The sequence below is a fragment of the Haemorhous mexicanus genome, chromosome 3, assembly GCF_027477595.1.
Source record: "Haemorhous mexicanus isolate bHaeMex1 chromosome 3, bHaeMex1.pri, whole genome shotgun sequence".
Taxonomy (NCBI): domain Eukaryota; kingdom Metazoa; phylum Chordata; class Aves; order Passeriformes; family Fringillidae; genus Haemorhous; species Haemorhous mexicanus.
The window spans coordinates 101,988,569-102,132,747 of record NC_082343.1 but is presented as its reverse complement, the minus strand read 5'-3'; positions in this window follow the sequence as shown (position 1 = coordinate 102,132,747).

Sequence of the window (144,179 nt, the reverse complement as noted above, 5' to 3'; positions counted from 1 at the left end):
GGTCAACATGAATGGTCTCTACTAGACTTCTTATCAGTGAAGGAAACACTGGGACAGGTGTAGTGCTTAAAGGCTAATGCCACTTTGTGTTTGATAGAAGGGCTGGTAAGGTCTTCATACAGATATCATGTGTGAGGGCAACACCAGGCAGGGGCAGTGAGACTGATAACTGGAAAACAAGACTGAAACTGTCTGTGCAGAAAAACCTCAGCAGGCTCCAAGACCAGGAGCCTCATGAAGTTCAACAGAAACAAACATTAAGCCCTGCACTTGGGAAAATGCCTATACTGTGCACCAGTACAAGCTGGAGACTGACTGTTCATCAGCACTACAAAAACAGTACCTGAGAATCCTTGTGGATCCAGATTAAATCAGTTCAGTTCTATAATCTTGCAATGATGAAAACTAGATCCAGTCTGGTATGTATCAGCAATAATTTGGTAATCCATCACTAGCACTGACATAAATATATTGTCATTATTTATTACTTATTGTGATTGCTTACTTCAAATCTTTTAGGACATTACTTGCTTCTCTGAAGATATATTTAGTTATTGTATCAGATCACGTATTCACAGATAACAATCTGCATGTGGTTCAGAAAACAGATTAATTAAGGAGTTTCAATATGTTCTCATCAGTGATGATCCTGCTTCAGCCTGGCACCCTGATTAAATCTTAAAACACTTGATGAAGCATCCATTTGTGCTCCTGAAAAGTGGTTTTCTGTTCTTTCCCTCTGTATAGAACAGCCTGTGCAAGTGAAGGGGCTTCTAGAACTGCTTGTATATATCTATGCATTTTACATATATGTACTGTATGTGTACTATACATTATCTGCCCAAAGAAACAGACTGTGGCTTAAGATCAATGTATAGCAAATGGTCTATGTTGCCTAATATAGTAACTCTGGTCTGGTTTTATTCCTCAAATTCTTTCAAAACTATTGAGACATTAAGAACAGTAATATTGAGCAAAGTGCCTAACTGGGCTATACACCTTTCTCTAAGGAAGCTTTAATTCTTAGCAAAATGAAACAATGAAATCTGCTCTGCATGGGAAACCACAGATATTAGCTTTTTTAAAAAGCAAAGGGCTTTTAAAGCAGGAAAATAACTGAAATTGTTCAAGCTGCTGCAGCTATTCTCATACTGAAATTAGGCATTTATAAAAGTGTTTTATTGGCTTAATCCTATTGAACACTATTATTCAGTTATATATTCAAAGAAACTGAAAGCAGAGATGAAAAATAGTCCTTTACATTGCTAAATATAAGAAAAGAACTAAGAGTGCCTACCCCTGAACAGATGTTAATTGGCTGTTCTTTTCACAAGAGTTAAACTTGAGCAAATACCAAATTTCCAAATCCAGCTGAAAGGCAAAAGAAACAGAAATGTTATGACAGACATAGAAAACTGCTGTCCAGGCTGGTAGCCAGGCCACCTGAGACCAAACAGGAACAGCTGGAAGCCAGCAAAAATCATTACTGCCTCAGTAGAGTCCCACTCATGTATTGCAGAAATGGAGAATGAAAAGTACTGGAGGAATCAGTGAGATATACTTGAATTACTGGAGAAATCTCAGAGAACTCTTGAAAAAGGAGAAAAAGTTGAAAATGTGATTTTTTATTTTTTTTCTTTTTTTTTTTTCTTTATTGTGCAAGTATAAAGAATGCTATATCCTTTTCAGAAGCATCATTATAAATACCAGGAGCACTGAAATTACCAGTACAAATTGCTTCCAGCTGAGATTGCAGCCTACCAGCCCTTTCATTTCTGAGTCGTGACTATTCTAACAAGGTACGCAGTGAATTTAAATTTCACCTTGATGACAATATGTTGTCATCTCAGAAATATATTGATTCCTTAGATGAATTTTGTCATAAAAGCAAAATATTGGTATCTAAAATAATTTATCAGAATGGAATTGAAAGGGTTACATTTTAATGCTGATGTTACCATACTACTGGTGCTACCAAGACTTTGATCAAAGCAATGTTGACTGAACATTTTTCATAACCCAGCAAAGTGATTGTGCATTTAATGAAAGGAAATCGTTAAATTTTACTTTTAAAAATGCTGGAATTAAAAATTGTTGGCCACTACTGGAATAGATTGAAGTCAATTAGACTCTGCCTAACACCACTTTAAGACTGTAGGGAGAGAATTAATTTCACTGAATGCTGGGCATCCACACTTGCATTTGACACACACTCCTCTTCTAATGAAAGAAAAACACATGACAATTTGTATACTGTGTTTAGTACCTATTTTTATTTTGGTTGAATACTTGTAGAAGCATTTTTCTTTTTCTAGTAATTTGCTGCTTACTTGCCTATCTCAGTCACAGATTCAGTGATAGTGATGTGTTATCACGTGATAAATCTGCACCCACTGGGTTTAGACAGGTGGCTCTTATGTTTATTGTACATTATAGATGCTTACATTTGGTGAGATAGATGCCACTACCGATACCAAAATCTTAGTGAGAAATTCAGCTTATTTCCTATAATTCACATAATTCAATTATCAGTTACCCTAGGGCACCCAAGCCAATGTATATTTCTTCCTCTGTTCAAGGACCTAAGCAGATGCATCTAGATTTGTCTCTTTTTATATTCTTTTTTATTTACCACATATACATATTTTATTGTCTTGGACGAAAATGATGACAGCAGAGAAATACATTGTTGTCAGTCAAAGCCTCAATCTAAATGAAAGAGCTCTTGGCACTGTAGTCAATGGACGTGGGATTGTGGGAATAAGGTCAATCCTTTTTCACTTTTGTATTCTTGCTGAAATGTCTATTGTATTTTACTGAAAGTAAAAATGTACACTGCAAAGGCATTGGATTGTCCCATGAAATACAGCATTCCACAGCATGTTAATGCAGTTTTTTTCCTCTTTTCATATTGCCCCAAACTACAAGAAAAAAATATTGTTTTCAAAAAAATAATACTAACCATTCTCAGCAGTTTCTAACTAATGGACTCCTTACATTTCAGGCTTTTAATTCTGTTTTGTTTCTTCCATTGAGGAGATGGAAAAAAAAACCCTAGATCAATTCAAACTCATTTTTCAAAAGCACTCACTTCCCAAGCAGAAACAAATTACCAACATCTCTCTGAAATTTAATTGCTTTCACTCCAGTAAAACACCCCTTCTGCATAGAGGAATGAAGAAAAAGAGAAATGCTAGATGCACCAGTAAAGAATGAGTAGGTTTTAGTTGTTTCTTCCTTCTCCTAAATTAAGTTAGGGTTACTTGTCCATTAAAATATAGTTGCACATCATGAAAAATTCAGCACTTCCCTTATAAAAATTAGGAGCTGAAATATCAGTTCATCTATTCAGCTCCAAAGGAAGGTGCTTCTGCAGGAAAAAAAAAGAGAAAAGATAGAAAAAGGAGCAGAAAAAAGAGAAAGGGAGAGAGAAGAGAGGAGAGAGAGAGAGATGGAAAAGAAGCCAGGCAGAAATCAAGAAAGTGAGAAACTGTGCCTGTGTGAGAGAAAGTGAGGAGGGCAAGAAGGAAAGCAGGAAGGCAAAAAAACAAGCAAGAAATTAGATCTAAATTGCAATATTTCTGAAGCAGTGGGTCTAGCATGAAATAACGGGCCAACCAAGTGTAACATAAAGAAGTTCAAAGCAATAGAGTTTGGTAAGGTCAGAGTAATGAGGTGTTTTTTTTTTTCGTGTGGGATATTGTTCTTGAAAGTGAGGCTGAGCTATAGTAGGCAATGGCAGGAAAGGAAACATCTTGTTTACAAATGTCAGCCAGCAATTAGCATCATTTAAAGAGTGGAACCACAACGGCTGTTTTTTGTTAGCTTCGAAAACCCATCTCTTTCTTGTGGCCAAGTTTTAAGAGGCAAAGTAGACAGCAAGACTCTGAAACCAGTTCATAAATAGTTGATTTCATATTTTAAAATCTTGCCTATAACTGTCACCCCCCTCGCGTGGATCACAGATGGTGAAGAACTAATTTGTTACTGTTTGATAACGGCTTTTATGTATCAAAGCGCTTATTTACTACTCTGTGGGGGGAAATGACAGACTAAAAGCAATTATGTGTTTTTCTTTCAGTTTTTCTTTAACCACTATGCTCTTTGGCTTTTTTTTTTTTTCCACTCCCGACATGTTTCTTATTTGAAATATAGCATTGTGAATCTTTTACATATGTTGTTTCTCATTTAACCCTCTTTCTGGGTTTTCAAGAATGCATCTGGTCAGGCAGATCAACTGTAATCTTTCATGATTGTTTATAATGGCCCAGTGATAAGTAATAACACTCAGGGGTGTCTCCCGGTAACAGCGTATTACATTACAGTATTAAAAATGCAAATTGGGACTTTGCTTTTGAAGATTGTCAGGAAAATGTTTCAAGAAGGTAGAATAGCTACCAGGACGCCTGTAACTGAAATCACCCCCTCTCCCCCCACCATCTGGGGCCTCCTGCCTGCAGGTTTTCTGTAGGAGCCCCTCACCCCCCCCTCCTTCCTCCAAAATAAATAAATAAGTGAAGAGACTTTCCTCTGTACGTGGTATTAAGTAACTGATGTTGGATCTCTGGCCCTGAAAAGTCATGAACTCCTGCATCTTTCCATTTTTTCTCTCTCACTGGTGATATGCAAACTGCTCAGTTGGTGTTGCCACCAAGAACAATTTTGCTCTGAGCTGTGCTTTCTGGTGTTGCATGGCAGCAGAGCTAATGGGGATGAGGGAGTAGTTTGTGCACATATATTTATTTAAAATAAACAAACTGGATTCTAATTTGGCGATGATTGCCTCTGATTTGAGGGTGAGTTTTCTTAAAATGGAACAGTGGACCTGCTTGTGTGACTAAAGTTGAGGAAGTGCATGAACACCATGGTGAATTTTGTCATTAGTGCAGAATTTTTTGTATTGAACTAAGAGTTAAATTTAAAAGGCAAAAATTTCTATTATAGCTAGGAATTTCAATATGGCAATGCAATATCATAATAATGGTTATTGTCTATTGCAGCTGAAATCAGTCAGAATTTTCCCACTGACTTAAATGAAAGAAGGAATAAGTCACCATGGAAAAACCCATGGAAAGATTACAAGCTTTTGTTTGTCTCATTATATCCTTTAAATTACCTCCTGGCTCTCTTTGCCTGTTTCACCCTCCTTTTCTTCTTCCATATTATAGTCACACTGGAATTAGGAGATGCCTGTTAATGTCAGTGGGACTGCTTGGGGAGCAATAAACTCAACATGGAGAGGGACAGAAAGGTTTTGCCAAATAAGAATATATAGAGCATGTACTTGCTTACTCTCTGAAGCCTGCCTTGTAGCCGAATCTTAGACTATTAGGAAAAAAAAAAGAGGAAAAATCAAGGAAATGCAGAACAGAAAAGGAGAACAAAAGGACAATGGAATTTAGGAAGCTAGTTCAAAGCCTATCCTGTTTAAAGATGAAATATCATAATATATCCCTTATTACAACAAAAATATGGGAGTAGCACTTATTTCAATACTTTAATACCAGAAAGTTTCAATAGAATCCATAAATCACTTCCACATGTTTTTGAATAAACCTCTGTCCTGCATTGTACAAATTGCTTTCTCAAGACACAGTCTGAGTAGGGTCAGCCATCCTTCCCTCCTCTTGTGTGACTTTCTCAGGGTGGAATTCACCCTTGGCAGTTGTCAAGAAAACGACCTGTGTCGCTGAACTCCTGCCTAAGCCAATTGATTTCCAGTGAGAGCTATATTTAGGTTAATCAGGTCCGCTGTGTCGGGATGTGGCAATGAAATAGCTGAAGCATGCTCTATCAGGCCCCATTTGAAAATGCTGGCCCAAGTGTGCTTGTCATTCCTGCTGTATTTCAGACTCTCCATCATTTTGATAATTATACAGCTTGGAAACTTTTTTCTTTTTATAGTCTTTGAAACTATAATGAAGTCTTCGGTGCTGCCAACCCAAACCATCCAAAAATCTTGAATCAGGCTTGAAATAATCATGAGATTGGCCTGAAAATCATACAACTGAATGTACTTGGCTTCTTTTATTTGCCTTCTGGTTTTGAATGTTTAGGGTGCAATGGGGTCACATTTGCAGGGTTTCCTCTGCCTCTGTGTGGGCCAGAAATGCAACCTTTTTATAAGACAACTGAAATTCCTTGGGTATTCACATGACTCCAGGAGCTGGGATTTAATGGGGGTGTGTGGGGGAAATCCACTGTGTTTGGGCTTGTGATAAAACTGGAAGTCTTGGCATCACAGAGCGTCTCACATTCAAAGTTTGTTTATAAGAGGAATACAGTTATATGGAGAGAGAGAACAGAGTTTCCTTCTGTTCTCTTCTGACTTGAGAGAAATTCCTCTCAAAGGGTGAACTTCACTTCTCAGAGCTAGCACAAGGCCTATTCAGCATCTGAAGTGATGCATAGACCTGGCTGTGTCTCTCTGCTTAAATTTACTTCATGCTACATTAAAAGAAGCTGCAGAAGTTATTGTAGCTGAGATAGTTTAATGTTCACAAGGAAAAAATAAATTCTTTATAAAACTGCCTATTATCAAGGATTTGGAGGCAAAGTTCAACACACTGGGGTACAAGCCCTTGTGAAAGCGGATGGAGCAGGCTCTTGAAGCAGGGAGGGAGGTGGGGATGGAAGTACATGAGCCTTATAACATTTGGTATAATTCAAGATAGGAATCCAATCTTAGGACAAGTATTTGTGCAGTAGAAGATATTTTCAGAGATGCAGATAGGAGCATCACCTGGAAGCTTTGCGTGGAGGACTAAGAGTTTAAGGGTGGGATTCATTCTATCGGTTATAAATATCCAAACCCCAGGAAATTTAAAGTGAGATTTACCTTATCCATCATCTACACATGTGCTACCTCTTTGGTAAACAATTAAAATTATTAGATACTTCTGGAGTGCAGTGCATCTCATCCTCACAGATATCTAGAACAGACTGGATAAACTGCACCATAATAATGCCTTCTTATTTCCATTGGCTATGTAGGAAACTCAGATTGATGGATTTTAAGAGGATTAGTTATTATGTAGACTATTGGCAGTGTGGAATTCCAATGTTAAGCATTTTTTTCTGTTTTGCTTAAGAATAATCTTAGCTGACACTTTTTGAGCAATTTGGGATACAGCTGTAAATGCTCTTGGTGCAGAAATATGTGTGTATGTGTATGTGTGCATGCTCAGGGTGTTTGGGTATTTTTTTCTTATGTTAATGTCAAAATGGGGAGTTAGTAAGAGTAGGGAGTTGAGTTCTACTCCTGGAGGAGACTGCATTAAACCAGACCAAACTATATGAAGAGGGAGATGAAGGTATGGCTTGGAGCCATTTATATACATGTAAATGTATAGTTAAGGCACAGTGGTCATACTCTGGGATCCTCAACTGCAAACCAATCACAATATCCTAATGCCTTGGACCAATCTGTAGTGCTTTAAAATAGTTTGTCTAGTTTTGCTTTTCTTTTGTCTTCTTGCTTGTCTTTTGTAACACCTTTAAGTAATGCACCATTAGTGCTTCTTAATCCCAGTTGTGTGTGCCTTAAAAATTGGCAGAATGTTTTCAGTCAAAAGGTATCACATTCAATTTAAGTACAGGATTTACACTGTGCCAAGCCAAGTACTCATTGCCAGCAATTTGACATCCTGAACAAATAAGGTTTGAATTCCTGCTCTGAAACAGGAAAAGGATCATTTAGTCTGTTTGAATATCATTTAGAGTAGGATAGCTCTATTTTTTTGATGCAGCAGTAGTGTCAAGAGTGGATTCTGACAGATTTATTGAATTGATGGTTGCACGTTAAACATACAGCTTTAGACACTGTTTAAATACATCTTCAATCTTTCTATGAAATTTAAGTTATAAAAATACCCTATGATAGGTGGATTAGAAATGTAACATAAAATAAATGACAACAAAACTTTCTCAGGGTATTTTATCCAGCACAACTGGATAAAATGACTGAGGTTAAGAACAAGGATGAGGGAGATGACACATGAAAGAATAGATCAGCAGAAAGATGGTATTTATTTGCCAGTTTTGTCATAGAAGTCAAACCTCATGTTCTCAGACCCTGACTTTCATCTTCCCTCTGTTGCGGCTATTGCCCATCTTTTGAGACATAGTGTTTAAGTCAGTAAAATTTCTTTGGTGCATTCATTTCTGCTGCAGAGAGAATAAAATATTGACAGTTCTTACTGCTCTAAATAACCTTAACCTGAACATGTGTCTGTGGACAAGTGGTGCAGGAGACAGACAGTGAAGTGAGAGTACCTGAAAGTAGTGTAATTTTATTAATGAGACGATCTGAGGTAATAAGAGCTGCCCCTTAAACAGGGCCATCAACTTTAAGCAGGGCAGCTCACCAACTGACCTTATTGTTTCTGTTCTGAGAGTTGTCTTAGTTACAGCTGCCTTGGGTAGCTCTGTCAGGAACTCCACCAGGAAGAGGTATATGGATACTCTTAGTGTCCATCAACCAGGTGAGACCAAATAGAGGAATTAGGGGATGAACTCAGGGGACAGCAAATGGCGAGTCAGGCTCCTTCCTAATGCTCTCACTTAGAGCACCAGCTATGGACTGACTGCTATGAGCACTCTTACATGGTGCTACAAACCTAAATGTCCTGCTTACATGGCTGGAGGGTGAGATGTTACCATCAACAGTGTTGTGCAGCAAGGTGAAGTGATGAGAAAGGAAATCAGACAGACAGGAGATGACTTTTGCTTATGTACAAGACTGTGTCACATCTGTTATGCCCCTGTCCACTTGGCAGTTTTAGGGAAAGGTTGTTTGATTCACTCTGGGTGGTGCATGGGAAAAACAACCTCCTCCTCCTTCTCAGGAGGTTCTATAACAAACATTTACTTGCAAGTTTTAGAACATTACGGTAGAATAAGGTACTTGGCAAATTTTAAAACAACATCCAGGCAAAGTAAGGCACTTCATGAACTTTAACTTAGCAAACTTAAACTTGGCCCACTTTAACTTATCCAGACACAGCAAGGCATTTTGTAAGGCATTGACTGGAATTCTTTACTCTGGGTTACAACATATTTTGAAAAGTTGGGAGAAGAAAGAGAGTAAGAAAGACAAAGCAAGGAAAAGAGTAGAAAGATATTTATGTTGGGGGAAGTTTATGTTAAATATTGAAAAAGATTCTTCACCCAGGGGGTGTTTGGGCACTGGAACAGGCTCCTCAGGGAAGTGGTCACAGCACCAACCTGACAGAGCTTAAGAAGCATTGGGACAATACTTTTGGGCACATGGTGTGACACTTGGGGATGGTCCTGTGCAGGGCCAGGAGCTGGACATGATGATCCTTCTGGGTCCCTTCCAATTCAGCATATTCTTTGATTTTGTGGTATTGCCACCTGCCAATCCAGAAACAAGACTTGATTGCTGCAATTTTAATGTCCACTGATCAAAGTGATGGTTGTAGTCTTGATCTGTTGGGGATGAGGGGAAGCCCATGGAACATAAAGTTCAGTGGTTTAATACATGCTGAGGTTTATGTAGGAACACCCATCTACCTCCCTTGGTGAGGGGAATTTTACATTACCTGATGTAACACTGTGGATCAGGTGCAGTCCTTTAGTGGAAGGTTTCAGAAGCGAGTCCGAGGGCTCTTCAGGGGTCTGTGATGGTTTATGACCCCTTCTAAGACATGACAGCTGCTTCTCATGTCAGCATAGCTGAGCCCCATCAGAAGGGATGAACCTTCAGGCCTATGTTTGAATGTCCCAATACCTCCCCTGGAGCGGAGTTTTCACACCTGAGCCAGTTGTGCAAGAGAGCAAACTGGCATGATAAAAAGCACTATACCAGCATGCAGGATCTGCTTCTTATTGGCCTCTTCCCTTACCTGGCTCAAAACCCAGGTTCTTGCTAAATAAGTGTTGATTTTTTGTAGTCATCTTCTGGTGCTCACATGCCCTGCACCTGTGCTGATTCTATTCACATTGTCAGCAAACACCACTGCTTTTGCACATGGCTGATTGTCTGAGCCATTAATCATGAACATCAGTCTCTCACACCATCCTCTTCCTCCTACTATTAATTTAGGCTTCAAAGTTGTTTACAGAACTCCTGGTGAGGCATAGTAACATTTTCTAAACCTCATTTGGCAGAATTTGAACACTTTTTATTCATGGTCATGCTGTGTCATTGTTCAGAAAAAAAATTATAGCATTTTCTGTCTCATGGCTGCTGCGGCACAACCTTTATAAAGAGCTGTAGCTTGTCATCACTTTTTACTGAACACTTGCAAAAATAGTAATAATAATAGTATTAAGAAGACCTCTAATAACCAGCCTTTCTGTTTGAGGCTCCTTGATTCATCTCGCTCCCTGAATGAGGCTGAGATTGCTTTGAGAGAACATTCACGTCTCTAGCTATGCATCCATTGAGGGGAATGCAAGCTAATGGAGGTCAGTGTGGAGGACTTTGAAAGGCTCCAACAGGAAACACCAATTTACTTTGAAGTAGGGCTACACATTGTATTTGAGATTTAGGTGAAGAAGCATCTAATTTCTTAACATTTTTGTTAATTAAACTTATGATTAAGTCAAACTTGATTTAATTAAAGACATGATCATGCAATAGAAATTGACAGTACACTACGACAAAATCATTTAGATGCACTCACATTTTTTTAATAATCCATAGACAGTTTCCTTACTTTTTTTAGCCTGAGAGCACCTAAGAACAGAATATGAAGCAGAAGTCACTAGATGTTTACTCTCAAAGATAACTTGAAATACCACCCTTATCACAAACACTGTAACTCATAGTATATTAAGAAAATAAATACTCAGCCCTCAAATCTACCCATTTTGCATTGTTCTTACAATGTCCTGGTTCTTTAGCAACATGGATTTCTTTGCATTGAGACAAAATAAATGCAAGACAGTCCTTGTGAAGGCAAAAAAAGAAGTAATTTAGTGCTTCTTATTTGTAATCAAATGCAAAAATATAAAAAAATCACACATACACAAAAGAAACAAATGCACTTATTGTTGTCATTTTAGCAATTGTTAATTTGTCAAATAAGTGTTTCAGGATCTATCTCTGGCTTTTGCTGCTATGGATCTGCTGTACCATATGCTATTATTCAGGCTAGTGATGGTGACATAAAGCTCATTTTCTGTCTACTGATCAGTGTAACTTTTTGAGCTCTACTGATAAAAAAATATCCTTTTTTCTGGGCTCTCTAGAAATAAAGGTGATTTAAATGTTGCCATTCTGCATTGCTGCTTGATGTTTATTTGTTCTGTCACCAGCACAACAAAGGAAAAGCAGCTTTAATTTGCTGTATGTTGTGTAATGCAAACGTGAGTTACTGTATATCCCTTAACAGCCCATCATTAATTTCCCTTGCATGCCGTTTCCAGGTTTCATATATTGCTGGCTGTTGTGATAGTATGTAAAGCATCAGCTGCTGTTTCACAGCTTGGATTTTAAGGGGTCCACAAGGAGATATCAAAAGCTGAAATTCTAATATTGCCTCTAATGGAAGAACTATTACCCAAACAAGCAGGATGTAGATTTCTTTCCTAGCAGAATGCTGCTATGGCATTCTCTCTCTAATGGCTCTGCATCATTCTGAACCCTGGCAATGTATGGTTTCCAGTTCTGACAAACAATTATTTTATACTTATTCTTTTGTCCAAGGGAAAAAAATAGTCTAGTTTAGAAGCAAATTTATTTGTGTAAATTCTTACAATATGCTTATCACTTTACTATATGGTTGTAGTACAAAAAACAAGGTTATTGACACTGGGCATTTGTGGCAAACAGAGATTAAGCCAGGACAGTGAGAATCTGATTTGTATAGTGACCTAAAATCTGGTAATTAGTAAAGTTATAGATCAGGACCAGTTTTTATACCAATTCTAATGTTCTACATAAACAGCAGAGCATCTTTATTACTTGTCTTTGAGGCAATGTGACTCATTTGACTCAGATTCAAACCCTGATTTCTTTTCTGCAAATTAAAAAAAAAAAAATAAATAGTCCAAGTGAAATTAAGAGAACTGACATATAGTGAGAGTCATTTATTCTCTATAAATGTACTCTGTAAAGAAAGCTACAAGATGTTTGTTTTCTAAAAGAATACCAAAGGGAAGTGTTGAGAGAAGGAAATTATTTTTGTTTAAGCATGGAAGAATCCCCATTCTTAAAGATAAGGAGATAGTGTGTCATTATGATTTGAAAAAACAAAATCTCATTTGTTCTATTTCTTGGTTGAAGATATAGGCTCTAGTTCTTGAAGGAATGCTTGGGATTTTTAATTCAATCATCACTGTTCCCATTCTGAGACAAACATAGAGATAGACACAAGACTGCTGCTGTGAGACCCCTCAAGTAAACTTTGATTCCATGTTTAGGCATTTGGTACCTTTTAAGAAAAGACCACATGAAACTTCATGTATGGGGTTAAGACTGCTATTTAGTTTACCTCCTTCTAAAAAATCTGTTAAGAATCAGAGCTCATCCTTTACGGGGAAAGTTATTTAACAGTCATCAACAATTGATTGCCAACAAGGTGGGTTAGCATCTTCTAGAAGACATGTTTCAGAAGATAGATGACAAGTACAGTCACATGTGAAACAGAAGGAAAGAAATCACAACAGAAGCCTAGAGAAAAGACTGCTAATGGACTATCATAGGTGTAGGACAGTTTAAAAAGGCATTCTGTCCAATCACTTCATAAATATTGCTCCTTTGTGCTAACTTATTGCCTCATCTGCTACTGTAGCTTGAATTTTCTTTAAATCTTTTTTACCTTGCTGAACCCAGTCTCAAAATCTCTGTCTATTCTGGAACAGTGCAACAGGAGGGTAATGGGCTTTTAATTTCATTGTAATAAAACCTAGAGAAACTAAGGATCTTGACACTAAAGATCTTTCTCACACAAGATATGTAGGTAGCTGGTTTTCCTTGTTTATAATGAAGAATTTCTTCTAACATTTTTCCATGGAGGCCTTATTTGTAAAATGTGACTTTTCCCTTTGCTACAAAATGACTCATTTTCAAAAAAATCTGGAAGTTGAAAAGAAAAAATCCAAGTTGCAAATTTAATGCAAAACTCTGGGTCTTTTTAGCTTTTAAACTTGATGCACAGGGGAACGTATGTGAAGGGATAGAAATCTGGGTCACAGCATGAAATTCCTGTTTTTGTATTCATAAAAAACAAACTCTATATATCAAAGGAAGGAGGTGTGAAGTAGTAAAAAAGAAAAGGAGAAAAGCAGTCTAAAATATTCTCAGCTCTCGATATTTCTCAAAAACATACTGAGTTCTTTTAAGATGGTATATGATTTCCTCAGACTATTATTGAAACAAAAAAATGTTACTTTCTCTGCTAATAACTGCTCTAAATTTCTCTTCTGGAAAATTAATGAAATATTTTTGGTTTCCTAGTACTTTTTTATATGGTCCTAGGCTCTGTGGTCTTGAGAAATGCTAAAGTGGGTATCATATTATATAGAAAAGCAGGACACAGATGCTGAATATCTGCTTCTCTACCCATATTTGGTCAAGAGTTGCAAGGAGGATGGTGTGCAAACAAATTCTTTTTGGAATCATAATATTACCCTGAGAATAAACCCTTGAGGTGTACAGTGTCTCATGTACATGCCTGAGGAAGGAAATCACAGGTACACACACCTTTTAAACAAACTGGTAATTTGTATGTCTCCTGCACTACAGACCAAATTGTGGACCAATTACATTGCAAGCTGATGGAATGAATTTAGTTTACAAGTTAAGGATGACTACCAGGTTCAACATCACACTGAAGAATCATAGAATTTGCTGAGTTAGAAGGAGCCACAGGAATCATCGAGTCCAGCTTCTGGCCCAGGACAGCCCAGGAATCACACCGTGTTTCTGAAAACATTGTCCAAATGCTTCTTGAACTTAGCAGACTATGGGATAAATCCTTGTTTTCTAAATGAACCTACCTGTGATTGATTGAGCTAAAAATTTCAGTTTGACACTTCTGAGGAGAGCCAGTAAATGAGAAATAGTTCTTAAAGAAATCTGACTTCTAGCATGGCATTTGTAGTGGTAAAAATTGGGGTTTTTTAGACAGCTGCAGGGAGATCAATTTTTATGATGCAATTCTGTCACAGAAAGAGAAGGAAATGCAAGTATTGTTTGAAGAGGAACATGCCAGTAATTACATGAAGTGCTGTTCTGCTGCTCTGGGATTTTATTTTCTATTATAAAATTACTTGAGAATAACCTAAAAATAACCTAATATTGAGTGAAAAAGTACAGTTTTAGGTTGCCTTAGAGAGAAAAAAGAAACAAAGAGAAGTAGTTGCCACTAAATTTCATTTTTCATTTTTGAAATTCTTGCTCAGCTCACTAATGCTTTTTGACAAGAAGTTCCACGGCCCACTACTGAATTTACATCCAAGAAGTGAGTAACATAAGAGAAGGTACATGACTATATCAATCTCCTAGTGACTTTCCTTGTGCTGTTTGCTTGCCAGTAATTATATTTTTATGCACTCATTTGCTGTGGAAGAACACAGATGATATCAGCCATCACAGCATAAATCAGGTGGGATTCCATGGACCAAGAGGAGGGATGAATTATTTCTGCTTGGTTCTGGTAAAGATCCCCAGTGCTCAGCTCATTTAGGATCTTGAACTTCCAATTGTTCTCTTTTAAAATTTCCCCACACCCTTGAAAATTTCTCTGTGTGTTTAGTGACAGAAAGAAAGCATCATCCCTGTATAGTGACCATATGTTTTTTTATTTACAGAAGAGATGGATAAGCTTCCTTCACATTCTCCTAAAGATACACAACTTCTCAAATGGGCATAATGCCATTCTTTATTATCATTAAATGGAAATAGTATTTCCAGGAATTCATTAAAGAATTATATCTTCATAAACCTTTTCGTGCAAGCTTCTTCTTTGGGGTTGAGGCTGTGCCCTAATTGGCATAATTGCACCCTTGTTGTTTTCATGCTATAAAAGTCTGTCGATAATGAAACATCAGTAGAATTCCAGATGCATGTATTAGTCCCTGTGAGACACAAGTCCTCTCGTCTATGAGTCAGACATTAAAAAATATCTTTTATAAAAGTCACGGGCCACAAGGCCCTTCACCATCACAAAGATGGTGAAGGGCCTTGAGGGGAAGTTGTGTGAGGGGTAGATGAGGTTGCTTGGTCTGTATGTTTGCCCAGTGGAAGAATAGTTAGATGGTGATACCAGTTCACAAAAATGGTTTATGATGATCTACAAATTAATTACGCACTTCGATTGCCAGAGATAGAGTGTCAACATTTGCTAGGATTTGCATGAATGCTGATTTAGGCTTGAAAACAGCACTTAGGCTCAGGCTAAACTTCAAGCACATCCTTTAGTCCAAGAAAAAAAAACTCAGGACCTAAATTATATTGTGTATTATATTTGGAGCTAATCAAAATGTAGGTACAAAAAGGGAACATTTGAGTTAGTTTATTATACGGTATTTGACCCTATCTACCCTATTAAAATTTCACATTCTTTCTCCAGTGGTGCCGTATGGGAGCACAAGATTGCAATTGTGCCCCAAGAGCATGACAGCAGTCCTCATAATAGTTTCTTCAGTCTTTTTTTACTTTGCTTTCTAAAATGATGCTGCCATATGTGCTGTTATATTTAAGCAGCAGATGCTGTGAACTCACAAAGTTGAAGAATGCTGAAGTATGATGCCATTTGAAAACAGGTTTTCTAAGGAAAGCTGACTTCTGCAAGGCTTTGGATTTATTTCAGGCATTTCATTACTAATTACAAAAGGCCATATAGAATGCATTTATACCACTTATTGGTTCTGTCTTGGGGCACCTAATATATGGGCTCTCTGGCTTTTACTCTGTATTGCTGTTTCTACAAAGCAGATATAAGCTCTGTTTGCAACAGTGTTAATGCTTTAATTTAAGAAGGAGCTGGGAATGGGTCTTCATTTTCACTCCTTTACTTAACCAGAGTTTGAGCTAAGGATGATAGTGCACTGTAAACCAGGCTCATAGTATTAGGCTATGCATTAGCTAAAAAGGGTATTATGAATATAATATTAAAAAATTCAAATTCCTTCAGTTTTCATTGGTAACTGACCTTCTAGCCATTTTTGTGTTTCAAAATTAAGCAAGCAAATTCACAGCCTACTCCAAAGTATATTGAGATTGGCAGACATGCTGGATTCATAGGGAGTGAAATCAGTTCCAATAGAACACACATGAGATCCCTGGACTAGCACTTGAAAGAGGATAAAATAGAGATATGGAAGAAAAAAGTGAAGGAGGGACACACTTCTAATATAGAGGATGCTTCATGGAAGTTGATTTGGAAAAATAACAGGATCTGGCAGCTGAAGTAAATACAAACATTTTTCTAGCACTGATGACTTGTGTCAATTTAATTTCAAGTGTAACTTCACTGGACTTATGAGACTGTAATATCAGGCTCTGTAAGGCAGGCAGTTCTTTTTTACACATGGTCAGCTCTGAGCAAGAGCTGGATTCTGCTCACTCGATGGGGCAATCCTGGATGTATGTACAGACTGTGCAATGAGATACTGCAATGAGAGAAGTGCTTAGGAAAGGGAGCTGGGGGTCCTGGCTGATGCCAGCACCCTGGCATCCAGGAGGGCCAGCCCTGTCCTGGGGGCATCAGGCAGCTGGACAAGGGAGAGGATTGTCCTGCTCTGCTCTGCACTGGGGCAGCCTCACCTCAAGTGCTGGGGGCAGCTTTGGGTGCCACAGTACAAGAAGGATATAAAGCTATTATTATAAAGCAGCCAATAGAGGGCAACAAAGATGGTGAAGGGTCTTGAGAGGCACCTATATGAGGGGTGGCTGAGGTCACTTGGTCTGTTCAGCCTGGAGGAGTCTGAGGGGAGATCTCACTGCAGTTACAACATCCTTACAAGGGGAAGTGAGGGGCAGACACTGATCTCTTCTGTATGGTGACCAGTGACAAGACCCGAGGGAACGGCCTAAAGCTGAGTCATGGGAGATTTAGGTTGGATATTAAAAAAAGGCTCTTGACCCAGGAAGTGTTTGGACACTGGGACAGGTTCCCCAGGGAAGTGGTTACAGCTCCAAGCCTGACAGAGCTCAAGAAGTATTTGGACAATACTCTTGGGCACATGGTGTGACTCTTGGAGATGTCACATGCAGAGAAGGAGTTGAATTTTGACAATCCTTGTGGGTTCCTTCCAACTTTCCATAATTATGATTTTATGAACTGCAAATAGCACAAGTTGCCCTCATGTCTTCTATTAATCTGTAGTAATTTTTGCACCTTAGGGGATAGAGACTTTGATTTGGAACAAAGGGAATTATCCATTGAGATTTCTGGAAGGTCCTGCACCTTTTTTGCATCCTTCCACACATAGATAGACTGGCTTGGGTCTTCTCTCACTTGTGACACTCACTGATTGACATTCCCATCAAAAGTATCATTGAAAGTATAGATCTAAATGTCTCATAAACACATTTGGTATGAATTGCAAAGTTTTGGCAGTGGAGAGGGCTGTGGGGGTGGTCTTTGGGAGAGGAAACATGAGACTGACTGACTTTGGTCAGATACAACCAGTAGCTCCAAAGCAGACCTACCGCAGGGCGCAGCTGATCCTATCAGCTGAATTGTTGGCACCTTTGAGAACACACGTATAAGAAAGAGCAGAAAACACCAGAGGCAAAAGAAGAATGGGAAACAAGAGGGAACAGCAAAGTCAAGAAGGGGGAGCAGGTACATGACTGAGGGAGCTGTGGCCTGAGGAGAACCCACAGTGGAGTGTGGGCAAAGGGTGATAAACAGAGAAACTACTGTGTAATTGACCTCCATCTCTGGTGCTGCTTGTCGCAGGGACTGAGTGTAACCTGTGTCAATAATGAGTGTGGAGAACAGTCTGAAGTGAATGAGTAAAGTGGAAGTAAGGAAGAAGGAAGGACAGGAGTCCTCCTTTCCCAGGAAAGTGGAAGAAAAGATGATTTTTCCCTAAGAATTTAATGCTTGTCTTTTTTTATTTTGCAATGTTCTAATCAGTAATTAAACAGTTATGCCATTTGCAATAAATTAAATACCTCAAGTTGAGTTTGTTTGGCCCTTGACAGTAGTTAGCAACTGATTTTCCTGCCTTCACCTTTGTGGTGGCCAGGGGAGATGGAGACACGACATGAGATTGGAGTTCATGCAGCAGAGAGGGCTTTAATGGTGTGCACAGCTCTTACAGAGGCTATCCTGCAGACTCTGCATTCAAACCTGACTGGCTACCCCTTGATTACCCCCAGCTCACTGGCCAGCAGCTGCCTGCTTACGCTCTTCATTGGCAACTGCTCTCTGTGGCCAAATCCATCCTCCTCACCTGTTCTGTGTGAGGCTCACACACTGGCTGTTGGTGTCATACACCTTGATCCATGGAATCTCTCGATCTTGTTCTTCTCTCTTCCCCCACATCAAGCTCTAGGGGAGAGAAAGGGGGGAGTGAGCAAGTTCCTGGTTGGTTCTTGGGTAGTACTTGAGGTGAGCATTCTATAGTAATTTTTCTCTCTCCTTCCTTCCTTCCTTTCTTCACTTTATTTTTTTTTCCTTTTCAACTTTGCTCTTTGGTCTTCTTTTCTTTCCCTTTATAACAGTTTAAATGGGAGAAGTGTAGCAACCATAGTTGACAGTAAGACAGGTTATTGTTCTTGCAATTAATTCTTGCTACTATCAGTTCCACAAAATAAAAAAGTATGGATCTGCTCCTATTTTAGATGTTTCCAAAAGTTTGATATTGGCATCCAGATCACATTGTTTAAAGGGATATTCCAACTACACTTCCAGCACGAGAACAAAAACTGTAATTGTTCTAAACCATAATTGGTATGGTTGCCACTCAGAAGTCATGTACAGGTGTTTGTATTTTATACCTTTTCCCACTTCCTCTTTCATTGTGTTTCCCTCTTTCTCATTCATCTGCTGTTTTTGGGGTGATGTTCATTTTTATTAAGTGTCCATTGATTTATCCTTCTTTTCTTTCTGGTCTCTACAGCTCTGCTAAAACATTGCCAATCCAACATCACTAGAAGAAGTATTGATTTCAGTAGCAGTAATATTTAACTAGAGTTCTTGGCTAACATGACTGCTAGCAAGATTTGGATTCTTCCACCTCTAGATCTCCCTGATTTGTGCTGACCCTCATCACAGATAAGAGTTCTGTGTGATGCCCTCTTTCTGCCTGAAAAAGAATGGAAAGCAAATTGTAATGAAACTCCTTCTCCCCTTGGGAAGGATTCTGCAGCATGGCTGCAGTGCACTGGTAGAACATAACAAAGAGATAATTTCCAGCTAAGCTACTTAAGGTTCCCAGTATCTTAAAGGAGAGGGAATGTTGCAATGCGGAGTAGATCCTAGAATGCTCTTTAGAGCACCACACTCCCTCATGTTAATTATTCAGGCCAACAAGTTTTGCATCTCAGCTATAGTCTTATAATATTCTGACAGGCAGAGAGGAAATGGTCTGAGAGCACAAGCTCCAAGTTGCCCTTGTATTACGACTATCACAGGCCAGCAGTGGAACTGAAAGAATGGTGCAGATGAAAGCGAGGGAGAGGAAGACAAAGTGTTAAATAGGCAATACACGTTCTGCTAGATTCAGCTGTTTGGAGAAAAAGGATGAAGCTATAAAATCAAGATTTAGATTTTTACAAGCTCAAGAGAGGATGGCTCCCATTTCCAGTTCAGCTTTGAGTCTCTTTAATAAAAAAATAGATGGGCTTAGATTAAAGTTAGTGTTTAGTTAACACTGCAAGTAAATTTTTCAAAGAATCCCTGACTCAAAACCTGCTAACTTATCTGCAAAGTAGATTATATGAAGAAAGCTTTAAGAGTGCTGGGTTTTTCAATATTTCTGGTTTCTGAACAGAGTATCTGAAGCAGCTGAAACATTTGTATGGTTTTGCTTTTCTTTCCAAACCTAACAAGGGTGCAGCTCTAGTAAATGACAAAATCCAGATAGAGTGTGGGAGCAGCAGGATCCCAAATTAAACAACTGGGAGGTTGATAAATGCTTCCAGTAGCAGTTTTAACTACAGATGGAATCGTTTGACCATTCGACACGCCACAGTCCGCTTGTTGGGGGCTTCCGACCATCTCTCTGCAACATTAACTTCATAAAAACTTCCATCAAAGAGCCCCCACCAGAGTCACAGTGCCTTTTCCAGAGTGTTTTCAAACAGCAGAAATAAACATTAAAAGATTCTGCCCTTCCTTCTTTGACATTTTTCTGACAGTAAATTAGAATCAGATGGAAGGTATCATTATTTCAACAAAAATTTTAGTGCAAAAAAATTCTTTACAATAACTTAGAAACAGCCCCAAGCAACCTAAACCCAAACCTTTAAAAAATTTGGCCAATAGATTTGTAGAGAAATTTTGTTCAAGGCTCATGTGTCTCAATTTATATTCCTGTCCTTAGCCAGGGGATGTTCTACACTGACCAGCACTTTTAACAAGCAGTTTATTTATTATTCTGCACAACTGATAATATTTTTTTTAATGTGTTTTTCCTCCTTTCTAGGTTGGAGTTTTTTTTGGTGTTTTTTTCTGTCTTTTTCTTTTCTTTTCTTTTTTTTTTTTTTTGTTATTTTTTTAAAGTACTGCATTGATTTTCTGCACTTTGAAATGACAAAATAATTGCATACCTGGCACTAGGAAAATAAATCTGCAGCAAATTAGAGTATTTTCATTCCAAGAATCTCTAAGAATTTGAGATGATATAATTTTAAAATGACAGTTTTTGAAAAGCAGAGTTTCAAACACAAGCAGGTGGTTCCCCTGCCTTCCTGCTGGTGAACACAATGCAAAAGACTGTCAGTGCTCTCTAGAGAATCTGTTCACAGAGAAGGTGCTGAACTAGGATATTGATTTTGTGAACTGGAAATTTAAGAGAGATCTGAGATTAAATATATGTGGTTGAATGTAAATAAAGATACAAAATAGGACTGAGTTGTGTACATTTGTGGAGGATGACATTTATTTATTAGTATTGAATAACTGATTCCCCAGTATAATTTAGAAAGGTTTATGATAATTTTCTTGTCTACCTATGATGTAATTGTGAAAGAAGACAGAATTATACCTTTATTCTTTAATGCTTATGTTCTCCACAGTATTGGGGTAAGAGACATCACTAATTTTTTGTGTTTTGTTGTTTTGGTCTTTTTTGCAAACGCTCCTGGCAAAGTGTAGGATGATGGCCCAGAGACTGCTTGTGTTTCCTTTTGAGTTATGAGGTCTTGCTTTACTGTGAGAAATAATTACTTTTTTAGAGTGAAAAAATCAGGTATATTTTTGCCCTTTGTTGATGGTTCTTTGGAAATATTCTCAAGATCCCACACTATCCAACATTCACCCATGCCTTGTGCCCACAGAGAAAGTCGTGGTGGGTACAGACTCAGAAGTGCTCATTATCTACATTCACGACTAGGTAGTCAGAGTCCCTTCAAATTAAAATTAATTTTTAAATACATACACACACACACACACACACACACATATATATATATATGTATATACATAAATTCTTTTGTTACTGTAAAAAGCTTTCTGAATGTTCCACCAAGGACATAAATCTAAATTATTTGTTAGGATTACAAGCTTTGTCACATGTCACCACCTATTCATACTGAATGCATCATCCAGTGGTTTAGTCTTGTTTTCTAAACTATATTGAGGTAGAAACTTGCTATTTTTCTGTAGTGAAAACATGTCTTGGTACCTTGCCTGCTCACAGCTGGCTTCTAAGGTGTACATTTCAGGCTTCTATCACCCCTCAGGCTGCATGTCAGATCCTTATTGCTCGCAGTGGCTGCTGAGACAGGCTGTAGTGCAAAGGTTTAAGTGGAGTGCCCCTGCTGAAGAGCCAGGCCAGGCCAGGCCAGGTGTTCAGCCATGCACATCTCACATTTGGTGCATAGGACAATGCTCCCTATCAAGCACTGCCATGTCTGTATTAACTATTATACATGTTTTAGCAAATTTTGACACTGGTCAACTGAAAAAAAAAAATGCAAAAAATGTGATTGTACTCTTTCACTGGTGTCAGAAGAAGAACCTAATGAAGGTGGTAATTCCTCACACTTACTGCATTCCTTTAGTGTAAGGCTCCCAACAGTCATTACAAATATCTATAGATCATTTACCACAATTACAGGCTTGCTGGGATGGTCCTTTTACAAACACCAAGCAAGTAATACTGAAAAGTAGTGATTGCTTTATTTACAGATGATTTAGGACCCAAATTAAATTTGAAATTGAATTACATTTCAACTCATAAACATCCATTTAGATTCTTGTTCTATTCTGAAAGGCTCAAGATCATGAGGGCCAGGCTGCCTTTGTCAGAAGTAAGAGAAGTATCTAGACCTTATGTTTCCAATCCATAGAACTATAGAATGGTTTGGGTTGGAAGGGACCTCATTGATTATCTAGTTCCAAACCCCTGCCATGGGTAGGGAGCATTCCACCAGAGCAGGTTACTCAGAGCTTCATCCCGTTTGCTCATAAACATGGAGGAAGATTCCACAACCTCTCTGGGCAAACTGCTCCAGTGCCTCGGCACCCTCACAGCAAGGAATTTAGCTAATACCTAAGCTCACTCTCCTTCAGCTTAAGACCATTCCATCATGTCCTATCATTACATCCTTATCCTTTGGCCACAAGAAATAATCTCCTCACCTACATTTATCCAGCACTGAGGTAAAACCTTCCTTCCTTCATAGAGAAAAGTAAACCAGAAATATCTATGCAAGACATGGAGATGTTCTGAACAACTTTCTGTTTATTATGTGTTTGAATGTCCTTCTGATGGGGGACTATGCCTTTGCTAGTGGCGCTCAAAGAGCCAAAAGGAACATATGTTATGAAAAGTACCTTTAGCAAAACAGACAGATGGATAGGTAACACTTTAAATCAGGGTGGCCAATGATTAGCAATTCATTTGGTATTCATTGAGATAACATTAATTGTTACGAATAAATTACATTTAGCAACACTTGGAATTTTGTGAAAAGAACATTTGCCTTTTGGGGACTTTGTGAAAAGGAAGAAAGAAACCACTTTTTTATTTTTTCCATTTTATTTTTCTCATCTCAGAAAATTGGGATTTTTGCAAGATTTTCAGGAAAACCACAACCTGTGTACCAATTTTTTAGAATTTTAAGTGCTGCTAATATGATCTTTAAGTAGTTTTTCACTCAGATCATGCTTTTAAGCTTTCTTTTTTTTACAGCAATTGAAAAATTTCTAAACTGCTCAATCCTTTCTGCTGGTTAATCACTCTCCTACTCAGTTAAATACACAGCAGAAGTGAAAAGATATACCTATTGCTCGTAAGCAGTAAACAGTCAGTAGATTGTAGTCTGATGATTACAGACAGTTTGTATTGGCTGGACTGGGCTTTAGCTGTCAGCACATAAAGAGAGAAATGGACAAAAGAGGCTCTGAGAGCAGATGTTGACACTGGAAGCTCAAATTCAGGGATCCTCAGCCTGTGGCTATGGAAGCCCAGCTGGGAGAAAGAGACAGGCTGCATTCATAGAGCCTCTCTGGGATCCCTGCCCCATGCAGGTACCCAGCCATTGAGAGACAGGAAGATGAAAGGCTGCTTCACAGATGTCACCTGCTGAGGGTTCAGCAGCCTGTCCAGAAATGTCATGTTTGGCAGCTGGTGGAGGATCCCTCCCACCAGCTCTGGCGCACAGATTCTCACAGTATTCCGGGAAAGATGCTTACACAGGGGCTTCCTAATGAGACAACATTAAAGAGAATTTTTGGCTTCTGCCTGTAACAGCACGTTGACATTAACCTAGCTGTCCATTCATTACACAGTTCTCCTGAAGATCAGTCACTCTAACAAAATGAATTTTAGGCATAAGCATCAAGCCAAATTACTCTGCAAAATTGTCGAGATGGCTATCTCTTCTCATTCTGTTAAAATGATTCTGCATTCCTTTGTTTCTGTGTATGTTTCAGAAATTCTATTGCTACAGGCTCAGCTGAGGTGCTTGGCCCAAAAAGCAGTACAAACAGCAAAGTTCTGGAGGATATATGACACTCAAAAATGCCATACTGAAAGCTCCTGGGTCCTATTATCTGCTTGGATAGTAATATATGACCTCATCTGAATGCATGTTTAGAGCATCAGCAGAAAAAATCAGAGAATATTTCTAAGAAGGTAAAAAAAAAGGCAGTAAGAATTTGGCAGGAGGAAGTTAGGATCTAAGCAGAAAGGTGCTAAAATGAAGAAAAGTTATTGCTTAAGTTGGTTGGGCTTGCCCTTTTCCTCCCCTACAGCCCTCAGATTAAGGCAAATGGCACATGCTTTGTCATTTGCCTTTTGGGCTACTTCTGATGTGCATAGCAAGAACAAGGGGTCCTTTTCTATACTACATACAGGTTCAGAGAAGTGACAGGACTTGATTCTTGTAAATCAGTTACATTCCCAGAAATATTACTGAAATGCATGGTATCTAAAATTGGTATGGGATCTAAAACTGCATTTAAAATTACTCAGAATGGTAAAATTTCTCATTCAATTTTTTTTAAGCTTTAGAATCTTCACCTATTTTTTCCTCTCTTCTTTCTGTATTCAATGTGGTAATAGGAATAGCCATTTCTTAAAAAGTGAGGTTTGTGGTATAAAATCTGCCTAGTAGTGTATTGCCTCTTTAGAGGATTCTGAGGCATCAAAATTCCACTAGGTCCCAGGGAAGGATTATGATCATCCACATTTTTTCACAGCTATAGTTTGGGTTATTGTTTTGGCTCTTTCCAAGGAGGCTGCTTGCCTACCAGGCTAGAATAGGCAACGGTCCTCAAAACCTATGGCAGGAATGGTTTGCCTGAGTGTGCCAAGCAGAAGGACTAAAAATAAATTTGTTCATTAGTCATATAAAATGGTTGAAGCTAAAATCACTTTTAGTACTATTACTGTTTTTGACTATGGTGGCTGAAACTTTAGAGCATTAGGGTCATCTTGATGCATTAGTCATTGTTTCGCAAAAGGGGAGGAGAAAAATAGTGAGTGAAAAATTAGAGGAGGAACTAACAGAAGGAAGTAAAAACACACTAAAAAGCATGATTTTAAATAAATTCACAGCATCAACCAATCAGAGAAGCATATAGTATCAAAATTTGACCTTGGATTGGAGCATTAGTACCACAAAGCCATGGTGATTAAAGTTACTCTCTCAGTTATTTCCACCTTTTAAGAGGAGCTGGGAGGATATTCCAATCTGTGGAAGTCCAAATTGAGATATCTTTGAAAAAAGATCTGATTTTGAAAAGGTAAAATATTTAGAATTTTTGAGAATTGGTTACCTAATGTGAAAATCTGACAAAGAGAAATATTCAGTTTGTTCCATTATGTGCATATAATTTGGACATCTAAAGAAGAATAAAACCCTAAAATAAAGGATGTCTTAGACAAAACCAGAAAAAATCTCCTAAAGTCTTGGTCCTTTTTAGTCTTTTCAGTGCTTTCAATTCCCTCTTTATAACTGTGCAATATATTAGCAAATGCTGGAATTTTCTCTTTAGGAGACATTGATGAGTTGAACTATGGAATACTAAATACACATATCAATGAATTTTTATGTTTATAAAAGTATTATTTTATTTTAACTACAGTACTATATTCTCCATCATCAGGTTAGACTTCTGTCTAGTTGAGAAGGAGTTTTTTAATTAAAGAACATAAAATTTAAATGGTTCAGAAAATGTCAACATGGGTTCCTATTTTCAGCCCAACACAGATGATAGAACGAGAGGGCATAAATGAAAATTAAAGAAAAACAAATTCAGAACAGATGTCAGGAAGCATTTTTTTCAAGCAGCGAATCATAAATGTGTGGAATGGCTTACTAGGCAAGATAGTTAAGGCAAAAACACGGAGGTCATTAAAGAATCAATTAGAAGACATCATGGTGTAGATGGAAAAGGGAATGAGGCATGATGAGCCAAACCGCCTCTGCTTGCTACAAGACTGTCTCATGTTCTCCAGAAATCTGGACACTGGTGGATGTTTTTAGGACTCTGCAATAGGTGCTAGCTAGAAATCCACACAACTCTCTCCCTCTCTTCTCGTTCTCTCTCCCTTGCTTTCTGCAGATACCCAACAAAACTTTCAGGAATACCATCAGAGCAGTTTTAATGATGGGAGAATTTTCATTAAATATGCTTTAGATATGCCAGTGAAATCTTTGAAACATGAAACATGTTACAAAGTGATTTTATTATCATGAAACAAGTTTGCCAGTAGAGCAACAGGCAACTTCTATTAATAAAGATGTCTTCTACTGGGAAGATTTTAGTGGAATTTTTTTTTGTTGTTTGTTTGGGTTTTCTGTTTTTTTTGGTTTTTTTGTGTATTACCATTATAAAGAAACATTCAATACCATATGCAAATGCTGTCAAAGATGATGTGGTAGAAATATTTAAAGGAGAAAGCCAAGTCTTATAAAAAAGCCAGGACAGTGCACCTGGCAAGTTGTATGGCAGAAACAAAGATTCAGACCTTGCCATTCTGTCAGAATGGGGCAACCAGAGGATCTGGCTTAGGTGAGGATAGATAATGAAGAATTTGGTTTACTATAAATCACCTACATCTATGAATGGAGGAGGAGAACAAACAAATAACCTCTGTTGCTCGAGATTATTTTGAAACAAAAAAGAAATCTGAAGTGATAATTATATCTCAAAAGCGACAGATGTTAAAACAACAAGATGCTTTAAAAACAAGTACAGGCTAGAAATGAACTAAAATGAAATTATTGCAGTAAGCCAGCTGACCGCAATTATTTCCAGCTTAAGCTGCTTCAATAACCTGCAAAATTCTAAATATATGGGAACTAAGAGTCATATTTTTACTCTGCAAGTCTAGAAAGAGTTCTTTAAAGGGCTAGTGCATTATGAGGGTGGAATGGTTTTTTAATCATTTCAAACATTCAGAGAACCAGCTCATTCTTGGTGAAAAAAATTCCTCTTGTGTTAATCTGTGTATTAGAAACAGAAAACTGCATCTTGCAATGTTCTTGATATAAATAAACTGCTATAAAATTATGTTAGAAAATCCCACATAACAGGTTGGACTTGGCCAGTGGGCAATGCAGCCTAAATAACAATTTAGTCAATGAAGTGCAAAATACCATTCAGCTCACTAAAGTAGATAGTCTGCTCTGGTGAGATCAATGTCTGGTTAGGAATAGTAGCAATCACATTATTTGAGAAAAAAATCACACTATTTGAGAAAATACTTTTTGTGGGTACTATGATTTTCACTTGCCTTAATCTCTTTAGGAAGTGATTAAATATTAAACACGTTGATTTTTTCCCATCCCCACCAGATCATTGGATGAAGTGTTTCTACCTGTTTAGGATCTCTACAGCTGATTTAGCCACCATAAGCTTCCTTGCCACCAAAAGAAAAAAAGTGGCCGCTAAAGAGGCCAAGGTTTCATCTCAGTCTAAAGGATATCAGATTAATCACATTATGAAAGTGCAAATTTTTCTCTACTAAGGGGTTGCGAAGGGAACTTAGGGTGACTAGGGGCTGGTGTTGAAATCTATTTAATGGCAGTCATCATGTTGAGTCTTCCCTTGCTACATTCTTTTCATGAAATTATGGAATCATTAAGGTTGGAAAAGGCCTCCTCCCAGATCCTCAATTCCAGCCTTTGACAACTGTGGCCACGTAACCATATAATGAAGTGCCACATCTACTCATTTTTTGAACGCTTCCAAGGATAGTGACTCCACCACTTCCCTGGGGAGCTGGTTCTAAGGCTCCAATTTTGATCAATTTACACTGGTAAGATCCTTAAAGTTATAAGGAATTTATACTTGTATGTTCATTTTAAAATGCTCTCTACACTTGCATCTTGTGAGAAGGTAGAGGAATAAAGACAAAAGTCTCAATGAGAGCTAGGGAAAGTTGCTTCTTCCCATTGAGGGAATGAGTAGAGCTAAGAGAGGCCAACAAGCAGGTCTTACTTCTAGCTGTGTGGAGTCCAACAAGTATTTCAACAAAACTTATTTCTCTAAAGAACATCCACAGAAAAGCAAAAACCTGTAAATTTTTGCAGATCTCTAGAATTTACCCATAGTTAGGCTTTTCTTTTTCTTGGAACTGTTCAGCCCTGCTTTTGACCAAAAACCCAGAAAAACACTGGGAGCTCACGCCTGTGGCCCAGTGGGGCCTGGGACGCGGCATTTCCAGCACAGGAGAGACTGATAAGAGACTGAGTGAGCCGAGCCACACCCCACAAAAAGGACCCTCTGAATCTGCCATCTCTTCAGAACAATGAGCCATTTAATTGTTTAACATTATCGATTTCTTAATGCTTGTGAATACTTTGCTTGTTAAATAAACAGGTTTTTCCCACTTTTCTCCAAAGAAATCTTTTCCTGAATCAGTTGGGGATGGGCCACTTGAATCTGCTTTCTAGAGGGACCTCTTTAAAGTTTCCTCCTGAATTTGTCCTAAACCAGAACAGTTCTTCTTAAATTGTATACAGTGTTTGAACATTTTTGAAATTACATCACAAAATGTACTTTTCATGGTTTCTTCAATCTCTCCCTATTTATAGAAGGAAAACTAATCTGAAACTACAAAGTTGAGCTATTATTTGCAAACCAATAGCATGCAGAGATGGGATGTGTCCCAGGTGATTCACACCATTCTGAAAAGTCCATTTATTTTTAAATGTGCTTAGACTGCATCAATGTTCAGCAGAGAGAGATGAGCCACCTCAGGGCATATGACCCTCCTTGACAATTAAGTTTTGGCAGAACAAATTGCCTCCTAAAGGTGCATACATCAGTCTGTTGAATATACAGGAAAACCAGAAAATCTGCTCATGTTTGAAACTTAACTTCCAGATGGCTGCTAGTAAATGAGGGTGAATTATGGCTACAAGGGGAAGTTTGCTATAGCCACCTGTGTATTAAGAGTGACCACAGGCAGTGACATGAGAAACACACAGACCACAAAATAATGCTCAGACTTTTAGAAGGGAAGCAGACACATATGCAGGCAGATTCATGTCTTTATTGGGCTCAGGCATGTATGTTACATATATTGCCAAATTTCACATCATTACATATGATTTGCAGTGAAACAGAAATGCCTCAGACAGCAGAATTAGCAATAGACGCTTCCTTTCTGCTTGGGTGGGTAAGGAAATGCTCACCAAGGTTCATAACATGAAGTGCCAGACCTACTGTGACTTAGTGATTCTAAACACTGTGGAAGTTTAATAAAACAGGGAGTAAATTGGCTTATGCCATTGGAGCTGTGCTTCTGGCTACATGACTGAGCATTTGTTTTGGAAGCTGGATACTTTGGTTTTGGTCCCAATGTTAATTAATTGTACCAGGCATTTGCAGTGCAGTCCACCAAGGAAGGTGTAAGACAATGTCTGGAAGTGCATTATTTAAACATTACTGGCTCATCCAAAGGGCTTTAGTGGTCAGGTAATGTCCAGCTGGAGCAGTTAAGGCCTGTGGGTGAAGCCAATTGTTCTGCATTTGTAAAGGACCTCCAAGTGACTCTGTGTTGCTCAGACAATTTTGAACTTTTTTTTTTTAAATTCATTTTGTAATTTAATTTAATTTTTGAATGTTTTAAAAATCGAACTCTTAATGTCATTATACTGCTGCTCTGCTCTGCCAGAGCACTCTGTTCAGTGGCCACAGTCTGCTTTATCTTAATGGGAAATCATTCTGTTTGAAGCAATGCAAAAGGAAAGTATTCTGTGCAAGTTATCTTAAAATTAAATGTTTCTCTGTGGAAGGAAGATGTCAGCTCTCCCTCCAAATGGTAAATTGAGAAAAATAGCTTCTGAATGGAAAACCAGAAAAAGCCCATCTCTCCAATAATTGCTGGGTAGCTATTTTGGTTTGTGGAGCTATCAGTACCTCTTCACACCCTGCTTTAGGACTTTGTTGCCTTTCTAGAGCAGGTAACTCCACTCCTCACACAAAACTCAGGAGCACTGATGCCTCACAGCATGTACAGACTGGAGGGTGGTCTGTAAGAGGCACAGAGATTCCCTCTGAACATGAAGAAGCAGGACCAGGGCTGTGCTGAAGTGCAGAACATGGTCTGCATCCAGCTGTACCTGCAGGCCACTGATAATGGTGGTGTCAAAGCCACTGCATTTGAAAGGGGATTTAGCAGGTCTGTGGCTGAATTTATTCCAGTATGACTGGAGCCATGGCAGGGGCTAGACAGTAGAAGAGTATATAGTCATTTTAGTCCTCAGACTACCCTTGTCTTTGGGTGAGTATATGCCACATAACATACTGGGTTTCAAAGCTATTCCTCATCTGTTGTTAGGACTGTTGAATAGAAGGTTGTTGTTGGGGTCCTGCTCAATAGAAGAGCCCTGGAGAGGAAACTGTTGGTAACATCTATTAAAAAAATATCAGCATGAACCTAAGAAAGAGAAAGCAGTGGAAAACCTCAGTTGTCTTCCATGCAATGATAAAGCCTTGATAGAGCCCTGTTTTAGGTGCCTGGCTGTCTCAGGCTGCCTGCACAGTCATGGCATCTTTTGGAACATCAAACTGTCTAGTCTGGCTTCTGCTTGGAATGTGACTCCATCTGGTGAGAGCTTGTCAGTCTCCACAGACTACACAGGAAGCTTAGGGGTCTTCCACAGATCAATTTCATTTTACACTTGTGCTTAAACCCAGTGGAAGCAACTCCAGCTGAAAGCTGAGCATGTACTCACTTGCTGTGACATTCACAGAGAGATGAAGGGAAAATATCTACTGGGAATGAGGAAAAGATCAGAATCAAAAGACTTAAATAGAAGGAAGGAAATAAAATGGTACAGAAACATGACATAAGAAGGGAATGACATTGGAGATGCAGATGGAGAGGCGAATATCTTAAAACAGAACATTTAAAAAATACCCTTCTGTTATTGTTTTGATGCTAGTTTCGCATTTCTTCATAAAGTAAAGGATTCAGTGAAGCAGAACTGAGGAACATTTCTTCTATTTCTTGCCTCTCTCTTAAGTTTCAGCTTCTACTAGCAGTAAAAAGCAAGCAGGTAACTGGTACTTTTGTTCTTGCATATCTTTCCTGTAGAGTAAATTCCCATATGTTAAAAGATTTGTTTTGATTTTATATGCTTTAAAGATATTTTCCATCAATACTGTTCACATTTTAATTACAATAATTATATATTTTTCCAATATTTTTTTGTGCCTTTGATTATATGCCTAAAAATGTTGCAGCTGTGTTTACCTATATCCTTTTTGTCTCAGGCTTCATCTGAAATGAGAATATCATTTTATATATAGCTTTCTACTGGCTTTGTGAACTGTTTTTCACAATACCCCAGTTTAGCTTCATATACATTCATACAAAGGAAAGTACTCAGCTCTCTCAATTTGAGTGATTCTGGAACAGAAATCAGGATAGGCAGAAATTCCCAGTGTAAATTGTGTGACTTTTCAAGAAACAGCAAAATATGTTTTCTGTTTGAACAACACAAAAATATGTATACCAGAGAATGCTGTACAAAAAAACCCCCAGTGGTGGAAAGATACATCTTTGCCTATCATTATGAAATGGAGGGGGAGATATTAGAAAAAAAAGGTTGATGAAAAACTGAATTTTTGTCCTTGCTTCTGGTAGTATATGCAATGGCCAAATACTCTTCCATCACCCTTTTTCCAGGGATTTTATTTTATGTTCCATGTAGCTGATCTATTTCTTGGAAAGAGACGAGGTGAAATAATAATAAAGTTTTGTACAGTTCATGTGGACAAGAGGTCTCTCACTCATTATTGAAACATCCACTACCATATGTGGTCTGTAGAGCAGCCAGACATTTGTGGTCCGGCAGCTGCTAGGGATTTCTGATGGATTAGCCTTAGAAGTCTCTTCATTGGGAATTGGAAACGTCCATGGAGTTTCCAGAGTGGCTATACGAATTCCCTTCCTGCATCAAAGAATCCAAAAGGGCATAAATGAAAGCAATTGTTTCATCTAGACTGCTTTGCTGCCAGCTTCTGGAGGCAGCTAGTAGGAAGAGAAGAGCTAATGTTGAGGTGAGGGATTTTAAAACAATTCACCAAAGGACTTGAGAGTCACTCTCTATGAAAAGATAAGAATGGAAAGCAAAGATTAGTGAGAAAGAAGAGAACAAAACCTGAACAAGGAAGAAAGAATGAACAAAAAAATAAAGAGATGAGTAATAAATGGTGGGTGATGAGGACCTCTAGGTCCTAAGGCAGATGTAAAGGAAGTTTCCACATTTCCTGCTAATGTTTTTCATTGAAAACAGTTTGCTGGAACTGGATGTTTTAAGCAAGCATTGCCTTATCCAGTTACTCCTGAAACACAGAGACTTCATAATAGACTGAACAGCTAAATAATAAACTGAGGGATGGAGACAAAGTATTTCAGTGGCTTCATCTTCTCTGTCACCTATATAGCATAGTGCTGGCTTTTCTGCTGAAAAGCCAGTGGGCTATGGAGCAGCATCACCTTCCTCTACATTGTGTTAATTGTGTATTGTAATCCTTTCATTAACTTGCCCAACAGTCCATTTATAATAAAATTGCGCATTTTGCTGCATTTTCTTAATGGACTTCCAAAGTATTTTCCAGGTAAAAAATGCTTATCAGAAGCTGGGATCATGAAATATTATCAACCTCAAGTACTCGGTAATCATGACACTTAAAAACTGTGCACTTTTTTTGAAAATTCTTTTCTCATTTGCATTTCTGTGATGTGATTCAACTTTTGCCACAAATGTGAGGACTAGAATGCTGCTGGTTTTTTTTATGAGACATTTAGATTTCCACTTAAGTAGTGTCACTTCAGGAGTTACTTTTTTAAGAGAAATGACAAATATTTCAGTATTGCTACTAAATTAATGAATTGCACAGCATTCTCTTGACTTTCGAAGACAGCTCAAATTGTTGCATATATTTTGTGGACAGCCTCTTATTAGCTGATCATTTGCTGTGACAACTGCAGTTTTTATTTCTTGGACAGATTTCCCTCTAGACTTTGTAACCTAAATACTGATTTGGCAGTTTATTTTCTTAAAGCAAAAATAATTAAATGCTTTTTCCAAATAATTTAAGTGAAGCTGATTAAAACCAATGAAATTACTTTCATCATAAAATACAATAAAAGCGAACAGAATTTCATAAGATATCTCATACTCCATATAAAGGCACATCCCAACATTAGATATAGCCTGAGATAATTAATATTGTGCCATAATTCTGAAAGTCTGTTTAATTTGCAGGTTGTTTTTTTTTTTTAATTGGGCTTTGATTCTGGAACATATATATTTGGTTTATTTCACAGAACACTAGGAAACAGCCAAATGGGAAGAAATCATTCTTACATTTCATGACTGTGTTCGCTGACTGGGATCAAGTCAGTTTGCCCCAGCTGAAGTTTCTGATATACTGTGTATTGGGTCAGAAGCATTGTCTGCTCAAGGAGCAAGCCAAGCCCTATAATTTAAGCTGTGAATATTCTTCTTTCAGGAGATCCTTATACAATCATAGAGTTATTTAGGTTGGAAAAGACCTCTAAAATCATTGTGTCCAGCCACTAACTTAACACTTCCATATCCGTATTCTTACATGGTCTTTGATTTTTCTGAAATAATTTGAACTTTTGGCTCTTATAGCAAAAGATACAACATGATGCCTAAGCTCAGAGACCAACAGAAATACTGTGACTGGTGAAGAACTGGTTGTGATGATAAAAATGTCCAGCAGTTTCAGGGTCCCCCATTTCAGAGCTTCAAAGTTTGAAAGTGTAGATTTTGTATTATTTTGCTGGGGTTTGTTTTAGGAGATATGTATCAGGAAGAACAGTCACTAACTATGGGTATAAAGACATACTTGAATATCTGAGAGAGAATGTGGACTCCTGATGGAAAAGTGGAGATTCCACACAACTCATCTCTGTTTTCAGCTAGACTTGGTGCTCTCTGTAGGCCAGAGAACCGAGTCAGGATTGGCAGCTGATGGGTCTGAACACTAAACATCCCATCTAAACTTGCTTGCAATTTCACTTCTCAGGACCTGAGATGGAATTGTTTTGGGTTTTAATCTTGGCTGCTTTATATGATTCACCTCAGTAAAAATCAAGACACCTAAAGGCCTTGCTATAGAACAAGATGCTTAAATTTAAGCTGCTGAAATTGGAAAGGTTGACCTGGTGTCTTCCTCCAGAGAGGCAGCTGGGTCACATGGGGCATCAGGCACAGCATCACAAGCTGGGCATGGGAGGGGATTGTCCAGCTCTGCTCTGAACTCAGCCTCACCTTGAGTGCTGGGAGCAGTTCTGGGTGCCACAATGTCAGAACGATATTAAACTGTTACAACATCCAATGGTGGGCCATGGAGATGTTGAAGGATCTTGGGGGGAGGCTGTATGAGGAACAGCTGAGGTCTCTTGGTATGTTCAGCCTGGAGGAGACTTGAGTGGAGTCCTCAGTGCAGTTACAACTTTCTTGGGGAAGGAGACCCCAAGGCCTGTGGGGCGGGGATGCTGTGGGAGGACACTCTTGCGTGAACATCAATCAGCTGCGGCTCTGTTCCCAAGTTCTGGAAAGTTCTGAGCGCTCTCCATCCCCATTGGTTTGTCGCCCTCTTCCCCCTCTTTCATTCGTGTACCCCTAATTGCTCCACTCCAGCTCCTCCCCTGGTCCCTCTCTCCATTGGATCTGTGTACCCCGGGCTCTCCTGCTTGTCACATCGTTATAAACCCTGGCCCCACCCCTGTTCTGTGGTTTTTTTTGTCACCCGCTCCCCTTGAGCCTCGTTATGTCCCTGCTTCGGTCATTTCCACCCCCCCGGACCCTTCCTGGACCCTCTGCCTCACCCTGAATAAACCTGGCTGGATTCCCGGCAGTGTGTGCGGAGCCCTCCTTCCTTTCCTGGCCGGGAAAAGAAGAGCTTATCCGGGACTGAGTGCAAGGTGGGCTGAGGAGGCAGTTCCCCTGGAGCTGCCTCCTCAGCAGAAATCCCTGCCCAGGATTTCTCCACCGCGGGGAAGAAGTCGTGCCTCGGTTTCCCGCACGTTCTCATGAGGGGAAAGGAAGGAGCAGACACTATACCTTCTCTCTAGTGACTAGTGACAGGACATGAGGAAATGCCTGAAGCTGAGTCAAGGGGGGGAGGTTATGCTGGATTTTAGAAAAAAATTCTTCATTTCGAGTATAGCTGGGCACTGGAACAGGCTTCTCAGGGAAGTGGTCACAGCACTAAGCCTGACAGTGCTGAAGAAGGATTTGGACAATGCTCTTGGACACAAGGTGTGGCACTTGGAGCTGCCCTGTGCTATGCAGGGCCAGGACTTGGACTTGATGATCCTTGTAGGTCCCTTCCAACTCATCCTCTGCTGTGGTTCTGTGATTCTGTGATAGGGGGTTGCTGTTCAGCTCTGTATGTTTCAGCACTATTTTCATTCACTGCTCCTGAGAGACAGTTGTGTCAGACTTGGAAGGGTGTGATTCAGAAGAATCTTTCTTAAGAAGAGTGCAATAATCAGTAAGCATATAGGCATCAAATTGCCAATATTGCATTTTGATGGTCTTGAAATATTTATCTTCATTAAATATACTAGGTTCACAAGTAAAATATATGTTTATAACTATAGTACTGTGAAGCGTCTGAGGACTCTGCTGTCTTCTTCAGCTGGATCAAAGGTATTCAGAAGCCACATTGTATGGTCAGTGGCAATGCTTCAGCTCAGTGTTTTCAGTAGGTTTTCTGGGGCAGTGCCAAGACATTGTTGCTACAGCGGAAGAAATAAAACTTCCTCTGGATCAGAATGATTATGAGGAGTGAAAACCCTGGAAATCTTAATTTCATCAAGAAACTAAGATGAGAGATTTCTAAAAAGATGCAGGCAGAAAACTTTTTAAGTTGTTATTTGGGATTTGACATCGTATCTGGTACAATTTAAACAGTTGTACAGCTTGAAACAGAATTTTGCACTTTTTGAACCGTAAAGCTACTGTTCAACCTTCAACACTTCTGGTGAATCAGGAAGTACTTTGGCCAACCAGTGGACATTCCTGTTGGCCACCACATATCCTATTGTTGCATGCTTTTACTGAACACAAAGTGAAGACCATAATACTAATTATTTCACTTCACTGGACTTCTGCTGATCACTAACACAACCTCTTGGGCTGCTGATGGTACACAGAGCACAGCTTGGCAGCTGTAGGAACAGAACAGAACCCAGTGTCTGACAGAGGAGAGGGATAGGAATGTGTGGAGCAGGCGTTTGTATCCAGCCTGTTCTAACAGGCTGTGAGAGGTGAGATGTGTTCTTCTCATCTTCTGGTCCCTCCGCAGTCTACTTCAGTAGCACACAGCAGCGTACAGCAAGTCACAAAGCAGGCAATTACAATACTGCTGCATCCCTTGGTAATCACATATCCCCCTCTTCTTGTCTCATTCACATGTTACCTTGATATCTTGGTGCTGAATATGGGAAAATTTGATTCAGACAAATATTTGAATCTCTGTAAAATGTGAGGCTCCTTTTCAAGTGTCAAAAAAATAGGAAAAACCTCAAGGGAAACAAGTAGACCATCCCAAAGGAGGGGTCATGGGCAGCATCTACACCCAAAGTAATTACTTTCTATTCTACAAGGAAGTGGAAGTTGGAAGAGATTTTTTTTTGGTGCCTACTTCTGCTACAACAAGCCAAATATCTTCCACAAAGAGCACTTCAGTCAGTTCCAGAGATCTCTGTCATTGTAAAGACCATTCTTCAACCAATCTGTGTAAGCAAAGAAACTCTTTTCAAACATTGAAGTCACTAGTGACCAGGAGTAACCTACTTGCTTGATTTTAAGTTTAGAAAACTGATAGAAGAAGCAAACTATTGTAAAGCAACAAAAAGTATATTCGCAAAAAAGAATCAAAGATGTGACCAGGAGAAGGACATTACAAGGTCTTCACCTTCTCTTGTCAGCCATGGGAATCACATGGAAATATCATGTGCTAATGGTGTTAACAAAACCCAGACAGATAATAGTACCAGGACAGCTCTGCTCCTGAAAACCTACAGGGTTATGGAGGTTATGTTTGGAGCACTGTGTGAAGTCTCAATCAAATGAAAAAGAGCATTTTCAATCAAGAGGCCAGACACAGCAGGGTAGTGAACCCCAAATTTGCAAATGAATGTTGTGAAAGAAAGCAATAAGATTTGAGTCAGAGTAAAGAACATTCATGGGCCTTGTGTGTGTTCTGGTTTCTGAGAGTACAGTGTCACCATCCTTCCTAATGGAGGAGGAGGAAACCATAGCAGAGCTGCCGAGAGGGTTACTCTTACAGCTGAGAGTGTGCCTTGTTGGAGGACTCCCACAGGCCTCCAGCACCTGGGTGGCCTTGGTTTTCAGCTGCTGGGCTCACAGAAGCAGAAAGGACCAAGTTAGGGCTCAGGCCAGTTTGTTATCAAGGATGGACATGCCTGCAGAGTCCCTCTTGCCTAGCTTTATGTTTTCAGAAAGTCCATATTTGAAGTAGACAGGATCATTTTCAGTCAAAAAGGAAAGGTGGACACATTTTTAGAATGTAGCTTGCCTTAGCTATTTTAGACATTTACTTTAGTGATGAATTGCAGCCCAGAATCTCCTTTTGCTAACTCAGATTTTGGATGTTTAAGTTGGTCAGATGAATCCTGGCCCCAAAACAGAACTGGCCATTATGAAATGTATTTGTCATTTAAAATGTGAATCATGCAAGTTGTATGGTCTTTTCAATATCCTTTTATGTTCTTCTTGCCCTTAAAAACCATCCACAATGAACATTTCTGGCCCACATTTTTCAGCTTTTCTTCTGTGTTGTTCTCTTACTTTTTCCCCCCCAAAATACTCACGTGCTTCCACTCTTGACTTCTTTTTTTAAATAACACTGTCCTTACTCTCCCCCTTCTGAAGTAAATTGAATGATCAATATGCAGGGGCAAAAGGAGAAGGTTTTCTTTTGATCCAGCAATCGATTCCTCTAGTTTCTTCTGTTGTATCTGGCTGCATGGGTCAGAGGCACACAGTTTGCTTTGTGTTTCTATAGTGCCTGGTACAATGGAGCCTGCTCCATGGCCAGAGCTCTAAGGGACAATTGTTGTTCAAAGAACATGGGAATAATGAATAGTAAATGAAGTAAGAGCCAAGTAAATAGAGAACTGTGTTGAGGAAGAGAGGGGTGCATGGGCAGTGAAATGAGAGAAGGCCAGAAGCAAAGAGAAGGGGAGAAACAACCAGAAGATTCAGTGAGAAGCGTTGGAGACTGAGGGCTAAAAGTCCAGTGCCACAGGAATGGAATTGAAATGGAAAATAAATATGGAAAAGGATACTAGAAGAAAATGATAATTAAATGTGAATAACATGAGACTAGTACAGAAATCCCCAGAAGGATTAAAAAAATCCTTAAGTGTTCAGGAGAAAATGGAAGTAAGAGGGTCAGGAGTCAAAAACCAGAGGCAAATAGGATAAAAAACGCATGATAGGCCTTGAGATAAACTAATTGAATCCAGTCCCTTGAGAACACAATGCTCTATGCTTACTTTTTGTCTTCTTTTTTTTTCTTTTTAAATTTTTATTTTTATTTATTCAAAGCTTTCTGCAACAGTATCTTTATCAGCTTATTTTCCTAAGGTGATAGAATATCCCCTTTTTTCCACCTGGTTGCTCTGCAGTTTATATTCAGAAATGACTGGGTGTTAGTGGGCAGAGATAAAATCCACATGATGAATTTTGCAGCCTGAGAGTGACAGCATTCTGTCCTGCCATGTCAGCCAGAGCCTGCCCTTGGATGCTCAGCTGTCCCTGAGCTGCACGTGTACAGCTGAGGGCAGGGTTTAGTCCTGCTTTCCAGCATACAATTAACACAGAAGGTCTATACATTATCTCATCTTGCATTTTTATTATTTGCAGCTTATTGTTCAACTGAGCATGTATCATTGGTTAATTAATGCTGTCAACACTCTGCTCCACTAAATGATTGTTTAGCCTAGAGTGGAATAAAATACTACAATGACTAATACAGTATCATTATGTAACAGAAAATTAAAAATCTGATAATTTGATTGGAAGTCTCAGGTGAGTTTTTTGTATAAAAGTGTTAACCTCAAGTAGCTATAAACAGGTAAATGTTTTATTCAGCTGACTGATAAGGAATAAATGCTTATGATATAAATTATGTATAATTAATACTCCTGGGATAAAAAAATGTATGCTAATAGGTTGTCAGTTAATTAGGAAAGGAATATGAGGTAAACAAAGGTGATTAGACTATACCCTGGGACTATAAACAGAAATTGTGCCTTAAATAATCTGTAAAAAAACCCTCACACATTAAACAGCAAATACTTCAGTTTTAATTCAGAGCAAAAACACATAATGCTTTATGGAGAAAGGCACAGAGGAGATGTTAAATGAAGAAGCAGCTTGTGATAAAAGATCTAGAGGCTGCAGAGTAACTCACCTTCCCTGTTCTTCTTTACCTTGGTTTGTATATTGGTACCTTGGTCTTTCCTCAGGTAAAAGAAGGCTAAAATAAGTTTTGTTAAAAAAGTGGCAAATAATGTGCTGGAGGACCAATTTTAGCTCATAAAAATGACAGCTCTTAATGGCTGGTTTTAAATCTGCAACATGGGAGATGTTCCAAAAATCAGTTTATCCTTCTAACCTGCCCTTTGACTCACTGATCCTCTTTGCTTCTGCCAGTATCTTTATGTGATGAATGAGACCATTCTCTTTCCAGCCATTCTGTAATTTCATTTGCAGTAGACATTTGAAATATCTTTCCATGAAACAGGACTGAAGTAGAGAAAGACATGACAGAGATGAATGCTCATTGCAATCTCAGCCAAGTCTTTCCTTTGTATTAGAAGGGGACAGATCTGCATTGCCTTCCAAAAAACAGCCATCTTGGACAAAAATGAAGATTCATCTCCCCTGTGCCTTGTTTAGGACAGCAACAAAAAGCAGCTATCAAGGGAAGAATTTGAGAATGAAACAAGTATATATGACACTCACCTATCCTATATATTACTCTCCTAGCCTTCAAACACTTACGGCTCATGGGCTTCCTGACCTGGATATATATGCTAATCTCTAATGAATTTATTCTTTATCAGTCTGGCCATTTCTCCATGGAATGCATTCCTGAGACCATTCAAGAAGAATGCTGAGACCGACATCAAACCCACCTGCAAATGCTGAGTGGAGTCAGTGCAAGACACTCTCTGCAATGCCATGCAAATTAGAGTGCCATTGCCTAAAGGAACAAAGCATTATTATGGGTTGCAGAGGGAAGGGAATTTTTGGATTGTTTAATTTAAAGCTTACTTGAAGCTGTACTGGCTAGAGGGTAGGAGAGGTCTCAGTGCCAACCACTGGAATGAGTGTCTGTCAACCTAAGGGGCTCAGTGATCCCCATTCCAGAGACTGTCTGAGAGCAGCTGCTGGGGAAAGCCAGGCTGGGGGTTTCATACTCCACCAGTGCATTTCCACACAGATAGCTGGCGAAGATGAGCAGGACTGAGCTTCTGTGCTGTTCAGGTGTGTTGAGTGGAGTCTGTGCTTACATGGGTGTTGTTAAAGGCACTGTTCTCTGTGCTGATCTGTGGGGCCAGCCCTATGTCTGTGTGCTTGTGTGCCTTCTGGGAATATGTACCCAGCTGCCTTGTCACTAGCTGGACCTGGAGACTGGCTTCTGTGGCAGCCTTGCATCCATGGGGACAGGAGTGGCCCTGGGGCAGGAGGGGATCCTCGTGGGGACCAAAGCCACTGCATTTGGTTACCTCTAACAGTACACAGCTGCAATCCACAGCCTGCCACAGAACAGTTTCATGCCCAGGGGAGTTGCACAGGTCAGGCATGCACTGCTGGCTGCTGTTTTTCCTGAATTGCTCTCCTCCTACCTTATTTGACAGCCCCAGTTTCATTTCTCAGTAGAGACAGTGAAAGTTGGCACCTACCTCCTCTCTATGTGTCTCTCATGAAAGTTCATGCAAGCAGTGCTCTGAGAAAGTCATCAAACTAGAGGGATCACCACAAAACAGAGCCCTCTGAGAGTCACCACCTGCTTTCTGCAGCAAACTGCAATTACAGTAGTGGCTATGGTCCAAATGGACACAGCTTCCTCCTGCAAAACACCATCCCTTTGGAAAATGAGTTGAGTTGCCTTAAGAACTCTTTTTGGAGCTTTTTTAAATGACTGTAGGGGAGTCTAATGCTGCCACATTCTTAACTATATTCTTCAGGTCTCATGAGATGGACTGAATCAGGTCAATGTTGTTTTCCAAAGGTGCAAAAAAGAATTCTTCTGTCCCTTACACAATTTAGTCATAAAACTGACAAGAAACCTTTTGCAAACATGTTCATCCTGCAGGGTGTATCATTATCAGTTTCTCAGTGAATTAAAAATACAGCTTAAAAAAAAAAATCATGATGGAAATAAGTGCCTAGTTTCTCATAAAACTCATCTCTATGGAGCGGTGTAATTCCTAGGGAAGTGGCTTGGTAATTTTGGTGTGTTTTCTTATACTTAGGATCAGTTCAGGAAATGCCTACATTAGATCTCCACTGTATATTTTATAGTTATGTGAGGGAGTAGCATGGGCTGGAGTGGTGGAGCTGGACCTGAGGATGGCCCAGCACAGGCTGTGCCCTCACCCACAGGGCACAGTCCCAGGGTGCTGGTAACAGGGTCCACACTCCAACACAGCAAGCCATCAATCAGGGCCAGAGCACAGGAAGGGACTCCAGCCAGGACTGAAAGGAGATGGAGGGAGAGATGGGGCTGGAGATCAGTGCTGCTGCACCATCACTGGGATGGGGACTGAAGGCCCTGGGAGGCTGCAATGAGGTCTTGAGCAGGGTGGAATGAGCTCCCAGAGAGGCTGGGATGTGCCCTCAGAGCCCTGGCAGTTATATATTGGATGATTGCTTAAAATATATGGGATAAAGAAGTGCCATAAATTTATTATTAGTAGTAATATTTATATCCCTGTACCACCTACACAGAGTAACAGACAATAACCTTTCCCAAGAGTAGTAGGAGAAGTGATATCTGAATGACGAAGGGTAGAAGACATCCAAATATATGCATTTTCCCTGAGATTTTATCCACAAAAGAATAAAATCAAGTTTATGATGGCCTGGGTCAAGGTATTTTTAAAGATATTGATTTTTGTCTGTAGATATGGTGACTTCACTATTATACAGATATCCACAGGCTGTGGTATAGCAAAAGATGACTAAAACAAAAGAGAATCTCATGAAGGCAGCTAGATTTGCTGCCTTGTGCAGATATGGCCAAATACCTGCATACATTTGGGCTATCTGAAAGTGGTATTTGATTTCACCGAGGTATCAAGCTACCACATAAAGTATCTGAAATAAGAAGTCTTGCAAGTGTAGTTTATGACCCCTTCAGCTCCTTTTAATGCATGGAAGATAGGAAAATACTTTCAGAAGGAAACTTTTTAAGTCATAAGACTTGTAAACATAACTCAGAATAAAAAAGAAGATATCTGACACCAGGATCTGTTCAAGTTCACATTTTGAATTATCTCAGCACCACAAATTAATTGTGCATTTTCAAGATTGTTTTTGCACACTTTATATGCCAGTGACTAAGACCATATCCATTTTCTTTCTCTGGTTAGGCTGAAGATGGGAAGCACAAAACATTTTACCAGCCTTAAATATGGAAGTTTAAAATTACCAAATGTAAAGCTCTAGCAGTGGGCTTTTAATTTGGCTCAAGCTTTCAGAGTCTGGCAGGCTGATGAAGTGCAATTGCCATGGGTGAAAGCAGAGCATCAATTAACAGACACATGCGAGGTTGGCACCTACCAAAAATTCACCCTGAAAGATTTAAAGACAAATAACTCAGTGATCAGACACACCTGGAAATCTTGGAACAAACTTCACAGAGTTATGAAAATTAAACCCACTAAAAACTTCCAGTTGAGTATCTGGAACAATGCTATGTGGAGGCCAAGGAGGGAAATGATACTGTGTATTACTAATTGTAAATAGCAGATTATTTATGGACCAGATTTTAAATAAATTTCTAGTGATACAAAAGACAGTGTTACAGGTGAAGAGCACAATAGGCAGTCTGTTGCAAAAAGGTTCTCTGAAGACCCAAAGGGTCTGAATCAAAGATATTGATGTCTGTAAAAGTTTTTTCCATTTACTTCAAAGTGCTTGGAATCAGACTAACAGCTTAAGAAGTCAGATTAAAGCCTTCACAGATGTACAGGGGTCTCTGACTTCCCAGATGAATTCAGCCTATATTTAAAGGCATTTTACCATTGAATAAAAGGTAAAAGTAAAAAATGCTTACAAATACTTGGCATTTGCCTTAAGATGATTCGGGATGTACATCTGTTTAAAAACACCTAACCAACTCTGACTTTTTTTTTTTAATTTTTGAAGTGTCTTTTGAAGGCTTTAGGGTCACAAATCGAATTTCCTAAGTAGAAATAAGTCAGCTCTGAGAAGTGTGGAAATACTGTCCTCACTGAAGTTAATAACTGCTCCCCACCACTAGGTCTTGTGCATTTTAGTCATATCTTTTAGATAGTATATTTGGAAAACTGTAAGAAATTAAAATGTACTTTCAGAGAACATATTTATATGATCAACTTTCTTGTTATCAAAAGAAATTTTATGTGGATGAATTCTTGAAAGGCAAGACCAAGCATAGAAAATGTCTATTCCTGACTAATGTTACCAGACTATTGATTGTTCCTTTGATGAAAATACAGAAACTTCTTCATTATGAAAGACAATACAATCTGTTACAGACACTGATATATTTCAGAGTTTTTAAAATTGCTTTCTAATTGAGTCAGTATTACTTGGGCTCCAGTTCAATAAAGCACTTCAGAGTGTATCAACCTTTAAGTTTGGTACGGTTTATGTGCCAGTTACTTGATCTTAATCATTAGCCATTAAATAAATGCTTAAATGCTTAGCTGAACAGTGTTTTTAAAGCACGTTAGACTGAAAGAAGCCCCAAGAATATATCCTTTTCATACTGGTCTTCTCCCCTCCTGCTTTTGCTGAAAAACTCCTGGTTTTCTTTTCTCAGTCTCTCCTCTTTTTAGATTGCCTGTATTCACCAGTTCTCAGAGACCACAAAAGGTTTTGAGGGACTCTGCACTGAGTTCTAAAAGGCCTCCAGTGCCTTCTTTGGGTTATAGTGCTGTGACCTTCATTCCTTCCCAGCATTTTCACTGGTTTGCAAACCTCTTCACATAAGTTGAACACAGGTTGTTTTTATGCTGTATCTAATTAAGTGTATAAAGGGGCTTTTATCTATGCCACAAATTGTAAATCCAAGTTTAGGAAAATCTACTCAGAGCTGAACCCACCAGTAATATATTATGTAAAAAATAATTGTGGCAGTTGTTTTAGTATTAATTTTAGCCTAGTAATGCTATGCATATGATACTGAAGATTTAATTCACTCTGTCAAATCTCTAGTAAATTCTGGATTGGCAGTATTATTTGAAGTTTCTCAACATGTTATGGTTGAGATGGTTTGAATTCTCTTTAAATGAATTGCTCTGAGCAGAGTCTCTTGGGCACACTGAAGATGACAATTTTTGAGACATTTTAGACATAGATAAATCTGTCAACTCCAAAGTAATTTTTGAGAGGGCCAGAGATTTGTGGGAGACTAGTATGTTATAGCTGAAAGTATGAAAGGGCACAGCCCAGGTAGGCACAAACAGGCGAAACCCCCTTGAAGTCAGGAAAAATATTCTGATTTGAACCAGCTTAGATCTTGCTTCTGTAGTTTAGCTAAGGAGACACAATTTGTTCTGGCCCAGAGATTCAATTCTGACTTTAAAACAACTTTTTTTTGGGGACTAGAAACCAGGTGTTGTTTCCAAAAGAGCTTTGGATTTAATCTGTACTTAGTCATGCTGTATTTGAGAATATCTCTCTGCTCTTTTCTTGGATAGGTCTGATAATTGATACTCTGAAATAAGAGGTGGTTTTCAATTCTTCCATTTCTTTAGCTGCATAGGTATGGTATGATCTGTGCCTGTCTTTTATTTGTAGGTCTGCTTCACGAGAAGGGAGAAATTAAAGGAAGAATAAACATGGGGTAGGAGCAACAAAATAAAAGAATATTTAAATGATTTCAAATGAATTGTAAAGTGTTGAATCATAAAGGATTGGCAAAAAAGCCCTCTCCTCATGCGGTCTGGCTAATATTAGGAATTATTGCCTCAAACTCTGCAGGTGTGGATCCATTTCTTTCATTGCTAGCAAATGGGGTTGCAACTGCCTTTGACAATGTAAAAGCTGCACAATCCCTGTGCCCCAGGGCAGACAATGATGTTGGTGAGATGCTGATTTTAGGATAGAAAATTACAATGGTTATATAGTAAACAGCACCTGGAAGTTTACTAATGATTTTTTCAATTAACAGCAGCACTATGGTCTGATTATTCATGCATGCTCTCTATGAAAGGAAAGAGGCAGATGTTGAAAAGAATCATCGGTTGAGGGATATTTTTAATTTTTTTGTAACTGGAGGTAGAGCCTCCTTCCTGTTATCACTACTTCTGATAATGAGATGCCAAAACTAGTAAATGAAAAGTTTTTAAGAAATTTAAAAATGTTTAGACTGTTCTACTCTCCCATTAACTCCAAATACCCACATGAAATGTGCATGAAAATGGACAAGTACGAGCATATGTGTAGGGATCTTTACACAGACCATTCTCTGTCTGTGGCTTGATATGTCGTTTTGGCATCCAAGTAAGAAAAAATAAAAACATCCCACCAAAAATTGCATGGCCATGCAGTTCTTCAGCTTTACTGGATCATCTATGATAATAATGGCTGGATCTCTCCCCTTAGAAGTCCACCAGGTGTGCACCTGCCAGGTTAGTTATTTTAGAGTGCTGAGATTTAAAAACACTCCACCATCTGCAGCATAAATTTAAAAGTACAGTAAGGCATACTGGTACCTCATATATTTTCTCTCTCTCTCTAGTCATCATTTATTTTCACAGCTGTTCTCAACCCACTGCCAAGCAAAGGCCTCTTCTTTTCTATCATATTGAGGCATAGTCAGTATCTTAACAAAGAATGGGTGAGGCAATGACCATAAAATACAGCCTCTCTTTTTCTTTAACCCTTTGTAAATTGCCACAACTAACTCTTTTGGAAGCTTCTGAAATGTTCTCATCTTTTCACTGCAATAGGCTGTTGCACATTATTCTTACAGGACTTCTAGCCTGATATTGCTAATTCAATAAACTATAGCAAGAAGTTCTTAGGAAACTTTTGATGTTCATGCTGATATGTCAGGACTCAGCTCTTCTGAGGTTTGCTGGTCACTGATCTTGTGTTTGTAAAGGCAGGAAAAACCATGAATGTTTTTTTCTTACCTCTGGTCAGACAGCTCATACAAAAGGTGTAAAAGACCTTGCCATGGGGTGAAGTTGATAATAGGGTGAATGTGAACTTGAGTAAATCCATTCTCTGAACCAAGGCCAGGGCTGGACACACTATGTTCTGGTGTCCTGGTTTACAGGACACCAGAACATAGTGTTTATTATACAAATTGTTTATTGTTTATTAAACAAATAAAACAAATTGTTTATTGTTTATTAAACAAAATTTACAGATTGAAATTTACCTATTGCTTTTCTGGTTAGCGTGCAGAAGAAGCAAGTGAGGCTGACATTAATTTTTCTTAGTACTAACTAAGTGCTGGATATTTCAGACATCTTTGGTATCTTCTGAGACATTTGCAATGCTGGCTTACTGCCTCTAGTCTTGGAAACTAAGTTGTCTTGGACCTATCCAAAACCTAGCTGAGAGAGATGTCAGGCAAAAGCCAAGGAATCACAGAAAACACTGTACCAGAACAGGCTGATGAGCTGCAAGGCAGGATTCACCCCTATCACCCTGCTGAAAGGGCAGCAGTAATGAAGTGGTGTCCTGCTGACTAGGACATGGGTCTGACGTGGCACAGGACTCTCCTTGTGTTCTGAACATCCTCGGCTGGGCAGTAATCTGTAACTGCTGGGATTCAGCCCAGGGAAAGGGCTCATCTTGTGCAGGTAACACTGTACTTTTTCTTCATGTTATTGATATAGAGGGGAAAATATGTTTTTAGATTTCTTAATCTCCTTACTTTAATGGACATTTTGGCTCCCTGATTACCCTGGAATCCCTTGGGCTTTGAATTTCTTATTCAAATTAGGACACTTCACATTTTCAGGTTTAACTTTCTCATGTGTTTAGAAAATATAAGTATACACCTATGTATGTAATCTATTATTTGTCTACCTAAACCTTCTCAGGGAAAATCTGAGGATATGAATGCATATCTGAGAGATGTTGTCTTGCAAGTGAAAATGTCTGACATTGTTAATGAAGTCAGCTGTAATAGTTCAGGTATGCAAGTATTGTCCAGTCATTGGACTGGTTCTTTCTTAGTTAAATTTGGCTGCTATTCTGGCCAAGGGCATCATGCTTTTTTGAGCTGAATATAATGCACATTGTGTCTATTCAAGTTCACAATTCAGCCTGAAAAAAGGCTGAGTAATATTAGCATAAATATACAGAGACATGTAAATACTTAGACTTTCATTTATGTAATTCAGTTAAACTGGTGATATTCACACGTGTATGTAGTATGGATAATAAGAGCAAGTAACAAACTTTAATGGTTCAACATTCAAGGCAAATGAAGTCACATAGATTTCAGGCAGCTGTCTGAGTTTAGTGAACTGCCTCTTGGACTTTGGATAAAGGACCTTGTTTGTGCAGGGGCAGATGTACAAGGGGAGAAGGTGATTGAGGGAAGCTGGACACCACCCCACTCCAGCCATCCACATGATGTGGCTAGCATTTTTTGTAGTCAGGTGAAAAGAAGGTTGCAGTGTGGCTGTGTGGTCTTTCCCATGTCCAATTTTTCTCACATCAAGTGCCAGTTCCTTACCAAACCAAGTACTTTTTCTGTCTTGTGATTCCCACTTGAATCCCTTGGTTTTAAAGCCTTTGAAATGCTGAATTTTCAAAATAATTTGTAATTGCTCTTCACCACGTAGGATAAGATAGGAAATTGTTATCAAGATATCAGATAAAAGACAATAATTGAAAATATCACAAATAATGAGACCTTTGAGACACATTATTCTCTCTTGCAGGTTCCTGTGTCAGAGCAAGTGTTTAGCAAGAGCACCACACACACTGCACAAATTGTTTTGTATTCCTGATGAGCATTACTTGGAATGGTCCTGGTATGCCAAGAAAGTTGTGGCTGACTTGGATTTTCTGACTTGTCATTGTTGCACAGTTTTTTCTCAAAGGAAGATCCTGAAGTCAAAGAAGCTAATCTGAAGGAAGAGAGTGTGCAATTTATATAATGAAGAAATAGGATCATGAGGATCAGCTGGGCATAAAGAGAGGTCAAATATGAAGCACATTTTTATGCTTTTATACTACAGTGAATTAAGTCCATCAACATACTGATTCAATTGTGATCTCCACAGAAGGCATGAACAGTGTGGCTTGTCCAGCTGGGGAAATCTGTCTTTATTGTTGGTGCAGAAAAATCAGGGATACTCTAGTGAAATTTTGAGGATCAACTCGCAGTCCTGTAGCTGGTGAACAGAAAAGAGTATAAAAAAGGATATTTTAATAAGCTCAGTTAAGCTCAATAAGCTCAATTTCTTATTGTGGTACATGTAGTATTTGGAACGCAAGAACACACTTTGGTACCTGCAACATTGAATTTTTTGTTTCTTGATCAATTAAACCAGGACTGTGTTCTCTGGCAGAGAAAGCCATGCACCATTTGGGAACAGCTGTGCTTGTTGTTGACCTAGAATAAATGCAAGACCAACAAGAGTGCAAGTGCCTATGCCTATATTTGCTGCCTTTGTGAATACTGTTGAAATGTCTTTAAATTAGTTTGTTTCGGCTTGGGGCCTAATCCTGCCAAGCACATTTTTAGCATGTGATCATGTGCCATCAGTGGGGAAAAACCAAAATAAACAGAATCTGAGTGTTCTCAGTGCTTCTGAAAACTGTACAATTTATTAATGTGTGGGGTTTTAGTTCAGTAGCATTTGAAAATTATGCTAACTTTTTAAGTTCTTTTGGGTTTTTTGTAAATTGTTACATCACCATATGCAAACAAGCTATATACCTGAATGATAGAAAGGGTACCAGCAATAGCCAAATTCTCACTTTCATACCCCAAAGAACTGGAGAGGTCAGAAAGATAGCATTTGGACTGACAAAACAGATGTTATAATGTTACACTAAATAGAAAAGACTCTTCTGACTATCTAAAACTGCAATTGCAAAACTATTTTAAGGTCTCTACTAACAAATGAAAATGATTAAAATTACTAGAATGATATACTTTCTGCATTTGTGTTTCTGGTCATAATTATGTTCTCTCATGTCAAGAGTAGACTCCTCTTTACTGTCCTTAGTTCACCATTCATAGTCAGCCAGTACCCATCGACAGATTTACCAGCAGAAAATACCAAATGGGAACAATGAAAGCTGAGCCAAATACATTCAAAAAGAAATAGCAATTTTCCTATGTTCTGCACTACCTGACAAACAGCACTTTGCTTAGCTGTGGAGTGGGAGCAAACCATGGAGAACAAAGTATGAAAGAAGAAGGTGGTAGTGATGCAGTTGGTGTCACTCTTCTGAGTCAGATTTGAACTTATGCCCCAGCCTTGTGTTAGGTAGTATAGTGCTGCTGAGATTGCTGTGTTTCAGCTGAGATATCAAATAAAGGTCCCGACCTTGTTCTCATTAGAAATCCCTGGGTACTTGTTCTCATTAAAGATCTCCTGGCACTTTTCAAAAGGGAAAAAGTGTTAGCCCCAGTATCTTGGCCAAATTCCAGCTTGGGTAATTATGTTCTGCCTACCTAAATTCCCTTGTTTCAATTCACTGTTATTTTTAATTTTTTCCCTAAACCTGTGTATAGTATTATCATGTGCTGGGAGACAACTTCTTCTGGCACCCTATATTTGCTTGTATTTTTGAGGTAGAATTGAAATTTGTATATAATATTAATAATTTGTTAAGCCTAAAGAGAACTGAAAGTCTTATCATTTAATGTAAAATAATTTATAGAATGCAATCTAAGTCTTTCATGTCTTTCAACAATCAGTTTCACACAATTATTTCTACTAAGAAAATACTTATTCAGATGAATGATTTGAAGGTACCTTTTATGTTATTTTAGTTGATATTTTAAAAATCAAATTATGTAGTGTGTATTGAATATCAACACCCACAGAACATTGGAAGAGATGTTCAGCTTAGAAACCATTTGTTTATTCATTTTCTTTATGAGCATGAAGAGACAGAACATGGAAGATGGGTGGGTACTGACATAGTGTGCTTTGGATGACCTGTGTGCAGAAAACTGTTCTACAGAAAGAACATCAAATACAGATGTTAGTCCCATCAGTTACAATCTTAATGGAATATTCTCTGTAGTGGTACAGGCAGTGGAACAAGAAGCCCCAGAGAAAAAAAGGATTAGCATTAACCAAATTTAAAAGAAGAAAGTCCTCTTTGAGGTTCCAGCCTTTTAAGATATTAGAGATAAACTCAAGCTAGAATATTGTATAAAGCGTATACCTTCAAGTACACACTCAAACATATTTCACAGGGTTTGGAAGAAGAGTTGTTTTGGTATGGCCTTTCATGGGGAAAAGTCACTCAGAGTTAAATGTGCTCAGTGATCCATCTTGAGATAACACAGTCCCCAAAGGCTGGTGGCTGGCACATGGAGGAGCTGTCTCTGTGGCTGGCTGATGCAGTGGCTCCCATCCTATCCAGTCCAGCTGTGTCCAGGTGTGTGTGATTTGTGCCACTGCTCAGGACTGGTCAATTTTGGCTCCCTGTACACTCAATGGAAACTGATGGCTTCAGAAGCCTATTGCAAATGCAATTTGCGTCTCTGAGCAAAGTCTTGTGACAAAGGACCCAAACTCAAGCACACACATCTTTTCTGAATGGAGGTTGCAATATACATGCAGGAGCTGTTAAGCTTTTGAGGGATTTCCCATGCTAGCTAGTTTTTGGCTTTTGTTCAGGGAAGCAATTTCGTTTGTTTCTTGGTATTCCGCTGTCATTGCTGAATTACAATTCCTCAAAGAAAGGGATTCTAGAAGGATGAGAACAAGGGCATTGTGGGCCTGATCCCACCTGGTGCTGCCCAATATTTTAGTTTTGCAAAATTGAGGGTGCTGAGTTGCTTGTTTGCAGAGATCCACTTATGTCCAAATGCTGAAACCTTTGGTGGGAAAAAATTGGTTTGGTGGTTTGTTTTTTTTTACCTGCTTTCAAATGTGGAGGGTTTATTCAATACCTGCTTGGTTTTTTATTTGTGCTATTAACTTGTTGTTTTACTGATCTGTTTGCACAGATTCCTCTAAATTGCACATTATTTTCATTATAATCTGTATCTGTTTTTTAAAAAAGAAAACATCACTAGAGCTGTTTCCATGAAAATAAATTAAAATTAAAAAGTCTATAATTACTATATTAGCCTGTAACTATTTCTAAAAACTACAATACAGTACAGAGCAATAGAATAAGAAGAAGTGTTGAACAACTCACACAACAACTTTGTGGGTAACACTAAGCAGTTAACTGTACACTAAGAAGTAATCAGAAATCCTGAGCCAAGGTTCCCACTTGTACTGAAGTCCCTGTCCTGGATAGTCCTGTTATGTGAGTTCACAGACTTTTCTGAGAACCTTACAAATAAGCAGGTCCTGGGAAACTGGTGCGTGGAGTGAGAATGTCCTTGGTCCAAAACTCTCTGGTGTCAGTATGCAAAAATAACCTCCATGGCAGGGACTGGAAGGACACAGCTCCACACAGGACTGCTCAGGGAAGCTCCTCTTTGCCTTAGGGTGATGCAGAGATATCAGCATTGCTGATACCAGCATCGCTGCATTTCAAGAGACAGCTCTTCTCTCTTTAAAGGGCACCCTGAAATCCCACAAGGTGTGAAGCCTGCCTAGGAACAAGATCCTACACAAGATATGGTGTTTATGGTACCCGCTCTCAGGTGACATTTAAGGTGGTAGGTGATGCCCACGGGAGTAGAGGATGAACATTTGACCATCTTGATCTCACCTACCCTTAGTGCGCTCTTCTGAAGTAAAATTGAAGACAATGGGAACATAGGACTAATTTTATAGCTATTGTAGTCCTTACCTACTCATACTTCCCTGCTTTTTGAAATCCCACTCAGCATCTGATAGACCATGAAAGTCCTAAGTGATTTATCTAAAGTCTGCCTTTGGGTAGAAAATAGCAAACAGAAAACAAGGCTAAAAGTGTAGCACAAAGACTGATGCCTTGATTTCTGGCCAGCACTTCTCCCTGTTGAAAAGGGACATTATTGTTCTTGAAATTAGTGATTTTTGCTGAAATGAGAGATAGATATACCCCATGAAGTTTTGCTAATTTTTCAATAAATTAATTTGAAAGAGAGCTAGCATTATGCACTCCTTTTAACTGGTAGCGGGGAAGAATTCTGCGGGGTCAAATTTAAATTTCACCAGTTAAATTTTATTTTCCAATAATTTTCTGCAGTTTAAAAATTGTTCTTAATTTTAATTCTTTCTTTAAAATAAGTCAGGGATTTAAGAAACAAAGTGTATAAAGAACTTTTCCAGTAACTTTGTATTGCTACATGACATAGATGTACTGGGGCTGCTGCTTGTATCCTGAATATGGCCTGGTTTTTGGATGGCTTTGTCAATATGAGCTGAGACCTGTCCTACTCCATCTCAACAGCCAGCAGGACCTGAGGCACCTAGCTTAAAGCTCTCTTGAGTTTGTTTCAATTACAGGCACTGTTTTAAAGATGCTTAATATAACCTGGAATAAAAAAAATATGTTTTAGAGCCATACAGTATACTACTTCAGATGCTCCTGTTCAATACTTAGAAGGGAATAAAAGTCAGGATTTTTCTACCATCCTAATTGCTGAGGCAAATACAATCTCTAGAACTGGTAAGAAAGCCTGCTCCATGGGGTAGTGGCATTTGATATCTGGGAGGAATATTCAAAAAATATTGTTGTTACCCTCTTGCCAGGGGAACCAAATCTAAAAGAGATGCAAATGGAACTTAAAGGGAATATAAACCCCTGGGTTACCCGTCAGGTGTTCTTATATGGAGTTCAAAGACCTGTTCTTAGTTCTCCATTGTGCACAGGCTCAATTTGTACAATGAGCCAAAATTAATGGTATTGGTATCCCTTTCTTGCAGATGGTCTCAGCTCAGGATTCTGAGTGGAAATGTTATTGCCTAGTCAGCTGACCCTATTCTGGAAGTCCCATCTTTCACGCTGAGATAAATCCATTTTCCACAAGGTAGATGACGTATTCTGTGGGAGTGTCCACAGGAACAGCAAAGCCAGAATGGTTAAAGTATACCTATTTCCAGGATCACAATCCCAGTTGGTTTATTTTCTGCACATAACAGTTGACTCTTTGCTTTTGGAAAGAGTAATTGTTATGTAAGAAGTTATTATTTGAGAACAGAAAGTCTGAAAAAGGAAGAGAATTGGCATAATTATAGTAGAATAGCATCCCTGACCAAACCAACCCTAAGTGTCACAGCAAGTTCTTTTATCTACTCCAAGAACAATGTAGCCACACTCTTGCTTTTCCCCTCAAGACAGAAAGTTGAATCACAGTATGTCCCAAAATGATTTAATGAGCAAGAATTCCAAATTAAATTAAAAAACCTTGTAAAGGCACTACACCCCAAAGATACCAGTCGCCACAGAATTTTTTAACCAACTGTGTTTTATTTCAAATAATAACAGTAATTAAAAATACATATCTTAGAAGCACAAGCAGATTAGTTAAAGAACATTTTAGGATTGTAAAAGCACTTTCCGTTGTATCAACCAGATGTCATTTCAAATGCTACTGTTTGGATTAATTAACTGAGTTCAGGACACCACATATATTAAACCTGCTAGTTGTACTACCCATCCTCCCTCATATCCTTTTGTAATTTGTTACTAAAATCTTGGCTAATTAGAAAAACACAATCTATTAAATAAAACAGCACACTGAACCAATCAACAGTAATTACTCAGACTTGGAGCCATTTAAATGATTTATGGCAGAAATTAAATTTTTTAAAATGCTTCATAAAGGTGTGGTTTGTTTCACACATACACATACACAGTATGTGGAATGTATGGATACTGTGTCGAAATGATACAAATAATTTTCTCACAGAAATGCCACAAATCATGATTTTTAGTAAAAAGATCATTATAACAGGATATAATTGATTTAAAACACTAGTCTGGTCAAGGAATAGAGCTATAAAGTGCTTCAGACTGCACTGCAAGAGCAATTCTATCTCTCCTATAGATATACTTAATTACTTCAATAAGTCTGTAAAACTATTTTATAAAGCAGTAGCTTTTAAATTACTTTCACCCTAGCAGAGATTATTTTATGGAATATAATGAAAATACATTTCTCAGCATATTAATAAATCCTAACATTTGCTGTATTGAAGACTGGAGGAAAAATCCTGTCTTTATATAAATATAGGTGGCCTTCCTCTAGATTTTCCTTTAGGCTAAAATAAATTAGGTGTAGATTAGTGTATAATAATGCTTCCTTTTATACCAAAAAGCACATTATGAGTTTGACCACTTTAAATTGGAGCAGTTCACCTGGGCCCAGCCTCTGGTCTACAGTGTTGGCCCATGACAGGTGCTTGGTTTAGAATTTAAGAGCAGGGTATTAACAAATATTTTAATACTTTTGTCATCTGCCTTCCAGTTGGAACCCAGGGCACAATGAATATTTCTCTGCCTGTCCTGAGGGGTCCTGACTCCCAGGGAAGCACTGCCTTTAACCTTCGCCCATGGAGAGGGCTTCCAAGACTTTGGGATGGATTGGAGTCTACAAGGTGTGAAATAGATAATAGAGAATAGTGTAGTTTGTCACAGGGTGAGAAATTTAGAGTTTTGGGATTTTACTATAGGGGTAGATAGGAGACAAGATGGAGGATCTTGGGTGTTGTTTGAGCTTCTTCTTCATCTACTCCATGTTCTGCAGTGTTGGGAGCACAGGATGATTGGTTGTGGGAAGCCGCAGTGCAGAGGTTACGTGGGCAGGCAAGGATTAGTTATGGGTAAAAGGTAGAAATAAAGTACATTTTAAGAGTTAATTGGATAAAACAGCTTTAAAAGACCTTCAAACTGTACATCTTGGGACCATTTGTGCTGTACTTTCTTGCGAGCTAAGTCTGCTGCAGACAGCGTGCCAAACTTCTGATAAGATAAAAATAAGCAGCAACTTGGAGACTGAAAAAGGTCCCAAGTGTCTCTCAATCCTGGCACAGAACTGTTAAAAAGAGGTTTTGCCCATCAGGGGACCCTCTGGGGCCCTGAGGGGCTGCACACCTTCTCACATAGTAAGTCATAATTTCCCTCCCTTTGCTGCTCTGGGAGATGCAAGACCTTCAACTGAAAGACCTGCCCATTAAAGAACCAAACCCAAAATCAATGACAAAGAAATTTTTCAGTACCTTGGTGACTGTCAGAAGAGAAAATTACTTTTAGAGATAGGATCTCATTATGTAGAATTGCTTAAGCGTTAAAATTAACATTTAGCAAAAGAGATCAGTGTGGCTACATAAAGCTTTGGTTCCTTTATTGTTACAAAGGATGACCTAACAGGAGAAAGGCATTGGAAGCATTTGCAGGCTCTTAAGCAATTTATAGTGAAGCTAGGTGAATGACTGGGAATGAGTAGCTGACAAAAATCAAATCTGCAGTAAAAACCAGCTAGACTAATCATAAGTTAATGATAGATGACCTTTGTCATTCTGTTTAAAAAAAAAAAGTAAGTTTAATAAAGGAATTTTTATTTATACTTATATACTTACTTTTTGTTGAACCTCTTGTGTGTTCTTTAGTGCATTCACTTTATCTGTGACACCATGGCAAAGTTTCTAGATAATGACAAAAGGTGATAAGATACAGGACTGTTTTATTTCATGAACTTCCAGAAGTGATATAATCTATTTAAAATAGTACTGTGAGGTGTGATGGCACTGGAACTCTTATTTTGAGGGCATGCCAATATAACACAGGTAAGCATGCTCCAGAGGTGCTACAAGGTTGGTGTGACAGAGCATCAAGTTTGTAAATAAATGAAAATACTATCCCAAGATTAATTATGTTTGCAAATTTAAAAAAAGATTTTTTTTGACTTTTTTTTTTTTTTTTAAATAAGAGTCTGGCTGGGAAGAGAAAACAAATTTATCTAAAGTAAAACAAATGCATTTTTCTTACTTCTGCAGCCTCTGCCTATTTCAGGTTGAAAATGAGATTTTTTTAATTTTTTTTTTTAATTAATGAAGCACACTTTCTCTTCTTCCTCTCTTTGCAGCAAGTGTTTCGTGGAATACTGATAAAGAAATATGATGCAGGTGATTGGATTGCTGGAGAAGGGTAGTTCCCTGTCTGAAATGGACCACACAATCTCTGTGGTCACTGGAATCTAGTCTTTAGAAAACACATATCCTGCTGAGTTGCAGGCTACTTTGAGAGCAAAGCACATGGAAATCACACCCTCAAATCAGCAGAGCAATCTGGGATGAACAAAAGACAGTCCACATTAAAAGGCAAGGAGATCCATTTCTGCCTTCATTCAACAAGTCATACACAAACTGCAGATATAGATAGACAGCAACAATGTTATCAGATACGTGAAAATGTGCTGTTTAAGAGAATTGTTTTTCAAAATGTTCAGTTCTAACAAAATTTCAATTATTAAGAATATGTGAATAAATTTGAATATATTATTTTTTGTGTGTTCAACAGTTTGTTATCTTCATAGTCTTATTTTAAGGAATTTCATGGTTCTACAGCATTACCATTTAGTGGGTTGTCCTTGCAAAAGGGGATGCAGTAGAGGAATTGGGAAAGGAATATGCTCAATTAATTAGTACGGTATTAGAACTTGCTCCTATTTAAAATCTAACTAAAATACTAATTTGGCAGATTTTTGGCCAGAAAGGAGACACTAGGCAGTCTTAAACTTTGGGGAAGTGAATAAGAAAACATAGAGCTTGAAAGGCATTTTGAGAGCATTTTATAACAGGTTTTATCTCATTATTTATTACATTCTTTTTTTATATAAAGTGTAATACAGGCTTTTTTTTTATTTTTGTTTTTATTACCAAAACACTGCATTCATTTCTCTATGGTTACAGTATATCAGCCTGGAGTCTCTAATTTGTTTCCCTTAATTTTTTTTCTTTTATTGTGTTTTTGTCTTATTGCTTTTTATTCCCCACTGATTACTCTCTGAGAAATCAAAAGCCTAGAGCATGCACCATCTCACCTTATTTTTCAAAACTTTGTAAAAGCCTTTTTTGAGGAACGATGTCTGCTGAAGGTTCTTTTTACAAATATCCCTTCATTTCCTCTTGTCTGGACAGGAAAGATAAAATCTGCTGCAGAAAAAGCTGCAAATTTCTTTCCACTTAGATGCTAGAATATGTTTTATAAGTACCCAACCAACTGAATAACCAAAATCTTTTAATAGCAATTTACTATGGGCTATATACAAGAATAATAGCTTTGCTTATAATTTAAATTATTCTTCTGCATTATATCTGTAATGAGCATGTGAAAAAAACCAGTAGAGCCTGAATGAAATGAGCAGTTTTATATATTTGACAGGAATTCTCTCTGGGACTTTCTAAGAGCTTAGCTCCAGCTCAGCTCTTGTTACAGGTTGGACGCAGGCTGCTGTGTGTTACTCACAGAGCTGCCTCAAGAGGAAGGGCAGACTTCCCTGGGAGCCCAGATGCTACCAGATCCTTTCTGGTGGGAAGGTGATTTGGCAATACAGCCTGCCCCAGCTCTGGACCTGCCTCTAGCCTTGTGGGCACTCAGGGCTCCCTGGCTGCACAGGCTATCACAGGGTGGAAATAAGGAGCACATTTTGGTTTGAAAACATTACTCCCTCCTTGCAGCAGTGATGTTGTGGTGTTTTCTATATCAGATACTGTGAAATTAGAGCTTTATAAAAATATAATCCTTTGGGTGTATAAGGTGTGAGTGTGTGTTATTGCCTGGATTTACAAAAGTTTCTATTTCAAAAGCCTTGTCCCATTTCTGGGCCAGATATGTTTGTAAAACAATAAAAATAGAAATCCCCATTGTAAAGCAAAATTATTACAAATGAACAAAAATCCTCATGAGTCCTGAGGCTTACCTCATCAGACCAGGCCAGAGACACTTTATCTGCAAACTATGCAACAGTTTCAAGGGAGCAGCTGAAGAAATTGTATTGCCATAGGACCATATTACATTGTCTCTGGGTTTGACCTTGGCTGGATCCACCTCTGCAACTGGACAGGGGAAAGAAAAAATATGATGGTCTTGCTGGTTGAGATAAGGATGGGGAAAGATCAGTCTTTGTTTACCAACACAGAGAAACAGACTTGACTTCAGGAAATTTACAGAATTTATTATTATTCAAAATCAGAGCACAATAATGAGAAGTAAATCAAGCCTTAGAAGCGCTTTATTCCTACCCCTCCCTCCTTCCTGGGCTCTCTCTCCTCCCCGAGTTGCACGGGGAGATGGAGAATGGGGCTTACAGTCAGTTCACCTGACGTGGTTCCAGCTGCTGCTCAGGGGGAGGAGCCCTTTCCCTGCTCCAGCATGGGGTCCCTCCCATGGGAGACAGTCCTCCACAAATTTCTCCAGGGTGAGTCTTTCCCATGGCTTACAGTTCTTAACAAACTGCTGCAACGTGGATCATTCTTCCATAGGGTGTAGCCCTTCAAGAGCAGCCTGTTCCAGCATGGTTCCCCAGAGTGTCACAAGCCCTGCCAGGAGCCTGCTCCATCTTGGGCTTCCCATGGGGTCACAACTTTCTTTTGGGCATCACACTGCTCCACTGTGGGGACTTCCACAGGCTGTGAGTGGATCTCTGTGTCCCCATGGTCCTCCATGGGCTGCAGGGGTAGAGCTGCTGCACCATGGGCTGCACCATGGGCTGCAGAGGAGCCTCAGCTCTGACTGCTGGAGCACCTCTTCCCTTTCCTTCTGCACTGACTGGGATCTGCAGGACAACTGCTTTTCATATTCACACCTGCCTCTTCTTTGAGCTCAATTACAACTGCACAATCACTTTTTTTCCCCTTCTAAAATATGTTATCACAGATAACATTTTACATTATTACTACCACCTCTGATGGACTTGGCCTTGGCCCACGGTGGGTCAGACTTGAAACCATCTGGCATTGATTCTGTCAGACACGTGGGAAGCTTCTGGCAGGTTATCACAGAAGCAACCCCTGTGGCCCCCCTGCTACCAAAATCTGGCCATGCAAACTCAATACATGTGGTCTAGAATAATTAGACATTATTCCTCCAAGATGCTTCTTGATGTTCAAAGTTATAGAAGAAATACTATCATCTGACCTAAGAATATATTTCTAGAACATATGTACATTAAAATTTGCATTTAGAGAAGACAGACTCAAGCTGGATTTTGTGACTAGTTTCTCTGGGGAGAGCCACATGCTATTCAATACTGTGCTATAAAACAAATGTATATTTTGTGAAATGAATATCAGACTTTGAGTGTTGTGTTTAGTATACTCAGACCAGTTAGATCGGTGACTGCTGAGCTCTCAAGGGATACCAAGAACAAAATCAACTGAAATGACCTCTGTTTACAGAGGACAAAAGCAGGGTGCAGGTAATCAATATGTAATCTTCAAGGGTCTCTCAAGTATCAGGGGATACTAACAAGGAAGGCACATCTCAGTATCCTTCTATATTAAGCAAAAATAAAACCTTAACAGCTTTGAATAATAAAAATTTAATAATATCTATTTTATTTTGATATTAAAATAATTAAATATATATTATTGAAATATTGTGGTCTATGGGTTTCCACTACCGCCCTGAACTACTTCTATAGGTCACTAAAATATCTACAACATATGTGATAAATCCTGATTCCATAGAATTGCTATATTTGGTCAGATTTCCCTTTGCTGGTTAAATAATTCTGTTCCATTATCCTTGTGCTGAGAGTGCCAATACCAGCTGATTTAGAAGAATATACTAGAAATCCCATTAAATGCTAATAATTTTCGTGAGGATGTTTGGGTTCTAATTCTAACATTCTAGTCCTCTCACATAAAGTCATGTCAAGCTATAAAGCATTAAAGTTTTCTGGTTGTTACATTTCTTTTTTCTCTTAGCATTAGGAAATGTTGGACATTAGAGTTACAGTGACATACTACAGTTATTCTGCAAAACCTTAGTTGAATTTGCCTAGCTGGCACCCCACCTCTGTGAGTTCCACAGTTAAATTATGCTTTCAGTGAAGAAATTTCACCAGGTGGGAAAAGAGCTGAAAAAGTATTTTCATTATTTCTTTGCCTAAGGCCTTTGCCAGAGAGGCAAGTAGTCCTCTCCAGTTTGTTGAACCAGGAACCCAGCTAAGTTAGATTCAGGGTTTTGGTGAAATAAAATCCACATATTCGGAGGCAGAAATAAAATCAATCCTGTGAAGAAAACTGTGGAAATGAAATTGGTTAAAATTCTTTATTCAGTCATAAGATGATAAAATAAGAGGACTGCCTGAGACCCCAGAATTTTGATCCATTTAATAGAGATGCAAGAAGGGAAAAACTATTAGAGCTTTATAAAGTTCCATTAATGTCTGAAGGATTTCAAATAAATGGTTTTGATATTGCCATCTGAATTAGAAACAAATTTTTGCCATTGACATTCTCCTTAAGAGTACATAGCTGGAAAATGATAAAAAAAGACTACAGAGGGCATTGAAGAAGCAAGCAGAAGCTTTTCTTTTACTCAAAATTGTCTATAGTCAACTCAAATATAGCAGAATCACAGTGAGACTAACTGTGTGGTCCTTGCAGAGGTGGGAAAACACCAGCTCTAGATGGCTGAATGAGTTTGTTCTGCTCTGCACTGTAACTCATTGAAACCAGTTCACATTATCTTTGCATCTACATGACTGGGAAATTACTGCTCATGATACCTCAGAAGGGCTTAGCAGGAATGAAATTTCAGCCTAAAACTGAGGTTCCTAATTTTAATTATTCTAACCTTACTGTTCTGTTTAGATCACCTTCTGAGAAAAAAAAAATTCTGTGGGAAAGAAAGAATATGTTTTTGGTTGTTATTGTTGGCTAACACATACACACAGACACAAAAAAATGTAATAAAAGAAAAACTTTCACAGCTTTCCCATTATTAGTTCTGGGAGAACATAATAAAGCCACAGCTGGCAGGCACATTTTTTTTCTTAGCATTTGATAATAGAATTAATTGGTAAGTGGAAAGCTTACAACCCTTTTTCTGCTGCAAGTTGCCCTCTGCTATCATTTTGAATAGATGTTAAAATCCAAGCTAATTGTAATTCACTTAATAATGAAGAAATATATTTGCATCATCAATAATCAAGGCCTTTTTTTTACAAGTAATTTTAGTGTAGAATGTCAATAGACTGTGGACAAAAAGATGTTCAGGTTAGCATGAGTAGTTCAGGGTGATAGGGGTAAATTCAAATGCAGCACTCTGATATACATCTCCAGTCTGTGTGCTTCCTTTGCAATGCCAACATTCCCTATAACAGCATTTCAGGAAAAATGGGGCAGGGGTGAGTGGGTGGGAGAAGAATGTCTGGTTTCTACTACCCTGCAAAGCTGAAGTGGGCAGTACTGAGAGTGATGAACAGCAGCTCCAGCAGAGTTGTCTGCAGTAGTTCAAGCCCATTACTCCATTCCCATTAGAGACATTTATCATTTAGTCACTGTGCTTATGCAACAGTATTCTAAAGTTGCAAAAAAACCCTTGCCAGCTCTATATTAGGTATGGGTGAATTCATTCTGATAAAATGAGAGCTGCTATGAATTTTTCCCACACCTGTAACTGAACCAAAACCTAAAGCTCATCCATCATTTTTCAGACCCAAAAGTTTGTGCTTTGCAAGCAGGGCCACTATGTATCAGCTCAGCAAGGTCCCTAATGCAGTGGTGGGTGGGCATGGTATAAGAGCCTGACCAGAATGGAACAGATTATTTGGGAATTTCTCCATCCCTTTCCATCTGCAAACTTCTCTCCTAGGCTTCTTGCCAGTGGTGAAACCATGGTGAGGATGTAATCTGCTGGCAGGCCAAAAGAAGCAAAGTGTCAGCAATATGGATTGATATATATATATTTAGGAATAGCTGGATTTGAAGCACAACATAAACTTACAGTCAGATTAATTCTGGGAAATGATAACCAGTAAAATACTGCACAATTTAAAAAAAAAATCTGTTTATACCATTTTGATTCCCATGTCATTTTTGTCACAATTTGTTATTTATAAGCCATTATAATGTGCATGGCATCTACAAGCAGCTTTCAGCAAATTCTTGTGCAGGTATAGAAGAGACTGTATATGTGACTATAACAAAATTCATCTCTTTCAATAAAAAGTTTCATTGCATCTTGTTGATTTATCACCCCTATCTAAGTACTAATTTGTATGTACTAAGAAGTATTTCTTTAGTGAACACTTTTCATATATTGACCAGCTTGGAGAAGTGATCTTCCTAAAATCTGATAGAAAGTAAAGGAAGAAATATGTATTACAGCAATGACATGGAGAATAATAAAATTTTCAATCCTTAAAAATCTTGTTGAATTTCAGTTTTGGGTTTTTTTTTTTTTAGGTGCCTAAACAATAAGTAAAAATCAGTTTCAGTGATTGAAGCTAAATTACTTTCAGTGTTTAAACTGAAACCATGACTTTTCAGTACTTTCCCTCCAAAAAATAATCTGAAGTATAAACCTCCATCCTTTGGTGAATGAATGTGTTTCATTCTGCCTGCTAATATTCCAAGACTGTTCAAAATTTACATTTAATCATCTGCAGCCAAGGACAGAAAAATATTCCAAGAAGTTTTGAAGAGGTAAAGCAAAAATTAATGTAAAGATGAGACATTGGAATATTAATTGATGACCATGGTCATAGATTCAGTACTGCAGGCTCTTAGGGTGACACTGGACATGGGATTACCTCAGAATAACATCTGAATCCTCTGTAAGAATTTTTTCTGTGTTCATTGACTAAAAATATCTTTATTGCAATCAAAAAGGTATTGAATCTGTTCCCTCCTCTCCAAGATAGGAATGTAGGATGATAGTAAGAGTTCTCCAATGGGTGAGTCTTCCCTTTCTGCAATGAGGAATATTTGACACAGCTTCTTACATAGTCCAATGGCTTTACTGGACAAGTAGGTGTTTTCTTTGACTAAATTCCAGATTTTTCAGCTGCCTGGTCCTGGCTCTACAGCATTTTTGGTTTCTTTTCTTCAGAAGACTCACTTCTTTGCCAGCAGTGATAGTCAAACTAGCTAAATGCTTTTCTGGGTGTTGTCTAACAGGACCATGTTTGAAAAGAGCAGTTTAGGAATATTGCACCTGTAAAGTCCAGGAATGGGCCATTTATTGTAGCTTGTAATCATTTCAGGGTTATAGTAAGTATATATAGGCACTAAAGAGAATTTGGGATGTCTTCTGGGGAATAATCTTTGACAATTAAAGTATTAGAGAAACGGGGACCTGTTCAATATTGTCTTAGCTTGTTCAAAAGTCCATGCCACAGAGACTTCTCAGTGGTAGTCCTGATGGGGCTTCTCTTGATTTACAAAGGAAATTAGTAGAATTCATTGATAAAATAGTGAAAGTCTGGAGGAGAGAATAATGTCAAAAAGGCCCCTGGTGATCAGTTCTGGTATTTAATCATAGAGGAAGGTGTTGCTGGATCTCTCAGATCTCCAGTGTGTTACATGCTCTTTCTTCTCTGCTAATTCAGACAAAAGCTGGTATGTCAGATATATCACACAGATTCATGTTGCTGTGTGGTACACTGAATGTATTCATGAAGGTAGATTCAGCTTTGCAGATCTGAGAGCTCTGTCTTTAATTAGTTGAAACAGATACTGATGTTAGAAAGAAATAACTTCTGCAGCACTTCAGCAGCTTTTTCCTGTTATGTGTTGAAGCAACAAATTTGGTATATAGACTATTAAGGCAGCAAGAAACACAACAGGAATCATAGCTGTTGGCTAAAATTTACTAAACTCTGTAGTGAACCCCACTCCATTAATAAATTGTTAAACTGAAAGCTCCCATGTACTTTCAGTAACCACTGACATTTTATCTTAAAAAAGGATGACAAATTTCACTTCCTACATAGAAAAGCATTAAAAGGTTCCTTATCTGTGGGAACAGAATAGGGCTATTAGTAACACTGTCTGCTTCTTTTTAAAACCCTATTACTGTCAGGTAATATGTTTCTCCAATGATGCCTGATATTCACTTGGCTAAAAAAATGGGAAAATGAACTTTCCAAGGAAATATTTTAAGTAATAATAGCTGGCTAAAGAAAATGTAACCTTTTGTATCAGTAAAACATATAATAGCTTTGTTCTTAAAACTGGTTTCACAGGCATTAGCAATGTAATCTGTTATTTCTATTTCTGTAAGTGTGTCTCTTTTTTGGTCTATAGGTAGAATTCAATAAGATGCATAGCTGAAAGGCAAGACTATTCTGACAGCTAAAACCTAATATTTATTTTTCTGTGTGTATATAATGCAAGTTAAGAGATGGGGATCCCAAGATGCTGTGTAAGTATTGATCAATCCTCTACATGTCATAGTCTTTAAATAACATTTCAAGTCTGTAAGAGACCTATAGTTGCCCAGGTATGCCTCACAGATTATGCCTTCAGAGCTAAAAAGCCCAAGGCTGTTCAAATAACATGGACGCTTCATGGTGGGAACAACAGAGCTGAAATTCTTGTGGAAATAGCACAAACTGCACATCAGTGTTTAGAAGCATGGAGATTGAAAACACTATACCACATGTAACAAGCATCATATGAGACATTTCTCTGCTGCCAAATAAAGCAGGAGCGGAGCATAAACTTAAGCACTGAACAACTGCTTGTCCATACTGGGTATTTCCTGTCACATTTACATGCAGAGCAACAGTTTAGTGATCTAGACATTGTCTGGGCCCAGTTTGGTAGATAACATGTACTGTAGGCTATGTCCCAAAGGTACAATGAATAGGACTGTTTTTTTCTCTCTCTATTTATACATCCCTCCATCAATAACTGTGAAGGCTCTGTGTGTGTACAGGCATGTGTTTGTGTATTCAAACTCCATGTCTTGCAATATGTCTTGGCATGTAATGTTTCCTTTGCTTTATGCTGTGACAATATCTCACTTTGATGTCTTAGGACATGGTCCTTGCTTCGTTTCAGACCCCTAAACAGAGAAATGTACAACACACTGTAATTATGTCCTAAAAACTCCTGACTAGCCAAGGTCTCTGGGCTAAGTGCAATGTGATGTAGATGACACCTGTGCATGCCCTTTGGCCTAAGGATAACAGTCCTTGGCACACATTTATTCTGTGGGGCCAGTATAGATATATCCAACAAGAACAGGCAGAAAACAACTCACAACCAGAATGTGCCAACATCAGACATAGAACAGAAGCCTGCTGTGCTGGAGATTTTCTGGAAAGTGCTTTGATGTTTGAATGCAAGTAGAAAGTCCCTGAAGTTCTTGGTTTTACCAGTATTGAGCTGCTTTTCAGAACTACCCTTTAATTTTCTAAAGTGAAGATTAAAGGAAAAGGATTAAATACTTGGGACCATGTAAAACAAAAACATTTCCTAAAATCCAAATGTTAATTAATGACATGACTGCTTCTGATCAATGATGGCATGAGTTTTCTACTGAAATGTCTTCTTGGAGCTCTGCAGTGAATTCCAGGCAAGTGTGAGAGAAATGATCCCAGGTGATGGATCACTTGCTGAGTGGCTCAGAGCAACTTTCCCCAGAATTCATTCACTCGGATGAATGCTCCCTTTAAGAGTGCTTCAGAGGTCAAAAGTCTTTCTGTCTATGAAGGCAGTGAAAAAGAGGAAGTCTTTCACCAAAGCACTGTTTGTTACCAAGCTCCCTGGGCTGTGAAGCTTGTGTTTCATTGTTTCATGCCTAGTCCAGATGAACTGGTTTGACAGCTGCAATTTTAGAAACTACCAAATAAAAGAGAAAAAAATATAGTTGGGGAAAATTTTCACTGAGAATATACGGGGCAGGAAGCCAGTTTAGAAATCTTATGATTGGCTAAAGAGAACAAAATCTATGGATTTAGACAACTTAAATCTAGATTCTGATTTGCTCACCCATCCTGGGTGGTAACTTACTGTCAAAATTTTCAGTGAAGCTCTGGGAGAGCTTCACTGTCTGTGAGTGAGCACTGTGAGCGTGAAAAACAAAGCCTTGTGCTGAGTCACATGCTGAAATATGATGGTGAGTCACATATTTGAAATATGATGGTGAAAATTATTGATACAGACCTCCAACTTGATGTGGAAAAACATCCCATTTTTTGTGGTAAGTCTTTTCCACAGCTTCTTTCTCCCTCCACAAAGGTTTCAGCCTCCTCAGCAGCTGCCAGACTAGTATCTACCACTGGCAATGCAGTCTGAGTTTCAAGTCAGTATACTATCTAATGGAGCATCCCTTGTGAGAAATTCTAGAGCCAGCATTATGTCAGGCTACCTCCTGCCTCCAAGGTTATAGCTGGTATGTCCAGTTCATGTTGTTCTTCTGTCATGTCAGCCTCTGGCTGCATTTTCAATTCTCTTGCCATTATGCATCAGGCATAAAAGAGAGCAAGCCTGTACCCTTGTTAGTACACCAGGCTTTAACATTGCATATGCTTCTTTTCTTGCCACTGCCCTTCACTCACACAGTACCAGAGAGTCTCTGTCATGTGAAGGGACAGAGGGGCAGGCAGGCTACCAGGCCTGCAACCCCAGTAGTCTGTGCAGTAGGAAAATACCACACTGAAAGCTGCCTGTATACTATCCTGTGAATCCATATAGAACAAGCTTGGTGAATTAAGTGCTGTCTATATTGTTTATTGAGCTGGATCACTCTTTCACTCTTCCTTTTTAATTAGTTTTCTAGGTTAAGTACATGGTCACTATTTTGAGCCTAAGAAGGAAAGATCATCTTCCTCCTTCAGACTTGCCACACAAAAATATAGCTGTTTATACAATGAGTCATGCTCAGAGCTTCTTTTGTTCTTGATAAGTCTCTGAAGTGCAAATTAGAGGGATGTGTAATTGACAATGAATTTTTAAGACCTTGATGCACTTGGTGTCACCTGTGTCTGTGACAACAGCAATGCAGTATCCTTTCCCTTGCCACACAGATTTTTTTCTCACATAGGTGTCTCTAATAATGGTTTACTTGTTTCAGTCACCTAAAGTCAAAAACATAATCCTGCCTGATTTCAAGACAAGTTAAATAACTGCCATATATAATGTGGGCTCCCCTTTGTTAGAAGTGCTCTGTCCTAAATTCTAATTAGAACAGTGAAATTCTTAAGAAAGAAGGAGTGAGATGGTTCCCAGGAAGGCAACTACCTACCTGCTGCATGATCCTCTGAAAACTCCTGTGGCTAAGGATCTCCCAGACCTTCCTTCCTCCTTTCCAAAAGAGCTTGTCTTGTCTTTACCTTCTCTCCCTCACTAGTATTTACAGAATCAGAATTTTCATGATCTTTTAAGCTTTATGTAAACGTTGAAATGGAGCAGTTTCAGTGCTGTCTCATTCTGGGAACAAACAACACATTGCACCTTTTGAATTTCCCCTTAAGTGGAATTTGCATTGATCAAGATTCTTAGCATGTCTGTGAGATACAGAATTACAATTCTTACCCTTTTTACAGTTAGAGAAATTATGGCCCTTTGCAGTTCAGTTAACTTAGAAAATCATCAAAGAAAGTGATGTAGGGAGGCTCATAAGTTTATATTGATGGAGGGAGATAGACACCCTCTGGCATCACTTTCAGTCTTGCCCATTATTTCTAGGTGTAGTTAATGTCCAAACTTGCATAATTTGTCTTTAAAAATGCTTACCACCTGAGCATAAGATTTGTTTGTAATTACCAGATTAGAACTGTCAGATTAGCTGGGCTGTAGTCAGGGTGAGCTTGTCTGAACCTGCTGATGGAGAAAAGTGCCCAGTGACACCTGGAGTCTAGACTGGAGCTAGTGGCTATCACATGCTCCACCTGCAAGGGTTTCTGTACTTGCTTTTTCTCAAGGTGCCCAGTAGAAATTTGTATCAGGGTCCTCAGAAATGTTATCTGAAGATTTTGCAGTTCACATCATAGGTGTAGCTTCCTGAGAAACACAACTGAAATAACATCAATACTCTTCCATTTATGCTATGCTAGAACTGGTCACGTTTCACAAGGAATTCTGTAGCTTGTATTCTTAAATCTCCAAATTGAAAGTAATGTTGCTATATCTCCTATAACATGTTGGTTTCATCCTTATTTAACATTGATAAGTTGCAACAGAGCAACCTGTTATTTTTCTGCACAATATAATCATGCTTCTAAGGCTACCTAGTATAATATCAGTATCAGAATCACAGAATCAAAGAATCATAGAATGGATTGGGTAGAAACCTTGCTCCAACCCTCCTGCCATGGGCAGGGACATCTTCCACTAGACCAGGTTGCTCAGAGCCCTATCCAACATGGCCTTGAAAACCTCCAGGGATGAAGCATCCATAGATTCCCTAGGAAGCCTGTTCCTAAGCCTCATCACCCTCATAGTAAAGAATTTCTTTCAATTATCTAATCTAAACTTACTCTCTTTCAATTTGAAATAAAACAAGATTGTTACATTTTTTACATGAAAAAAACCCATCTCCTGTCACTAGATGCTCTTTTAAATATTCTTGCCCCATCTTTCCTGTAGGGAAAGGACCATCCCATCAGGATCTGCAATTAGGTCACTGAAATTAGATCACCCCAAAGCCTTCTCTTTTCCAGGCTGGACAAACTCAGTTCCCTCAGCCTTTCCCCATAGGAGAGGTGCTCCATCCCTATGATAAATTGGTGACCTCCTCTGGACTCACTCCAAGAGGTCCATGTCCTTTCTGTGCTGGGGTTGCCAGAGCTGGATGCAGCACTCCAGGTTATAGAAGAACAGAGTAGAGGGACACATCTACCTTTCTTGACCTTTGCTGCAGCCCAGGATGTGTCTGACTTTGTGGTCTGGAAGTGCACATTGTGAGCTCACGTCCTCTTGCCTTCCATCTCATTAACCTTTGAAAATGCTTACTTGAGAAGAAGAAACATTCAAACTCTGACATCTGTACCTAGAAGCAGAAACTATAGAACAGCAATACATCATTCTCCCACAGCTCTGCATCCCTATTGTTTTTCCCTTGAAGCTGAAATAGGTCTTCCTTTCAAAATCTTCTCCTTTAGGTACTGGAAAGAATCCATCAGTATAATGCTGATAGGCTATATTCTGTCTGTGTAACACATCAGGTCATCCATCAGCACATCCATTATTATGCCAGGTGCTTCAAAGCTTGGGAAGCTACTGGCTCTCAAACCCCATTGTATTGCAAGCTGCTCTTAATGCACAGAGACTCTCTTCACTATACAGATCAGTGGGAAATCGTTAAAAGCAAAATGCTTCTACTAGGGCATGAATCTCAAAAGGTTTGGTTCAGGCAACACAAAAAAAGTTTTTCAATAACTTCTTTGTTATGAAAATCAGGTTGGAAATCTCATGAGAATAGGTCTTCTCCTTATGAGAACTGCAGCATTGTCCCAGTTTTGGTCAAAGTGAAAATACCAGTAGAATGATCTTTTCTTAAAATAGTTCCATAAATCAATGACTGATTCCTATCAAAACCAGGGAGAGTAAGAAATCTGTGAAAACTCAAAATGCTAAACAGGGAAAGAAAATGTTTGAAAATGGATAACATCACCCTGGAGCTGACTTCACAAACCTGGAAAAATCCCCCACAGGCCTATCTTCAAGAAGGTTAGAACCATATGTTTCTGTGTATTTGCTCTTTATGTTTTCAGCTAAACCAGAAAAGAAAGAGAAAAAATAATAAAGCCCTCCAGCTCTGTTACAGCTTTCATCATTTCAGATCTTTCCCTTAATAATTCAAAGTAAACTAATTACCTAATTATGTTAACAGGTGTCAGTCATTCAAATATAAAGAGCTACTAGAAAGACCTGAACTGGGGAATTCTTTTCCATAAGTGTCTGCACTTAAAATTTGAAGCTTAATGGCATTAAAACAACTGATTGAGTTCTTTTAAAGACATTGCAGCTTAGATCCATATTGGAGGCATTCACCTGTGAGGCAATTAAGCTTTTACCTCCCATTACAATACTTTGGCAAGCTTCCTGATGAATCCTTTATGTGTGGCCCTTCATGTCTAAAAGCCTACAGTAAAGAGTTGTACTGTTTGAAAGGAGGATGAGGGGCTGCTTGTTAAAGAAGGGGGAGAACACTGGCCTTGCTGTGAGTGTAATTGTGTTGGTAATTATCCTGTGTCAGTTATCTTCCTTAAAAATACTGTATTCTGCCATGACAACAGCCAATAGAACTGTTGGGGTCATTGCTCACTGTGCCAAGTGATGTAAAATTATTAGATGTTCTAAAAAACACACAATATCAAATTTTTAATAAAAGTTTAAGATTTTTTTCTTTGTAATATATTTTGTGAATTAAAATTTTCTTCTGTCTTCCATGTCCTTATTTCCCCCCCCCCCCCCCCGAATAAATGCAAGTGTCTGCCTGTGCATGCTCTTCAGTTCCATAATTTCCTCAAAAGTCTTACAGGGTTGTGTCTCTGTAGTAAGCAGAAAGTCATTAAAGTGACGAAAAAAATGAGAACCAAAAATACAAATAAAGCTTATTCAGTGAGATAAAGGAGACAAACATTTTATAAATGTTAATACCAATGTGGGACTTTCCTTTATAGTCAAAATATTTCAGGGTTTGAAAGTTTTAGCTTTCAAGGAAAAGAAAATCAGGAAAATGCACCATGTTTGCTTGTTTGTGATGCTCAGAGGAAAGCTAATTTTTCTGACAAAGGCAAACTCTAATCATGACAGTCAATATAAATATTGCTTAGGTGACCTGTAGTTATTTTTTCCAGTCTGGCACATCCAAGCACTGAGCCCATCTATTAATGCTCTCCTAGGGGAATACAGACACATGCCTATGTGTATGCACATTGCTTCTGCTGCCTTGATTTCTTACTGCTGTATTTCATCCAGTGGCAAAAGCAATACGTGTTTTGGTGCTGAAAAACCTCTACCCAAACCTAGCTCATGATATTCACAAGGATCTAATCCAGCAGGATATTACAAGAAGCTAGAGAAGTAGGTGTGGTAAAGTCAGGGGGTGGGGAGGAGGGAGCTTGACTGGAATTTGGGAGGCCTGCTTCCTTATGACTGCCTACAAAACAGTGGAGTGGAGAAGGCATGGTGCAGAAATAGGAATTAAGCCACAATGTAGGCATGTGATCCAGAGCAGAGAACTGAATTCTGGAAAGTTCTCTTTTTTCATTGTGCATATGCTTAAAATTTCAGTGTGCATTTTCTTAAAAGTTCTAGACTTCCTAAAACTTTACTCTGATTCTGTTACTCTGAAGATCTTTTTAATATATAATATATAATACATGGATGTCAATTAAATGTGGGTTAAAATAATTAATAGACAAGTTCATCAGAACACTTAAAGACAGCAACTCCCACCTTGAGTCTTTGAAAGTCTTGGTACTGCAAGGTGTAAAATTAAGCATTAGCCCACATTTACCCTCTTCAGTTCTTTCTCAGCAGATCTATTGGCTGCTGCTGGTGACAACATAATGCCTGATGGGCCAGAAATCTGAACTGAAATGGCCATTTGTATGGTCTTACATAACTGTATCTTTGTGTTTGGTATTACTTTCTGCAGTGTATTCATGTTGAAGCAGTGAGCAATAATGATGTCATGGCTAGAAAAAACATGGAGAGCAATGAACAGACTGAGACCTAAAATTATTCTTCCTTCTTGAAATCTTCAATAGGAAATTTTACTCCAGTACAAAACATACCCTCCTCTGCCCCCAAAATTTAAAGAAAAATTTTAAAAAAACCAAAAGTCTTGTTAATGGGCAGGTGTCAGGCAGACATGGTTGGTTCATTTTAGTAAAAGGATTCATTATGCCAAATACTTGTGTTTGTGGAAAGAGGTAGGTTACAGAGAATGGATGGATCTCTGAACAAAGAGCAATGAGCAAACAGGTGCTGTTTGAAGTTTTCTTGATATGGTCATCTACAGATAAACTTCCCAAAAACTCCAGCCAAAGAACTGTTTTAACAGATAAGCCGTTATGCTGTTGTCTCTATTTATTTTTAAGGAAGATTGAAATGCATATCATCCAAACAGTACTGTAATTACAACTGTACCCTTTCCATTTGTTTTTGAAAAACAAAATAGTTTCTCTGCTAGGAAAAACTTTTTTAAAGTTAACAAAGCTATCAAAGGATATAGAGAAAGAGGGCTTGGGGAACTATTCCCCTGCATTGCACAAATCACTTCACTCAATGATGTGTTGAGGGGCTGCCCCATTTTCCCACAGGCACAGGTGGGAGAGCACAGGTCCAAGACTGGTTTAGCCTCTGGGAATTTAAACCCACAGCTCAGGCTGAAAGGGCTTGAAATACCACACCTCTGGTATTGTGGATCAGGAATGAGAACAATGCAGAGAAGAGATGAAAATATTTCCTACACAAAGTGGCCCTTAGCCTGGTGCTAGAACAGCTCTTTTGGCACGGCAGGAACCAGGTCAATAGCATGCAGAATGATGACAAGGACAAAAACCAAAAATTAATCATCTTATTTTATGACAGACTGCAGGATAAGGAATATAGTAGCTGGACCCTGTAATGGCAACAGAAAATTTTGTAACATAACAATTCATACAGGAAGTTATTATTTAGGTTAATATTTAATGTCCTGTTTGCCACTTATCAACTCAATTTTCTTAAACCTTTGAAAAGGATCTCTATAATTCCTGTAAGTATCTTCACTCACCACTTACTCTGTCATCTATATGCTTTGTATATTTACAGAATAGCAGTAGTAACAGTCCTGAATGTTTCATATAAGTATGTTCTACGAGCTACTTTTTTTGCCTTTGGAGGAAGACATAATTGTTTTCCTTAAACAATTAATTTTAACCTTGAAAAAGAATAAACAACTCTCTGCTTGAAAATGTAACAAAATAAACCAATTTTATTTTATGTTTGTATGCAATATGATCCTATTAACTAGCCAAGGATTGAATTGTTCCAAATACAATAATGCATGGAAAAATACTTAATTAGGTTTAGAACCTTGAAATACAACCAACTTTACTTGAACAAAATAAATGCAGTTTTCTAGCAAGTGCTGCAGACACTATGTGCTTTTCAAAAGAACAAAACCAGAAATGCAGATTCAGACAAGGATAGCTTGTAGTATTTTATGGTGGGTGTCAGTTTTTCTACCATGGTGTGCAGATTAAACTGTGTTTCACTGTAAAATGCCTCTATCTTGGCTGCCCTGGGAACCCAGCAATATTATGAAGGCAGTAAATAAGAACCAAGAATAAATCCTGCATAGGTACTATGTCAAGGGAAGCAGAAGGTGGTGTGGTTTGGACTGGCTAAAATGTGTCTTTCTTATGTAAGGCTACAAAGTTCTTTGGCTCTGTAGTATTTTTTTCTCGTCTGAAAATGAAGACAAAGAAGAAATAAATCTCTGAAAATTCTCGGTAAATGAAATGCTGAATATGTAATTTCTGGCTGACCAAATCACTTTTAAAAAGCAATTTGGAAGTAAAAATTGAATTTTCCTGTAAAAAATGCCAATTTACTTTCAGAATTGTATTTCTCAGAATAGGCACGCATCACTGAAATACCACTGAATGACAAGTGTTACTTAGAGTCTTCATTAATGACAGAGAGATTGTATGCACCCTTAGCAAATTTGCAGATGACGCCATGCTGAGTGGTGCAGTGACACACCTGAAGGATGGGATACCCTCCAGAGGGACTTGGACAAGTACAAGAATTGGGCCCACGGGAGCCATGACCAAGTACAAAGTACTGCACTTGGCTCAAGGCAGCCCCTGGTACTGATCCAGGCTGGGGGATGGACAGATACAGAGGAGCTCTGTCCAGAAGGACTTGGGGGAAGCTGTGGGTGAGGGGCTGCACATGGCCCAGCCATGTGCCCTTGCAGCCCAGAAAGCCAAACCTGTCCTGGGCTGCATCAGAGGCAGTGTGGGCAGCAGGTGAGGGAGGGATTCTGTCCCTCTGCACAGCCCTGGTGAGACCCCACCTGCAGTGTTGCACCCAGCCCTGGGGTTCCCAGCACAAGAAGGACATTGATCTGTGGAGAGAGTCCAGAAGGGGACACTTGGTTGATTAGGGGGTTGAAGCACCTCTCCTATGAGGAAAACCTTTAAGAAGTGAGTTTGCTCAGCCAGGAAAAGAGAAGGCTTTGGGGTGACCTAATTGTAGCCTTCCAGTACCTGAAGGGTACTGGAAGGGCAAGAGCTTCTAGTGACAGAATAAGAGGGAATGGCTAAAAAAAGAGTAGGTTTGGATTAGATAATTGGAAGAAATTCTTTACTGTAAGGATGATGAGGATCAGGAACAGGGAAAATGTGGATGCCCAATCCCTGGAGGTTTTTAAGGCCATGTTGGATAGGGCTCTGAGCAGCCTGGTCTAGTGGAAGATGTCCCTGCCCATGGCAGGAGGGCTGGAGCTAGATGACCTTCAAGGTTCCTTTCCAATTCAAACTGTTCTACAATTCTATGATTGAAATGCCTTACTTATGAAAAATCTTCAATTTGTTGATGGGTCATAGATTATTGGAGGATCTTTAACCGGATATAACTGAAAATATTACTTCAGAAGAAAAGGTTGTCCCTGAGTAGAAAGACAATGATATTACTGCACTCTCCAAATACTCTGATAAAATTCTTTTGAAATCAATGGTAAAATTCCCACTGACTTTAATGAGTGAGGATGTAAATCACTAGATTACTTAGAGATATTTTTTCATTGTTTCTCGGCGTTTAAAGATGCGCTGCTGGAATCTGGTCGGCAGTTTTGGAGCCATCTCTTCTTTTCCCCCTATTTTTCCCCCTCTTGCCTCTTACCCCCCTCTTTTCTTTGCCCTCTTTCCTGCACCCCCTTCCCTGCCTTAAACCAGAGTGCCCTGACATCTTCCTTTCGTCTCACAGTTTTTGGGAAACTTAAATTATATGTTTATTTCCTGTGCTGCTATAAACTCCTCTTGCAAATATCCCTGCTTTCTGAAGGTTTATTTTTTGTGAACTGCAGCCCTGAAAGCTCAGACAATCATGTTGCCCAAAATAAAACAGGCCCAGTATGAGACGGAGCCTTTCTTTGTGCAGTAACTCGTGTTTCAGCTATATTATCACATGACAGAAATATGATCTACTGTAGTGTGGTCTTTACTGGATACCAGTGGATCCAGCTGCCATTTTTGACTGCCTTGCTGGTGTGTGAGATGGCTGCTGGCAGTCACCTCACTTCCTTGCAGCTTAGTCCCATCTCCTGTAACAACAAGGATATTATTTCCATGCCCCTCTTTCTACCTTTCTGAGTTCTGTGGATGTAAAATGTTAAACTTGTGAAACAAAGCAGGTATGTATTGAGAACAGTGCAACTTCTCTATAAACCACTGAAATAGATCAGTAACTATGACCCTCTTGCACATTTAGACCAAAGTAGCTTGCAAAACAAAGAAACCCCTTATTATACAGATAGAACTGAGACACAGATGCAAAATACCATTTCTCATTCCACACTAAATAGACAATAAAGCCAAGAATATAACCTGTATTTTCTAACTTCTCAACTAGTCCTTTTCATCAACAGTTCTTTAAACTGCTTCTAATATGTGCCATATTTCTCTACCTTCCACTTGCCCTGCCACTCAGAGTCCCAGGTGGGTGGCAAATCATCCTAAAATTCTTTCATTAAGAAAATAAAGCTCCCAGCACCTTGTTTTCTCAATTCAGAAGAATAAAGAAATCTTTGCTGCACATTACAGACACACATTGTTCTTCCCAAATTGATCTTCTCTTAAAAAACCTCTGATTGCTACTATGCTGCATTTCACTTGCAAATATATTGCATTCCTTTTTTACTTGTTCATAGTTTAATTGGAGAACAGCAGGTGATCAAAATCACAGTAGTAAGAAAGGTGTGTTTCTGTAGAACAGATGAGACTTCCATTTAAATCCTTACAGGGGTGCTTTTAGCTTTCTCTATTAAGCAGCCTTGCTACTTTCAAATCCCATAGCTATAAAACTGAAACAGAGTCTTACCTGTCTTGTAAGTTCCCTCAATCACACAGGCATGAGGAGAAATCTTAGGCCAGTTTGCTGTCTTGTTTCTTTGTACTTAGTCTGATTTTTTTCCCTACCAAAGCCTTATCTCAAGAAAGCATAAGAACTTAAAGAGAAAAATTTGTTTTCCTTTCACTAGATTTTTTTTAAAATTATTTATCAGCAATGGCACACAATTGTCATCCAGGTTTGAAGAAACAGATAAAAATGCAATATAAGAAGAACAATCAAGCAACCTACATAAATTGTGTAAGATATTTAAGAATAGAAGAAATGCTTTTTAAATTAAATGTGACACCTATTTGTACTAGTTGGTTATGTTTCAGACATATCTTTATACCTATGTAATAGTTCCTTCTGAATAATTGCCTGTGATTTCTCTCTCTGGAGTCAAAATCTGTATTTTCTAAGTCTTAATAAGCCCACAGGTAGTGATATTATCTCTTTCTGGCAAATCATGAATGAGGCAAGTAAAAAACAAGTAGAAAAGAATGAAGATGGAAAAAATATAGAACACAAATATGCAAAATATGCCATTTTCTTTGTTCTGCTTTTTTTTGTACATTCTCACTTTGTTAGGATTTTTCACTCCTTTTTATAAACATTTATCCACACATCTATCAAATGTGGACCTATCACATATTTTTCAACCTTTAAAATATATGCTAATACCAAAAATTCCTAACAAACTGCCAGAGACTGTCAGGAAGCAGATGACCCAGTATTAATTGTTACTAACAGATAGCATAAGCTGGAAGATCTTCATCATGTGATTGTTTTAATATGAGACATCTTTAATCCAATACCTTTACAGGCATAAGTCTGAATAAGCATACATATCTTTCCAGTCTTGTAGGTCAGGTAATTTGTATTCTCACTGAGGAGAAGAGGAATGAACATAAGCCATGGACACAGATATTTTTGCTTTTCCTAAAAATCAGTAATCAGGAAAAGCTCCATCTTCAATGACTGAAAGTAAACCTTATCCTGGAACGAGGCTTATGTTTATGTCAACATTGCCTAGAGTCTTTATTAGCAGGATTAAATCAATGTGGAGGATTTCCTCAAGTTATCTGTAGTGCTATGAAACCCCCAAATTTTCCCCAAACCAAGACAAATACACAACTACTTATACCTTAAGCATGTTTAGTGTTGCTTGTTTTACACAATTGCTGCTACAGATTGCAAACATGGCTGCCTTTAGTTGTGTTAGCTTGAAATAGTAAGCAAGAGTGGTTTTTTACCTTTGTAGTACTTTCTGGGAAAATCTTATACACTCCATTGCTCTGGAGTGTAGATTTAAGGAGATGGCATTCAGAGCACCTTTGGTTCATTACCCTTTGCTTATTAATATGTTCTGACTATGTAACATACATTAAAATTTGAACTTATTACTACTTTTAAATCATATTTGGCTGAGAAGCAGGTTTCAAATACATTATATTCCTGCAAGGTTCACGAAGTAGGCAATTTGAAAGAAGACAAAAAAGACAAACTAAAAATTCTTATCTAATACAAGTAGATCATCTACAAAGGAGAATAACACTGGAAGTCAGACTTCATAAACTGTGGATATGTGCTTTTGGGGCTATCTTGCCTATGGTTGGGTTGGAGGCTGGATGTGAATTCTTATCTAATGTGTCTTTAAATATTTTTTTACAATATCTGCTTTGTATTAATGTAGGTTCATTCAGTGACATCTAGAATATAATTAAGCAGCCAGTGAATTTTAGGTTCGGTAAATGTTTTCTAACTCTATCTGGCTATGTCTGAAAAAGAAAAAAATTAATCTTTCCTCCATTTATCTGTTTACATATAATTTTTTCATATGAGAGTATATATTTCCCAAACATAAAACAATTCTAACTCAATATAAAGATTAATAATAATAATAATAATAATAAATCACAATAAACATGGGTTTTGGGGGTATTTCCAGCTGAAAACATCACCTAGCTGACAGGAACCTCATGAAATTCAACAAGTGTGAAGTACTGCAACTGGGAAGGGGTAGTTTCACCCACCAGCAGAGTGTTGGGTCAGCTGTCTTGAAAGAAGCAGAGCAGAAAAGGACCTGTGGGTCCAGGTGGGTTCCAAGCTGAACATGAGATAGAAGTGAGCAAGTGAGTGATCCTTCCCCATCATTCAGTGATGGTGAGGCCACACTTGGAGTACTGTGTGGAGGTCTGGACTCCGCACTACAAGGGAAGAAATGGGGAAGATTTGGAGAGAGTTTGATTAAGGGTGACAAAGACAATGAAGAGACTGGTTCATCTCTTCTACAGGGAAAAGATGAGAGAGATGAGACTGTTCATCCTGGAAAAGAGAAGGCTTGGGGGAATCTCATCATTGTGTGGGATATTTGAATAAAGGTGCAAAGAGGAAGGAGCCAGGCTCTTCCGTGTCACCCAGTGACAGGAAATGAGGCAGTGGGCACAAACTGACACACAGGACGTGCCATCTGAAGGTCAGTAAACACTTTATCACCGTGAGGGTGTGAGTGTGACTGACCCCTGGTGATAGCTGGCTAGAAAGGTCATAGAGTCTCCTCCCTGGAGATTTCAAAAGCTGTCTGGACATAGTGCAGGTCAAGCAGCTGTAGGTGGCCCTGCTTGAGTAGGATCAGATATCTCCAGAGGCCCATGTCAGCTTCAACTGTTTTGTGATTTTCATAGCAGTCATATTTCTGTGTCATCAGCTTATTGATATAAAGACTTAATGTGACTGTAATATTTTTGGACCCTTCAATCCATGGACTCCAGGTTTTCACAGAATCACAGGAGTTTGGACGTGATCTCTGGAGAATGAGTAAAATGCTGAGTGTAAGGTCAGCTAGGGCAGGTTGCTGTGGGCTGTGCTTAGTTGGGTTTTGAGCATCTCTGAAGATGGAGACAACACAGCTCCACTAGTCAGCTTGTTCCAGTTTTTGGAAAGCATCACTGTAGATAGAAAATTATTGTTTCTTAAGTTTGAATGGAATTTATTGCCTTTGAGCTTGTGCTGTTTCCCTTTTGACTTTTCAATCTCCACCAATGAGAATTCTTTGTCTCTTTCTTTGTTAATCCCCACACATAAAGTATTTATACATATTGACAAGACTGCTATCAGTCTTTTCTTCTCCAGGCTGGACAAACTCAGTCAGATGGTCCAGTCCCTTCAGCAGTTCATTGTCCTCCACTGGATTTGCATGTGCCATGTCTACATTTTGCTGGGGGTTCAGAATAAGGCAATTCTCATTACATAATTACTTCAGAAAATATCTTGCTGTTATAGAATAAATCCTGGATGTTTTAAATAGCAGATAATAGTTTAAGACGGCAGATGTATCAATAAAATATATTGCAACTCTCTGTCACAAAAAAAGATTTCTGAAAAGCATAATGGCATTTCTATTCTTAGAGTAATAATCTCCCAAAAAATCCTTGAGGAAAGACATGGAGTAATAAGAATAGAATAGAAATCAAATAGCTTGTTTGAGAGGCTTCTCATTAATTTCTGAAACAATTGAAGAAAAATATTCAGCCCTCATTAAAGAATACTGATTAACTTTATGTCTCTAGATATTTTCATAATTCACCTTAATTTCATATTTTAATAATACTAGGGATCAGAAAGCAAGAAGGAACAGATGGTTTGGAGATTATGAATCAAAAGACTAGCCCAACCTGGAGACTAGCCCACCCAAGGAGACAAAGCTAAATATCTTTCTGAACATTCATATAGTTAGGAAAACTGTTGCAGAGATATAGGTCTTGATTCTGCTGATATATTTTTCCATTAAGCAGCACTTTCCTTCCAAATTCAGTTTTCCCCCATAGCTTTCCTCATAAATCTTCTGAATCAAAATATTCAGGATTTCCCTGTTTGTTGTCCATTCACCTGAAGTTAAAACTGCAGTGAAAGGAGTTGAGGCACAATCATGTTTTGAACATTTATGTGCTATGTGAAATATTTCCTGTGTGGAATATGAACTTAAGTTTGATGTCATTTTTCCTGAGGAGGTATATCATGATCATAGCTTGAATTGTAGAAATGGAACCATCCGTTGTACTTGGAATTACAGACGTGGCATAGCATGCTCAGTTTAATACAGAGGTGAAATAGAAGTGTTACAGAGTGGTGGGAGCCAGTTTCTCTCTTGTATTCTTGGTACCTCCAGTGCTGTTAGCATTCCTGTCTAAAGAGATTTATTTCATTTACTTTAGTGAGTGTTGGATTGGACCACGAAGGAGGTAGTCAAAACTTCTAAACTTCTAGATCAGAACTGTTAGCAGGATGCTCATAAACAGTTCAGTCAGCATAATATTGTTGGATCCTACACCATGGAAAAAGGGTAGCAGGTTTCTGGAAAACTCAGTCATTTGCACTGTGTCACAGAGTTGGTGGGACTGTTCACATTTCATCTCCTGGTGCAAATGCAGGTTGCTGTATGTGCAGAGAGAGCACCTCCTTTTTCTTTCCTGTCCGGTATCCCAAATTGGAGAGAGCTCTTTCCTGACACTGAGACATGCTAGGGAATTTCTTTGGACATCAAAGCAAAGGTTTATTGAAATCTTACTCTTGCACTTCATTTTCTCTTTCTCTTCTACTGAAAGGGGTGACAAATAACAGGGCCCACTGTGGAGGTCACTGAGGAAACGATGCTGAGAATTCACTCCCTGGACAAAGGTAAGGCTTGCCTGTCACCACAAAGTTGTTAAGAGTATGAAAGCTATGTTCAGTGTGCTGGTAAGAGATGGGGACAAATGTTATTCACAGTCTTAGTCTTTCATGAAAAAAGGGTTTTCCTGTTCTTTCAGCTTTTACCTGGGGTCAAGGACATTTATCTACCATACCTTGATTTTTTCCCTGCAGAAAAAGTAAAAGAGATCTTTCATTGTGATCAACCTTTCTTTTTTTCTCTACAGCTCTCAGTGAGGTATTATTATCTTGCAGGTGCAGAACTGGGGAGTGGAGAGCCCGGGTGACTTGTTCCTGGCCACCTACTTGTTCAGGAAGGAATCAGACCCACATTTTTGTTATGCTTCAGGGCTATGCCCCTTGCCAGACAGAGAATGGCTGCAATGCAGTAGCCTTTATGGACATTCCTGGCCATGCCATATTTCCCTGATTCACTTGGCAGGTCGGTTCTGAAAGATTTATTTAAAAACCTGACTTAATATTTTCAACAAAATTCAGAAACTATGAAGTAACTCAGTGTGGGGTAGAGGAACATAAGAATATATTTTATTTTATTGCTTTCCTCTTCCTTCTGAGTTCCTCCATCACCTGGTTGCATCTCCCATACATTCTTATTCACTATCTACATGGTCTACACTAAATCAAAAAATATCAGATATACTTGCAAAGTCATGTTGAAATGGGGCCCTGGAGACCAGGTTAAGCAGCCCAGGCCTTGGTGAATATTATGCTCCCCCTGTAACATTCCCTTAATTTATCTTCCCTGATTTCTTGCACATTCCTCTTTTACATTGTTTTTCAATTCCTTGGCAGTCTGAATAATTTATACTAGAAAATGGAACTGTGAATGGAAACAAATCTTCAAATTAGGCCTAATCCTCTCAACTCTTAATAGCTGGTGAAGGCCTGCCTCGCACATGCCTACATAGAGAATGGGCTGACAGGAACAGGAGGTGTGTACCTCTGCTTTCTTTTTTTATTTTTTGAGTGTGGTTTCTCTAATAAGCAGATTTACCAAATGCATATTTGGATTGACATGTGTAAAGCTGAAATTTTGTAGGAAGGGTGGGACCTCTTTATTTCATTTGCATATATTTACCCTTGGAACAGAAGTCATTTATATGAATTTCCAGGAGGACTGTAAAGGTTATCCAAAGACCATCTTTCAAAGGGAACTCTCATAAGATATGTATGCAAAACATGCCTATGCTGTCACAAGCAGGTAATTTCACATGCAAAAATATGCTGTTATAGATGATGAAAAACAAGCTGTCATTCATGCAAGCCGTGGTTTACTTGTGCAGTTAATACTGCAGATTCAGCTAGGAAGAGACACCTGCAGGAGACCATCTAAGTCATCAAGTCCATTTGTGATAAGTGCAGTCATTACAAGTATAATCCAAATGGCTTCCTAAAACACCTCTTTGGTGCACTCAGCATGCTACAGAACTGGTAATCTCTAGGTTAAATATCAAATGACATAACAGACGGCAATGGGCCACAGGAGAAGGGGAAGGTGAGATCCAAGATATTAGCAGTATCCACCATAGTTCTGTGAATTGCCAAATGGTGCTAGAGAACCCACTTTCCATGGGAAGGCTTTCAGATTTCTTTTCTTGAAGTTTCAAAACTGGACTAGACAAGACCCTGGTCTGTTTGGTCTGGCTGGCCCTGCTGTGAGCCATAGTCGGAGTAAATGACCCTGGGAGGTCTCTTCCAACCTAAATTGCTTTTATTATGATACAGCTCTTTTACTGTTCTCAGCTTCAGAACTTCTGTATGAATTGAAGTAGTAACATGATTTTCCATTAATTTTCTGTGGACCAAGAATGATTTCAACTGTTGATATCCTGCCTTGGTTTGGGATCTCCTTTCTCTCTGATTTTTGAGCCTTTCACTAAGGCACACAGTAGGGAGTGAGATAAATGAGCACAGAACAAGACTAAATGTTAGTGTTTTCATCAGGTCATGAAAAAAGGCACTTCAGACTCACCATGTATTAAATTAAAGACATCAGCCTGGTTCTGTTGTAATACAAGAAAAATGCACAGATGACAATCCTGAAGGTAAAATGACTTCTCTATACCTCATGTAGTACAAGACTGTAATGTTGTACATTGCTGAAATTTGGGCAAACAACTTCAGAATTTTGAACTTGACATCTGTACTGTTTGTTTGAAGGAAAATCTGCACACATTAAATGGAAAATGTGCTTCTGGGGCTCCCTGAAATCAGTTTCAACTTTGCATTGAAACCAGTGGCAAAATTTAGAATTTAAAATTGTTTGAATTTAGTAGAGCTGGATTAGGAACTCAGCTGTGGAACTCCTTAGGGAAATTTTCTTGTCCTTGTGTAAGTCTAGAAGAGATCTGGTCAACTGAGCCCAATACAGTGCTCTAAGAATGATCCCATTCATCATAAGAGTGGACAGGTCTTCTCCATCAGTGAACATTTGGGCTGATACTGTAATTCCAACTGAGCTCAGCAGAAAAGGAAGCACCCACATCTAGCTGATTTAATTTTTTTAGGGCATAATTAATTAAAGTAGTATCTGTGATCTGTTAATTAAAAGAATGAAATCTGAAATTAGATTTTTGGTAAAACAGAAAATGTGGACTTGGCAAAAGTTTTGAAACTCACATAAGGCTTCTGATAAATTCACAGTGGATATGCAGTTATTTGGGGGGTGGGGTAGAGGTTAAAAGAGGGTCTTTTATCTCCCCCACAAAACCATCTGTGAGCCTTTTTTTATCTGACAGGCAGTAGAAGAGGAGGAGATGTGTAGGAAAAATTAAATGTTCACATTGTTCAGCAACAAGAAAGGCATGTGTCTTAGAAGCTTTCTTATCCAAGCTTCTGCCTTCCTAAAAGCCCTATAAGCCATATTTAGGTTATGTCCCCTGAAGTAGCCTTAAGGAACTTTTCTAGCAGAGATTTCAGCGTGTCCAATTACAGTCTGAGAGCCTGATCCAAATATCACTGAAGTCAGTATCTCCACATTCCATCTCAGTGATTGTAAATAAGGGGGTGGAGGTCTACCGTGCAAAGCCATAAAAATATTCTCCCCTTTAAGGCACATGTAACTAATAAAAAAAAAAAATCTCTGATATGTAAACAAACATTAGCTGAAGAAGATAATGTTGCAATATATAACACTACTCAACATGCTAAATCCTGCATTTATTCAGAGATTTTGTCACATCACCTAGTTTATAGATTTTTTTTAGAAGTCCTTAGACATCTACATGTTGTGTGTATCCAGCTATTCAGAATCCTGGAATTGGTGATTTTTCAAAGTAAAACCCCCTGAAAAGTTAAATCCATGTCATAGGATGTGGTATTAAATTATACATGCATACATATATGCAAATATTGCAATAATATATAAATACATATAGCAGTAATATAGCAGTAATATAGCAGTACTAGAGCAGTAATATATAAATACATGTATGTAAGAAAATGAAAGGGGAAAAAAGTGGGAACAATATTTAGTATTGGTAGCTACTTAACAGGAATATCTCTAGAAGAATTATACAACTGAGTCTTAGAATAGTTTTACAGTTTAATTATATATCTCTACCAGGGTGGCACTAAAGAAAAAATATTTTGAATTTTTTTTTCTAAATGCTTTTATGTATTTGAAAATATCCTGTTGACTTCATTTGCCCGAGCAGTTGTTTCTCAAAACCAGTCAAGCAGGGCTTTGACCCAGCTTCCAAATAAGTCATCACTTGAAAAGCAAAAGAAGCCAAAAAGAAAATAATGTCTGAATTCAACACAAACATACATAAACACAGACACACAATATACTTATTTAACACAGCAGGTATTCTCACTAGTGTCATATATAAGGCTAACAGATATATTCCTACTGTGTTTGTGTGTGAGTGCAACACAACAGACACGCTATAAGAACAATGTGTCTAAAAACTGGAAATATTTCTACATGTTGTTCTTGTAGAAACCACAACATTTTAATGAGTATCTCAGAAATTATGTATATTTAAATTAAGAAGCATGTTAAGAAAACTGATGAGGACATGGGATTTGAAGAATAATTTCAACAACCTTTCAAAATTTCAACAATTTATTTTATATATAAGGAAGTAATAATTTCCATCATATGCTGAGGATAAACAGATGTGGGAGAATGTCAGGTTTTTATCTTTATACTTAAATATGATAACAAAAGACCTATGAACTGGAAATTATTGATACTAATAACTAGTACATGGATCCTTGTTAATTTATGGGTTTAGGCTTTTCTTGATAGGAACAAGATTGACCAGGTATTTCCAGCCTGAGATGTGGGTCAGAACACAGTAATGATGATACTTTCTTTTGGGTTTTATAGCCTGGAAATGTTCTCAATATATAAAATAAAATTATTTTTCTCTAATTGTTAAAAAACAATCACAATTTTAGATTGATTTCCATAAATTTAATTTTATTATTAAGAAAAAACTTGATCTGTAATTAAAGTAGATGAAAGCTGCTTAGCATTATCCAATTCCTGATTTAAATCCTTGTGTTTTTCAACTACTGTTTGAAGAGTGTCTCTAGTTAAAATTTGTTCTTTTGGTCTGAAAATATGTGGCATATGACACAAAGCTCTAGTTTATCAACTGTCGTGGTATCTAGTGCCTTAATAATCTGTAAATATTGTGTAGTGAAGATTCTCATGAAGGGATGAATTCCAGTGTCTCCAGAGCTGAATGACATCATGTTCTGGGGAAGAGCAGACCAAAGCTTGTCTCTGTTACCTGCACCCCAGGCACCAGAAGCACCAGGAATCTGCCTCAGCCACACATTCAGATGTGCCCAGAGACCTGCAGGCTTTTAGTTACATCAATACCAGCAAACAGACAAGTCCAAGACCTCTTTATTTCTGTTGTTGCCTGGCAGGGAAACCTTGTGGCTGAAGTGTCTGTCCCATGGAAGCTGGCCTCACCCTGACTGCTGGTCAATAGAACCTTGCACAGACTCTGTCATCAGCTGTGCCTGGTCTTTGCCAGAGAGTAGACAAAGAGAGAAGAAAAGAACATGTCAGGGTTTGTCTACATTTTTCAGGTCAAATTTACCAGGTATAGGCAAAGCCTTTTTTAAACAATTTCATTCCTGAGATTTCCACTGAGATCAAGGACATTGCCACACTAGAAGTCCAGGTAAATATGGGACTGGATGTGACTAATGATGTCTCTTGGGTGCCACCTGATTCTGTTGCTTTGAGAAACTAATGAATTTGCCTTATAGGACACAGATATAAGGGTCTGACAGCACCTATGCCTCTGCTTTTGATAGAAATTCTCCCAAAGATAAAAAGAACATAAATGTGTCACCTCAATTTATGCAGACATTTTGCATCTTTGCAGCTACCCAGGCAGAAGGGAGGCTAGGTCCATAGTCCAGCTACATTCCTTGGCAAGTCTCCCTTCAACTCCTTAAGGTTTGAGTCATACTCAAGGGTGTGGAGTAGAGATATATATTGTTGTCCTGCTTCCAGCCAGGATAGGGTTAATTTTTTGCAGCAACTGGGAGGGGGCATGGTGAGGACCCAAGGTTGTCCTATAGCATTGGCGGGAGGGACTGGAGACAGGGACTCTTTTCCAGTGATAAGGGGCTCCTTCTGGATGAGAAAACATGGTGGAGGGAGGTGTCCAGCATTTTCTATTGCTGGGGATGTTTGTCCATGCGAACATTTTATTTTCTTACACCTTTTATTATTAGTATTGTTGCTGTTGCTGTTCATTTTCTTATCTCATTGCTGTTCCAAGTAAACTGTTTTATCTCAACCCATGTTATTTGCCTTTGTGCCTGCAGTTGGAGGGGACATGGGGGCCAGTGGGGGCACTGAACTGGGGACTGAATTCCTAAGCCATGACAATGGTCTAGACAGGAAAACTGTGCTCACCCGTGGAACAGTGTGGATCTTCACACTGCCCGCTGAGATGAGCCCATGGTTTATGCTAAACCTCTACAATGCTTTTGGGCATCATTGACAGTTTTTCCTTGTTCAAAACTGTGTTAGGGATCATAATAACTTTAAACAGGACAGGTGCCAGGGACCTTGTGCTCAATCTTGGACGTGTAGACTTTACTATTAAAGACAGTCAAAGGGGGTACCACCAGGAGTAGAAAGAGAAGAAGCTTTTTTGCAGGGAAATGTGTTCTCCCTTTAATTCTAATGATTCCTGGCTATTTTAATGTACAGTAGTTAGTTTTCAGACTGATGAGAAGGAGTCTCATTTGTGCAGATGGGAAATGCTTATTATGCTAATAGTGTTCTGCATTGTTAGTGGAGATTATTAGACAGAGATGTTAGAAATGCCTCTAGTGGAATTAAGTAGGTGACAAGGTAAAATGAAGAGATAAATGACAACAGTGATTAGGAAATGGATTGTGCTGAATACATCAGTGCAAAGGAAGAAGGGAAAGGGACTACTTTTAAAACAAATTGTTTAATCAGTGAGGTATCCATGAAAAACATACGAAAAGATAGCTTATCTAGATGATACCAAACACTGTGACATTACATGTGATTAATCTGGAGGAACCTGAGAGAAGTGTCAAAATGATCAGCAAGAAGGAAAAACAGAACACCTGAAAGTAAGGAAGCCATAGACAGGCTTGTGTTTTATAATTATCATATTCTGTCAAATAGCTATATTATGCATGGACAACTACATATTTAACATGAAATTTAGTGCAAGGTGCTATTCATCCTCTCTGAACTTGTAATACATCAAGAAAATCAAACTTTAGAGGTAGTCATACAGGCTATGTGATCACACCAATCTCTCCTAATGCCTTAAGAACTGCTGCTCTTTGGCATGTTGCTTCAATACCTACTTCCATTGTTCCAGCTGAAGATGGGATTTGTGACTCCAGTCTGAAAAATAGGCATTTGTCTTTGTTTCTGAAGTAGCACGTGTCAATAGCCTGACTGTGGTGTAAACTTGCACTAAATGCTTGATGAAAATCAATGCTCATTTATAAAGCGCTATTGCAACACTGCAGTTTGATATGACAGAACCAGTCATGGTAAATAAGTGATTTGAGGAATATGGCTTTTTCCTTGTTTGTGGATCAGCAGTGAATCAATCCTGCCAATATATTGATTATTCTTAATTATTCAGTATGGGTAAAAGCTTTCCTTGTTGTGTCAATTACCATCACACAGCATGTTCAAACATTGATCATTTTGGCTGTTCACACTTGCAGTATGTGACAGATCGCTAAAGTTTCTGGAGCCGTTTTGACTCCCTCATCATATGCCTAAAACTTTTATGAGAGGCAGAAGAGTGAAGAACAGCAAATAGTTACAGTCATTAGCTCATAACAATTGTTCTTGCTTGCATTCAAACTTTCCTGCTTTTGTACCTGGTAGGAAATATAAGGGTTGCTTTTTTCACCCCTGGTACTGAGTATCAGTTAAACAGATAATTCTGTTGGGACAAATACTGCTTGTTTCAGATTAATTGTGAATAACATCTGTGACTTCCTAGCAGAAATAATAATGAATACAAATATTTACTGACCAGAAAACCTATGTTGACTAACATGAAAATAGCTTCCTAAATTTTGTTTGGAATGGGCACATGTGAGGTGGCTGTTTGTGATTTCCAGAATGACTGCAGAACCTCACATTGTGCCATCCAGCTTTCCTTTCTCTTGTTCTGATTGTGTTGATGGAAGGCCAGATTCTCTGGTCTACCTAGCCAAAATGGGGCACCCCTAAATGCATGGGTTGCAGTTGGTGTGCACACTGTTATTGTAATATCTGAGTGCCTCACAAACTTCAAATTCTCTGAGAGGAGCAAGTAAATTACCGCCTTTCACAGACAGCAAACTAGAGCTGAGAAAGGCTCCATAACTTGTCTAATGTCACATAGGAAAACTGCAGTTGCACAAAACAAATTTTCTGGATTGTGGACCCTAAACATCCAGGACTTAAACATCCTTTCAGGTTGATAATGCACTAGATACTTCAGTTGTGAAGCACAACAATAGAGGTTATCTTCCATGAAGAGGTGCCCAGGATACAGAATGTGTGCTCAGCTCTTTTTGGTGCTTGATAGGAGGGGAAGAGGAGAAGGAAAGGCTATTTCATTCCTACTGAAATGCAGCTCAGAACAGATTATGAATGGATGTGATTTTTCATGACAGTGAATGTGAACTGGTGTAAGCAAGGAGGAATCACCTGTGTCCTGTTATGTGAAGTTCTTTATTCCTCTCATTTCTGACACTGAAGATCAGGCAAGGAAAGTTCATTGGGTGTCCCAGCAGGAAGGGATGGGCTCTCTCTCTGATGGGAAGACAGTAGAAGATATTTCTTTCAGAGTGGAAAGCTCCTGTTTTAAACACCATCAGTTTTTATGAGACTTCTTAGTGATGATGGACTGTTTCTTGTTGTAAGTAAAACACTTAACATGAGGGCCTACACTGCCTAGACATGATCAGCTATTCTTTTGTGTCTCCCTAAAGAAAGATTGAAGCAAGGAGATCTTTACTTTGGGCCATAGCAATGAGGAGGAGCAAAGTTACACTGTGGAGAATATTTCTGTACTAGAATTGTCTTCATGAATCCAATTTGCATCTGATGATGCACATTTTTTGCAATACAATCATTTAATGTCTTGTTTTACCAACAGCTGAAACAGCCTTACAAGTCAACTTCTAACTTGAGAATAGGCACAGACACAATGTCCTCTTTTTGCTAGTCAGGCTGTTCCCACACTGTCACAAAAGCATTGTCACAGGCTAAACCTCCAACTGTGACTCTGACCTCTGTCCTTCCTGGACAGTAAAAGCATCAGTCACTACTTGAGACCCCTGCAAACAATGGGCTTTGGTGAGAGTACCCTAAAGCCTCTAACACATCAAAAATCTGCTCACTGGGAAAAACAGAAGGCATCCCTGGGTGAATTGCTGCAAAATATGAGTCTCAAAAATAACCGCTTAGCCTATTTCTTGTGTAAATAAGGTGACTGAGAGGTTGGTAAACTGCTCTCTCAGTCACTTCACTTTCCTGGATCTCTCCCTGGCTTCAGATTTACACACAGCACAGAGAGAAAATCTTTTAGGGAAATTCAGATTTTGCAAGATTTTGGGATTTGTATCAGGGAAAGCTAACATAACATTATGGGATTAAGAAATCTGAATTGGAACTGCAACATTTGATTCTGGACAAGTTTTACTTTTGTTTATGTTCAATTGACCAAGTCACCTGCTCAAAGTTTTGGTTTGGATGTCTTGAAATCTGGAGATCCATGGTAGAAAATAGAACTTGATGAATACAGGATACTGCAGTAACTAGTCCAGGTAATGCCAATTCTTAAATGGAGCAAAAATGTAACATGATGATGCAGTTCAACAAACTGAAATTAAAAATTGCTGTAAAGTAATATTTTTGTAGTGTATTTAAAATTTTTTAAATTATGCCTTTTCCATTCCCTTAAAAGCAGTTTTCATAATTTACATCCATCACAGGAAGATAAATGCTCCACAGAAGAAAAATTCCCATTTCTATTTGTCAGTTGCAGACCATTCTGGCAACAATTCTGTGTACTTTTTTACTTTTCAGGATTAATTTATTGCATTTAAAAATGAAACAGTCAGCCTGATTAAACTCTACTTAATAGAATAAACCAGCATGTATAGAAAATATCTGAAAATATTTATCTGAATTTTTGTATTTTTTAATAGGTCTTGACATTGGCTGACAAAGAGTAGATGCATTGTTTTTACTTGGTTAGCCAAGTGCTAACTTTCCCACTAGATAAATAGTAGATTACTCTGGTTCTCCAGAGCAACTGGCAAACTAGAAGGCTGAGTTGTCCTGAGAGGGGGACCACAGAATCCCTTAATGAAATTACAAACCTAATTACATGCTCTTCTCACTATGTTCAATCAATATAAGCATGGAGCAGATATTGGCACTTGGAAATAGTCTATTCTGCTGGTGACTTTTTCAGTGTCTTCAGAAAAGCTCAAAGTAACCACACTCCTAATCCAGCTGTCTCAGAGCCTTCACATAGATGAACAATTCCAGATTGCCATCTGCCTAAAATTGAGTATAGAGCTGCTAGTCTGTTCTAGTAAAATTCTGCAGACATATTTCTGTATTTTTGCTCTCCTTTGGGATGATCACGGAGCTTTAACGGTTTTTGGTGGAGAACAGAAGGGGAAAAAAAATGAGGCACGAGGTAAGGGATTTTTTGTTCAAATCCCTGCTCTGAAAAGCACATTGTGACTGAAAAAACATTGCTTTGGGAATTAGTGAAAGGTAATTCATGAGCCAGCATGAACATGTTGCTTTCCTGCTTCATTCTATGCCAGCTCCCTGGGACTTCAAAGTTTGATTCAAAGTTTCTGCCTTCTGTTAAAATTTTCTGTGAGCTGTTTTTCTCTTTCTGAAGGTTTACATCTCGTCCATGGTAATCAGAGAATTTGGTAGGTACTTTCCACCAGAGAAGCTGCTCCTGCCTAAGAACAAGCTGGTGAACAATTACTTGTCCCCGAATATTAGTTCCTGTTCCCTAAAAGAGCCTAAAGAGACTTCCACAATAAAATAATTTTGTAGGGTACACAGTATGACTTCACCAAAAGAAATTTACACATGCAGAACTCTTCAAAAAGTTAAAAAAATAATTAAAAGTCAAAGACTGCATACATCCTAAATTTAGTGTCCAGAAAGATTTATTACTGGTTTCAGTGTGTATATTTAAAGTCAGACTGGTATGTGTGTTTAAAGTAATAAGGTAGACATCAGAAAGTTAACAATTTAATAACAGGTTGCCTAAGAATGCCAGGGCTTTTACTGCAATCTGAAGGTAATTGACAGCCATTATTCTTCACTTAGGAGCAATGGCCCACCCCAGTAGCAATGAACAGACAAATCACAAAGTATCATGTTCCTTCTGATTGAACAACTTCAGGGGCCCATGGTTAACTGCATGGCCTCTTGTTCAGCTGCAAGAGTGTCTTTTTATTTGTTTGAGGAAGTGCCCAATTGAATATGGAGGTGAAAGAGAGGCCATTTCTCTTTTCTTTTTTTTTTCTTTCCCTTTTCCCCCTCAGCCTCAGAAAGGTCAGGAGCCTGCTTCATCTGTCATGCTTAATCAGCTGATGAAAACACTGCTGATGCATGAGGTTGTGGCTCCTCTATTTTAAGCATAAATCTTAATGGAAGAATCATTCTGTAATGTGTTACTTCCTGAAATGTGGAGCTGCTCTTTTAGGAGTCTGCTGCAGGCTTTTGGTAGCATGGGTGTACAGTGTTTCTGGAGCTCTCCCAGGGCACCACGCTTTTGTTGGGTGATATATGTGACAGATTCCCAATTGCATACGATAAGGCACGTCGCCTCAGACTCCAGCAAAAGGCTGTAACAAAAGGACTAGACGTCCCAACTGGAATGTGAAACAAGTCATCATGACTACAGTTAACAGGATGCTGCTGACTGAGGAACAAAGACGGGAGGACATTACATTTGCCAAAATGAAATTGGTTGTTCCCCTCCAACCCATCATACTTCTGATTTGAAGTGTTTGTGGAGCAGTTGAAAAATGCTTTGTGTCTAGTTAAGATTGGTGAGAGATGTGCAATCATTGATCTAGAGAGGGAGATAGAATTATGCAATTTTGGCACAAGTGGTCCTTTGTCCTGGCTGGTGGATCTGGCTTAACATGCTGAGGGAGAGATATTGTGCCACACCTTGTCAGAAGGGCACATATCTGACCCTTGTCAGAAGGGCACATTAAAAGCCCTTCTGAAATCGTTGTGGTAAAAGATGTCTTTTCACTAAAAATTATTTATCTATCTACCTGAAATGTCCTAGTTCTTAGTCTTCAGATATGACATATTTTGTAAATGCATATATTCCTGGAAGGCCCAAGAATTCTTCTCAGGAAGAAGACCCTAGAAAGAAAAAGCTGCAGCACAAGATGCAGTGGCTTTTCTACTGTCATTAGAAGACACAGAAAGCAAAACGGGTATGAGTTGCAACATAGAACTGTGAAGTCCACGATAGTCATAGATACTGCATTTTGTCACAGGATGGAGAAAAAGAATATCCAGCCTCACACAAAATGAAAGTAGTCTACAGGACTTCTCCTTTTTAATGAGCCTAATCTCCCAGAAACACATGGTTCAAAAAGAAAAAGGAAGAAACCTATGCATAGGGACTTTGTGTGGGCTCAGAAATTGAGAGGCCTTGATGTGGTCTGTGTCAGTTATTTTGACAGGAAAATGTTTGCTACAGAACTAGCTGGATTTCATAAAAGTTTTCTCCCCTAGGTTGATGTGCAATTAAATGATTCATTATAGTATTCATGTTTAAATCAAATTTTTGAAGTCCAGCACTAAGAAAGAGAGGACTGCAACAAAGAACTTTCACTTCTAACCTCTACCCCAGTATTTCTCAGTATATCACATTATAAAAGAAAATGCAAGTGAATGTGCAGGCAAGAGATGTTTTAGATACATGGAGCATTCATCAGCTCTCCCCTGGCGAACAGAGAATTCAAGGTCCTTGTGCTTGCTGGAATACTGCCAATACTTTCCTGTTTTCTTGAACCTGGAAATGCTACCTTGAGCAGAACATACATGGTACACCTTCAGAGAAGCTGCAGAGCATTTAAATATCCAACCACTGCAGATGGGCATTAGCTTGTGTGGAGGCTACCATCATGGCTCTAATGCAGCTTTTCCAAACATACCATCTACAACTTCAAGGAGTCATGATGGCTGCTCTTGTTTCTGGAGCTAAGCCAGAAGCTCTGTTTGCAACTACATGTAAAGTTGCAGCTAGAAAAGACTTGGGAACTGACATCCTAGTGACAAAATGCAGTTCTGCATGTTACAGCAATGTCCCAAGGTTGTGTGCTCATGTGCATGATTCATGTTGCTTGTTCTCCACCTACTGGTAGTATTTTTAAGGCTTAGAAGCCCTAATGCCCCTTCTCTAAGTGCTGTGGAGGTTACCATTACTTAACCCCATAAAAATGTGCAATCAGCTAATTGGAAAATTCTACTTAAGCTTGTGCTCATGGTGCAGACATCCATTTATGAAAGGCACTTGTCTTTATGACCAGACTGCTTGCCACTGGAGAGCAGCAATGAGTTTGGACAACATTTCCTTTCCCAGCCAGCAGAGCATGATGGCCCTGGATGGCTGTGTTGATGGCTGGCTTGTTGAAGGCCAGTTTTCTAATGCAGACACCCATGGTTCCTTAGATTCAGCTGCCTATTCATTCATGTTCCCCATTCTCAATGATCGCCATTTCAGAAACAAAATGAACAGGGGTGAACACAGTTATCATTAGGAAAAATGATGACAATTTAATATAATTAATAAACACTCCTATTACAGGGCATATGCATGCTGTATGTCTGAACTGGACTGGGTCTAAAAATTAGTACACCTCATTACCCAAATGATTTGGGATTACACAGCACAACTTCCACTATTAATACAACTTAAAGAAATCCTCCATTTTTTCTCATGTATATCTGTTTCCAGAAAACTATGTGTTTTTTAGTCAAAGAATATTAGAATGAACATTGCTAATCACATCAGTCCAGATGGTTGGCTCTCTTCTTGCCAAGTGGAAGTATTGTAACCTATTTAATGTGCAATTTACATAAGCTCCATGTTAATAAAGATCCATGAGCTTGTGGACTTTTTCTCTACTCTTTTCTGTGTCACGGGTTCAGCCCACAGAGGCAGAGCATAGTGCTCATGACTGCCACTGGTGCTGGCTGCTGAAGCCAGAGCTGCTCAGCACATTGCCCCCAACCTTTTGTCCCTGTCTCTTCACAGCAGTATGGGATCCTATAATTGATCATTATCCACTTTTGAAGTTAAAAGTACAGTTAGGAGAATATATGCCAAACCCACATAAATCTGTGGTAAAGGCTGGAGTGAAACATATCTCAAAATAAAATTATCCTGTTCCTGTGCACATTCAGCCTGCATTCTCACACCAGCTGGAACGTATTAGTACTGTTTTGTGTTTATGGGCTTTTCAACTAAACCTTACACAATTTAATTTTCTCTGGAAATTTACTAACTTTGAGGCTACTGTGCACCCTGTTCTTCAGTCCAACCAGCATTTTTTGTGTGGCAGGTCACACTATGCTGGCAATTACAAGATATTTTTCTGATGAGTAGAATTATGTGCTTATAAATTCCTGTTGGTATCTATCTCTGTGACCCATATGAGAAAAGTTTTTGTTGCTGAGAGCACATCTCCAGTAGGTTTGGCAGGTCATACACTTTTCTGTTATCCAACTGTAATGTGGTAAGAAATCATAAAACCAAAGATCATCTAGCATTAAATCATTAAATCATGGTCTTGGCTGTCCATTCCCCCCCTTTTTCTGGATCAGTAGATACCTGTGGAAGGCAGAGCCTACTTTTTTAAGTCACTCTAAGAGTACTTGTGCTCTAAGTACTTTAAAAACTTGTTGAGTATACAAGTGAGACAGACACCATCTGAAGATTGGAAACAGGCAAAATTGTTTCCAAGGACATATAGGAGTTTAAAGGCAGAATTGCACAGCTTGTTCTGCAAGGCTGCTCTACGTACATTAGCCGTAAAATCTGACCAAAATCTGGAAAGGAGGCCACCTGTGTCTGAATATTTTGTGTTATGGTATGCTGTTGGACTATATAGGCTTGTTCTGTTAAAAGCAGAACCTGATAAATTATTCATTTCATGTTTAATACTTAGATATTTAATTTGATGATTACATTTCAAAATGTAATAAAGACTATTGGGAGTATTCCCATTGGTATGGGTATAATTGTGGAGAGTGCACATCTAAGTCTCTTCTGTGTAATAGAACACAATAAGATGCTGAAGACTTAATTTTTTTGGTTTTGAAGTCAGTCTTCTTTGATGCAGCTGGAAAAAGGTTGGCGCTAATGAGATTAAAGGTCAGATGTACCAGGATGGGTTTGGCTCAGTCAAGGATTTCTCCTACCAAAAAGCTGACTACAAAAAAAAAAAAAAAAAGCTTTCTGGAGAAACATCACACAGCCCAGAGTTGTCTGAATCTGCTGCTCTTAAGGTGTTTCCTTGCCATTTCAGAGAAGCACAACATATTGGATCCATGAAACTTCAGAAGTCTTTGTGATGTCTTATTCCTCTACCTTTCACTAACAGGTCATCAACTTCCCTGGGAGTATGAGCACACAAACCTGTGTTTTATGTGGCCAAAGCAGAGGAATGCTCCTCTCTCCTCCACACAGGGACTGTTTTAAGGAAAGTCTCCACCCCCAAGATTTGCAGCCTATCCACTGCTGATGTCCTGGCACTTGAAAAACAGCCAAAGACATCTGTGAGAGAAGGAGATTATCTACTCCCAAAATGTACTTGTATTAGTGGTAGGACAGGGCACCAGACAATCTCTTACCACGTAACACAGTAATTATAGGGAGAGCTGCACTGTACCCTCGATTGATGCTTCCCCTGGATAGGCCCAAGATTTCACTATTGTAATTTCCAATGTCCAAATGGCACAATGTAATCTGTAATAAGCAGGTAACAGGACACTGATCCCAGAATTAGAAAACAGGAAGAAAATCAGGCAAATTAAAATAAAGAGAAATAAAACCTCAGTTCACTGGCAGGGCTATGCAAACTTTTTTTTTAAGTAGGTCTTACACATACACCAAGTGGTCTTTTTAATGCTTTTCAGCTGCTGGAGATTTGAACTCAAATTTTTGTAATAACTTGTGTGTTTGTGTGTGTTCAGTATATGTATGCACAGGATGGGGGTTTAAGAGAACAAACTCTTCTAAAGCAAGGACAACCTGGATTATCTACTACCAAGACATTACTACTTATGGGAAAATTTAGTGGTTACGTGCTAGAAAACATTAAAGTAAAAAAATTACTTTGTAAAGGATGTTTTGAATTTGTCCTGTGCACAGCTTCTTACACAGAGGTCAAGGTGACCCTTTGTCTTTACAGCCAGTAAAATCTGCCCCAAGGGCTGCTCCAAAGGCATAGGATGCTTCCTACTCTGTGCCCTCTTGTGCCAGGGCTGGAGTGAGCAGGTGCTCTGCTCGTGCCTTACCACAGCAGGGGAGGCTCAGGTGGTTTTACTGAGAGTGGAAAAGTTCTGGTTTGAACTCTCCTGCCTCAATGCAGCAGCTGCTCTTGCAAGTCCCTCTCAGGGTGATGGAGCTAGAATAGCTCTTAGTCTTGGACAGAGAGAGGCACATTGAGAAGATGACTCTCTGCTGTGTCCCTTTCTGCCTATTTTTATGTGAGTCCTTGAAAACAAACAACTCAAATGCTGTGAAAGACTATTTCCAAATATTACCAGTATCCAAGACCCCAAGCACAAAAATTCAGGGGGTGTTTTGTTGACAGGAAATTGTCACTTGCATTTCTGACAGATGTTGTCTTATTTGGTTGTTGTTTTGGGTTTTTACCTGTTTCAACTGAAGTGTCAAAATATCAAAATATTCTTTACATGTGTATGGGGAAGATAGAATTACTTAGGAGTGATTTCTTCTTACCTTTAGAAAACACCCCTATAATCTTCTGTTGGCTGCTTCTAATGCCTCCTGCTGCTTTAACCTCTGTTTTCTTACAGTAGTGTGTGTTTATGGCATTTTAATCAAGTCTCCTTATTAAATGTGTGAGCACCATTTTATGTGAGGTGAAGGCTTGAGTACAATCTACATCAACACCTCACAGAGCCTGGTGATTATACATAACCTACATAACAGCTTTTCTGTTACACTTTTGACTAAGTTCTCACTTCCTAAACCTTGACAAGACAGGCAATCTGCCTTCCCATTAGAATCTCATGCCCACTGCCCACCATTGCAGTCAGCTATTAATGAATGAGGTGACAGCAAACTAAGCTACATTTGCTGGTACCTGCTAGTACCAGCTAATTCCTCTTTATCTCTTAATATATAGAAATGACACCCCCCCTCCCCCAAACCTGCCCTCCTGAGTACATGTGCTTACAAGATTTACAGTAGGGATTAGAAATTGGAAGACATTTTCCTTCCCATTTCACATACACAACCTATTGCCAGGTCAGGATGCATTCCGTCACTTCACACAAGGGAAAGCTCTGGCATGAAAACCAGGATGTGTTTTAACCTATTAATCAAGACTGGTGTAAACCTATCTTTAGACCTTGTCCAGACAAGAAAGAAAAATCATGTCCAAACAGAAATAACTAAAACAATTCTTACCTGCTTTATTTCCATGGATCATTTTTTCCTCCTTTTTTTCCTTTTCCTTTTTTTTTTTCTTTTTTTTCTTAATGTTTGAGAGCTAGTTGAAGTTTTACTCCTGAAAGATGAATGGGGACCCCTCAAAGGAATTATTTTAGGTCTGTATTGATTATGAGCATTTTTAGTAATGAAAAAATGGCCAAAAGAATCTCCAAACAGGTTTTTCATTTGTACTGGATATTATGCCAACAACTAGAAAGTCTTTTCTTCTACAAAGACTTTAGAAAGGTTTAAGAACCTAAAGATATTAAAACTTTACCAAAGCAAATCCTCAGTGCTGGACATGGCTGCTGAACTCTAGCAAATATATTACACAAATGACTGAATTGTCCCTTCAATAACTACTGGTTCCTATTTTGGACATTGAGATTACTTTCATTACCTGTTTTTTGATTTGATCCTGATCTTAAAATTTGTTCTGTTTGAGTAAGCCATATCACCTTGTTATTGTGATATTAGAAACTAGTCCTTTCATATATTGGTGTTGTCATGCAGTGTTACTCCCTCTTAAAAATTATTTCTCTAAACAAAGTAGAATCTCATTGCAACCATGTCTTGTTAAACTATTTTCCAATTGAAAAATCAGGTAAATAGAAATAGAAACATATTTCTGTTCCATTTGCTCCATCTGTTCAATCAGAATCTCCCCTAGCAGTTAAGAACATTGCAACACCAGGATTTATCAACTACCTCTCAAATTCAAGAAAGCTGATTTTTAACCTGCTCCTTTATAGCCAGTCTCAGGCTTTAAATCTCCCCATATGACCTCAAGTAATAATTACAGCAATTAGTCCTTACCCCTCTGGGATAATTACTAGCGTAAATTGAGCTAACTTTCCTCAAAGTTCCTCTAAGAAGTCGAAAAGAAAGAAGGAAAAAAAGAAAGAAAAAAACCCCAAGCCCCACTAAACAACTGAGCAAGGACTGTAGACACTGGAAAAGAAAAAGCAAGACGACAATTTTCCACATTCCATTCCCGTGGGCTGCCTCTCTCCCAGGCACCACATATATAACATTCCTTCTTGCAGGCAACAGGCCTCCCTACCCCAGGTGCCATCAAAAATTATGGGAGTGGAAAAAAAGAAAAGCTCGTATCTTAAAAGAAACCCTGTTTTTCATCAAAACAGATTGCTTTAAGGCAGCCATCTGACTGGAAAGAGGAAAAAAAGAATTAAAAGAATATTGTGCTCTAAATTTCTATGTAATGCTCAGCCAAAAGAATAACTGAAGAGTAATGAGCAGGAACTTGAATTTACCAAACTAAAGGGAGAAATATTGCAGTGGATTAATTTGTTAAAGGGCATTAGATTGAGGTCAATGTAGCCCTCTGTGGTCAGCAGCAACAAAAGCAGAATCAAGCTGAAATTCATTACAATTCCAGTACCAGGAGTAGAAATGCCATATCCAATGATTTCAAAACTTGTCTGTGTGCAGAATCAGTCTAAAACCTGATGATTTAAAATTTCTTTTTAAAATAAATAGTACAAGCTGTTATTTCTTTAAAAGCCTTCTGTTTAAACAACCTTAAAATACTTCTTTTTTATTTTAGCTTTTCTTTATGTACCATGCAACATAAAAAAAAAATTTTAAAGTAGACAAATATGAAACCCTTATAGAAGCATGCAGAAATGGAACTGTTTAAAGAGTCATAATTTTTGCCACCTCCTTTTTCTTAGTGAAAATGAAATACTGGTTAATTTCAAGTTCTTGAGTAGACCTACATGTACACAGTATATTCTCCCAGTAATGTTAAAGCTAGCTCTGCTTCAGAACTTTGTTGTCCACTGCTGCTTTTCTGCAAAGCTGTAAGTGCACTCAATCTAGCAAGAAATATAATGAAAGTAGTTAATATAAAACAATTATTTTCCCTGTGAAGGAGGAAAAATAATTGATAAAAAATCTTGAAATTATTTCTTGTCTAAATGTATAATGTCCTAATTCATTCTGCTTTTCTTCTCTCAATAGGGAGATCCTGGTGTCTCCTATCACTGCCCCCATTTTCTTAAGAAATATGTTGAGTCTGTGGTCTGAGTAACAAATATCAGTACAGGCACGGACCAATTACTCACCTTTCCACATCTGCATGAATTTGGAACAATCACAATGAAAGAGAGAAACTGGTGCTATAAAATACTGTAATTCTATATTGCTAAAAAAAGAAGGATAAGGAACACCTAAATCCTCACATAATGCGCTCCTCACATATGGTTAATGCAGTGTGAATTCAAATGAAATGTAGAAGTCTAAATCAAGGAGAGCAGATCATGGCTGAAATCAAACACTGCAGGCATATTTATATTTTCTTCAGTACTTCCTCAGAGATCAGGGAGCACAGCTGACATATGTTCAAATGAGGTAATTTCCATATCCTTGAAGTCAGTGTGACATGCACTGGGTCACTTCAGCTGGATAAAGTGGTGTACATAAGAGCTGCCAGCTTCATCAAATAGAGTTAGATATAAAACTTCATGCACCTTTGAGCATTTGCACCTTTCTCACTACTGGTACAAAATACAAATGGTGTAAAATGCAGTTGGTGAAGTAAAATATTAGGGTACCATGATCCATCAGTCAAGAATCATGGAGGGCATTAGGTCTTGTAAGGTATCTGCTCTAAACAAAAGTATTATGGAAAAAAATCACACAGTATCTCTTTTGATACACTACTCTGAACTTCAGGGCAGCATTTAAAACTTCAGGTATATATAATCTGTCCAATGTAGAAGTACCAAGGATACAACTACAAGGGCCAACAAAAAAATAAGAATGTGTTTAGAAATATATTCATTAGATAATATCTAGCCAAGTTTACAATTCTGCTTCATAAATAAAAATTATTCTATTTTATTTATTTATGTTTCTTTTGTATCTGGGTCAAGGGGAAATGCCCTGCATTGCAGACAAACCCCAATGAGAATGCACGCTAAATCATTGCATTAAAGCTATTTTGGTGCTTGAAAAACAGTCAAGTCCTTCTGTGAAGGTGCAAAAAATGTTAAAAATGCATAAATTGAAGGAGGTAATAGGGTACAGGGTGGCACTGCTAAGCTGAGTGAGTGTGGGTACATGTCACATACCCATGTGGGTGTAAAGAAGACTACGTGTGGGAGGACATGGGAAGAATTTGACTTCTGTAAGGGGATTAAAACTTAACATCCCATCTAGGAAAGATTTTCCTAGCTTTGAATCTAAAAATGAGGCCTTGAAATAAAGTCTGTACATCGCCTCTGTAAATCTGATTATTTTGAAACATAAACAGAATGATCTTCCACTTTTAGTTTTTATTGTCAGGAGAACTCAGAGTTAATATTAAGGGAAGTGATGTGTAAAATCTCAGGGACATGCTGAGTTCTCAAAGTTATACCTATCAACAAAACACCAAAGGCAAAAGTATAAACTTTGCTACTTGATTCCAAGCACATTTCTTACCTTTCATACTAAAAAAGTATGGTTTTGATCAGTCCTGAAGGCAAAGAGCCTGACTGCAAGCAATAACTGTATGTATGCGTGAGAGTTCAAAGGAGGATTCTGCCTAGCAAACCCCCTTCCAAAAGGCAGTACTTTCACTCGAGGCTGTGAAGCTGGGAATATAATTGTATTTCTCATCTGTAGTTCCCTATGTTAAAGCAGTGTGGATTTTAACATACCTAGAGAAGAGTGTGGGTAAGTGGAGAAATTCTGGGAGGGAATGTGTCAGATCTCTAGCTACACACAGTGCTAACACATGCTTGGACTCCCACTCTCCTCATTCTCCCCTTTACATCACCTGCCTGCTAAGCTGAACATCTTGGAGGTGGTGAGACGACATGACAAGGAAGGACTGTTTTCCCAGCTTTGGGAGAAAACAGAAAAAGTGTAAATGGGGCAGCTGATACAAGGGATGTTAGGATTTTAGCTCAGGACATAACTTCTGCATTTGATTTGCAACGTTCAGAAAGAAATTATGCCGATGCAGTATACTGCCAACACCTCTGCCAAGCACAAGGAAGATTTACAACATATTGGAATATAGATAACCCACTAAGATATTCCCCAGCTGAGCATGACTTTTGTTGCCTGCACAATGAAGAGTCTTGGGTTTTACATGTATAATTTCTTAGAATATGTTCAATCTGATATGGTGTGCAATCTCCAAATACTGAATCTTCCAAATACTGAGACTTTAGTAGTAATTGCAAGGTCTTAGCACATTTTGAAACATGGGTAAAAGTACTGTAGGTGATTAGACCCCTTACTGGATCAGGCATTTAGTCATTTTACCAAAACTTCTGTCTTGAAGGCAGCTACTTCTAAGTACACTCCAAGACAATTAAAAACATAATATAGCGCATGCTATATTAAGGCCTCCTAATAAATTTTAAAAATTATATAAGGCTCTGAAGAAGTAATTAGCTATGATTTCAATAATTATGTTTGTTGTCCTAGCTCTAAATTCTTGCCATCCATGTAAACATATATTTTCCCTTTGAGTCTTACCACTCACAAACCTCAACTATTTACAAACAGTGAGAAGTAGGTCACTCCCACTTCTTCAGATCCTGAATCTGAAATGAAGTAGAAACATAAATGCATTCATGTAGAGTCAACTTTTATTCTTGCATCTATCTGTGGGACTGAAGCTTAAATAGGCAATGCATAAAAAACTATGGACAGAAATGATTAGAGTGATATGTGCTACCAGACCACTATTAATCTATCCTTTTTTTATTGTCCTTTCCACTTTGTAGTCCTTAAGACATTATTAATTTTGTTTCTATTTCCCCTTCCAAATAACTGCTCTTACTTAGCAAATTTCTTTCCTGTTCACTAGCTTAATCTTTTTCAGTAACTAATAATTTCTGTCTTCAGTAATACAATATTCCCAAATAATCACCTTTAAATGGGATTTTTATAATACTTGGCCTCTCCTGGATCACTACTTTCTTTGGGAATTTTAAAATTACTAAAAAACTATGGTTATTTTAAAGTGTGAACACAATGTAAGAATAAAAAATTGTTTTCCATTATAAAAGTAACATAGCTGTAAAATTTCTTGTGGCAGTAAAACATAAGTGATTAGAGCTCAGGGTAGGTATCTGAAGTGGTAAGATCCCTTATGCTCATGTGAGCATTTTTAAATTCTGATATTAATCTGACAAAATATGGATATACAACAGAAGCTGTCTGGTTTTGCTCCCTCTTTAATCATAACAGTGAGAAATTATTTGCAGTAGAATTTCTCAAGTTTATTTTGGATTCTCCCTTTAGGATGGGAGAAGAAGTGATATATATTTAAGTGTTATACATTTAAAAGAAGTGGTATACATCTAAAAACTTGAAATATCTTCAACTCCTTTAATGAGATATATCTGATTTTTGTCCCTCGTTCTCCTCAGCTCACAGATTGCTACATCAATGCAATGTGAAAAGGATGTTTCATGATTAAGAGCTAGTGTAAATATGACTCAAACTGCAGAGGGTGTCTCAGGGAATATGTGCCCTAGTTAGCTGTGGTATTAGGGGAGGCCTGTGGTCACTTCTATATTCCTGTGGTGGATGTTCACCTTTGCAGAATCTAAAAGCTTCTGAAGAATTGGTGGCAGCCCTATGCAGACAGATAGGAGCAGCCTCACATTCACAAGCAGCCATTCTTATGGGGAATTTCAACCACCCAAATATCTGTTGGAGGGACAGCTCAGCAGGGAATAAGCAAGCCAGGAGGTCTCTGGAATGTGTTGATGAAAATGTCCTCCTCCAATTCACAGAAAAGCTAAAGAGGAGATGTGACAAGCTGGGCTCTATTCTGACTATCAAGAGGGGCTGGTGAAGCTCAAGGAAAGCCTTGGTGGAGTTTGAGATCCTTATGGTAGCAAAGAGGGCATGCAGCAAGCTCACTCTGCTGGACCTTGGGAGAGCAAACGTCAGCCTCCTCAGAAAACTGCTTCATAAAATATCATGGGAGTAAGTCCCAGAGAGAATAAGGACAAGAAAGCTGGCAATATTCAAACATCACTACCTCCAAGTTCAAGGTGCGTCTCTTATGAGTAAGAAATCAAGCAAAAGAAGCAGAACTGCATAGATGCAAGAGGAGCTTCTGACAAAACTCAGATAGAAGAAAGAAGTTTATCTAGAACATGGGGAAAGGGGCAGACCACTTGGAAAGCATATAGTAATGTTGTCAGAGTATGAAAGGATGCAGCATGGAAGGCTAAGGACCATTGTCCATTAAGAATTAAATCTGTTAGGGGAAGTCAAGGACAACAAGAATGGCTTCAGCAAGTACATCAGAAGCAAAGGGAAGACTAGGGAAAATGTGGGCCTGGTGCTGAATGAGGTGGATATCCAGGTGACAAAGGATACAGAAGAGAGGTTACCAAAAAGCTTTGTTTCAGTCTTTGCTCCAAAGGCCAGTCCTCAGGAATCCCAGACTCTGGTGGTAAGAGAAAAAGTCTGGAGAAAGGGAAGACTTTCTCTTGGTCTAGGAGTATCAAATTAGAAGTAATTTAGACAAAACTGACAGCCACAAATCCTTGGGCTGTAGTGGGTTGCGCCCATGAATGCTGAAGGAGCTAGCAGATGTTATTGCTTAGCTACTCTCCATCCTCTTTAAATGATCATGGAGAAGAGCTGAAGTGCCTGAGGAATGGAAGAAAATCAACGTCACTCAAATCTTCAAAAAGGGAAACTACAGGCCAGTCAGCCTCACCTTCACCCTGGATGTCATGTCTTTGCCTGTGGGTGGCATCTCTAAGCACATGGAGGAAAAGAAGGTCATCCGTAGTCAACACAGATTCATAAAGGGAATGAATGCTTAACCAATCTGGTAGCCTTCTGTGACGGAATGACTGGCTGGGTAGATGAGGAAAGTACAAAGAAAGTTGTTCACCTTGACTACAGCAAGGCTTTTGACATTGTCTCCCATAACATCCTCATAGAAAAGCTCAGGAAATACACATTAGATGAATGGACAGTGAGGTGTAGTGAGTGGCAGAGCTCAGAGGGCTGTGGCCCAAGGTGCAGAGCATAGTTAGAAGCCCACAGCTAACAGTGTTCACCAGGTGACAATGCTAGGACAAGTTGGAAGGGAGGACAGATGATACAAAATTTGTTGGTGATACAAAGCAGGGAGGAGTGGCTGGTGCACAAGAAGGTGGTGCTACCATTCAGCATGACCTGGACAGGATGTGGAGTTGGACAGAGAGGAGCTGATAAAGTTCAGCAAAGCCAAATGCAAGGTCCTGCATCTGGGGAGGAAAAACTCCAGCCCCCAGTACAGGATGGGGCTAAACTGCTGGGAATCAGCACTGCAGAGATGTTCCTGGGGGGCATGCCAGACAACAATTTGTCCATGACCCAGCAGCGTGTCCTTGTGGCCAGGAAAACCAAAGGTATCCTGGAGTGCATTGGGAAAAACGTTGCCAGCAGGTCACAGAAGATATGAGGCCCTGGTGAGGCCACATCTGGAGTATTGTGTATAATTCTGGGATTCTCAGTTCAAGAAAGAAAAAAAACTCCTGGGGAGGATCCAGGGAAGGGCTGTGAAGATGATGAGGGGACAGAAGCATCTGTCTTATAAGGCAAGGCTGAGACTGCCTGTTTAGCTTGGAGAAGACATGACTGAGAGGGGATTTTACCAATGCATATAAATATTGACGGGCAGGTATCAAGAGGATGGACGAGACCCTTTTCAATGATGCTTTGTCAGAACAAAGGGCAACAAATGCAAGCTGATGCACAGGAATATCCATCTGAATATGAGGAATAGCTTTATTGTGAAGCTGATAGCAGTGGAACAGTCTTCCCAGAGGGGTTGTGGTGTCCTCCTCTGGAAATAGTCAAAACACACCAGGATATTATCCTGTGCGATCTGCTCTAAAGGTCTCCAGAGGTACCTTCTGTGATTCTGTGTCATTAGACCCTGAAATTTGTAGTACCTTAATTGAGGGACATACATACTCATGCATCTCCCATGAATGTCAATAGGAGCAACCATTTGCACCAAAGAGTAATAATACACCCTTACTGATCGCATTTATCCTTGATTTTCTCATTTTCTATAATCTTCCTTCAGGCTTAGATGGCTCACAGTTTCCCTTTCTTATTGTTCTAGAAGAAAGTAATTTCAAGCACTGCAGGTCTGCCTGTGGTAATGACCATGCTGAATGCCATTGTGTGGATCTTCACAAATCAAGGCTCCTCTGTTACCTTCTTTCTTTCCTTCTCAAAGGTTATAGGTCTAATAATTAGAGTGGCCCCTTGATGAGCACATTGAGACCCAGTTTTCCTGCCTTAATGATAGTAATAAGAATACAATTACAGCTCTTCACAGCAATCTTTTTTTGATATGACTCTAACTCCACATTGTGTAAAGTGTGGTTATTATACCCTTATACACCAGAAGAATTTCACTTATGAGAGAAATGAGGAAGATTTTACCCCTTGAGACATTCTAAAACTCTGTTGAAAGAAGAAAACTTAGAGACATAAGCCACCTGGACAAAAGACCTCTTTATTTTCAGTTTCAATCAGCAACAGGATTATTAGCTAGGCTACTAGACAAGTAGGACAACCTTCCCTTAACCAGTGACCCATATCAACATCTGAACACCGGGCTGTACCTTATGATTTCAGTCAGATTTTTGAGTGTGCTTAAACACATATACTTACCTGCCATTCTGAAGTAGTTATTGTTGCCTGCATAAGGACCCAATTCTAGCAGCACAGTCAAAACAACTGTTGTAGGCATAACTGCAAACAATACTAACTTTAATACTTTAAAAATGCAGACACACATATCTACAAGCAAAAAGGGAAAGTGGTGGTGACTGATCTATGGGTAGCCAAAAGCAGTGGCATTGAACCATCTATGTTGAGTCCTTAAATCACAGAAGAGCAGTTTCTTCTCATAGAAAAGGCTGAATTCCTGTGCGGTTGAGACCACAGGGGTGTCCGTGAGGAGAGGTAGGAGTAACACATGCCAAACACAGCTGGTTCCAGCTGCTTCCAGCCAGGCCCAATGGCCCCACCAGAGGACACAGCTGATCCCATCAGCCCCCGCTGGCAAAACAGAATCATAGAATATTTTAGTTTGGAAAAGACATCTAAGATCAACCTGACCAACCATTAACTCAGCGCTGAGAAGTCCACCTCTAAATTTCCTCAAGTCATGTCTGTTTTACCACAACAATAACCAGTAAGCAATCTCCCTGGTTTTGTTTCAACCCAGGGGCTTCTTCTTCTTTCAATTTTTCCCTGGTCCTGATGTGAGAGGTGAGGTGGGAAGTGGACAAGTGGCTGATGGGGAGTTCAGTTCTTAGCCAAAGTTAACCCACCAGACTGGGTGTAGTTTTTAATGCTGCGCCTTTTGCAGTTTGAATACCTGCAATACTTGTCTAATTTTAGTCTATAATTTTTCACTTGGATGTACTGTGAAATGAGACTGTGAACTTGAAAAGCATTAATTGATACATATTCAAAATTTTTCTCTAATTTATAGAAAAGCATTACTGATCGGTCTTTAATCTCAGAAATGTAAGATTAAAAAAAAAATAATAACAACAACATCAATTAAAATAATCCACACACCCTCCTCCCCAAGCAACCCAGAAATGAAATGACTCAATTATCAATGAGAAAGAGTGTTCAAGACATGATTACTCTTTTTTACAAAGTCTTCCATGCAAAAATGGAAAAATATTGCCTGCATAGCAGAAATAGACTCTTCAAATCCCTGTAAATTACTTGAGGATCTGAGGGGACTATTATGGACAGAGATAAAGTAAAATTTGAATAATCCTAATTTGTCTTTGGGCAGTTTAGATATACAACTTAAAATTCCTTGAAGTCTCTAAAGCAGTTTAATAGATAAAGGAAATAGTCTCTGAACAGACTTTTTTTTTTTTCCAGAACAGTTATAATTCCTTAGATTCAAATTCCACTCTTTTTACAAGTTTAAACAATAAAATGGAGCATACGAGAGCTTTTTGAATGATATCTTTTGGATATAAAATCAGTCCTTTAAGTTAATTTCACATATTTCATAATTTTGAACCTTCTAAAAGGACTATCTTCTGAAATGATATTACATGAGATCCTGTATTGCCAAAAAAAATTCCTGTGAATGTTGGTTTTGTGTTACTACTAAATTGCTTCCAGTACATTAGATTACTTTCTTGCATAGCAGTGCACTCTGTTATTAGTATTGTGGTTGTTACTGTTCATTTTCTTTTCCCATTGCTGTTTCCAGTATTATTTCCACCTATGATCTTTAACTTTTTGTGCCAGTTCTCCTCTCCATCCTGCCACAGGGGCTGTGGGGGAAAAGTGAGAGAGCAAAACATGTTCCGGGGTATTTCTGTGGGAGCCCTAAATGGGGGAACACTGTTCCTAAACCATGACAATATCATAAAAGAAAAGATTCAGAAGTGCAGCAGGATCATCAGGCCAGAGAGATTGCTCTCATTCCTCCGTCTTCTTTCTCATGAATATTCCTCATTTGAGTAAGGCTCGGCAACTTTGGAATTTGAAAGCCACCTTTCAAGTGAAAAAAGGTGAAAAGATGGGGAGGTAGGGAAATTCCTAGAAGCATTCTGTCATTTTTTCTGGATTTTTTTTCCAAATATGGCAAAACAATCCATAAACTAAATGCAGCTGCATAGAAGAAACCTTAATCTTCTCAAATGCATACTTTTAAAACATATAAATTATGTCCAGTCAAAGATACAGCCATTGTTCAACTCCAAGGAATGAACTTCTGTGAGGGTAGCAGAGAAAACATAGAAGCAACACTTGTCACCTTCCAAAAGGTATTTTAAGGTCTACATTACCAATGACTCAATATAATTTAAATTATGTCAGGTTTTAGGTAGCATGACCTAAAATAGAATTTATTGAGTTTGTTTATTTAGTGGATTTAGATAACATTCATTGGAGTTGACTGTGTTGATTTGCCATAGACAAAAAATCATGAAAATAGTGGATTAGATTACCAGTATCTCAGGGGTTACTTGAGAGGGTTACAGAGTAAGAGATAACTTAGGTATCCATCATGAAAATAAATAAAAATGAGAAGTGTTGAAGACAAAAGAAAGATTTACTTCATTATATATCTTCAGAAGGTAAATGGGAATAAACAGAGGGAATTGTGAATCTTTTTTTATTGATGTATGGAGATGTCCAAATTGCAAAATTTCATACTTTCTATCATCACTGGGGATTTCTGTTACTGACCACTGAATCAGTGTTTGCACCCTGGAAGATTATTAAAATGAACCAAACTGCATGTGCATGGAAGTATTCTTGTTATACACTCGTAATGTGTGCACAAACTTCTTATGGTAGAAATATGCCTGTTTCAGTACACTTTTGCAGCACAGATCTGTGCAGGAATTTGCTAGCAAAGCATCATTTAAAATGAAGAGGACTAGCTCCCTGCATGTTTGTACATGTGTATTGGTAATGATGAATGAATCATGAATAGCATGCTTCTATGTGTATTTTGGCAATGCAGGAGTTGCTTTGCTCCCTGTTCCTACTGCATGTGTGTTCTGGCATGCTGGTTTTCTGCATAGTCCTAAATAGAATGTAGATTTGTAATGCTGAGCCTGAGTTTGCATGCTCCATTCTCTCATAGCACTAGGCAGGACAAGAATAATTGAAAAGGGAAAAGGGTTATTATTTTTTTAATTTAGTGATATCAGATATCAGGAGGGAAACTGGGAAAATGTAAAAAAAGCTTTGTATCACTATTGTGTGAGAACTGCAAAACAAAACTGGATGTGATTTAAGTTGTGTAGCTGAAGAAACAAACCAAAATATCTGAAATTTTGCCAAAAAAAAAAATCCAGAGATGTCAACTCCTGCTAATCTCTCAAAGTCATTGGATCCCTATATAAGAGGTATCAAGTAGTTTGTAGTTACTTTAAAAGTTGATTTGAAATATCCATATCCTAATTGTGTCTGATTCTTCCACTAGCTGCATCAGGATGAACTAACAATAACTTCTACAAGTAAATGGCCCTTAACTGGCTTGACAGGGAATCTGGGCCACTAAAGTCAGTTCTGCCCTGCCACTCCAGTGACTACTGAATTAAGCAGTGAGAAAAATCACCTTCTATTTTGGCCGCCTAGTACATGTAAGAGTGAATATGTGGCAAAAGCAAAGTGCTGGCTGTTGAGAGGTCTGGTTTATATTCCAAGATCTACTGCTAAGTGCTAGTTTCTGACTTGGCATGAGTATTTTAACCCCTGTGTTCACACCTTTTTCCTCATTACAAAGTTAGATTGGTATCACCTCACAGGCATGATAGGAAACCACATATTTCAATAATTGTAAGTTTTGCTTTTAAATCCTTTAATAAATATTCCTATTAGGCAAATATTAGTTATGAATCAAGTTTTCTTGAGGCTTAGGATAAGAGCAGGACAAACTTGCTGAAATACAATTTATAATCTTCTTTTCAATCTCTGAATTTTTGTGAGGTCCTAAAAGCTTCTAATATAGTTTTACATTTTTGTGGTGAAATTAATGGGACCAGGACTAACCTTTCCCAAGAGGGAGGAGTGGACCCTTCCTTCTCTCCTGTCCCTTTGTGCTGAGATTCAAAATGCTACACTGGAAATTCAATCTGTGTCTCCATACAGATATGTTGAAACTTTCTGAAAAGCCGTGTCTGTGAGAGGTGGGTTTTTTTTTTCTCCACATTTACTCTTTGTATTGCTTGGAAGATTAAGAGGAAAAAAAATATTTGCAACTTTCTAATAAAAGTACAGAACTTTGGTGTAAGAGTGGTGTCTCTGCCCCAGCTCTGTGCCATAATAACAGGGCCATGCTATTCTCTTTTAGGAATAAGTAAGAAGGAATAATGTCCCATTGCTCACTCATGGCTATTACAAAACTTCCTTATGCACAATAACAGTAGGCAAAGTCTTTCTCTCCCTTTTTTATTTATGTACAATAAGAGCTCACAAAACTCTGACAGCTTCAGGAAATTAAGTCAGTAGGTGCTTGTGGCAGACATGTCCTTCAGCCTATTTACAATTAAATTATTTCCTTCAGCCTTTTTAAAATTAAATAAAGTTTCAAAGGAAAATTAGACTTTGTAGTGTTTCAAAGTATTATTAGTTGAAAATACAAATAAGAGAACACGTCTGGAGAGAAAGAGAATGGTAGTGGTAGTGTAGTTGAACAAAGCCATTTGCCTGTCTATACTCTTGAAGTCACCCTTTGTTTAGGACATCTGTATTTTGGTACAAGTTCTCATAACACCATTAATTCCATCTCTTCTCCCTGAAAGGATATCCCCATGATAGATTTGGCACTCTAGCAGGTATCAGTCACAAATCCTAGCACTGAGATAAAGCAGCAAGAACAGTTCCAGGAAGAAGGCAGTGAGTGTCTCTGAAGATTTGTAGCACTCTGATGTTTTATTCTGAAAAAGGTTCTCTATTTTTCCTAAATTTCTCACAAGATAGTATTGTTTAGGTCAGATATTTAATTAGCTATCTTCTAACACTCTTGAAAATAAGTTACCTGCCTGTGGGACATTTTCCCTTCATTGCATTGACTCAGTTGCACTGATGTATATTCAGAGCATCTCACTTGCCATCAAGGAAACTCAGATGTTACACCAGATAAGAGAGAAATAGGATTTATATGTCTTTGTTGTCTTTGCTGGACACCAAACAAAGAACAAACTCCTCCAGAAGGCCAAAATTTCAGGACTCTAGAGCCAGCTGCCTGCAGCATCCAGGTGGAATGTGGGAATGTGGTGCTCTGAGGTTGCCCCCATTATTCTGCATCAAGCATCACAGCCTCATCACAGTCCACTGTCCCAGTCCAGTAAATTTGTTCTTTGTCCAGCCTTTTACTCCCCTTTGCTATGGCAGGAAAATGAATATGAATTTTAGTGGAGGTCTATTTTGCAATCATACGAGGTCCAGCTGGGAGAGGAGATCAGAACAGGGTCTGTGGCTAAAGAAAGGCTTTGAATTTCTAAGACCCAGTATCTTCTGTCTAAATCAGAGAGGGTGAAATTTAACATCTGTGATTTCCTATTTGGCTGCTAAGACATCTCTAAGATTCTTTGCCAAGGCTAGGGCTTTTACAGAAAACACAGCTCCCCACTCCCAGCACAAAGATAGGGTTTGGCTATATCTTTACAAATCTCTAAACTTCCTAGTTTGAGGACTTAGCCTAATTGCAAATATAAAGACTGAAACTTAATACAGGAAAAAGATTATCCTGTGCTGGCCTACAAGATGTATTTTACACCATGCTGAAGGCAAGAGGCCTGAATCTGTGTCTATGACTATTTCTACATTCTTGTAAAAATGTTTAATGAGGACAAGGCATGAGGGCAAGCCTTCAGAAGTTGTCTTATAAATCAGCTAACTTTGGTTGTTAAGTTGAAGCCATACTTCAGCATAATGTGGGAGAAAGAAGATGTAGTGAAGAAATTAATATTCAACATTAGGACTAATAAATGATACATAACCCTGAACTAATTTTAATTTAATTAAATATAAACAGAAATTTTCTCTAGTGATACTAATAATTTGAAGCCGCACTGTTTTTGCTTTTCTGGTTCTATGGACTGTTTTACAATCAGAAAGGAAATGTTATGAAAACAACTTTCAAAAATGAGCAGTGATATTTCTTCTATGACCTCCTTAAAAATATTGTATATATGAAATATAAAATAAGCTGGGCTTTTGTGCATGTCTCCGAGACAAGTTTATTTTCTGCAACAGTTGAAGTGCAGAAGAATGAAAAGCCCCTAAGTCATAACACACATTGTTGTTTAGGGAACAGAGGTGGGGCTTTAGCACTTCACAGTAATCTCCTCATCAGGAAAAGTATGTCTTCTGTCTGGGCTGTGTCACACTGTATTTGCTTTTGCAGTTGTGCCCTTTGGACCAGGTTCTGCCACTGGTTACACTCAGTGGTGCTTATAGAAGAGTACAACAGAGGGACAAATTTGGTTCTCTGTTTGTAAGCAGGCACCCAGGGAGTGACACGAGTTGCCTTATTAGGCAGCACAAAAGGAAACGGTGCCGCTTGGCAGCCCTCGCGTGTTCCAGCCGCCCGCGTCTGTAGTTGCTCAGACCTCTTGGGCCTGTGCTTTTTCACTGTAAAACAGCAAGCCCTTGAAAATACAGTGCTGGCTTGGCAACTGACCGCTGCCAGATAACAATTGACACCAGGACTAATTTAGTAATGTGCAGTTTTAGGGAGTGACATTTACTGTATCTCCTGGTGCAACTGATACAAAGCATGCAGCCGTGGCAAGCCCTGCATGGTATTTGCAAAGTGTCAACTTGAAAGAGTCAGGCTGCTCTTATGTCTGCTCTCAGAGGCAATTGCTGCAGCCCATCAAATCAACCTTCATGTAATATAAACAGGGAGACGTTCTCCCGCCATTCAGGGCTGCTATTCTGTGCGGTTGCTGGTTATATCATATGTCAACACATTGTACAGATAATGAAAATGGGGAGTCTGAACTTGTACAGGAGATAAAGGTTTCCCTGGAGAAGCAAAATTACAGTGACTCTGTCAGGCACAGATTAAGGATTTTGCAAAATAATCAGAGACACAGAAGTTAGCCCTTTTGATATGACTGTTAGCTGTGGTATGACTTACTGTGTAGAATAATTCTATTAAATTAGTTCATTAATATGTAAGTTATAATGATCTCTGTAAAAAGGACTTTCAGCATAAAATACCGGTAGTTCTTTCAGGAATTCCAGGTGGGTGGGCTGAAAGCTATTGTGATAATGACTGCAGAACTAAAGATCTCACAAAAGAAATTTTCACTTGGATTTTTGCAGTAGATATTTCAAGGTGAGGTATAAATGAGTGTTATCAAATCCTCAGATAAGGATATTATTTTCATCATTTCTTACCTTTCATTGAAAAGGATTGTTAAGCAGTGGAAGGTTTCCAAACAGAACAATAGAAGGGGGTGTGTGTGCAGTTTTACTTTCACTCATTGACTTTTTGCCAGAGCAAGCAAAATGCTTTGTTTTCAGCAATTCAGCAGTGCTCTTTAATAAGAGCTGTGGCTGTAAGCTGTTGCTGTGCTGAGAATAGGGTATTTTGTCCTGATATCCCACCACTTCCCTAGCCAGGATCATTGGGAAGCTGCTCTGGGGCTACCTCAGTCCAACCCTCTGAAAGCCACATGCTCTGAATGACTCTTTCTGCTGCAGCAGCCCCCAGGCAGCATGCAGACAGAAAAACGGCATCACAGTTTCCCCTTGGTAACTGCTTCCTTGCTAGCTCTAACCCTTGGGAAGGTGATTGATCTTAATATTAAACACTATCAAAACTTGCAAGTCTATCTCATAAAGAAACGCCTGTCTGAAAAAAGATGTCAAAGTTTTTACAATTACTCCTGGTTGCTTTCCATGTAATTTATTTTTATATTTTCTGCTACGCTGTAAAAAGTTCTTTTCAAGTGTATGAACCTATAAAGAAATCACTTATCAATAGCTCCAGAAGTAAAAAGCTTCTGCACAAGGATATTGAAGAATTGAAGTAAAATTGATGCCAACAATTTCTGTTTAAAATTTCAATTTTGAAAATGAGAAGTCTTTGTAACTAGAAAAACTTTTAGCTGTGAAGTTTTAATCAACTAAAATATGTTTATGGCACATTTCTATTCATTCTAAAAATATCTTGATGCTTAACTGAAGCACAAACTGACCTGTGAACTGTGCCAGTCTCAGTGATGTTTCTGCTGTATCTGTGTCCCTGTACTTAATGTTGGAACATTAAGAACACAAAACATTAAAATGTTACGATTTCATCTTTTACTCCTCGGCATAATCCCATAATGAGAAGTCACAAAATTCACTGTGGGAAAATCATGGTGTCTCCATGGTTTTATTATTCATTTCTTTTTTTCATTCCTGTGATAATAGCATTGCTATTGTCTTAAAATAACAGCTCCGTGTCCAGGTCAGTGATTAAGCTCCTGTATTTATATCACAGCCTGTGGATCAAACCTATCCCAACTTCCAGAAGCCCTAACTGGCTTAATTCAGCATCTGCTAGAGTGAAAACAATCTCTAGTTGCTCTGGCACAAGGATGTTGTTCTCTATGGGTCTATGTGAACTAATTGCATGGCTGCTAGGAGGGCTTTGAGGGAGCAGGAGCACGCTGGTGTGTGGCAGCCAAGGAAAACCTGCCCTCTCAGGTCCCGCCTGTGGACAGTGGCCAGTCTTGAGGACACAAAGGGAGAAGTGAAATGACAGAGCCTACATGTGTCCCCAGCTCTACAGAACGCTGCAGGGAACAATCCAAGGCATTTCTTAATCAGTTTTTTATTCCCATTGAATTGCAATTATGTTTCAGGAGAGGAATAATGCGTGAGTTTTTGAAAGAAGCTGTGGGAATACTAGATATGATATTTGGGAGAGTGTTGGTAACATAAATTAATCAAAAAGGACCAAATGGAAATGCAGAAATGCCATCACTGTCACATAGCTGAATCGCAGAGAGTGCCACATTTGCCAGGAGAGCCGTGACGGGTTTTTCTGTTGGTCATGGAGGAGGAAAAGCCTGTTCAATTTTAAGGTCTGCATCAAAGCAGCATTTGAAAAATTTTGTTTTATCCATCCTCATCCTTTAATCTAGGCTGGGAAAATACATTTTGTTTGCAAACTGCAAATGTTTTTGTGGTGTTTAAAAGCAATTCACCAAATGGTTTCTACGTAAGAGATCACTAAAAGTTTAATGGAAAACAGTGGGGAAAAAAAAATTCCATTAGCTCCAGTGAGGTACTTGAACTTTTAAAAAAACCTGTTTTCTTATTTGAAATATTATTGGTTTTAGCTGTTAACAATTTTCTGTCTTGGCCAAGCCTTTTGGAAAACTGATATGTCTATTCTATTTGAAGACAATACCCTTTATGCTAATTGTTACAATTTCTTTTGAGGCCAAATTGTCTGTGACGAGGAAGACTTTTTCTTGTTGTTTTTAATGTGTTTCTTTTTTAGAGATGTGGGGTGTTTTGTTTGTTTGGTTTGTCTCCTTAGGCAAAAGCAGAAATTTAGCAACATAAATAAAATTCAGATCAACATTAAATCCCACATTTTGTGTAAATGGCCAGATTTTTTCCACAATTTTTCTTTGTCATTTCATTAGATGGCCACAAAATAGCTAATTAAAAATTATAAATCAGATTGCACTCTTCCACTTTTATGATACTCAGTTTTAGCAATGTAAAATGTATTACATTGTTAAGTAGTATTTTTTTTTTTTATATTTAGAATTCAGAAGAAATTACTGTGTTCTTCCTTGGAGATGCTATGAAATTGCCAATTTGACAAGAAACAGTAAATTAATCAACTTTTTCCAGTCAGTTTTGGAACATCATTACTTTGCTTGACTTTCAGTGACTTGCAGCAATGTGAGTACTCCAAAACAAACCCCTGTTTGTTCTGTTTCTTGGTGTTCACATTTACAGGGTTGATAAGACCCTAATCTGTGGAGCTGGAGCTCCTATTGCTGCTCTGCTGAAATAATAACTTTACAGACATCACAACAGTCACGGCACTTCCCTGGGATTGTTTGTTCAAGAAGTTCATATTTAGAAGACAGTGATATGTAATGCCAGACTTTTCCCTATCTCCAGGGAACAAATGTTGGGAATTGGTGCAACATTTTTAGCAATAACTTGGCATCTTTTAACACTTTACATCATTGCTGGTAGGAAGCATATTTGTACAGAGCTATAACAATGTGTGCAAGTCAAACCCAATGTAAATATCTCATGAGAGAAATGTTGGCTGTAGCTGTCTGAATTAAACAATATAACTTCCTATATTATATAAAAAAGGCATCCAATTTATAAGATCTTTTCCTAAAGCTGCTAGAAGAAGCTTCCAGTGTGTTATCATGTGACTAAAAAGACAAAAACTTTTGTTTAATAGAGCTTTTTAATCCAGACATGAAATCATTAAAATAAACTGGAGACATGATGTTTTGGATGAGAACTCAAGAAATTTGGGTGAAATCCCATCTGTGCTGCAACTATTCTGCTTGAACTTTGAGAACTGATTTAATCTGTATTTGCCTTAAATCCCTCTTTATGAATTTAAGGTGATGATACTCAATTTTTCCTCCTTAGGGAACATCCTAAGAAATGCATATGTGATTTGGAGCTTACCTCCCTCATTTCCTGTAATACTGAGAGTAAAGAAAGGAACTTAAAAAGTGAATATCTGACTGGATGAATGCTTGACAAGTTGGTAATTTTAATGCTGTTGTACAAAGCTGGTATTATATGTTAATGACATGCTAGCAAATACAGCCTTTTGAACTGGTATATTCTTTAAGTATTAGGTCATCATTTGAATCTATTCATTACAGCTGACATTCTGGAAAAGGATCTTTATTCTAACACAGGTGCTCTTGAAAAAGATTTCTGTTTAGATCACTCCATCAAAAAATCAGTGGAAAAAGGCCATGTCTCCATTATTGAGACAGTAGGATCCCCGTTGGATCAGAACACCCTGCTGGAATATGGATGGTAATACAGGTGCAAGTACAATAGCAGTGTGAAAATGAAAACTGTTGAATCAAACTGTTTTCTGGAGGCAGGGCAAATTTACTTTCCAAATGCTACTGCTGAGACAAAGTTGTACAGTAACCTTTTGCTGCAATGCTTACATCACGCTGTAATCCTCACAGATGGATGGTTACTGAATGGAACCAGACCTTCACTACCTAATCAGTTAACTATTCTTGCCTTTTTAAAGTGAAATTGTTTCATCCAAAGAAATAATAATAAAAAAGAACTTTTGAAATTGACAACAGAAAACAAGACCAGACACGCCAGCAATCATTTTTCATTTGACCATATCCTTGAACAAGCTAATTCACCTATGCTTCAAGTCTATCCTGAAAAGTGTCACTGTTTTCAGAGATAAGCCTAAAGCTGGAAGCTCAGATCAAGAGCAGATCTCATTGCTGTGGCAAATACCATTGTACATGCAGATTCATTATTACTTGTTTTCACAGTCTTTATAGCAGTTGAATTTGTGAAGCTACTTGCACTCTACAAAGGGGTTTGAATGGTTTTAATTAAATGTTGATAAAACAGAAAAGGAATCTTGGGATGTGAAAACAAATTAATTCTGGTCATTAGTCACCTGACAAGCATATTACAGTACAGATTTTTTATAGCTCCATGGATGCCTGTGAATCTGGAAAGATGGCATTCTAAATGGATTCCTTGTTAGCTGCTTTGAGTCACTGTGAATATCACTTTAGTTACCTACTAAATTACTGAAGCAGTTATGTAAAGTGCTTTCAAGGCAGTACATTACCATGCCTGTATCTGATTGTGAAAATGAATTCTGAAAACTTAGCTGTAAAAAATATAAGATCAGCTTAGTATAGTTCAGAAACTGCTGTAAAATCTTGAAGTGAATGAAGTAGAATGTTTTGGTGATGTGCCGCTCCCAGCTGCTCTTATGGACATGGCAGAAATATATTCCATATCCCTCCTTCTGCCCTACTTTTTTCTTTTCTGTTTGTTACATGTCACAGGAAGCTAGTGTTTGGTCCCCTGCTGTTTGTATCCTATATGGTACTCCCGGCAGCTGAGAAAAAAATAAGTAATAAAATAGGCTAGCCTTGCCTTAGCTAAACCAAGAGGGATCACTCTGATTTCATACATTGATCAAGCCTGTTGTTTGATAAGGAAACCAGTCTGTGTAAATACAAGAGTGTGATGTTTATGGAAAAACTCGTCCAGGTTCCCTAAAAACCTTCTATTGAGGTGTGCATTACTGGGATTATGAGGGACACACAAAGCTTTCTATTTCTGTGCAAATTGATCTGGCAGTTCCTGCAATGAGTTGTACCAGATCTGAAAATTTTACCAATGTACTGCTCCTTGAAGCTGCTTTATTTTAGCTGTTATGCAGAAAACATGTCTCAGTTTATCAGCACAGACCATTACAGAGATTGAAGGATGTTTGGATATCCAGATTATATATTAATTTGCAGTAAAGTAGCAAATTGGAAGAGAGCATAAAATAAATGAACTAAACTAGGCCAGCAAGACTAATTTCTTTATCTTAATGTAGCATGTTGTGATCATTAGAGTTTCCACCAAGAATGAATCCTGCTTGCTTTCTGTCTGTAATAGAGCTGACAAAGAGAAAAGGAGAAAGGAAAAGAATGAAACATTTGCATTTTCCTGGCTGACTGACACAGATTTAGAAACCCTTGAAGAGTGATTCTGACTAGTGAGCAGATAGGAAATTGGTATAATTGACATAATTGACACCAAGATCACCTTTGCTATCTGACCTTTAGAACTTTGGAGCTCATGTGAGTCGCGAGCCTGGGAAACTTTGGGAAGCCCTGAACAATCTGTGTTAAAGGCAGCTTGTCTGCATGCTTGCCCTGATATTCTGGGTCAGGGAAGATATGGGCTTCTCTTTTAATAGGTTAAGTCTGCACAGAAGGTAGCGGTGATTCAGGTGTCTGGGTGATGCAGGGCAACCAGAATTTTATTGGCAGTCACTATTTCCAAGAGATGTTGAAAGCTTAAAAAAAGGAAATAATTTTTTATCAGAACTTTTTGGCCAGCTGAACCTTCCAACCTTTCTTTGGGCAGAAGTAACCTTTTGGCCAGCTGGGGCTTTGCTGTCTTAAGATGAGTGCATTCTAGCTATGCAAATACTACAATTGTCTCTAACATAGCATTCTACACACCTGTCAGGTTATCAGGGTGGCCTCTGCGTCTAATACTTGCACAGAACCAAAAAAATTCCAATACAGAACAGAGAGTGATAAACATGCTAGTGGAGTGCTGGGCCCCTGAAGTACATTGCAAAGGAGATCTGCAAGGCAAAACTTTGAGGGAAAGGCAGAAGAGGAACAATACCAGCAGCTAGCAATGGAAAGACTCTTTTTATTTCAAAGCCCTGTGCCTCTGAAGTTAGTAGCTGTCACCTAGAAAATGTTATTATCTCTAGCAGAGGAGCATTAAGCAGCTTTAAAGAAAAGAAAGAATTAGGTTCATTATCTTAAATTGGTTTATCTTTGAACTATCTTGGAACTTAATACAATTTTTAAATAGTGCGTTAAGGAAATAAAATTAAAAAGAACAATTCTGTTAACATGGTTGACCAAGAAACTGCTGTTTGTTGACCCTGACTGGATGCCAGGTGCTCACCAAAGCTGCTCTATCACCACCCTCCTTAGCTGGGCAGAGGAGAGAAATTATAATGAAAGGCTCATGGGCTGGGATAAGGTCAGGGAGGGATCATTCACCAGGGACCATCATGGGAAACAGGATCCTCTTGGAGAAATTAATATAATTTCTTACCAGTCAAATCAGAGAAGAGTAATGAGAAATAAACCCAAAACTTAGAACATGTTCCCTCGACACTGCCTTTATTCCTGGGCTCAAATTCACTCCCATTCTCTCTCCTTCCCTCCAATGGCCCAGGGAATGGGGACTGCAGTCTGCTCATTCCCAAGTTTCTGCCACTCCCTCTGCCAAAGTTAGAGCACTCCACACACTCTTTCCCTGCTTTAGCCTGAAGTCCATTCCAGAGGAGACAGATCTCCATGAACTTCTGCAGCATGAGTCCTTCCCACAGGCTGCAGTTCACTAGCTGCTCTAAAGTGGTTCCCTTTCCATGGGGTACAGTCCTTCAGAAACAGGCTGCTCCACTGTGGAGCCTGGGTGGTCAGAGGTCCTGTCAGCAAACCTGCTCCAGAGAGGGCTCCTCTCTCCTTGGGGCCACAGGTACTGCCAGGAGCAGACTGCTCCAGTGTGGGATTCCTACAGGCTCCCAGCCTCCTTCGGGCACCCTCTGCTCTGGTGTGGGGTCCTGCATGGGCTGCAGGTGGGTCTCTGCTCCCCATGGACCTCCATGGGCTGCAGGGCCACAGCTGCCACACCACGGGCTGCACCAGGCAGGGCACTCTGCTGCTGCACGTGGAGCACCTCCTGCCCCTCCTCCTGCACTAACCTTGGGGTCTGCAGGGCTGCTCCTCTCACAGATTCTCACTTCTCTCATCTTACTGTGCACCTTTTCCCCTTCTTAACTGTGTTATCCCTGAGGGTCCACCTCTGTTGCTGATGGGCTCAGCCTTGGCCAGTGGTGGGTCCATCTTGGAGTTGTCTGGCATTTATTCTGTGGTAATCCTTTGAGTTGAGTCTTTGCTACCAAATGTAATCCTTATGTACATGTAATGCCATATGTTAAAATCAATGGTATTGCATCCTACATAGTGCTACTTTGTAAGAGTTTGAAGAAAACTAGAACCCTGGGAAGTTACCACTGAGAATTCAGCTAAATTCAAGTAAAAGTATTCAGCTCCTCTTTCTTTGTTAAAACAAGACAGTTTTATCTCACAAAATGGCAGTTGGCTTGGCTGATTGTAGTTCTAAAAGATTGATATTATTCAAATATTGAAATGTACAGCTCATTGTGAAAGACATGCTCTGCAAATAGATTGCCACCCCAAAACCAGAAGGAATAAAATTTGAAAATTGGGAAAAGAGAAACAGTGCTTCAGAACATGTCTTATGGAAGAACCTGTCATGGCCAATGTTCTTTTGCATTCCTCTGCATCTAAACTCTTCGTATTCTCTAGGCTCAAACTTCAGGTACAGGAGCTAGCAGAGATTTGATAGGAGAATGAGAAAAATATTTATTTTATGAAATGGGGGATTGTGCTGTTAGCTCAAAATGGAGACACAGGCAGTGAACACTGATCTCACATCTGACTTGTTCTTCAAAAAAACCCAAAACAACTCCAAACCTACTTTATAAAGCAGAGTTTCAATTTTCTAAAATCATGGCTAATAAATTCCCAGCTGCCTTCTTCTACTATAATACGTTCAAATCCACTTTTCAAAGACCTGAGGTGTTATGAGGCATTGTCTTTTCCTTTATTTCTCCTACCAGTGAGACCTCTGCATCCCAGAAAGTCAGGCATCATGGATCTCATCTCACATCTCTTGCCCTGTCACCTGCTACAACACAACTCACAGCAGACCCAAGGCTTGCTGGGGCAGTAAGACAGGACAGAAAGGTGGCTGTGATAGTGAGGAAACTGCAGATCTTTTCCCTATAACTGAGCTGAAGCAGCATGCTGGTCCCATTGTTTTTATGTGCATATTTTTGGCAGTAAGTGAATCGGAATATGTTGTTTTCTGCTACCACAGAGAGTCATCTAGTACTTCAGATAGTGAACACATTATTTCATTCTGAGGTTTTACTATTACTGCTTTAGATTCTGATCTGCTTGTACTGTCTGTAAGGAGATATAGTAAACATGCTCGATTAAATCCCACTCTATGAGAAAGAAAAATAGGTAGTTTTTCACACAGAGAAGACTTAAAATTTTAATTGTGAATTCTCAGCAAAACTAACTTTGACTTGAAGGCCTGTGATATTCTTTACCAGGAGATAAGCAGGAAAATGCTTTTTTTGGTAATTATTCTCTATATTTTCTTGTGTTTAGAGTGACACTCAAGCAATTTTCATGGAAGGAATTTATGAAGCAATTTGATTAGGCAGCAGGCACAACAAGCAGTGCTGTTTGGAGGGTTAACACTTGCACTAGCTTTGGAGTTTGAGGCCCAGAGCCAGAGGCCAAGTGACATTAGCTGCTCAAGAAATGCACTAATCGCCTTAGAAATGCAATGCCTGGAAAGTCTCTTAGGTATTATGTAATGGAAATTGTAAGGAAAAGGATAAAAGTCAAACTTTATGTATTTACTGAAGATTATTGACGTAGTTATGACATCACTGACGGACAGTCACAAGACACCTTTTGTGTACATAGTGCAACGGGCAGGTGGCAATTAGCACAGTGCCACCAGGCACCTGGAAATGTGGTACTGTACCTACAAACACTCCCCAGGAGGTATTCCCCTAGCAGCCAACTGCCTTTCACACACCATACACAGAAGGGGCCATGGGACTGAATGTTGGTCTTGTAGCAACCATGGCAGTGTCATCTGAAGGGTTGGCTTTCCCCTGTGTCATCAAAAAGGACACTGAGATACTGGAGTGTCCAAGGGTGGCCAATGAAGCTGATAAAGGTCTAGAAAATGTCTTCTGAGGAACGGCTGAGGGAACTGGGTTTGTTTTTTCTGGAGAAGAGGAGGTGCAGGGGGGACCTCATTGCTCACTACAACTGCCTGAAAGGAGGTTATAGCCAGGTGGTGGGTTGTTCTCTTCTGCCATGTCTCAAGTGACAAGATGAGATTAAATGGCCTCACATTGCACCTGGGGATGTTCATATTAGATAAAAAAAAAAAAAAAAAAAATTCAGTGAAAGAGTGGTCTGGAATTAGAATGAGTTTTCCAGGGGGTTAGTGAAATCACCATCTCTGGAGTTTTCGAAAGGGGTCAGGATGTGACACTTGGGAGTGTGATTTAAGGGTGATTATGGTGGTGTTGGGTTGATGGCTGGACTGGATGATCTTGAAGGTCTCTTTCAAACTTGATGAATTTGTGACTCTGATTCCCCGTATCCTCTTTATGATTGCTCTGCTTGAAACACAAACAATGATTTGAGCCTATAGAATGCTTTTGTTTGCATTTGTGCTGTGTGAAGGACTCTGCAAAATGGCAGTGAGCTTTTGACTTATTTGGGTTATTCAGCTATCTCTTTAATAGGTCTCTACCTGCTTGCTGGGCAAGCTGAAAGGATGTATGTTAATGAGATAATTAAGATTGTGGTGGATCAGGACTCATTCAGAGTAGTAGAAACCCCAAAGTTAAAGAAGAGACATGGAGACATTTGGCATACAAAGATGCATGGAGACATGCAGACATTTGGCATCCCAAAGCTAAAGAAGAGACATGGAGACATTTGGCATTCAAAGATGGTCCTTGGGTGGAACAGTTAAGTGGCATGCTGTCCTGACAAATTTACAACTCCTAGAGGCCAGAAGGTGACTTCAGAAGCCTAAACTTGTGAACAGAGGAGTTTAGATATCTAGACATATGATACCTAACTCCCTGATATTGGAGAGTTCCACCACAAATCAGTTGAATTTTCTAGACTGGATTTTGTAGATGTCTCCTCTATGACCAAGCAAACTGCTCTATAGAACAACTATGAACTGCTCAATGGAAATCTTATTGGTGTGGGAGGGTGAAATGCAGCCTGTGATTTTAAAAGCAGTTGTTCTTACCTGCTTCTATTAAGAGCTGAGAAAACAAAGGAATTAAGAAAAGGAATGCAGTAATTTTCCTACTACTGAGCAGTGCAGGTCAGATATTAGGGTCTCTGCAAATCTGTTAATTTAATTGAAACTCTACAGCTGCCTCTGCCAGAATTCACAAGCCTGATAAACAAGTCCCACAAAGCTCATAGGCTTCAGCTAGCAACTCCACTGCTGTTCAGCTGATGGCCACATTCTGATATAATTGTCAAAGCCATGGACTCTAAATAAAAAGGAAAAAACCAAAAATGTTATGAAATTCTGTATATAGAAGTAAAGATCCTGTTGGCAAGTCTTAAATGATACTTAAATGCTGCTGATTCACAAGCCTGATAAACAAGTCCAACAAAGCTGATGAGTGCTGCAGAAGTGAGGAATGGGGTAGTAAACAACCCTGCAGCAGCATTTTCTAGGAGAAACCACTAGAGTGGGGACTGCCTTCTCTTCATGACTCCAATCAGGTCTTACTGGGTGATGAGATGCCCCTCTTCTTTATTTTATTGTCAACTCCCACTTTTCCCTGTGCTACTGCCACGCAGGCTTCCAACTCAGGAATCATTCGATGTAGCAGGATAGAGACAGAATCATGTGAAATGTTATTTCTTTCTACAAGACATGTTTTTGCTTCCCCTGCTTTGTTCATCAGTTTTATTTGCCGAAACCATGTCTGACATCACCTTGAAACACCAAGCTGTGAACAAAGGACCCCACTCTTGTCCTGTCAGTGGCTACTGCATTTGGCAAGAGCAACGATTTGAGGCACAGGAAGGAAGGGCTTGGGAGCAGACACTCAGATGCCTTTCCTATACCAAAGATTTGAACGATTTTCACCTTCTGAGTACCAAACTAATTCATTAGAAGTTTCATATTCTGAACAGGGACTGTGCCCTTTTGCAGAACCTAGAGACTTCTCATCTTCATCCACAGCAACAATGAATGATGAGCTGTGTTTCTACCTCCATTGCCAGCAAGCTTCATAGTTCTAGTACCTCCATCAAAGCAGAAAACACTATCAAATAATTATAAAACAATGTGATTTGATGGACCTATCTTATATCTTGAAAGAAACCATTCAGCTGAAATTGAGACCCTTATTTTCCTGAAGCAGGAAACTCTTAACAGCAAAGGAAATAACACGCTGTTTTCAATCCTGTAACTTGATGTTTGTAAGAGCAATATTAAATTCTAGCTCAGAAAAATTTTAGACAATAGTGGTTCAGATTGCTTCTGTATTTTACTCTTATGAACTCAGGGAGAGTTTGCTTCTTAACTGTGAGCCACGGTGTGCAGCCATGGTGAGTCCTTTTTCTATAGAAAAAGGATTAAATTCATTATATCTACTTGCAATGTAATCTGCAAAGATTGAGTTGATACATGCTTCCCTTTTGGCTCTGGACTTGTCCTTGTGACCCTCTGGTTCTGCACCTGCAGGGCCCTGGAAAAGGTTGCCATGCCAGGCACTTGGCTGTCTGGTAGGTGTCTGTCAGGTGAAGGCTGAGTCCTGCCTCTTGCCCAGCACTTCACAAGTGCCCATGGACAGCAACACAACAGTGCACTGCATTCACAGACAGACGAGCAGGATTGTGTTCAGTCTGCTAGGAGAGCCAAGCACTCTCATGCTCAAGCATTATGACCAAATAAAATTGCATCAGTGGTTTTGCATCTTCCAAGTCTGCAACAAATCGTGATCACCTTAGTAGAGATTGATCACCGAGTACCCTAAGAGAACACAAAAATTAGTTCTGTGTCTTCAAGAATAAACTGCAAAAGGTAAAATACTTTAATAATGAATATTTATTTTGCTTTACTCTGTAATTTGTTTAAATTATTCTTGCTTTACTGTTTTCAGAGATGTCATATACCACCCCACCTTTCCTATTATTAGAATGTTTCACTAGGGACTAATATCAACTGCAGAGTAATGGAAGCTTCTTCACCTTTCATGCTTTCAGTTGAGCACCCCAAAGGTATTTAGGATCCAATGATTACAGTGACCAGCCTTGGCCAGATTGTTCTGAACTGAGCTACTCTGCTTATACCTTTGTATAGCAGAAGTGGAATTTGTTGGGAAACATATGATAATACTATTTGTTGAGTAGCAATCAGCTCTTACTCTCTTTTGACTTGTGTGTAAGTGAAGAAGGTTCATACATAAAGCAGTTGACATGCAAAGCAGAAAGTTACATCATAAGGTTCAAAACATAGAAAGGAAAGGAAAACATAAACTAATGCAAACATGAAAGAAAAATGAGTTTGTATTTACAGAGAATGATAACCCAGTTTTCTGTGACTTTCACTATTATCCCTAATAGTTTTATAATTCCAAGTCAAGGCTTGAAAGAAATCAATGACAATAATTCCACTGATTTAAACATTTCCTTCTTACCAAGAGACACATATAAATATCATCAGTTTTGCCACTGAACAAAACATTTGTCTTCTCATGGAGAAGAGTATTACAGAAGAGAAGAGTTAATGTATTGTGGGATATTTTCCTTGCAGAATTGTATAGGAACGGAACAGAATTAACAATGGCAATATAATTTGCTACATGCTTTAGCACAGCAAAAAATTTTGGCCATGAAACAGTATTTAGAAAAGCTAGAGTCAGAAATGGAATGTAGGGGAATGGCACCAGTGTATGGCAACAGTTACACGTAGTGGGACCTGACCTGTCACAGTAAGGCTTTGTAGCAAGAGCAAGAACTAAACATGAATTCAGAACAAGAGTTGCCATGTGTGACTTTCAGAGCACAGTGTGAGCCTTTTACATCTCCACTGTTGCCAGGCCTAAATGTTTAGAAGACCTTGGTGGGAAAAAGGGTTTATAGAAGTAATTTGCCATTTGAACTGCCTGGCTAGATAAAGTTGGATGGGGCAAATGCAGCTTAAAACTTGTAGCTTGCTGGAGGCTTTCAGCCATTGAAGTAACAACTGGCAATTTTGCCACATTGTTTTCAATTAAAAGAGAATACCTAAGGAAAAAAAAAAGGCACAGTGAAAGAGTGATCTTGCACAAAACCTTGCCTGCTATTTGACAGCAAGCTCTTAGAGGAGTTACAGCAGCCCTTGGCCCGTGCTGCACACTTGTGAGTGTTTGCCCAGGGAGCAGCAATCAGAGCTCTGCCACTGACAGCACCTCCGAAGGCAGATGAGCACACAGGTGTGTTCACGGGTGGGGAGTGCATAACTAAGGAAGAAGAATAGAAAATGGAGAGATAAACCACACATGTTTGAGTTTAGTTATGAAAACTCAGAGACAACAAGAGATGTAAAAGTTACTTGCTGTTCCGCATAATGAGCTAACTGGTACAAGATTCTGCAAAGACCCAGGACTCCTCCATGGTTCTTAAGGACAAATAAATGTCTTTCATTTTGCTAGAAGAAAAGTTCTCATCTGAATAGATATGAGTGACTTTCCTTCCCTGACATGTGAAATTCTGTACTGTATTAAAATGCAAAAATTCTGCGCTGTGTCTTTGATGCAAAAAATTTAGTCAAAGGTCATTCTGTAAGTAAGGTTATAGTCCCTTGCTTATTTAGATCTGTATATTATATGTTCATAAGCTTTTTACAAGCGCATTTGTGTGTCTCATGATTAAAAATTCTGTTTATGTTTTTTCGCTTGTCAAGACATAATCAGCTTTCATGCTGTGTCTATGTGATATCTTCAATAATCAGTTAGGTTTATGGGGAAAGCAGGAGCAGCAATGCTGTACAAAGTGCTTCTTGGGGATGAGCTGAAGCTGTGAACTCCGTTTTCATTCTGAAATCTGTAAGCTGTGGGCTGCTGCCAAGGGAAGTTTGTCTAACAGCCTGGACTCTGTTAGCTAACTAGCTCCCCCTCTTGAAACTCCAGAAATGCTGACAGGACTCAGAGATGTAAAGGGAAGTGAAATTAAATCCATCCGTGTTGGAGTTCTCGCATTTTTTATAACCGTTGTGGTTTTTTTTTTTTGTCTCATATGTAACTGACAGCTGGGGAATGTCCTTATCTCTCTGCTGTTGGTTTCTGAACTGACCTTGTAAGAATGTAAAAGGAGTTTTGGTGTCTTCTGCAAAAGAATGCAAGGCTGCAGAGATCACCGTAGTGCCAGTGTCCAGTGGAGAAAGGCAGCAGAGTTCCCCAGCTGAAGGGCACCGGGGAAGGATGCGAAGGACAAGGATGGCTGGGGGACACGATGGTTCAGCTCCACCCCGCAGCAGCCCCTGCTCGGGACTCCAGCAAACACCAGGGCAGGAAGGGGAGCGCCCATCTGTGCAGGACAAAAACATCAGCTGTGCCTCCCGGGGCATTCCCGGCTGACAATGAGCGCAGCTGACGCGGGGAGGTGGCAGCTGTGCTGCTGCGGCAGCAGGGCCAGCAGCACCCTAGGTAACTGCAGCCCGCATCTTCTGTTGGCTTTTCTTTCTCTCTCTAGAGCAGGTATGAGGTATATGGATGGGTTTTGTTCTAGGGCATCAAATGGAGAGGTATGTGAGACTGCAGCTGAGAAAAAGGTGTCTTTGGTATAGACCAGGCCTCATTGCAGGGAACTGTTTCTACACAGATTTTACAGAGGGCTGTCTTTACCTGAAAATTCCCATTCAGAAAAAGTTAATATAATGTCAGGATGGATAAAGGGCAGGAGAAGGCAAGTGTTCTTGCTTCATAGAGAGGGGTAACTGAGGTATGGAGTGCACTCAGACTTCATACTACATTATTCAAGCATCCAAAGACTTTTTAGTTGAAAAAACATTTGCCATCCCTGCAGTCCCTGAAAGAATGAATGTTAGAACTTAGGACACCACATTTCCAGGTTTTTCCTGGCAGTGGGCTATAAATCCAGACCCTTTTTGTTTCTTCCTCCTCTCTCCAGTATCATGAATCTTTCATGCCTTTGGGCAGTGGTCCACTTTCAACCGGAAGGACAGAGGAAGACTGGTGTATAATTGGTTGAGATTTATTCTGGGTAGGGATAGAAGAAATTTTAAATCTTTATATGGAAGAGAGTGGGACCAATTTTCTGGTTAAAATTCAATTGTTTAAGACTGAGAAGACTACCACTACCTTGATTTTTGTCTGAATATGATGCCTTGTGTCATTTTCAAAGGTGTGGTAGGATCAGATAGCAGAGCTGTTTTGGTATTCCAGCCGCCTGTGTGCCACTGCTGCCATTCAGTGAACCAAAGTGGAGCAGCCATCTCAGCTAGGCATGCAACTGAGAGTTGATACCCTCTCGTCCTAATAATGTGGCATTTATCTACTTCTCATATAACCCAAATGGTTGAAGTTTTATAGCTCTTAAAGTCAGGCTTAAACCTTTCTAATCAGCCTAAATATATCCTTGGAGATACATCTTAGCTGTCTAAGTCTCTTGAATTCTGTGTAAATCCACTGTATATCTTAGTCACAAAAATATCAATACTTCAATATTTATGACACCTGTCCCACGTCATCCTGAAAATCTATAAGAAGCGAAAAAAACAACAACCTCATATTCTAACCTCAATATGAGGTTTCACTTAAATTCAGTAAGGAACACTTTTAAAATAAGTGGCAAACACAAGAATTTTAATTTTTTGGTATCCATTGTAGGAAACTGTAAGTGTCACCTGATTCTTCAGATGAATATCACCTTCAGGACATCTGCAACATCTCTCTGGTAAATCTGCACTGTAAATTGTAAACACTGACCTAGTTACAACTGATTTTCTTTTTAAAATCTCCCATCTCCATGATGGAGATAAACATGCATAAATGCTTACAGAAATAAAGAAAGTGCTTCAAGGGTACACTCTCAAATTTGCTGAAGTACTTGCAATGTTCGGGTGAACTGTGAAATCAGTGGAAAACAAAAAAGGATATTTCAGATTTTTAGTCTCCAAACTGTATTTCTATTTTACCTAAATACAAAGAAAATTATTAAGGAGGCAGGTTGAGGTAAATTTTGTTTAACCCCTGCCCAAATCTTCTAACAATTCATTATTTGCCCAAAATATAATACATATTTTAATTTCAAATGGTAATGATCAAAGTATCAAGAAAAGACTGGGTTCTCTTTTTCATCCAGTTTTTCATATTTGTTTTTACAGTCCTCTGAAAGCTTGCTCTCTGCATGCTTTTTGAAGTAGAACTTTAGGATTCAGCGTTTCGGCTGATAATCTTAGAGAAACTCTGCTCATTTTTATCTATTGAAAATCCAAACTTCAACCGGTTTCACAAAAAACAAAGCAAAACAAAATCCCCTTGCTATTATGCATAATAACCCAAATTATGCACATAGGAAACTTGCCATGGAGTGTGTTTGTGTGTCTGAGAATACAGCATATTATTCCAGATGTATATTTTATAAACTGCACAAATACCAGCACATATTAAATGCTAGGGTCTGCACGCAGAAGTGTTCTTTAATGCTCATCATATTTAAAGCTGGGAGTCTTCTAGGCAAAAAGTGACTGTCTGGTTTGGAGGTGAAGCAAAGAAGGTCATCTACATTAAATGAACTAAACTGGGCTCAGTAATAGTGAGCCATTCTCAAATACTAATGACCATCTGGATTACAGATGCAGTAGCCAGATTGTCTGTTGTGTCCACCAAGTGAGTTGTCTTACCCTGGGAAAAAACTGTCATCTGTCTGTCTTGCCCTGTAGACATGAGCTTTCTTCCAACCTGTCCACATGGATTTACTGGTGGCAAGGTCATCCCGTTCTCTGGAACGTCACTCACTTGTATTTGCTGGCTGCTTAGCAGCTGCCAAAATTTTTGGAACAGAACAGAACGGCAAGGGGCTGGAAATAAGATAGTAAAACTGAAATATTTTCTCTTTCTTTCTGGTGCACATTCACCAGTACTTAAAGTAAACAATACCTATTTATTAGCTAAATAAAAACTCTTTTCTCAGCTCTGTTTGTTAAATAGATGATGTCGGTTTTAGGGTGCTTCTCTTCTCAGCTCCCATGCTGTGAAACTCCTTTCCTTTTGTTAAGCAGAATAAGCAAAACATTGCAAGACCTAAAATCTTGTTAAAAAATGCACCAATTTGATTTGGCATTTAATTAACACATTTTTGTTTGGTATTACTGTGTGAGTCTTGACTCTACTTTCGAATTTCCTTTTCATTTTATTAATGCAATTATGTTTTGCTCTTAAGGATGCCCAGAGAGTCCATAATCTATATATTTCTGCTCTGGTTTTGTGGGTTTAGCATCATGCTATTGCTTATTCAGAAGAGGATTGTAAATATTTTTCTGAGTACAAAATTTAGAAGTTAATAATTTCTGAAGAATTTTTACTGCTAAATGTTGTCCTTCTGCTTGAAATACACAATTCTGAAGAAGCTGTGCAAAGTATTGCAGGCAGTGAATATGTCAAGCACTTGCATTTATTTTCAAAGAATCTTTATATCCTTGTGAGCACACAGACAATTAAAACTTGAAAGGCATTTGTGCCTGAGTTAACTTCAGATTCTAGAGAAAATAGTCCTTCCAGAAAAGGTTTCATCCCAAAATCTACAGGTAGGTAGCCTGGGGATTAATTTGTGATTGTCATGGTGAAGTGTTTTTGCTAATTAATTTTGCTAATGAGGTGATAAACAAACTAAGGGAGTCCTCTCCTTTTTAACACTAGCTCAGATTTCATTAGTAGTAGCTTGTCCATGTCAATAGCAGGTAAATCCCAGACAGTATTCATTAGAAAACAGTAAATGCAAGGCACTGGGATGCTCTGACACCAATTTTAGCCCAAAGCCTTGGATGATTCTTGTATTTGTCAAGCTGGATGTTCAGTGAGCTGCAGTGTGATCCGGGAAGGCCATACTTCCCTGTTCCAGCAAACCCATCACATGGCTTTGATGGGAATATGCTGTGAAGAGCAATGTCAGTGGTGCTAAGAGAGGAATGAAGGAAGGAGGGCTGCTGTTAAGGAACTGGAAAATGTGGAATTCTCTGTATGTTTAGGGACATGCATTCATGCACAAGTTTGTGCTCTCTCTATATGCTAAATAATTTTACAGTGTTAAGTATGTGCTTAAGTACCTCCTTACACTGGGGTTGCAAAAAACATGGCTAAGAAAGCAGGGAAAAAAAGGAATAGCGAAAAGGAAATAAAAAAGGGAACCAAAAGAAATAAGAAAGAAAACCATGGTTTTTTTCACTCATTTACTTCATGGACTGCTAATATACCATATATATATGTGTGTCTCTGTGTATATATAGATGTAGACAAGTGCATATGGTTAGATATTCAGAAAATCTGTGTGCAGACAGAGCTTTTATCTTCATTATAGTTAAAAGAGGACCAAGTATATGTGCTTGAAAAAAGTCTTGTGAATGGTATTTCATCTGGCATCATCAGAAAAGGTGTTTTCCAAGCAGATCAGAAACAGTCTGTAGCTCACTGTAGCAATTCTGTTTGGAGTAAACGAGCTCTTAATTAGGTGAGGGCTGATTTCTTGGCGTTTGAGACTCTTTGAAACTCTCAGACTGCTCTTCACTTAAAAAAAAAAAAAAAGACTACTCTTTTTAAAACTTCCTAGCAAGTGGGAACATAGTATATAGGAAAACAGGATTCAAAGCCACACGTCATTGCAAAGGTGAATCAGACTCCATTTTGTACTTGATTAATTCCACTGAAACATTTGGCAAATACCAGCTAGTAAGATACAAGTGGTATCTTCTAGGGTATAGGTGTTTTGTGAGCAAGGATATGACAGCTTGGACTTAGCCTGAAAAGCATCCTCTGCAGTGGGAGGCATCACAAAACACATCAGCTTCTTTTGGAAGCTTCTTTTTGTTCCTTGTCCTCGCAGCAATGGGAAAGCTGTTCCCTTGCTTCATTCTTGTGATGGTTAGAAACGATGTAATTTCCTTCATTAACCTCCTCATGGCCTTGCTATTCCTGTGGCCCTGGTGTAGCCACCTACTTACAACACCAGCTCCAGCTATGTTTTTCAGCACACCCACCTCACAGAATGATCTCCATCCCTTGGCCCAAGTAACACAGATTGGCTGATATTCAAGGCTAGTCCTCGGCAGAGCAGTGGTGTCGTAATCTCTCTTCGAGCCCACCCAGGGAACGCCAGTTGCCGGGGGCTGTCTTTCTAGCCGGTCAGAGTGACCCCGACTAAAGTTCTAAAGTTTCTTTTCCCAGCCCGGTGCTTGAAGAAAAAGTCAGGGCTCTTCATTTTTTCGGTCTCAAGATTGTTTATTGCATCTTATCTATAAAGTTCTTTCTCCCTGTCCAGCCGAGATCCGTTTGGCAGGACAGCCAGAGGCACTCCCCCCTCCTCCAGGGCGGTGTTATCTTTATATACTACAAACTACGTGTACAATATTTACAGTTATTTTCCAATACCTATCATCTATATTAGACAGTGAGTTTCTACTTTAGACCAATCTAAAAGTGCCAACATCACCAGACAAGATGGAGGTAGAGAAGAAGAAGAAAGGCTAGACACGCCCAAATCCCTCCATCTTGTCACCAGAAACCCCTATACCAAAAATCTTAAAACCTACATTTAGACTCTGTAATTATTTTATTCTTACACTATTTACACTATTGTGGCTTTTATCTCTTTCTATAAAGGTGACAAGTTATTCCGTGGTTCATAATCGAACCCACTGGTGTTCTGGGCTGTGTGCCAGGGTCTCCAAGCCCCCTGGCAAGGGTCCCAGGAAACTCCGGACTCCCAAAGGGATGTCCTGAGTTCCGACATCTCCCCCTTCTGTTTGCACCAAGAAGACCTCTTTGGCAGCTTGGCTGACAACCCGCCATATACACAAAAGAATGCATGGCGCAATGAACAAGAGAACTAAAAACCCTACTAAAATATAACAAGCAATCATCTAACAACAGTTCTACAACACCACTGATTCCCACACCCATGAAGAGACCCAAAGTCCACAGTCTTCTGTGGGCAAAACACAAGGGTTGGAATCTCTGTGCAGTCCACATCTCTACATCTTCTTTTCTGCTTATGGAATGGTCAGCGTTTTCTTGCCCACGCTTCTTGTCAGCATTGTCTTGCACTGGATGGAGTTTCACATTCTTCACTGAGATTCACCTGGACTTTTGTACCTGCTAAAACACAAACAAATCCACGCCCCCGAAGAGACTGGAGGATTTTCTCAAAATCTCGGAGGTGAAGAATGGGTCCTGATATGAAAATAAAACATTGATCAACTCTGTTTCAGTCTCTATGCAATTGCATAGGGAAATGTAAAATGACAGCAATTAGAAATCAATTAGATAATACACATAACCAATAACACATCTGAAATCATACAATTGTCAAACACTACAACACTGAACTGTCATCCCAGAGTCTGTGACAGCTGATGAACCTTACAACAACAGAGAACTGGAGAATCCATGTCCGGATTCATGTTTCTCCAAACTCCTTCTGAAAACAGGCTCAGCTATCATAGACGGTCAAATTGCCAAGCCAAAAGGACTTGAATACTTTTTGATGCAGAAAACATCTGGGCTGATTGTCAATCACTCCATTCAAGTAGAGCTAGGACTTGGCCAGAGCCCGAACTCTAATTGATGGATATCACTTAGCACATTCTTAAAATGAGACTCTTAAAAACAGCAATTATGAATAGGAAACCTTAGGATTAAAGATCTATCAAACCATTAAATAATTGGATCCTTCTGAAACTTCTGTTGGGATAGAAATTCTTCAAACACGGTAGACTTCTTGAATTCTTGGCTGAAGTACCTCTGTAATAACTGAAGAAACAATAAATGAAGAAAACCACAAAAGCGGCAATTTGGATTTAAAAGAAATCCAAAAACCTGTGAGTAGTTAGGAAATAAAGACAAGATTCTGAAGAGACGTGGCTTCTCACAAAAGAGATAGTGGAACACTGGCTGGCTATAAACACTACAATACCCTGATAATAATTCTTATCACAAATTCTGAGAATTCTCATTATATAATCAACTTATCAACAGGAAGTATTTGAAGGAGTTAAGACAACCTTTTTAAAGTATTCATATAACATTAACAGCAATCCTTATTTATCAGTATTACCTATAAAATCTAAAAATAACAAAGGTTACAAACTCACTGACAACAATCCCTAAAACTCTGAACCATTGGAGAATCAGCTGATGACCCCACAGATAGGATCTGATTGATGTTTCTCAAATGCTCTGTCTTCAGAGACACTTTGAGTAATTGAATCTTTACTAATACTTCTATCTTTATATGGTGCCGTCTCTCTCCCTGAGAGGCATTTTTCAAAATAGATTTCCATCTACATCATATTTGGAATAACATTGATTTGCATTGATTTTCCCTTCTTTTTTCTGTATCTTGGGCAAAAGCCTGGTGCTTTCTCACTTTTCTCTGATTTTTGGACAACTTTTTTTTTTTTTTTTTTTTTTTTTTTTTTTTCCACGCCCATCTTTTGCATCTGAGACTTGATCATCTGATAAATGCTGTTTCTGTCACTTCTGTGGGACTAGCCTGTTGAAGAGCTCGGTGTGCCTCACTCAACATGTGCTGCACCCGCGAAAAATCTCCAACTTGAGATTTTGATGGAGGCTGAAACTGTGTGCTGGCTGCTGCGGTTGGCTGGGTGCCCATTGCCCTGGGATCGGAGAGGGGTGGTACCTGGGGCAGCCTCTGTACCCTGATCACGCCCCGTCTCTGCCTGTGCCGTCACGGGAGTGTGGACAACCCCGCCCCGACCGCGCCTCCCCTGCGCTCGTCTCGGCGCAGGCGCGGTCTCGGAAATGTCCTTCTCTCTCCGATCGACACCAGTACAGCTCAGATCCCATTCTGGCCCCGTGCCAACACCCGCAGCCGGCGCGCGGTCCCTGCTCGGCCGGTGCCCGTCCCGCGTCCGCGAACTGGGGAAAAAACCCTTCGCGCCCCGACTTCCGGGTCCTGCATCATCACCGCGCGTCTCCTACGTCTGCCTACGGGCACCGCTTGGAGCCCTGCAGCTGCTCCAAGTTTACTGCCCGCGTCTGACGTGGACGCTATGATTTGAGAGCCCTTCCCGGACGTCCCGCGGGTCTCGCCCTGCGCGCGCGTCCCTGGCACCGCGCCAGCTGAGGCCGCCGCTGTCGGTGTCATGCTCACAGCCCCCGCGCCGAAACTCGCGTCCCCCACTGCCTCCGCGCTCCCCCCGCCGCTCGCCGCTCGCCGCCGCCGCCGCGCAGCCACGCTCGCCGCGAGCTGGGCTTTCGGGGTAGAGGAATTGGAGGCGGTAAAGCTGCTTCCCACTCCCTCTCATCGGGAGCTATTTCCCGCTCCCTCTCATCGGGAGCTATTTCCCGCTCCCTCTCATCGGGAGCTATTTCCCGCTCCCTCTCATCGGGAGCTATTTCCCGCTCCCTCTCATCGGGAGCTATTTCCCGCTCCCTCTCATCGGGAGCTATTTCCCGCTCCCTCTCATCGGGAGCTACTTCCCCAGGGCTGGTTGGGACCAGAGACAATCTCTGCTTTGAGCTTTGCTCTCCTCCCCCCGCCCCTGTGGGATTCACAATTAATGACCTTTTAGCTCTACTCCGGGATCTTGCCGTAATTGCCTCTAACATGATCCTTGCTGGGGATAAAAGCTTCAAGGCCGTTTTACCTTTTTTCAGAGATTTTCACAAGTTGTGTGGCTGCCAGACCTTGTAAGGCTGACAAAATCCTTAACTGTTCCTGAGAGCATGTCCCCTCCATGTTCTCAAATCTCAACCTTCTTACCAAAAGCTGAATCATTTGCAAGGTCCGTCCGGAGGTCGCCCTGGTCACTGGCCCCCCCGCCAGATCTGGATGCGAGTCTGTTTAGCAGAAGTTGAATCTTGGGTCTTCAGTGTGGTTTTTTTTTTTTTTTTTTTTTTTTTTTTTTTTTTTCTTTTTGGGAGTGCCTGCTTCTTTTCCTTGTCCTTTTTTGTTCTCTTCACGGGCTGTGTTTCAGCGGCTGATGTCTGGTGGCGTGGCTGCCTGCCAACTGCCCACCTGGGTGCTTTCTTGCTGCCCAACGTGTCGTGGTCTCTCTTTTGCAGCCCATCTCTTGCAGCCGTCTCTCTTTCCGCCCATCCGGGTTGTTCTCTTGCCGCCCAGCTCTTGCAGCCCACCTGGGAATGCCAAATGCCGGGTCTTTCTTGCAGCCAAGCCAGGGAACGCCAGTTGCCGGGGGCTGTCTTTTTCTAGCCGGTCAGAGTGACCCCGACTAAAGTTCTAAAGTTTCTTTTCCCAGCCCGGTGCTTGAAGAAAAAGTCAGGGCTCTTCATTTTTTCGGTCTCAAGATTGTTTATTGCATCTTATCTATAAAGTTCTTTCTCCCTGTCCAGCCGAGATCCGTTTGGCAGGACAGCCAGAGGCACTCCCCCCTCCTCCAGGGCGGTGTTATCTTTATATACTACAAACTACGTGTACAATATTTACAGTTATTTTCCAATACCTATCATCTATATTAGACAGTGAGTTTCTACTTTAGACCAATCTAAAAGTGCCAACATCACCAGACAAGATGGAGGTAGAGAAGAAGAAGAAAGGCTAGACACGCCCAAATCCCTCCATCTTGTCACCAGAAACCCCTATACCAAAAATCTTAAAACCTACATTTAGACTCTGTAATTATTTTATTCTTACACTATTTACACTATTGTGGCTTTTATCTCTTTCTATAAAGGTGACAAGTTATTCCGTGGTTCATAATCGAACCCACTGGTGTTCTGGGCTGTGTGCCAGGGTCTCCAAGCCCCCTGGCAAGGGTCCCAGGAAACTCCGGACTCCCAAAGGGATGTCCTGAGTTCCGACACAGTGGAGCAGATGAACCTAATCCACACCACGTAGCCCATATGGTTATATCTAAAACATGACAGTTTTTATCTGTGGGGGTGGCTTGGTTCATCATATTTAAAAGTGTGAGGACTGTGCTGCAGCCCACAGATTGGCGTTTCCATAGCATGAAACAGTAGATGCTTCATGCTCTGGGTTGTGGCATAAATGTGCTGGGAATGCTTTTGAGTTCCCGCATTCTGTTTTGGTGGGAACTGGTTCATTTCTTCCCAAGGAGGTCCTGGAAATACATAAGCAGATGAGGATGCAATGAGCACTAAGGAAGAAAAGAGTGAACTGAGCTATCCAAATGTATTGGTACCCATAGGCTTTAGCTTAAGCAGCATAATCTCCCTTGCTGGTTATCACCATCAAAATTTTTTTGGAGAGGGCAATTATATTTCATCTTAGGCTGTGTTTTGCTAATCAAACAATCTTCCATTTTCCCAGATCATTCCATTGTGTCTTCTTTATGAACAGCTTTAATTTATCTTCCTGGAATGTGAATTACTAAGATTTTATGAAGTATTCCAGATAAATTTTTTTATAGTGTATAGTAAAAGAAAAAAATTATTTGCTTCAGAGGATGATCTAGATTAACATAACTGATTACATTTATCTTTCACATATTGGCCTTACTTATCTAGTTTATTGTAAGTGTATTCCCAGTGTAGACATCTCAAACTCATGCACTTGTCTAGACCTTTTTCATAATCAATAGAGAGACATGAGTGATTCATCTCATTCTGAAGTAAAAGTCTGAAAAAGGTCGGATCAATAATGTCTGAAATGCCTGTTTGTTTCCTCTGACTGCAAAAGCAGTCTGGGTTGAGCAGTGAGGGGAAATGTGTCTATTCTGTAGATATCTGAAGTTAGGTCAGATAAATCTCTCATTGATCAATAGTGAGATGATCATACTATATTTCCTCTTTGCTCTCATTAACATCTAAGAGCTCTTAAATTATAGGAATTATTCTTGTTATGAACCTGCAATTGCAGGAGCTTCCATATGTTGTATTAATTAGATAGTTCACGAGTTTCTATTAGCTCAGTCCTCAGGGTCAATATAACATTTCTGCTGTGTGGTACTCCAGTTCTCTTCCACAGTCATTGTGTCTCCCAGTTTTATGCCAGCACCCAAACTGAACTTGTGGGTTCCCAGGCCTTGTGCAGTTGTTTGTGAAAGCTTTCAATCATTTGATCTCACACAAATTTTTAAGAATCTTTAAAATACAAGTATCACCCTCAGTACAAACTGCTGCTGTCTCCTAGATGGCTCCATTTTTTTCTTTACTTTACAATTTTAGATAAAACTCAGCTTCTCTGTAAACTAATGGCCAGTGTAAAAGAAGATTAAATGATTTGGCAAAGTTTAGGTAGATGGCTACATCAGCTATATCTTAGATTAAAACTGAATTTTCTTTTAAATAAAAAGTTAAGGAAGAAATATGCTGTTAATTAAAGAAATATTTCTTGGTAATTGTTACTACATTTATGCAATTTTCAATAAATTTCCATGGAAATGTATTATTTCCTTCTAACTACATTATAAACAATGCACATTCCTGAAACCTCACCAATGGAATTCTATTTTTTTCCTTCTTAAATATTACTGGTTTGTTTGCTGGTCTTTTATCATGCATTATCTGACTTGATCAATTCCCTAAAAATCCCAGACATTAGACTGAGAATTTCTTGTGTCAGTTCTTTGGATATTTTGTATTGTTTTCCCTCCCTCCCATACCTTTTTCAGGTTGAATTCTGAGTTCTTTGTCTCTCAGGGATATAATTTTAATTGCAATGCTTTCATTTATCTTTGCTTTATTTTCTTCACCCCTTCCCATTCAGCATTGATTTTATTGAAAACTGGAACAAAATAGTCCATTGCTACCTGGACTTTATCTAGATTGTTGAATTTCTCCTCCAGTCTCAGCGATGAGGAACTCTTTTTTTCTTTCCTTTATCTTTTCTTGCTTAAGTGTTATTAGTCTTAAGTTTTGCTGCTATATGTAACTCAGCTACACTATGGCAATATTTTGTCCCTTCAATATTTCACCTTCTATTTGTATATATCTCTCAAGATATGTATATTCAGTCTTTATTTCAGTTGTCTGTAGAATCTCTGCTTACCTCTAACATCTCTTCTCAGTTACAGGATTTTATCCTTGTTTGAATAATGAATGACAGGAAAGTTCATGAATTTGACAAAGAAATTCCAGGCCTGGAATTGGATATGAGGCTTTGACTTATTTGAATTCTCCAGTCCAGTGGCCATCACTCACTAATTACCTTAATTTTGCAGTCTTCTTTTTGAATTAAAAACTGGATCTGTAGGTTTGTTTCATTTAAACTGGGTCAACCTATCATTGCCCAGTGCAAGGCTTCTTCAGTGATTAGTTCTTCTATAAAACCCTTTTCTGATTACCAAAATTAAGCCAAAAATGCTGTGTCCTATGCTGGGTTCTCTCTGTAGTCAGTGAGGAGGGACAGACAACTTCAGAAGATGAGTCACCCCATGGAAGTGACTCTTGTTCTGGAAAGTCTGGTTGCAGCTTCTCGGCTCAGAGGCACTGTAGATCAGACAGGCTGGGCATCTTCCCTGGATCTTCCCTCTGGAGGTTGTGTTTGGTGAGCTTGTCTCTCCCACAGATAGGAGGGTGACACTTGTTTCCCATTCTCCAAGCAGGCAGTTGGCATCCTGTGGCCCTGTAATTCCCAGCAGTGGGACATGGGTGCCATAAGCATGCATATGTGTGTAAAGAGTTCTGCAGATCTCCAGCCACACTCACATTAATCTGATTACACCAAAACTGCAGGCCTTCAACACTGCCTCAGGGTGAACAACACTTCCTTGGTGTATTTGTGGCACAAAGGAAGTCCATTTCACTAGTCCCATCACTTCCTATTTCCCTGCACTGTCTTGCAGCACTGATGATACACATTGATACAATGGTATTATGATATGATTGTGATGGCTATGCAACAGAGCTCAGTGCCTTTGCCTTTACCATATTCCTGCCAGGTTTGGTTTGGATTTAGCAAGGAGTCAAGGAAGACTGCAGCATTCACATTGACAGTACTTGGAGAAGTGTATGATCCTTTACAGATGCTACTGCAGAGTCTCTTCTTGCCCTTTCCCTCCTCTCTATATATGCTGTAGTATACTGAATCCTGATTTTTACTTCTCTCCAGCCACCTCTATCCTTCATTCATTTCAGCCCCTAGAGCAATTAACTTAGTCAAGCCCAGCTCTATTTTTTAAAAGTAAGGCATAATCTGTAGGTATAGATGTGACTATTCTGTCAATTAGGGAGTCACAGGTAGCTGATTTACCTTGTAATAATGCTATTTTATTTTTCCACTGGAACCTGTTTTCTCTTTCCCCTACTCTTTTTGTCTCACTTCTTCTTTTGCTTGCTGTTGCCTTCCTTAAAATTTTACTTATCCCCATCTCTTTACTTTTCTAATGTCTTTCTAAGAAAATCAATATCTGTATTAATAGTCAAATTAGGTCCCATGGACTTTGACCAGATATAAGCTGGCAGTGATTAGTTCTCTTGTGAATCCTACTAGCTGCAATGGTAGCTCTAAGAGCTGGTGTCATGTCCAGGCTGATGGCTTAGGAGACCTCCAAGTCTGTCACTGTATGTGTATCTTTAGCAGTCTCCCAAAAGAAAGGAAATAAGTAAAAGTAACCCTGGCTACCACTGGTCTGAGTGCTGAAAGACATGTCACATGCCTTGAAAGTGATAAATCCCAGGAATGTGCGGATTCTTTTTGTTCTGATATATGAAGAAAAGAAAAAAATGTTGTTTTGCTACAGGAAGTGCCTTGACTTTACAATGTAATTTGCCATACTGCTGCAGTGTTGCGAACTATGCGATTTAGCAAACTTCATCACTCCCAGGACACAGTTTGAAGGATTTTAGCAGCATTTTTTGGTTTCAGTTTATGCCCTAACAGTCAGAAAATGTATCTTTTCCTGGTCTAGAAGTAGAGGTCTTGCGAAAAAAGGATTTTCTTTCCCTAAGAGAAAGCAGAGAATGAGGTCCCAAGCCTTCTACACTTTTTGAAAAGAAAAAAAAAAAAAAGCTAAGAGTTTCACAGATATTTCAGATATTTAAGCAACAGAAATTTTCTTTCAAAATTTAGCATGGGGCTTCTAAGATTCTGGTTTTTAATTTTGTAGAAATGTTTCTTGGAAGTTTTGACCTTCCCGAACTTAAACCAGTGGACACGATGGAGCTGCCTTAAAACTTCAGTCTCTGAAATTCTAAGCCAAATTCCCTTGTGCTTCAGTGGAAATTCATTGGAAGTAATATATATCTGTGATCCAATGCCTTTTCAAGAAATAAACGTCCTTTCTGATAAAAACCTATTTTAGTGAGAAATTCTGTACTGGTGCTAAGTAAAATACTAGAAATAACAAATATCCCACTGACGGAATATTTGGTAAGTATGCAAATCTGAAAGTGAAGGGAATAATAGGGTGCAGCTGGTTCTTGGTCTTATATTTGACTGTTGCTGTTCACATACAGTACAACAGCCGTGCATGGGGGAGGAGTGTTAACACGATATTCAGTGAAGGCTGCATGGCGTGGGTGTATCACAGTTCCAGGAAGAGCCTGAGGTTATGGTTTACAGAGTTCACGCCAACTCTTCATTTTAAAATGTAGTGGCACACTCTGAGTCTACTGCTGACAGAATGAAGTTTTACTGATGCTTGACATGGTGACTAAACTATTAGGCCCATCCAAGCTCAAAATATAAAGCTGTTTTCTGACAGCTTATCAGAAAACAAGACTAACTGCTCTTCAGCTGAATATTTCTAAACCTCTCATTCCTCAACCAATATCAATTCTCGTGACACACATTTTGAAAATCCACTTAAGTATTTCACTTTGTTGGGGAATTCAGGCCTGCTTACCATACAGAGGGAACCTGAACTGTTTTATTATTTTAACAGATATCCCAAACAAGCTGCTATTAACTATTTTTATTTTTTAAAACTTATCAGTTTCAGGCAAACTCTAGTACTAAGGCTTGTAAAATTTAAAACAGAGTGACTACTGCATGAAAAATATGCTAGCGAACACATCCTGCATTGTCAAAAAGTAGGTTTTTCTCATATCTTGCATCTTTCATTCATAGATTTGATGATTCTTTTCTGTGAAATGTATTTATTTAGTCGTTAAGCTCTTATGCAAATCTATCACAAAACCCTCCTTTTTATTATACTGAGTGAACAAAATATTTTCTGTTATACTTTTCTTTATATATGTATATTATACAGTCTACATACTGAAAAAATCTTACCTTTGAAAATTTATTTTGTTTGCAGATTACTTATAATGTGTTTCTCGTTCCTCCTCTTGATAAGTTTGGTGTCTTGCTAGTTTTTAGTACCTTTAAAACACTGTGTCTTTATTTAGATTAGCAACTATACTAAAATATACAATAAGATATGAAAAAAATAAATAACTAATTGCATGAATGAGACTCCTTCAATATCCAGCCAGTGTTCTGTATAACCAATGTGTCAACATCTATTTTTGTATGGAAATGCAATATTTGAAAGACTGGGGAAGGGGAATATTAAAATATTGAAAATTGAATTCTTTGCCTTTATGTAAAATACAATAAAATATATTTCTCCTTAGTTGCCTTTTTCAGGAAAATGAATTGCAGTTATTCACACCAAAATATATTTAACCAAAAAAATCCCCAAACCCCCCCCAAAAAAAGCGTAATATGGAAACTATACTAGGGAACTTGAGAA